Below are 144,179 nucleotides of genomic sequence, written 5' to 3'. Positions count from 1 at the left end.
GAATGCTTTTTAACAGTCTTGTAGGAGTTTGATGCTGAGCGTTTTCCTTCACTCTGCGTTCCAACCCATCCCAGATCATCTGTCTGAATTTAGTTAGGGTGGTTGTGTAGGGCAGGTCATCTGATGCAGCACTCCAATACTCCAAATATCCCCTTACAAAGCCTGGAGGTGTGTTTTGGGTCATTATGATTCTCCTAAGTAAAAGTCACATGTCACTGCAGAATGCAGTCTTCTTTTAATTTTGAAAAAATCACCAACAATGTCATCAGCAAAGCACCCACACACCCTCACACCTCCTCCTTCAGACTTCATGATGGGAACCACAGATGTAGATAGTACCCATTCACCTTCTCTGTGTCTCATCAATCCAAAGTCCAGATTTCCACTGGTCTAATGTCCATTTTTTGTCTCTTGGTCCAAGCAGTTCTCTCCTTCTTGTTGGTCTCCCTTAGTCGTGGTTTCTTTGCAGCAATTTGACCACAAAGGTCTGATTCACACAGTCTCCACTGAACAGTTGATGTTGAGATGTGGCTGCTACTTGAACTTTGTGAAGTGTTTGTGGGGCTGAGTACGTGTTTCCACCCTGGATATTAAAGCATCCACATGAATGTGATGTATTTAACTTTACTTTCATTCCACGTGCTACCCTGAGCCAGCTGCCACTTGTCCTGCAAAATCTCAATTATGGCTCTGGTTGGTGTCGAAGAAATCATCGAGTCCAGTTGAGATGTTTGCTGTGGTGGTGTGTTTATTAAGAAGCATGCCGGCACACTGGTGAACTGACGGTCATAGAGGGTATCTGAGCCAGTGGGTTGACCAGGAGCAAATGAAGAGAAACAGAAAACAGCCGTGGTTACGCAATATGTAAATGGTGATGGAACAAAAGGTGGTGAAGGCAAAGGAAAACGATTGGGCAACATGGGTAGAGGGAAAGGAGGGGGTAGGTGAGAAAGGGTAGACACTTACATAAGGTCTGGAAGTTGGAGCCAGATGGACAAAAGGGCAAGAATACACATTTGGTATGTGAGGAAGGTTCAAGACCTAAACCAGGAGTCTCCAAACTGTTCCACAAAGGGCCGGTGTGGCTGTAGGTTTTTGTTCCAACCAACCAAGAGCACACAGTTTGACCAATCAACTCTCTAAAGACTGAGATCAGTTGATTAAAAGTCTGGTGTTCTGCTGTTTGGTTAGAAGGAAAACCTGCAGCCACACCGGCCCTTTGTGGAACAGTTTGGAGATCCCTGACCTAAACAATGGGGTTTGGGTGATTCCTAGACATTGTTTGGTTACTCAGTTAGCAAGTCTACACTGCCCCCAATGTGTATTACCTTGATCAAGGGACCAGCCCAGTAGGGGTTACATGTTGGGCCCAGATGGACGCTACTTGGCTTCAAGTTTTCTATATATCAGGATGTATTTTCTTTATCATTGGACAACCTCATTTTACACAGATGTGTATATATTTGCTGCTACTTTTTATCCATTGTGCCAAGGATATAACTCGACATGTTAGCTACAGTATGAAGTGAAAGTGTTGTTGTGCAACTCTAACATGCCAACAGTTATGCAGCTATTACAGCCTGGGCTGTTAGTTTGTATTCACTGGGTCTATTTGCAGGTTTATGTAAAAGTAGTGTCGATACAAATGCCACAAAATGTTGCCCGCTTCACTGACCCTACCAGCAGATTTGATCTTCATTCAGATATGTCCACATAGTGAAGGGCCTCTAGCTTCTGCTTCAAATCCTTTTATACCTCAGTAACCCAGATGGAGGATCAAATCAAAAGAAAGGCTAAAACATTTACACCTTTTTAACGGAAAAAAGTGACAAAAAGACAGAGCCTGAGGTGGATCAAAGATGATGGACAGCTGAGAGAGGCAGGAGAGTAAAGAAGAAGGCGAAAAGAGAGAGAGGGAGAGTGCAGAGAGGTTGGGAAATGAGTGAGAAGAGAGATATGACTGATGAGGAGCAGATTGGGAGAGATGAAGAGCAAATGGACAGAGATGGAGGCAGAGAGAGAGAGAGAGAGAGAGAGAGAGAGAGAGAGAGATGAAAGAGACTCAGAGAGAGGGAGCCAGGTAATGAGAGGAATAGAAAGAAGAGAGAAAGTGAAGAGGGAGTGAAATACCTACTAAAAGCTGCTCCTCCTCCATGTTTTTAAGTCTTGTACTGGAACACGGCTGTTGACACACACACACATGCAGAGCAGATTATTAATAGTACCTTAGCTGAGTGGTAAAATTATGTATTTAGATGCTTCGACGACCAACCTGATGGTGGAGCAACACTGCAAAATGCTCAGAGGCCGGGCTGCAGCAGGTCAATCCTGCCCACCACGCCTGTCTGGAACACAGCCTGTTTTTAACACTCCGCACTGACTGCACAATTAAGTTCTGGAAACTCAAGGACTTCACCATTCCCAGACAGTGAAGAAAAGTTGATGATGGCCACTGCTGCACAGCTGTAAAGGAGAAGTGTGCATAGATACGGACATTCATCAGCACAGTCTATGGGCTGAAATATGTGCCACTAGAAACTGAATTTGAATCATTTATTTTTGAATTTGAATTGCTTAACTTGAATAATTGCATTAAAAAACCGTTGAATTTATTGAATTTTGTTGAAATTGAATTTATTAGTTTGGAACTGAACATTCAGTTCTCACAATCCACTCAAATTGTGTGTTCTGTGACATACATCCGGTTACTTGAGGCAGAGCAATACAGGACGTGTCAGCACCTATATGTGTGTGTGTGTGTGTGCCGCAGCAGTTGCCAGTGTCTAGGGCAGTTACCGCTGCTCTGCCACGGCAGCTGCTGCTGTAATGGGCGTCTGTTTTTATTTTTTATTTTATAAAACAGTCATTGTTGTATTAGCCTCGATGGAAGTAATATTTCCATCATGTGATTTCTGCATTAATTTGTATTAATTCAATTAATCTCTCAATTTCTACCGGTGTCTGGGGCAGCTGCCAATGCCAATCACTATAGATCCCAAATGTGTATATAAAGCCTGCTAGTCTACATTTCTCAGTGCATCACAGGATTTTAATTTAAGATCCTGCACTAAGGGCTTTCTACCATTGAATATATTTGACAAAATATGTTGTTCAGTTATGCAATCATGATATAGGAAAAAGGTCACAGTAAATTATTATTTATAAAATAAAAAATAAAAATAGATGATCAAAGCAGCAGTAGTTGACGTGGCATGTGAGTGGCAGATGCGCCACATAGCGGTTGAGAGATTAAATAAGAAAACCTCGCAAATTATCAAGTTCCAATACCAACGTAATTCACAGATCCATGAGTTATGTCTGTGCTTTAATGTTGTCTGCTGAAATGACTCCACAAGTCACAAACCTGCTAGCTGCTTGGCTGCAAACTGCGGAACAGCCTCCACGCCCCCGTTCAGGAAGTCTGTTCCGCAGTTTGCAGCCAGGCAGCCGGCAGGTTAGCACTGAGCGACACTGGGGCTAGCAAACTTTTCCACACAACATGTCCCCTGTGTGGAAATATTTGACAGTTGAAACGCTGTCAATTTGAAACCCTTAGAGTTGCATATTTGTTTCCGGGATGAGATTTTTCCTGTTTTCTGACCGCATACTTAGCTCAAGTTGCCTTTTGGTACATACATGCATACGAACATACAGTTGCCTGTAGAGAAGAGTTTATAAAATCAATAATAATGATAATAATAATATTAAAGCAAACAAAGCTCTGGTATCGGAATAGTTTTGGCAGATTCAGGTATTACAGGGGTCGGCAAGTAAATTTGGACCTGGGCCAATTTTTTTTCTGACAATTCCATCGCGGGTCATGAACATGCTTTCCTACTGGAAAATTTTTTTTTTTCTATTTTTTCCTATTATTAAAAATAAACGTTATTTAACTTTAAAAATGCATTTAATTTCATTTAAAACAGCACATAGAAGCTGTTTTCATGCCCACTCCTGCATCTCCTAGCGTCTGTCAAGAAACAGGCAACCTGCCCTAGCAACCTGCCGAAACTAACGTATACAGTTGCCATTTTTTGTGTTTGGGATGCTGTGTAAATCATTAGCTAAGATTGTAGCATTGATGCAAAATGACGTTGTCAAAAGCCACGAAAGAAAAGTTGATTCCGAATACAGGACCCGTCTGCATTTATTAATTCCACCCGACACGAGGTTGTTGCAGTTTTGAGAATACAATATTAGAAGACACCACGAGACAAAGCATGGCCACTTCAAAAACGCATATCCTCTTGGCAGAGGCGCAAACACGAAAATTAAATCCTTGGAGGCTGGATTAGCACACAGCAGCATCTTTCTTAATTCACAAGCAGCGCAGTAGCTCAGCAGGAGCAGCGCAGACCTGTTTCCCCATGCCGCTGATGTGCATTCGCATTTTTTAATTAGGCTATTTGATATTTGAGCCGACCTTGTTTGTTTTTGTTTTATTCATTTAATGAAACACATTTGTTCACGTTGTCCATTACAAGAGGGACACAGGACACTTTTACTTTCCACAGGTTACAGCGCACGCACGCCAATTGTGTTCCAACCTGTGGTCAAGTAAAGAGACTGCGAGGATGTTCTGGCTGCTGTCACGTTACTTAGCAGCTACTTTTCAATAAATGTTGTGAAATCTGTGGAATTGTTGTATTTTTGACAGAAACCATAAGGTTTAAAAGATATATTATTATTTATTTATTTTTTTAATAAATCAACGTCATCTCGCGGGCCAGATATAATTGATGGCTTGGCAAGGTGGGGAGACTGATCCCAGGCGGCAATCTACGTGAGGGCGCACGAGTGGGCGCCCCCCAGGGGGGGTGCTGGGGGTGTTGTTCGCCCAGGGCGCAAATGTAGCCAGAACCGGCGCTGATTGTCTTACTAATTGTCAAAATAAGTTTTACATTCACTTGGCCTCTACCGGCTGTCACGTGACAGGCAGCTCAGGCTGAACGGTTCGTTCTCGTTCATTCTCTTTCATTCGTTCATCCGGATCGTTCATTTGTCACGTGACCGGCAGCTCAGGCTGTGTGACGAGCAGTACATTCATTCTCGGATCAGTCTCTCGTTCATTTGTCACGTTTGTGCTGTTAAACAACAATGGCAGGGAGGAAACAGGACACAAGTCACTTTATTGTGGTGTGTATTTGCTTTTTCATATGGTTTGAATTGCTTGTGGCATTTTGTTTATTATGCTTTGTCAGCTGAAGCTAACCATGTTGCCTTCAGTGTTAAGTGTTTGAGAATCGATGTCTTTTTTACAACGTCCACAAGAGGGCTACAGCGCCACCAGCTGTAAAAATGAACGAAATGAACTCAAAAAAGATTTCTTCAATTTACCGTACGAGAGTAAGAGATCCGAGTCAGTAAAAAGACTCCAACTTCCCTAACACCAACACTAATGTGGCAGGCAGAATCAGATGGACACGGCAATTGATGAAGTGTGATATTACATGCTTACGTGCCCTCTAACGGGCTTCACTATTGGTTTAGCCTCCAGGGCAATGACTCAGCACCCTATAAAAACCCTGTGCGAGTGTTGTCTCTTTTACACCCTACACCTCTGCCCACAGTCACTGTTCAGTCATTGTAAGCACTGTTAATTTTGGCATCCTTTGCCAAGATATGGAGAGAGAGCTGTATTAATTTCAGAATACTGGAAACAAATGGCAAGCCGGTGATTTTGAGAAATTATATGAGAATGATCGTATCATCATGGATGACAGGGGTTGTACTTATGCATTTTAATCATAACTCATCTTGTGTTGAAATACAAGAACCTGGCAAAGCACACTACTGTGCTAACCATGGTACTACATAGACTGACAGAAGAATATATTTCTGCCAGTTGGTGTCCGATACAGGGGCTGAATATTACTTATTTTTCTTCCTTCTTTTAAATAAAGTTCAAAGAATGCAATCTTACAAATCAAGGCAGACACTAAAAACCAAGTAATTAAGACAAGGAGTGGTCTCACCTCCTCTAAGAAACTGAGAGGATTCTTCAGAGTGATATCAGAGGTGTGATGGTAAAGGTATACCTTTGTATTCATCGCACACAACTAATGGATAAATATAAGATATATAAGGTTGATAAATGTATTTATGTTCCCATAAACTGTTCTGTGACCTGAACTACACACTCTTCTTTAGCAGCTAAAAAATCTGGACTGCAGGAGGAAACATGAGCAGGGCCTGTTAGGTAACCTGTAGGTAAATCCCTGTGTGATGTAGCACATCACCAAAACATAGACTCATAGTGTTGATACTGTGCACGGAATTCACTAAAACATGTTAGTCTGTTACATTACTGCATTAACCACTCATACTCATGAAATACTTATAAATGTAAAAAAATAAAATGTGTTTTAACTTTTTTGAAAAGTTTCAGCCTTCTCCTCCTACTGTCTCTAATCCTTGCCCAGTGGTTTTTCCTGGCCGTGAGCCTTGGGTCTCACATCCTGAAAGGTATGAAGGCAATTTGGGTCAGTGTATGACCTTCTTGATGCAATGTGGACTTGTTTTTGATCTCCAGCCTCAGTCATACTCCACCGATAAGGCCAGGAACGTAGGAGAGAGAGGAGACGAATCCCTGAGACTGATGTTCCATCCCAGCTGAGGGGCTGCTTCCCTGCTCCGCAGCACGTCGCTCAGCCACACAACCCAGTCTCCATTCAGGGAGCTGAGGAGCGTGACCACGGGGAGGTGGGGTCTGGAGAGGAACCCATGCAGTTCGGCCACAACTGACTGAATTTTGACTGAAGAGAGAGCACAGAGGATTGCCAAGTACTGTTGCCTTTACTGCGGGAACCTGAGTTATTAGCACTTATTGATTCCGGGGCTGACGAGAGTTTGCTAGATGCTAGCTGAGTTAAACAGCTGGGGCTTACTGTTAAGAAATTTGAGAAACCTGTTATAGCTAGTGCCCTAGATGGCTGACCTCTGGCTAGCATTACCACTCAGACTTGTCCCGTATGACTTCTCCTTTCTGGCAACCATAATGAGAACATTAGTTTTTTTCCCAGTGCCTGTGTTCACCCAGTAAGTCCGGACCTCGCTCAAGTTCCCCCAGAATATCATGACCTCCAGGCAGTGTTTAATAAATAACAGACTTTCTCTCTGCCACCATATTGCCCTTACATTTGCGCCATTGACTTGCTGCCAGCATTCCCTAGCAGTCGCCTCTACAGCCTCTCCAAACCTGAACAGGAGGCTATGGAAACATACGTCAAGGAGTCCTTGGCGGCTGGAATCATCCGTCCTTCTTCATCTCCCCTCGGTGCTGGATTCTTCTTCGTCGGTAAGAAGGATCGGTCTCTTCGGCCCTGTATTGATTTTTGTGGTTTAAACAACATTACTATAAAGAACAAGTACCCTCTGCCTCTAATGAATTCAGCCTTTGAGTCTTTCCAGGGTTCCACCATTTTCTCCAAGCTTTACTTGCGTAATGCTTATCATCTGGTCCGGATCCGCCAGGGGGATGAGTGGAAAACAGCGTTCAACACCCCTCTTGGACACTTGGAGTACCTGGTGGTGCCTTTCGGGCTCACCAACGCCCCAGCGTTTTTTTCCCTCACTGCTCTCATCTCTACTTCCAGGCAGTTTCTCTGGTCACCTGAGGCCAAGGGAATTGTTGGCTCTGGAATTGTTGGCTGTTAAGTTGGCCCTGGAGGAATGGCACCACTGGCTGGAGGAGGCGGAGCTGCCATTCGTGGTGTGGACAGACCACAAGAACTTCGAGTATATCCGTTCTGCTAAACGCCTCAACCCCCGGCAGGCCAGATGGGCACTTTTTTAAAAACTTTTTAACTCTCCCCTCTCCTGTCCTTCGTAGACAGTTTTGGTGGCCATCTATGGAGGAGGACACCAAATCCTTTGTCTCTGCCTGTCCTACCTGCGCCCAGAATAAGAGTTCCACACGACCCAGTTCCGGACTCCTGTACCCATTACCCATACCCCGCCGTCCGTGATGCCACCTGGCAGTTGACTTTGTTACGTGGCTTTCTCCTTCAGAAGGTAAGACTGTCATTCTGTCTGTAGCGTCTTTTTCCGCTGAAGTCAGGGCACTGATGCATTGCTGTAGATTAAACTAACCGACAGTATATAAATGATTTCTATTATTAATTAGAATGACATCACACATTTTACTGTAGAATGACGACTTTTAGTTATTATATATTTTATATATTAAGTACATATTTCTGTTGATGTGGCAGTCACCGTTGCCACCGTGGGTTCTTCAGCACAGACACACAGACGAATGACAGCGGCTCACTTATTTATTACAGTGTTTCATGTGATGTGAATGACACACAATGTGATGAGTGATTAGACAACTGAATGCAGGTGTGCTAATCACTCTCACCTGGCGCGGCTCTCCTGAGCACTTTCGACAGCGCTGCCCTGCAGCTGATGCACCACGCCCCCTCCACAACTGATAATACTACTTTTACTGATGTGGTGTTTTAGATGCAGCACTTTTACTTGTACAGTAGAGCATTTTCACAGTGTGGTATTGATCATTTTACTTCCTGAGCTTCCTGAATTGAAGACTGACTAAACAAAAAAACTGTTAAACTGTGTTGAGTTGTTAAGAGCCAGTCTCTGGGATGCCTCACATTGGGGAAAAAAACCCTTCCCTGCTGACAACTTTACACGCTCTTTGACTTCATGTCAACATTGTAGCATACCAGAAGAATTCTACTGGAGACAACTATCCTGTTTTGCAGTGTTGTGACTTCTACACTGTTGGTGTTCATTGGTGTACTCAATATGATACTATTATCTAATTCTGAAGCTCTCTGCACAGCATCAGACAATCTGTTAAAGAAATGGTTATAATACCTACCCCATTGTACCAGAGGCAATGCCACATTGAAAATATATCAGTATGTATCCATTATCCTGTAATTAAAATTGTACACTTGATTATTCAGTTCTGGTTAGTAAAGGCAACTATTTAACTATGTTTGTGTTGAAACTGTTTTATGCTATGTTCAGCCGGCCCACTAGATGGCGCTGGTAACAATTGTGGTGATATATTCAACCAGTAGGTGGCCATAGAAAAAAAAAACTATTAGCTTGGAGAATAACAATCAGTCCATGAGGTGTTTTTCTGTCTGATGTGAAGCCATCCTCTCATTTCCAGCCCTTTGAGTGGGAATATGAGTAAGTTTTATGTTAATTATGAATGTTGGCAGGTATATTTGTTGCACTTTGTCATAGTTTGTGATATTTTATAGACGGTATCTGCGTTTGAGTTGAGTTACCTTCCAGTGGTGATAGTGGAACCTATTTGAGTTGTCTGTGATACTGCCCAGCTACTGTTAACCAGTTAATTATCTACATAGTGCAACTTTAATATACACTGTTGATTTTACTGAATACTTTTTTGTATTTTGTATCTTTGCAGTTTCACATTTTTTTGCATTAAATCCTGGCCAAATACAACACTTGTCTGTTCCTTGGAGGAAATGATGCAAGAGAGAGTTTAGCTGACTGTAAATCTCAATTAGGACACGGGGTCACATTGGGGTGCAACAGTACAATGTTGTTGTAGTCTGGTGGGCAAAATGCTTATGAAACATTTCATGTGGAATTTGAAGCTGTGTGGAGAATGAGGAAAAAGGTTTCCCACCCACAACGTCACACAGGATATCTGGCACGCACCAAGCCACAACCTCCATGGCTGGGAAATGAAGCTGATGTAAAATTTCCAAAAGCTGCAATTCTTTGAGCGGCCACTTGAGGCTGGCTACAGAACAAGTCAGCGTGCATTCACACCAAATTGTGGGGGATCTGCTGGGGGTGTGTCTATATCTGTGTTGAACGTAACCACTGTGAAATAAATTAAAATAAAGGAAAAGGAAATTACTTTATTTCAGTGATTATCCGACTTTATTGAGGCTGGCACTCATTGAATGTCATTCGACCAAAGTTCTTCCTCTCCTAAACCATTGGACACGAATCAAATTAAACTTTTTCAACGTTAATTGTGAGCCAGACACAGATTTAAAATGTCCAACTTCACAGCAGAAATAAACATGTTTACAGCCTGGTACAAAAAACTGTTTTGGTCTCTGTAGCTAATTTCCCCGTTCATGACAACTGTACTGAGGGTGAATTTATATAGAACTCACCTGTTTAGATTATATTAAGACTTAAAGTTATGCAGAATTAACAGCGTGGCCATTTCGATTGACAGCACATAGGCGTCATTCAGCCCACCTTAGGTCTGCTGATGATCCATGTCTTTGCTGATATTTTGATTAGCCACGAAGTAGAAGAAGCATGGCGGCGGAGAGAACTGCATATTTTGAGCTTCAAAATGGCTCTTCATAAACCTGTGGGTGATGCCACACGTACGCTGTTCATTCTTTACACTGTCATTGGGGCACACATGAGACCAGTTTAATAACCAATCATATCTGTAGATTTGTCTTGAGGTGTCCTTACTGTTATGGAATTTTCTGTCCTCTGCAGTATTAATTGTTTGGCTTTGGTTGAGAACAGTAGGTGCCAGTCTAGTCCAGACTAGAATGTGCTGACAATAACACCTGCATGGGTAAAAACATTCTCTTTGACTAATTCTGGGCGTATAGTATTTGTGGTGTTATCTTTGGGTTTAAAGTCTGACCAGCAGCACGAGTTCGGCAGAATGTGAGACCTAAAATACACTGCACTGAACGGCTGCAGAACGGCTCCGTTCCGTAACAACAGCGTACTCCGCTGTCTGCCAACTCACACATACTCTGTTTGTGATGCGCACGGGTGCGGCCACCGAGCAGTAATGCATAATCGCGCGATGTTGCTGGCTGTAGTCTCTTTGACTCCTGCGATGGCATTCCACGCCGCATCTTTTTTCTGGTGTCCTTAAAAAGGATGTGAGGTGTCATAAATGATGAAATCTCCTCATCCATGGTGTGAAAAGACACCTGAAAACCCCTCACCTGTTGACTTCAGGTCGGCCCTGCCCATTATGACGTGTTCTTGTAATGAAACTCGATCCGTGGTGAACACAGAGTATTTTATTTTTAAAATCAGCCAGGGTTTTATTTTGTATTTTGTAGCCGATTTCCTTCCCTGCACAATCTGCTCTGTGCTGAATTTATGCGTCGTGCTGCGGTGTCCATGAACACGGTGTCCATCCTGAACACTTTCTTCCCTCCTGACCTCACCATTGACCTTTGACTTCAGCGATTTCTCAACAACCTTAGTCACCTCTGTTTTATGTTGACACCACCAAATCCATACCTTAAAACTTACTTGCATGTAATAATGCAACTGTGTTCATATAACTTTCAAATACAGTCACTTTCTATAAGTAGAAAACTTTAGTGATTATTAAACTGGTATTCTCACTGAAGCAGATGGAAAAAATATTGATCTCAAGGTCAACTGTCTTTCTCTGCTTTGACTTTTTAATGTGAGTCAGCCTTAAAAACGCTGACTTATACAGTATATACAGTATTTTTGTGGTTATACACATCAACAAGCACAATAATGCAGGGAATTTATGATCACCCCTCTGCCTGTGAAATACTCCAAACTTAGTTCATTCCTCAGCCATCTCTAGTGTACATACACAGTAATGCAAATTTGATGGGATCTGCCAATCAGCTGGATGGAAATGAATTCCACACAGTTAGGAAGGTATCTGCCCACGGGGTAAAAATGTCACTCAGAAATGTTGTTGGTAGAAAATTAATAACGGTATGCACAGATCATCACCTTTGTGCATTTGTTTACTTGTTAAATATCTGCTCTAGCATTCTGTTAAAACTGGATTGTTGTGGATAGGTTTTCTTTATGTATCTCGATGCTATGATGTTGTGACTGCAACACAACTGTTAACCTTTCATGAATGAGTGTTCCTGATAGTCTGTAACAGGTTTAAACTGTGGTCAGGGATAATGAAGCACTCAGACAAATACGCCACGCTACGCTGCGCAAAGTTGGAATTGTCCCCAGTGTAGGTACCAGATGGGCACAGTACGGCAACGCCACTTGGACAAACTAAATTGTGCCCAATTTTCACAATCAATCAAGACAGATAGATAGATAGATAGATAGATAGATAGATAGATAGATAGGTGTGTGTTTGTGTGTATTTGTGTATATATACACACATATCCAACAGAAAAATCACAATTCTTCTCATGTTTCTTACTTAACATAAAGTTCATAGAGTCCACATACGATCGCTGCCGATTACCGAAACACCACGAAAAACAAACTCCGTCAACTTTCTGACGTACAGTGTTTATCTAGTTGCTTTGACTACAGCCAATCACAACTCTCCGCCATACAACGTTTATCTAGTTGTGCCTCCATTTGTTAATGTTCATTTAAGTCATCAACAGGCGCATCATGCAGCAGATGAAGGACCCCGAGCCGATCTGGAAGCCAAGCCCATCTGATACCTACACCGGTCTGCTACAGTAAGGCACACACTCTACCAGGTCATCAATTGGGGGTTGTAGCTTCAATGGAGTAAAGCTTCATTTAATGTAGAATACTCAGTAGCTTAGCTCACAACACTTTCTAAGTTGCTGAATGTAATGACCTTCATTTTTTTCCCTCTAATATTGGACTAGTCCCATTTTGATTGAAATGATTTAATGAATCCACCGCTTCACCATTGAACCCTCCACCATGAGACTTGCCCCACATAGCCTATATATAGCGTGTGTAAATTGCACATATACGCTATTTGATTAGCTTCAAAGACTGTCTTGAGTTATGTAACCATCATTTAGCCCATCTGAGTTGTAATTTTTGGTTCACTTCATTGGACTGAATGTTGCAGAGCTGCATACTGTCAGCTGGAACTGTCTGAATATGAAAATTGTCCTTCAGTCTTTGTTCACACTCCTTTGAGGCTGCCTTGTGAAGAGCCAGATCCATGAACACAATACGTACACCTGAATTTAAATATTGGTGCATATATCATCATATTCAATACAGTATTATATTAAATAAAATAAATAAAAAGGCCAGCTTGAGGGACAGTATCTTAGCTGTTTGTAGGACTGCACATTTCTGGATAGAGACCTTACATGTTGTACCTGGAATATGCTGTAGCCACTCATCCAGTGTGTGGGTCACAGCTCCCAGTACTCCGTTGCTGGACAAGGGCTGAGAATATGGAATTGTTATATAATAAATACCTATTAGAGTCCTCCCCATACTATTGTGACTAATAGATCATTTGAATTTTCTGTGCATCAAATGCATTTCACAGAAACAAATTGTTATTATGTAGAAGAAATACTAAACATTTTGTAAAAAGGGAGGGATGGAGCTATAGTCATCTTAATGTACTGCTGTCTAAACTGTCAATTCATTCTGAAAAAAAGAGAGAGAGAAAAGGTCAAAAACTTAGAGAAACTTACATAATACTTACTGAAGGTAACATCAACTGGTCAGAGGAGAACAACAAGAAGAGACCTGCCTGGGCCAAGAAACACAAGGAATGCACATTAGATCAGTGAACATATAGACTCCAGTTTGGTTCCAAGTCTTTGTAAAGTTTTGAGAAGGTGAAAGGATGGTATCTGCATGTGTGGTTCCCACTGTTGAAGCATGGAGGAGGTTTGATGGTGTGGGGATCCCTTGCTGCTGACGTTGCTGGTAATTTATTCAAGACTCAAGGCCAGCATGGCTATCCTAGCATTCTACAATGACATGTCATTCAATCTGGTTTGCACATAGTGTGACCATCATTTGTTTTCCAACAGGACAATGACCCAAAATCACATCTGCTGGTGCTTTTAAGACACACTACCACTTTTATTTTCTGGCTTTTAATTGTGTTCAACCTGTTATTTCCTTGTTTGTTTGTACATCTCTATATGTGTACAGTATGTATACACGTATGTCTGTCATTGTGAAGCACTTTGGTGCAAAAAATCTTTGCTTTTAAACTGAACTGCTATGTCATAACCTGGTCTCCACAATCATCCGAACTAAACCTAATTAAAATAGTTTGAAATGAGTTGAACCACAGAGTAAAGGAAAAGCAGCCAATATATGGGAACTCCTTCAAGACTGTTGAAGCATTCAAAATGACAAGCTCATAAAGCTCAGTGAAAGACTGCCAGAACCGTGCAAAGCTGCCAGCAAAGCTACTTTACAGAAGGGACGTCTACTAATCAGATCATTGGTGACTCCCATCTCCTCCACTCTGCATGTCGAAGTGTCACTGGGCAACATACTGAATCTCAAATTGCTGTGCCATCGGTGTGTGAATGGTTAGCTCACAAAACCTACTGAGCAGCTGGCAACTTGCATGCCAATACCATCAGTGTAGTGTGAAAGCGCTTTGAGTGGTCGACTAGACTAGAAAGCTATTATATAAATACAGTCCATTTACCATGAGCCAGACCTGCCTGATGACCCAGAGCAGCGTCTACCTGGTGACATGCCTGTGTGCTTAGAAGAAGAAGAAGAAGAAGAAGAAGAAGAAGAAGAAGATATACTTTATTAATCCCTCAATGGGGAAATTCTTTTTTCACTCTATTTTTTAATTTTACATGCATTTTAACCCGGACACACACATGCAGTACAACGGAATAGACATGCAAACGTGGAGAGAGATGGTGGAGTGATGGGCAGCCAGCCAGGGGTACCTTGCTCAAGGGCACCTCGGCAGTGCCCAGGAGGTGAACTGGCACCTCTCCAGCTACCAGTCCACCTTCCATATTTTTGGTCCATGTGGGACCACCCTCCGGTTCCCAAGCCAAGTCCCTATGGACTGAGCTACTGCCGCCCCAGAGCAGCATCTTAACGACCACGCCATACTTTCCTCCAGCTACCCATTAACAAGTGCAATTACAGTAACCACCAGACAAGCACAGAATGTGATGCCGTTGCACCTTTTCAGGTGAAACTTCGTTCAAGGGGTACTGCAGCCATTGTGGAGTGGATGAGATTACATTCCTTAATTCCATTTACTTTATCCCTGCAGGGGATTGCATGACTCACACAGCAGTGAGCTGCTGCTCACAGAGCCAAGCGAGAGGCTGCCAAATAACACTGATAAATAACCGTCCTGCTACAAATCACCACACTCATTCCACACGGCACTGCACTTCATGCCTATATCACTTGATGTTGTAACGAGGGCCTGCACAACAGCTAAATCAGTGCATAGTTTCACAGATCCACTCACCCACTGTAAATTATAGCCAGTATTTATCATTTACCATTTTAATTGTATGCTGGCATACTTTTCTGTTGTTGATCCTACTTCCTCATACATAGTATTCTCTTCTTGCCTACACTTCATATTTATTTCTGGTAATTTCTTATTAACACCTATCACTGCAGTGTTACAGCATGAGCACACACTCACTTTACTGCCTCTGTAAATGCAGTGTTACTAGTTCAGCATGCTCTCTGTCAGAGTTTTGCACACATGGCACAAGCTCTGGAAGTGGAATGGCCAACAAGTCCTGAGGTACAGAATGTAAAGAGGGGATGTCCACAAACATCCTGCTTTCTGGCAAAAACTGCTTCAAGGTTGGCCCTCTCTTCTGCTTTATCAGGATCGATGTGGTGGCACAAGAATTATATGCAGTGCAGGACTTGTACAGCTTGGAAACTGTTAAACATTTGGGGAAGGAGAAGAGAGCTGGACTCATTGGCTGTTCTTGCATGAAGGACGGTGTCGAATTCAACAAATTCAATGTGAGCTAGCTATCTATGTAGCATTTTGCAGGTTAGAGGTTAGAATGTGCAAAGTTACAGCTACGTATAAACACGCTTGTTTTTCTGTTTCAGCTGACAGATGGACTCTCCGGGTAAGTTAGCGAGTTTTCAGATGTCTCTGTACTGTTTTACACGGGACTCACACTGAACGCGGAACGGAAGCGGAACGGTACTTTGCCCGGCGTCAACTCACACCGGACGCGGATCAGCCGCGGAACGGCAGCGGAGCGAGCCGGCCATATTCACGCGAAGCAACGGAATCATGGACATATCCGAGACCCCGAGATACAACAGTGTATAAAACCAACCAACAACAACACAAACGCTTGACTTGTGGCTTTCCGACGTGGAGCAGCTATAAAAACATTGTTGGGCATAAAGGATTGTGTGTTGTTCCACGTCAACAATAGTCTGCTCGTGAGACCTTTGGATCGATCTTGAGCACTGGTGCACCGGCCATGGGACGTAACGTTGAGTGAAGTTGTAAAAAGCTACATGAACCGAGTTCATTGTGTTATTGAAAAGGCGGGGTGGAAGTTTATGTCGGTGATGTCAAGGCCCGGTTTCTGCTCTCTGTGCGCATTGCCTGTTGAAATACGGGTTGAGCCGCGGCTGCAGGAAGAAAGAAATCCTGCGGGAAAGCTGCCGACCGTGGCGCGGAGAGCCGTCTGCTGGACGCTTCTGGACGCTTCTGATGCGCGCCGTGTTGTGAGTTGCTCACTAACTAGACTGACGCTCTTTGCTACGGTGACCGCGGGCGGGGCCTTCGGCTTCCGTTCCGCGTCCGGTGTGAGTTTACTGTAAGCACATCAGTATTTCAGAGGCCAATGACTCCACCCAATACTGTACCTATACAGAGCTACAGAGCACGACTCCACAGACATAATACGTGTAGTTATGTTCGAGAGGCGGACTGACTGAAACAGTGTGATCACGGAGAGGTGCGCTTGACATTGACAGACTTCTGGGACATCAAACATCAAAGAGATCTTCACAGATGCTCACATGCAGATTTCATCACTGATGAGTGAACGTGGGAACTGTTTCAGTCATGTGGATAGGGCTGTAATATATCCGCTGGACATCAAATGTCTTGAGTAAAGGTTTCCCTCATGTGTTTGACCCATTTGTGTTGACCCCTTGCTCTCCCCATTTTAGCATCACTATCCCTGCTTTCATCCAGGAGAGCTGCATAATCTTCAGAGCTGGAATCCTGAAATGAAAGTGATAGTTTGTAATTAGGCTAGTTTCACTGTGATGTGTTTTCATGTTTGAGGTATGCTATCTTATTACTAATCAGGGTAGTTCACAAACGATTAGCATCATCATCTGTCTAGATGAGTGCAGCTAACGCTGACGGAACATTATATAAATGCAGCTAGCAAGCAGAGAAGGATGCTAATGTCTGGTACATTTAAATTCAAAAATGTTTAACTAGAACGTACACTGTACAAGGCGTATTTATGTAACAACTCAGTGTTTTATAATAATGTAGAATATGATGATTAAGCTGTCCACTGCAGAAATTCCACAGACATGTATATAGACTGCTGTATTCAGAGCTGATTTTATGGTTGCAGAGCTCTGGAATGTCAAAATCCATCAAAACTTTTGTTCCACATGCACAGAAATCACATACTGTATCTTCTCGGACACAGAAAAAAACATGCACTCATGTAACATTCACAGATGTGATTATGTGACTCAGAATTCTTCCTTGTTGCGCATTCATTTAGGATTAGGCATCGTGAAAGAGTCACTTGTCCTTTTGGAGTGAGGTCATCCTTTTCCACATCTAGAAAACACAGACAGAGAGAGAGAGGCCGAACAACATTTACCAGTCATGACAATACAGCACATTAATGAGTTTCAGGAGGTCCACAACAGAGACTTAAAGAGGTGTTGGAAAAACTAAACAGTCAGGTTTAAACATGTTGATGTGTGAGTGGGATGAGTCTGAACACCCTGAGGACAGTTTAACGAAGAATTTAATTGCACTGATATCAGGCTGTATGATAAATAAATGAAATGAGAGGCTGTAGGAGGCATGGGAAGTTTTGAAGCAATTCCCCACTTCAGATATAATGAGAGTGTTCGGAGAGCAGCGCTGTTGAGGATGGTGTCTTGTGAAGCAGTGACCAAATATTCGAGCTCCGGAGTCAGTCAGGGATGGTGGCAAAGAGAAATTAAAATTTGGTCCATCTGTGAGCTGGAAGGAATTTTAAACCCAGTCAGGAAATTCAGTACATTTTTGAAAACGTCTATGATGAGTGTCTCCTGAATATTTCCTGGTTTCTACGCCACTTGGACTGTGTTGAGGTCAGTGATGGCGGACAGCCAGTTGTGGTGTAGGAGGAATCTCATGGGTGAATGACAAAGGTGTGACATGGTAAATGGACTGTACTTATATAGCGCCTTTCTAGTCTTCCAACCACTCAAAGCGCTCTACACTACATATCTCATTCACCCCATTCACACATATTCACACACTGATGGCATTGGCTACCGTGCAAGGTGCCAACAAGGATTTAAGCATTCAAGGATTTAAGCATTCATACACATTCATACACCGATGGCACAGCCTTCGGGAGCAACTTGGGGTTCAGTATCTTCGGCAAGGACACATCTTTGCCCAAGGACACTTCGGCATGCAGGTAGTTAGCACAGCAATAAGTACTACTCACATAGAATCAAATAATAGTTGTTGAGGGGGATAGATTTAGCATGTCCAGTTGTTGGTAATGTAGAGAAATAACACCACTTTATTGATTTAATTTTTTTAAAACCTTAGATGCAAAAGTTGGTCAAAAAAGACCCAGTGAGGTTGTTTTCTTGGAATATCTTTGTAATGAAAAGATAGCATTTTATATTCCAGGCATTCCTCAAAAAATGTGTTATTGATACCATGCCCTTTTATTTTTTAACTAACCTTTTATACATTTACGAAATTGTACACAGACTAAGATTATTACATAGGCTTGGGGGGGGGGTTACTAGGATGTATCAACAAATTTGCCAACCTGAAGCCCTGATTTGTAACTGCATGTGTGTTTTTACAACTGTTTGTGGTCTTGGATCTATAACATTTGGTCATTTGACCAAAATATAAATATTCATATATATATTCATCACTGTTGGAATCAGTCTTTAGAGAAAGATTATGGGTGGGTTGGGTTAAAATTAAGGTTAGGAGACCTTTGTTGCCATGGTTAGAATAATAATCACACAGTTAGGCTTGGCTGAAGCTGTACACACATTTTATAATTTTATTACATTCTCAAATAACATCTGAGTGAAAATGGGAAACACATTTCTCTCTGTTTTCCTCCTCCCTCATAGCTCCCTTCTATTTCTCCCTCAGGCACCATCATCTTTGTATGTGTGTCCTACATTTGTTATTCCTCCATTGTTCATTGGCCCAAATTCCTTCATATTATACCTCTTTCACTCATCCTTAACAAGAGCCCCCGCTCCCGTCTGCTGAATTACAGCCTCCTCACTCACACTGAGGCACCTCTTTACTTAAGATATGTATGTTTATTAATCCCTCTTTACTTCTCCAGCTGCAAATCTCCAATATATTTCTTTAATAATCTTACCTTCATGTTTACTCCCGGGCTCCAGAGGTAAACCACATGCAGACTAAAGCATGAATAAGGAGAATGAGGAGAAAGAGGTTTAGAGCAGAGAGGATGAATCAATATGAAATGTGGCAGCAGTCGGGTATGCACTTAGGCTTCTCCACTGCAGAGTGTGTATCCAGATACAGCAGCAGTGTTAGCCATGGCCTTCAGTCAGACAGCAGACCCAGGACAGACCCTGTGGGATGTCCTTATTTGAACACACCATGGAATTATGTTCCATTTATCCTGGCTTTTCTTTGAATATTCAGTAGCATTTATTATACACATGTGTAGTCAATGACAAGACATTTGTATTAACAAAATGACCGTGACTTGGCATTGAGATGAATTTGCAAGCTAATTTTTTATTTATTTCTTTATAGATTTAGTCGGGCCAATCAGAACTATGTATCTTATATGGGGCAGGTTTTATTCAATAATCTTGTTGACTGCTGAGACATTTTCATGAACAACCGAGATGGCTGATGCTGATGTGGAACAGTTAAATCTGTGGTAACGTCTGTATCAAAAGAACAAACGACTGCACTTAAAGTTTTTGTTAATAAGAAAGACATGAAAAATGTGAAAGAAACACAAGCAGTGAGATGATCAACAGTTTATCTGGATGATTAAAGCACTTAACGTGGAGGTCAAACTGAAAGTGGGAGCTGACATGTCAGTAATAATTCATCATGGTACAGGAAACTTACGTAAGTGCAGAGCTACAGCGAGTAGAGGTCAGGTCAGAGCTGAAGCCAGAGGTGTGTCTGTAAACTGTGATGGACGGTTGAAGGTGGCAGATGTACCGTTCACCAAATCACTAGGATGAACCTGTGGGTTTGTTTCCAACCTGTCTGATTGTCCGAATGTTCATGTCTCTTGACTTGTCACACTGAGTGATGTTACCATGTTTCCAGATCCCACTAATTGACTTAAGTTAATGAAGTACAATGTCTTTGTAAGTGATGGAAATGATTGTTGTAATGAACCAGAATGAATCTCAGACTTGTGGAATGACTCCACCGATTGTTCTTTTGCAGTTAATGTAAAGCTAAAGCTGTTGGAGCTTCAGCTGCCATGAAAGACATTGATAAATAAACAGAATAACAAATGCTCAAGGATTTTTTTCTAGATAATTTCTCCAGGAAGAGAACAATCAAGATTTTTAAGCACTGATATATCTGATATGTTGATTTATCCATAAACCCCATTACATTCCCATCCCATCGCTCAGGTGATGCTGCTCTGTCCTCCACCATTTCATCAGAATACAGAGGAGTGGTGTGTGCTTCATCTATTCCTCAATTAAGCCAGCTAAGAAATAGATTTTCCATTTTCAATATGAATCCAAAGGCATTTCACATCCCGTATATCAATCTTTCCTCCATCCCGGCAGGTTCTGATTGGAACGATCATACCTCGGCCGTAATTTACCTTCTAGATTAAAATGAATTTAAGAGTGAATTGACCCTATCCTGCCAAGGCAGGTGTTGTCTATTGTCGCCGCTGAGATCAAAGCTTGATAAAGTGAAGGTCATCCCCGCTGTCTGAGGCTATCTGTTACGCCGTAGCAATCAACAAAATCTATTTTCCGTCACAGCAGCCGCGGAGGAGAAGATGGATTTGATGCACATGGTCAGGTATTGATTTGGCAATTTCCAAAGGACAAACAAAATGGTCTTCCAACTGTTTAACTGGTTTTATTTGCCTGAGAGTGTAATGTCTGAGCCCCAGTGGGAGTTTCATACACCCTTTAAGCACAAATGAATCCTCCTGACAGGCCTTTTACACATTTGAGACAAATGACAGCATCTAAAGACTGTAAGTTGGAGTATTAGCACAAGAAAGAGACGAGATTTCTTCTTTAGAATTACAGTTCAAACCATTTAAATGAGACAACGGCAGGAGTCGAGTAGATAAATATTTCATCATTACTGCAGTGCAGTTATTACTGTTTTCACCTGTAGTTATCTCTTCAGTTTGTTTACCTAGATTTTATATAAGGCGTATAGATTTAAAGATGCTGGTCTTTAGATATTTAGATGTAGCTTTTGCATTCATTCCATAATCTTCATGTACAACTCATTTGCAAGAGCAAACACATCTTGTATTACTGTACAAATACATTCTTTTAAGAATATAAAGTGGGAAAAAGTGTGTGAGGTCATGTTGAGGTAATGCAAAGATTTCAGTTAACATTTTGGGAAATGAAGCCAAAAGGTTGAGCAGGCTTGAGAGTTTAAGTCCGCAGTTTGATTCCCAACCCAGCGGTAAATCTTGCTACAGGAGGTAAGTGGAAGAGCAGCACTATCCCCACCTTTATTCCACCGCTAAGGTGCCCTTGAGTAAGATCCCAAACCCCCAACAGCTCTGATGGAGCTGCTCAGTGACCAGCAGATGAGAGTGTGTTTGCACTGCACAACTTCCAGGTGTGGATGTATGGAACTATATGGAATGTGAACAAAGTGGTTTAATATAACAGGTTCCAGAAATTGTTTGAAAAAGTTTGAAGTATTTACGACTGATCCACAAAAAAATGACAGTTTGAGCAGTATGTATTTTGCAAAAGATGGGCTGAATATCTTTAGACTCCCCGTACAGACTAGAAGAGACATATATATATATATATGTAACACCCACAAATATAACCTAATTCTCCAACACAACAGAGAAAAACAACTGTGAGAGACAGGCTACGTAGCTACAGAGTGTGAGGCAGAAGGTCAGGGGACACAGGGCAGACTGTCTGATCACCTCTCAGGAGCATGGACAGAGACGTACAACAGGTAGTCAGAGATAAGCTGCCATGAGAAACTACTGTCACACTCCCTGTGTCGACAGAGGGAGGCCGGTGGAACTTTACAGTCATGTTTATGTCCCTTTGAGAGTCACCGTGTAGGTACCTGTGTTGGAGCTATATATAATGCTGAGAGGCTCTTTGGTTTGTGTGTACAGGGGAGTGTATTTGTTGTACTCTAAATACAGCACAGTTGTTTGAGGATACATGTTGGGTTTACTGCCACTGCAGATTTATGCACACTTTTTCTCTGGCAGTGCTTATGCTTGTGAATGCTAACACTACCAGCAGCTACATGTGAGAGGCACAGCAGCTGGCCAGTTCTTTAAAACTAAATCCTGACTTTAGACAGGGACACTCAAGTGTCATTTCTCCCTTACACTAGGAAGGCGAGAATGATGTGAGGAGATTGCAATACAGTGATTAGATCACTAGATGCAATTACATCCTACACACTGGACCATCATGTCTGTCACCAACACTTCAGTATCTTGACTATAAACCAGAAACAAATATTGATGATGTCATCCTGCACTTGGGGGCGTGTACTAATTTAACTTTTCTCTCTTCTGACACCAGCAGAGCAGAGTACTTCCTGTCTGATCCAGTCTATGAGTGATTGTGAGGGCTGCTGCAGTCATTGATGGACTGATTACAGTACAAAAGCACAACTTTAGAACTGTATTAAAACTGAATCAGATTTTATACTCAATATATTTGCTGGTTTTAACTGAATCTGCTGTTAGCGGAAACACAGAACCGGGCTCAGCAGTTGGACTGGTTCTAGCACAGTCTCTGAGACCAACCGGACAATACACAATAAAGGACGGGCTAGTGTTGTGCTGGTTATTTACATACTGTCCTGATGGAAAGATCCATCCAAGTCCATCCATGGATACTATTTTGATCCCTCGAGGGGAAATTCTTTTCTCACTCAGGTTTTACATATGGCCGAATACAACCACACACACACACACACACACACACACCTAGACACACACGGACACACACCTAGACACACACGGACACACACACACACAAAGGGCTCATGGACATACAAATGTGGAGAGATGGTGGTGATGGGCAACCACGTAGCAGTGCCCTAGGAGCAGTTAGGACATTGGTACCTTGCTCAGTTTAGAGGTAAACTGGCACCTCTCCAGCTACCAGTCCACCCTTCCATGCTTTTGGTCCATGCTGGACGTGAACCAGCCACCCTCCGCTTCACAAGCCATGTCCCTACAGACTGAGTGACTGCCGTTTGCAAGTAGCGAAACACTAACTGTCCCTAGCTCAATCAGCCATGTAGCTAACAGAACGGACTAACCTGCCAGGTGCTGAATCTGACAAGAAAACCAACTTGCTACAGGGTACTGTATTCCCTGACAGACTGGCCACTGCTGGTTTCAGAGGTCGTGTTCAGTCCATGTTCACTTGAAGGTACATGCTGACACTGGATCATAGTATTAGCTGCAATGCATTGCTGAGGGGGGTGCGAACACGGGCTTGCTATTGGCTACTGTAAACACTAATCAGTCCCTCTCTAACAGTTTTTTCAGGTAACATGTAAAAATGAGGAAGCTTCAGGAACTGGATAGATCACTCAACACAAAACTTACCAGATATAATTATGTACACTTTGTTATCAAGATCATTAAAATGATCAATATGACTCGAAAGATCAATAAGATGTATAATAAGTCATCCACTAAACTTCGCTACTTAACTTACACATCAGTTGTGGGAATATTGTTCTCATGCTCTAAAGTTGTTAAACTTGTGGTGACTGTGTTCATCGACCTGCAGAAGGTCATAAATGTGATGTTTAGTTACAATTTAAATTAATATGACATACAGGGATTGATTTTATCATAGAAGAGGCTCAAAGTCGATCATGCTCAATAAATAAAGCCGTTTTTCTTTATGAGTTAACTATCATAGCAAATAAATATAAATATAATAATAATAAATCATTAATACTCTTGCAAAGGCAGCAAATGGAAGTAATTTGTTCAGATTAAAAGAAAGAATTGTAAATAAGAGCACATAAAATACACTGTACCAGGAAGCAGTGGTTAATTGAACTCAAGTATAACAGCTTTATGATAAGTATTATTGCCTCTGAACTATTCATTTCAAAGTGCATGTGACGAAGTGAAGCTCACGGGTGGCCTGCCTGCAAAGTGACATGAAAGAAGAATTCATGCTGTGCTCACTCAATGAAGTCAAGAAAAAAGATTGTGAAAAGTCGAATATTTTTGTTTTGTTTTCTAATCCCTGATAATCTGCAGAGATTTAGATTATTACATTTTTAGTCCATCCTCAGGATTCATTTCATTTCATCTTCAGCTCTTATTCTGTTTTCACGCGGCACTTGTGTTTTTTGGTGTTGAGCTAACATCAATAAAATCAACACTCACTGCATATATTAAAAACAAAAAGCCAACAGAGAACAGGAAGGATTTCACACTCCCTCAGTGTTTTTTTTTACCAACCCCTTCTTCATTTTTTTCCTGCTATGGCTATTATTTAACAATCTATTTACCTTTTACTTGATAATTTACAAAAATCCATAAACACATGACAAGAAAGATCATTTCTCTTTCTGTCTTTCAATTTAGTGAAACGTATCATTTTAACAGAGCACGGAGAGTGTATGTGTATGTCTTTAATAAATATATGAATATAGTTGTGGCATTTTGTGTTAATAATATTATATTTCTAGTTCTGAGACTGTTTAATTCAGTTTCCAAGGCAAACATCATTTACTTTTATTATCCAGTGACACCTGGGACCTATATGTGTCATCTGATGAGCATGGTTTGTATTATTACAAGAATATATTTCTATTATCAGACAGTGTTCTTTCACACTCTTGAATGGTGGCAGCAGAGGTAATTAATTTAATTATGTAGTAAATGTGCTCCTTCTCTTGACATCAACACCATTCAACATTAAGTGGTAATGCAGGTATTAAATATAGCACCTCCACTATGGACAGGACTGATTGCCACATCAAGGAGAAATGTACAGCATGGTCCCTATATATACCAGAAGGCTCCTCTTTAGTGCGCTGCACATATCAGCTCAGCTAAAAGCTTTTTTACACATCTGAGAACTGTAAAGTAACACCAACTCAGAGCATGCGACTCAAAACATCATTAAAATAGATTTTTTTAAACTGTTCATGTTCATTGGGATGTGAAAGTGAAACATGTTCAGACAACACATTGTGAAGACACAGCATGGAACCACAAGAACAAGAAAAAAAAGATAAAAAGATGTCTGCATTCTGGCTTTGAAATTTAAAATAGATATTAATCATGACAATTAGAATACATGAAGACAATTTTGGAATCTGTTGTTTATAACATTAGTTATTTTCTAGTTCCAAGGTTGAGCCTGTTTCTAAGGCAACCATCATTTACTAAGAACTGGCCAATTACCGCTGCAATCTGCAGGCCTATAAGAAACACATTAAACGTGTTGTCTGTTTTTTTCATCAAGAATGAAACTTATTAAGTGACTAATTCATTGTAGAGCTTGCATAACAAATATAAATGTGCACAAAAATTAATGCCTTTAATTTTGCAAATACTACAATATTTTCCTATGCTTACTTCTATATGACCGGCCAGACATTCACTCACGCACTGCATTTACAGTATAGTAATAGTAGTATAGTATAAGTACAATGTTGAGGTACTCTAGTTGAATATTTGCATTTTGACATTTATTTCACGGCTGTTGGTTATTTTTCAGACTTGACAAAGTAAATGATAAGATCATAAAATACAAACATTGTTGATTAAACCAGTGGTTCCCAAACCTCTTTGACTGCGTCCTGATGTTCTGATGTTTGAGTTGTTAGAAGTTTCATCAAAGACATTTCCTCTCTAAAGCTCTCATATTGTTTTACTTAAGCTTTACTTATAGCTCAAAGAGATAATAATTCTTTCTCTGGGCCACAGGCCACACTTTACTAACTGCTACTTTTAGCTGATAATACTGCAGGACTTTACTATGAGTTTTTTTGTTTTACTTAAAGGTCCAGTGTGTAGGATTTAGTGGTGCAAGTTGCAACCAAATGCATACTCTCCTACACCTCAGACAGGGTTTGATTTGTCTTCTGGGCTACTGTACAAAAATTCAACAATCCAACATGGTGTCAGGTGTTATAACAAAAGAAAACTATGTAGACACAGCCGATGGTATATTGGTATACAGTATTTTAGTACACATCTTCCATGTGTTAACTGGCTTGATTCTGCTGCTGTGACAGCTGTGATAAATGATCTGATACTTTTGGATAACTCTGTCTCTCAGTCTCTGAGCAACAGTGAGTAAAGGAGCTTTTTCATGAACCCAGGTGCACACATTAGTGGAATAAAGGGATATGGTGTTCCAGTGGACTCGTGGTTAAACACTTTCAGAACATCCCTGGCTCAATTCCAGCCACAAATCCATGTCTGTATCTCCACTGTCACTTTCTAATAAAGACAAGACGACCCCAAAAAAACAAAAACAAAACACGAGATGGTCATGTATGTGCTCATACTAATATTTTGTAGCTCGCCTGCTGTTGTTATATTAATGCAATGTGGTAAGCATGTTGTAATATGTAGAATGTGATAAAGAGACCTGATCCATCCACAAGGCTTCTCTCCATCTTTTTTTCATTTATGCCGCACAGCCTGAAGTTTTAAAACTTGATTAGACTTGATTAAAATAATAAACCTTCATGAACTAATAGACATAACTTGACCACAAAATACTTAAAGCTACATTATTGTTATTATTATTATTATTATTATTGTTATTATTATATTTTTTCTCACATGGGATCAGCAAATGTGCAAGCATGACATCAATGTGTTATCACCTTTAATGAAGATGTTATGGTGAGCATGTCGGCAAACAGTTATCTATGTTGTATGTATTTATAGCATTCTGTGAATATAGTGTGAACTCTCAATCTATTACATGTCATATACTTGCACATCCGCTTTCACTACAGCTCATTAGAAGATAAGTTATATATATTTATATTGTTTATATTTTTTAATACTTGTTTTTTTATCTTCCTATATTTTTTATATTTTTACTTAATGTTTATTCTGCGCCAGCTACACCAGTCAAATTCCTTGTATGTGCAAACCTACTTAGCAGTAAACTTGATTCTGATTCTGATGTTTTGTCCACCTGATGTAGAAATAGAATCTATGAAAAGAATGATGTAATAGTAGAAAAACTCCAATAATCCCTCTCCTTTTAGCTCTGGTTTGGTCTCTACCAACTGCCTCTTTAAGAGTTAAATGCTCTATGCACTATGTCCACCAGATAGCTACATGCTAACTTTGTCTTTCTGTCAGATCTTCAGAAAACAGCTGCCTGCTGCTGGAAACAAAGCTGATGCAGGCTGATGCTGAGACTGAAGCTGGAGACAGGAAAACCAACACTAGCTGAGAGAGGCTCACACATTCTGTGGATCTAAGGGGAACTGCAGAAATTATGATAGCTCTGGCTGTGGCTCAGGAGGCAGAGCGGGTCATCCACTAATCAGATGATCGATCCCTTGCTTTGGGCAAAATACAGAGCCCCAAATTGCTCCTGAAGGCCGTGCCATCGGTGTGTGAGTGTGTGTGTGTGAATGATTAGCTCACAAACTGATGAGCAGTTGGCACCTTGCATGGCAGCCAATGCCATCAGTGTATGAATGTGTGTGAATGAGATATGTAGTGTAGAAGAGCTTTGAGTGGTTAAAAGACCGTTGACCTTCCACCTTTTCATGTGGACAGTGGTGATGTTGATGGGTGACATGACTGATAAGATTCCTGAACACACATGTGAGTCTGAGGTTTATTATAGTCTTATATTTGGCCCAGCATCATGACCGATGTGCATAAACAGGAACAATTAGCACACAGCCCACTCACCACAGTCGACATGCGACCTGTGGCTGAGCCAGAATTCTCCACTTGCGTCCTCCCACAGAATTTCCCAGGCCGATGACTCAAATGAAATCAAGCCCAAATATTTAGAAGTCTGTTAGTGGTCCATCTGTTTGTTTTTTTTATTATTATTTGTATACTGAATCTGTTATTCTGCTTTGTCTAGCTTTGTCTGGTGTTAACATTATCAAAGTATTCGAAGAAAATGAATGTCAGGGTGAGGGTGATGTCAAGGGATTCCTAGTGCCCTTTCTGGCATGTCTAAGAAGACAGCATTTGTTTTTCAGGTTTAATCCCTGTCAGTGAGACTTAATAATATGATATTAAAATCCAGACATCAGTTGAAGATATTTTTATTAAGTGTCATGAATTAAAATACATGTAAACATAAAGTACCTCAGGCACTTTGAGGAGCTATCAAGTTTACCTTTCCACACGTCTGTAGCTAGATCCTCTGCACTCGGGCTAAACAGTCCACAACTCTACTTCACCTGGACAGCTTTCTAAAGAGTCCTCACATCATTCTAGGCAGTGCCTGTCACAGTAAAAAAAACATGTCTAGGAAAGAAAGCTAAGTCCCGCATGGCCACCCAAAGTCTCTCTCTGCTGTCCAACTTCCTCTCAGCTCTCCTCAGTCAGAGTAGGCGGCTGTCTGTCAAGGATGCTAGCTAGTGTTTTGAAGGACTGTCCCCAGTCACCGAGGGAACTGAAATCCCCTGAGTCCTCGATTACCCATGACTCCTCTATGGAGCTCAGCGAGCCAGCCACCGAACCGTCACCCTCATAGGCGTAGGTCGCCAGTGAATCATAGGGTGGGGCGGCGTAACCCTCCTGACTCTCCTCCAGCCGCTGTTCGATAAACATCTTGATAATTTCAGCATCGCCTCCGGTCACTCTGCCACGGGAGGACAGCGGGGCCTTGGCGTTAATGGCGGTGATGATGCTGGCCGTCTGACAATGGATGTCAGGTGACCTGATGTCGCCAGAGCGACTGCTGAGATGCAGCAGAACCCCGTCTCCGTAGCCATTTTTCTCCTTCTTGGAGGTGCTGCTGTGAGTGCTGGTGCGCTGTGAGTGCGTGTTGCGCAGAGTGCCCATGTCAAACGCGTGAGTGTCCGCCTCACCGCCACCCTCATCGTCATAGTGAATGACGTTGTCACGGATGTCCTCTTTTGATGTCATCAGAGTCTCTTTCTCTTTGTTGTGCCTCTGGCCCATGTATAAAGCTGCCATGACTGCAACACACAAAGAGAATGAAGTGATGGGTTAGGTAAAAGTTTTCATATATGCACCATAAGTTTGGCTAGTCTCTTTGTCAGGTCTTCCTGGATGTTCATTCACTCTCCCAACTCATCAAATACTACTTGTCGGTGGCTCAACTCTTAAAAATACAAACCTAAAATAAAGCTTGTGTATTTAACGTTGTTGCACTTTAGCTTGATTTCAGCATAGAATATAGTTGGGTAAGTTTGGTAAAAGAATTTTTGTTCCCTACTTAATGTAACTTAAAAACCTTAAAACTTAAAGTTAATGTTTACTTTTTGATTTTGCATGACCTGTGGCCTTCAGGGTGTTTATTTGATCCCTCCATGCAACCCATCTCCTACATATGCTGTGGACATTCTTGCTCTTTATATTACATCAATGGTCTGATGTAATATAAATAGCTACACTGGAACATCCGGTCATGACACTTAGGGGGTTACCTACAGCGTCCTGTTTCAAGTGTAGCGACAGGATTTGACCAGTTGCGAGTGAGAACGGGCTGTATGTGTACAGTTTGTCTGATCTTCTTTCAAATTATTATGACTCCCAAGGTTTTGATTCTAAAAGGATTATTACACGCAAAGAGAACATTTGTGCAGTCTACGTGTCTTTCAGAAATTAATCTCTTGAAGGCACCAAATCCCAGTCATCAGAAATACTTAAAGCCCTGCTGTTTTATCGTGTATTTTATGTCAGCAGACAAATGGGGAAGCTGATGAATCACAGTGTAAAGTCTCCTGATTGTGGGGTCTAATGCAGCGACACTTGGTCACATCCAGAGTCATTTGCTTTGCTCTCAGCCAGCGTCTGAGTGTGACAGATACAAACTGCCAAAAGTGAGCGCAAAGGAGCTTTGAAGATATCAAGAAGAAGAAGAAGTCCTGCTGCTCACTCAAGTCTCACAATTTGTCTTGCAGGCAAAAAACACTGATTGCGTGCACACACACACACACACACACACACACACACACACACACACACACACACTTCTGTCCTGGACTGCTCTAAACGTTTACATAATCTGCCAATGCACACAGTCACATTTTAACATTACCACACAATCTAGAATTCTGAACTAAGTTCATTAAGGTCCTTGTGTATTTTAAATGAGCTGTTTTTCAAGATTCTATTAGAGAATCACAGAGATGACTTTAGGAAAAAACTTGTGCGTGTATATTTGATCATTTAAACAATGCATATGACGCATTGTTTAAATGTTTAAAATATGTTTTATGCAGAAAGTTGTTTGGTCATTGTTAACTTTAACTGTTTCTGGATCATCAACACAGGATCCTCTCCCAAACTGTTTTAACAACGCTTTAACAAAGTTTGTAGTGTTGTCCGTCACGTTTGTAGAGATGCCTCCTACCTTGTTATATACCTTTTCACTGCAGACCTCCAAGACCACTTATTTCCTACTTTTCTTATACCTACACTTGAAATTTGGGATATTTTGGAGAGGGAAACGGCCCGGCGCACTTAACCAGCGCGGATTACGCACACCGTTACAGGGAATATTTCTCTCTAACGTGCGTTCACTGCCCAACAAACTGGAGGAACTACAACTGCTGTTAGCGAAAAACAGGGACTTTTCTTCATCTGCTGTTTTGTGCTTCACAGAGGTGAAGGAGTCAGTTTTTACATCAACAGTGGTTGGTGCAATGACGTGACAGTGATCCAGCAGCACCTCATCATAAACTGTAAGCCTTTTTATTCACAGAGTTAAAAATCGTATGTAAAATCGTACTTGGCAAAAAAGCTTTTTCTGATTCTGAATCAATCGTTCAGCCTTTAGGTGACAAATATTTTCCTTGATTGCTACTGATTTAGAGGTGGGTGCCATTACAGATGGCCTGTTTGAGCAACCAGGCTTCATTTAGCCTGCCTCATCTCCACCTCTGCCTATTTTACGGTTATCTGGTAGGCATGTAGAGATGGAGGTGGCCAGAGCCACCAGAGCTTCATGATAAATCTTCAGAAACCGGTCAATCTATGGTCTGAAAGTCTGCATGAAGCACATTCTTCTTTTGGAGATACAGTGTATATGTAGAAAAAGACCAGTGGAGGTTTTCCTGCATGCACGCTGCGCATACATTTGGGCCCAGATTCCATATTTCTGTCCTGTATCACCGTCCATGTCCCGTGCCAGTTAAGCTACTACAACAGTGTAATCTAATGCTGGCCTCTGAGTGATGATAGTTGTTTCCACCCTGCCTATCTGAATTATGTTACATTGATTCATCCAAAGATCCATCTCAGACTAAGTCTGTTTAATTTGCCATTTCAACATAAATGTACGGTAAATGTAAGTTAACATGGTCACTGAGGAAACTGGTTAGAGCTCGAAGTGGTGATGAGGTCTTAAAATGTGTGGAAAGGGTCTTGAAAGAAGATTCATCGGAAATTTTCACTGAAAACTGGAAAAAGTTGACGAGAACAGTAAGAACATGCAGCATAAAACCAAGATGGTGTGCTGTTGAAATCCTCACCACCACCAGTAGCCTCTTTCACATTACACATACTCAGTTGACCCAGTCTTAATATGATATTGTTAAGTGCAGCTTTAAAGAAACTTGTTTTCATCACAAATGAAAAGACAATAAATAGTAACTTCAAATCAATAGTAAGATCTAAAGCCATGAATTGATTTCCTGTACAATAATCTCTAGGAATACTCAGCCTTCAGTTCTTGTATCAGATACATGGGAGGGAAAGGGGGAGCTTGAAGATCTGGGGATTGATTTCCAATGGAAGAACCTGCAGCTTGGCGTGTGTTCCAATGATTATTTGCTCTGTTTGTTGGTGGGAACTTCATTTCTTGTTCTTGTCGCCACTTGTGACACGTCTGGTTTGGTTGCAGTGAGGGATGGAGCTGAACATTCGGGCTTTGTTTTACAGCTTTCTGTTTCCCTCACAGCAAAACACAAGCCAGTGTCTTTCTGTGTCGTGTCTCGTGCTGATTTCTGCAGCAGCCTCCAAAGAAAAGGCACAGAAATGGATTAGTGGGAAGAGAGCTGCTTCAGAACCGTCTGTCTGTGTCACACGCTGAGCACAAAGCAGCACAGTGCTGTGGATTTGTCTCAAAACTTAGGCTCATTTAACATCAGTCACCAGCCTGTGATGCATGAATTTAAAGTATTGTGCTGCATTATACAGAGAGGTGCTTCTGTTATTTAGCCTGGCTGTATACATATATACTGTATATGGGGTGGAGAAAATAAAAGAAACACCACTCTGTATAATTCAATAGTATTCAACAGCACCACAACCTACATCCTCAAGAATGAGCATTTGAAGTAGGTGTAAATCATAAACTGTATATGGGCAGTAATTTGCTGATAATCTAATACAGTGTCTCTGAAGACTCTGAAATGACCACAGCATCAACACCACTACAGTATGACTGAAGTCGAATTGTAGAATGTTGCTGCAGTTCACTGAGAACTCAAAAGAGCATTTTTTTTCCTCTTTAATCAACAAACAACTCTCTGCCATGAGGAGATAGAAACTGACAATCATGTGTTTATTTAAAAAAAACATTGTCTCTGTAATTTGATACCAAATATGTGGCATTTGTAGCTTTTAAACAGAGTTTGATTCAACATCAGAAAGATAGGTGGTTTCCCGGCTCCTCCAATCTGCATGTTGAAGTGTCCTCGAGCAAGGTGCTGTAAGTGCTTTACAAGTGCAGTCCATTTACAAACACTCTCTGTGGAGACATGTTTTAGATTTACAGTGAAAGATAAAAATCATAGATATCAACATAATTATGTATATTTGCAGTTCTGGTTATTGATGACAACCTAAACTATGAAGATACTACTACTACTACTACGATGAAGATCAGGACTCTGTGAATATTTGCAGGTTTAGATTAATTGATTGAGATTCTGGGTGTGATTTGAATGGCACTATCACAATGTGTATTTTTGTTCCCAAATTTAACAACATTGTGTTACTCACTACAGCTCTGAATACACAAAAGAAACAGGTGAGGAAACAGCGGAGGAAGCACCTGAGGAAACTGTTTTTCTCACAGTCTCACGAGAACTGTAGCTTATCATTAGAGAAGCTGAGACATTTAGATCTCTGTTGTCAGTAATATCAACACAGTATGGTGACACTCCTATCCATTACCGCATTATTAGCAATTCCAATAGTAGACTAAACAGAAGGATGTTGGCACTTTTTATATGAACTGCTGCAAATTTGCATTGCTGAACTGTCACTGATGCTTCAGGCCTTTAAGCATTAAGCAGAAAAACAGAATATGAAAATCGAGTCGAGACAAGATTTGATTTATGAAAAATGGGAATGAAATTACTCTGCGTATATTTAGATGGAAATAAGCTTTTAAAGTCCAAGGTTTATTTGGTTTTCTGGAGGATCTCTCTGCTCGCTGAGAAAAGAGGATCAAAGCTAGTCAACGGCATTGTTAGTGTGTGAGCAGGAGCCTGCAGTGCCTGTAGTCCCACACAGGTAAATAATCACTATCTGATGCTGCTTCATCTTCAATCTAACATAAATCACAGAACACACAAACTGTTTCTCCCAGGGAGACCATTAAACCTACATGCTTCTACAGTAAAACGCTATGTACAGTGCCTAAGCCTAACGACACATGGAGATCTTTGACTTATGGTTACATTCTGCACATTATCTTTACACATCGCATCATTTGTATTGAGTTACATTAATATTACACTGCCATTAACCCAGACCTTTCTAGGGAGTCTGATGTTTGCAGGTTCCCATTACATATCACTGATGATGGCCAAAACTGCTCTGTGTTTCTGAATTCCCACAAAGAATCAGGTTGCTCTGTATGAATTGTGTTACAGTTTCATTTATGTTTATGCAAACCCCCAAATGCCAGAAGAGCAGCACTGAGCCATGGCATTAAACATTTTCCCATGCTGCACAAGTAAGATTAAATCATCTGAACTCTGAATGGCATGAAAGGGTCTGACTATTAAAGCGACATTATGTGATGTAGGGCACCCTGGTTTCAAAGTGCAATAACACTGTCATAAATATAGACAGCTGTACACATGTATTTGTTATGATTATATTATGATCAAAATTCAATTCAACTCTGGTTCTGGCACGACACTGGCTTTGCTCTGAAAACCTCCTCTTCTTCCTGGTGGTCAATAACAGCTGTGGTACAAACACTAACACTCCCCCAGGTGCTCTGAGCTCACAGTCTGGGCAGCACAGCTAACAACGCGAGCTAACATTACTTAACAGCAGCTACAGTTTACTTCACTGTCCATCAGGAAACTCTTTGAGTTGAGGTGGAGCAGCTGGAGGACATCAGAGGGAAAACCAGAAAACATTTTCTCCATAAAATATGATCCAGTTTCACCAGAATCAGTGAAATAGTTGGTGGTGTGTGACTTAGTGCTGTAGAGTTACATACTTCTCACAGGTGATCCTGTACCTGGACCCAAAGTTACACAGTGTGAGAAAAGACAGACAGCATTCACCTGATTACAAGTCAGTGTAGCATCAACAGGATTTAAAAGTTAGTTTATGGTAGAAAGATTACACAGTCTTGCTTTAACACAACAGTATTTTAACAGTATAACTGTGGTTAAATCAATCAAAGGAGGACTGTGGTCAAAGGGTCAATAATCAAAGATCTCATGATCCACATCTGCTGCTGCTCACTGCATGCACGTGTTGCTATGTCGTCCTCACTTCCCTCCATTAGAAAACCAATAGTCTGATTTGTGAAGCAGATCAGTGCACAGGGAAGGAAACACAACAACAAACATCCCCTCGGGGTATGTGCTATAGAAACTGAGCAAGGTCATAGTGTAGGCTAGGGGCCGGGTTAATGGGGGCTGCTAGCATGTACTCAAGTATATTGATGTTTCAGCATGTTCAGCTCTTTGAGAGACTTAATAGAAAACTGTCTTTTGTCGGCATCAGGGCTTTTTTTGTGAACTGCTTGCTGCTGGAAGAAAGAACTTACAGCATGGTACAACTGAGGATTGTGAACCGCGTTCCAGATATAATAACAAAAGCCCCACAGTAGGTCAGAGGGGAATTGAGATGAGATGACACAGTCTACAATCTGTCTACGGAAGCTCCATCTACTGAATGCCATGTAACATTTATTTGCTAATTTGTTATGCGGGTTAAAGCCAATATTCTGTTTGCTGTTTGTCATGAAACAAGTATGAAAAATGTACACAAAGGGGACGACAACGAGTGCTATACATAAAAACATACATTCAGCAGGATCTGCAGCAGCACTGAATCCTGCTGCAGGTGGTAGAATATCGCTGTGTTAGCATTTGGGGAGGATTTATTTAGTGTTGTGAGAAGAGGAGGCGGGTCGTTGGCTTGGTAAATTAATGAAATTTCTCCAGGCTGTAATGTATAAAAGAAAAATGTACAGAACCTTCTGAGCCGAACTGAAGCGAGAAACAGAACCAAACTAGGAGCGCAATTATTGTTTTTTTTATGATTCATTTGTGATTAGTCACAGAGTCTATACGATATCAGAACGTCATGAAAAGATTGATGACTTCACATGTTTTGTTTAATTTGACCAACATTCTCAAATGTCTCTGGCAGGTTCCAGAAGGCCATGTGACCTGCGAGTTCCAGTGATGATGCTGAACTCACTTTGGTTTTGGTCAAATTCTGATTGTCCTCAGGTCTGCTTTGGATTAGGTCTCTTATTTTGAAAACGAAGAAATGAACATCACTTTTTCCACAGGTCAGTTTTGTCTTAGATTAAGAAAAACTTTTACCTGATGATCATTAAACTGTCACATTTATGTAGAAACCCAGGTAACAAATTTAAGAAATAATATTATAGCATCACTTTCAACCATCATTTCTCAAGAATAGGATTGGAGGATAGATTGTAGTTCATAGCTGAGACAGATCTCATATTTGGAAGAGAAAACAAAGATGAACAATTGCAATGCCTTGGCACCTTTTACATGATCTGAGTTGGTTTTATTAGGTAATTATTAGGTATAATTGGGACATGCTGAAACCTTCTGAGAATGCAATTAGATTTCTTAAATCTCGTTAAATGATAACTGATTCTAAAATAACAGAGAGGGCTACACTGATTGATGTGAGTCTTCTAAGTCACAGCACTTGTATCATTCTGGTGTTTTATAATGATATAGTGATCACTGTTTCATAATTTGTTTTTAAAGGTCGTTCTATCAGATTACCTAGACAGATTAGTCAGTGGAGAGTTCTTAAAAAAATAATACTCAAGCCTTTTACATGGACTGGCTGTTAGCCTGGGTTAGCCTGATTCCCACTGTGAATGGTGCATGGAACTTGTTTAAACAGCTGTGCAATGTGCACACCAGCCCAACTCACACCTCTCATACAGCCTCTTTTTCATTATCTTGATTGATCACACTCTCAGTGGTTTTCCTTTCAACCCTTTACCGAAAGAGAAGTGTTAATTGCTCACACTGAACCCCAAAAAACAGTCTGATGGGTTGGCTAAAGAGAGACCTGTTAACAAGCAGCTAACTCACTGTCTGCATACCATTCAGTCGGTTTTCATCCAGGTTTTGGATGTTAGTCATTTTGAAAGTTATAAATGACATAACATCTGTGCTGGATGCCAATCTACATTGCATAACAACATTTATTGACCTACTGAACGTATTTCACTCTGTGGATCATAATTTTAAAAATCTATTTTTAGCTTGTCATGGTAAATGGACTGTACTTGTATAGCTCCTTTCTTGTCTTCCAACCAGTGGTTTCACACTATTTTACACCTTCACCTATTCATACACTGATGGCAGAGGCTGCTTTGCAATGTGCCGACTGCTCATCAGAAACTAATTACATTTTCGGGTTCAGCATCTTGCCCAAAGAATGCACACCGACATGCAGTCAAATGCTGGAGCCAGTGGTCATCTGATTCATGGTCTACCTCCTGAGCCATGAAAGGTCTCTCTAAAGTCATTGATGAGCATTTTTCCTCATAGTTTAAGTGAAGAAAAATAATAGGGTGCAATGGCAGAAATGATTTCTGTAGCTACAAAAACAAGAGCCGTGTTGTAATAAGCTGTAATAATCCTTGTTCGATTGGTTGTTTGAGTTTCAATACAAAATTTTAGTCACTGTAAGATTAGTTTGATTTTTGAAATATTTGATTCAGATTTTAGCTTTGGGATTCAGGTAAGGGGATAGCACACTCATGTTCTGGCTAATAAAGACCTCATAAATTCAACTTTGCCTCTTCTCTGTTGATCTGGAAAAGGTCATGTATGCCTCTGTTCTTTACGCTTGAATTATTGTACCTCCAGCAGCTGTCGCCTAAAGTGCTGCTGTCCTTTTAACCGAGACTGCAACAGAGAGTTACCTACAATTGGTTTGGACTGGTTTTAATGCCATGCTGATAGTCTTCAATGGTCAGCAAAGTTCTAAGACTAGTTGAGTCTTTACAACCCTGAATCAGAGAACACCTTTCTCGCTGTGTCAAAATGCTGACAGAGAACCAAAGAATTATTTTGGCTTTTACGCTCAGAGCCGCTGTGCTTTACCAGCCTGCATCAGGAGCCAGTCATCTATTTTAAAAATCCCTGCTTTAAACATTCTTTTTCCATTCTTCTCTGTCACAATTGTAACTATTTTATTATGTCTGTAGGAGACAATTAAAAGACATTTTTTTATAATCAATCAAAGTTTTATTTCATTTATAAAGGGAAAAAAAGCCCAAATATTTGTTGGCGCTAGCCTCTCAATTGTGAGGTTTTGCTGTTTTTGTCTGTGACATCAAAGTCTACTCACTCAGATTTTATTAACTAAATGATTAACAATAACTCATGAGATAATTCACAATAAGACAATAAAACAAGTTCATAAAATGTGATGCTGTCTAAAATATTCTTCATTGCAGCAATGGTAATTTTCCAGTTCATCTTTTGAGAGGAGAATATACGTATTAAGTGTTCAGTAATTACCACCATGCCAGGATTCCTTCAAACAGACCTTCAAGCCCCCTCTTATTCTACAGCAAAGTGCTGCGTTGCCATCCTTATATTCAAGGAAATGTCTCTCTCTGTCAGCCTTGAGAAAAAGGTGGATGTTATGCGTTAGCAGCTATTAGCCCATCCTCCCTACTCCTCCTTTATGTCCTCTTTCAGCAATCCTTCCTCTACAGAGGACACCAATAAAGACGGCACAATGCCCTCAGGAGGCTTCTTCTCTGACATGCCATCATTCCACACACACACCTAAACAGAGACCTACATGCATCTCTCACAGGGGTGAATCAGTGTAAAGAACTGCTTTCACTGCTTTCATTTCATTTCTGTTTACCATGGAATGGAACACATGCCCGAGATGTATTTGTACACACACTGTCGACGCACAGTGAGAGCTGCACATGTGATCTGCTGTGTTTTAACTGTGGTTGGACAGGTGGTTATGTAACTATACTTCTCTGTAACCGAAATGAAATGAGATGGTAGCGCGAACAAGAGGTAAATATGGAATCAGCCTCCCTGAGTGTACTTAAACATCTTCCTGTTATGATGAGAGGCTTGTCGTGGGTTGTTGGTGCCCTCTAGTGTTTATTCACTGGTAAGCCTCTCATCATTAAAATCAATGTGGATTTCATCACACCTAAAAGTAGAACAGTGTCTTGTTTTTTTTTCCCAGGGTCATCAACAAGTATAACATCATGGAGCAGCCAGTCATGCCAAAAAAACATTCTTTAAACTGCATTTTTCCTATTAATAATGCACAATTTAATAACTGGTGTCTTTAATTTAAGATCAGATGAGCAGTGTGAGAAAGTCTTCTGATTTTAGTGGGCAGAAAGTGCTTCACTATTTAAAGCTCCATTCACTGACTGATTCTTCGTACACAATTTAGTAATTGCTTTCTTCACCGCAGCGCCTGAATGTGAATGTGGCCTTAAAGTTATGCATAATTAAGACCATGACAGCTTTGAATGGCCAGTGGGTGCCATCACAGGTGGCTCTGTGATCAACCAGGCTTCATTCAGCCCACCTCAGCTGCACCTACACTCCACCTCTTTGACTGAGCCAAGAGCCAGCAGAGAAAGGACCGCCAAGATGGCGGTGACCAGAGCCACCACACTGAGCCTTACAGTGGCTCTTCAGAAACTTGTGGGTGACGTCACTGAGACTACATCTATGTTTTACACGGTCCGTAGTTGAGACATGTCAGTACATTTGTCAGCCGACTGGCTATAACCAAATTTGCCCAAAAGATTAAAACATACGTTTTGGCTGTTTTTGTTTTTTGAATTTATGTAACTATGATTATGTTGCATTACATAGCATACGAACATTCATTGAACTGGCACAATTATATATAACTCATTATTCCATTGCAGTCAGCGACCTAAAAGAAATGCTAATGCCTCTCAACAGAACCTGTATGAACAGTGTTTGGGTTTCTCTGTCTCTATGTTGTAGGTTCAGGAAGAAAGTTTAGCTCACCAATCAGCAGCGCTACACACAGCAGAATAGCCATCAGAGCTCCTGTGCTGAGGCCCACAGGCAGGAAGACGGCCTCAGCTGAGCAGGTTAGCAGCGAGCCTCCCGCCTCGCAGGAACACACTCGGATGGTGAGGGTGGCCGTGCTGCTCTGGGCGGGGTAACCGCTGTCTTCCACCACGACAGGGAGAACATAGGCGTCCTGCAGCCGCCGCTGGAAGCCTGAGCGTCGAGTCACAATGCCAGCTGTGTTGTCTGGAAACCAACAGAGGATGACAACATTACTGACTGTTTCACTGAAATTGTTCTTACTTCGTTTGTACCCAGTGATTCCTGAGATTCGCCTGGGTTTTTAGTTTTCACAGTTCATAAAATGTCCAGGTAAAGAAATACCATTGATCCAAATTAAGGCCATGCAAATCTGGATAAAAACATGGATGATATTGCATAATTCAGCCGCTTTCAGATCTGTGAAATACTCTAGAACTTCAATTCAGGTGAAACACACGCAGATTAATTCCAGACCCTTCACACCTGCAAGTACTACAGGCTATGTGCATCACACGTTTTGTCATTGATGTTTTTTTGACATTACTGACACTGTTGGTTTGACTACAACCTTCTTTTCTTCACCCAGTTTTTACATGCATTTTACCCAAAATACAACCACACACACACACACACACACACACACACACACACACACAAAGGGCTCATAGACATGCAGATGTGGAGAGCAATGGTGGAGTGATGGACAGCCACACAGAGCGGCGCCCTGGGGGCAGTTTGGTACCTTGCTCAAGGGCACCTGGGCAGTGCCCAGGAGGTGAACCGCTGCAGCTACTAATCCACTGTCCATACTGTAGTTCATGCTGGATTTCAATGGGCCACCATCGTTTGTCCCATTCCAGCCAAAAAAGAGTGCATATTTTAAAGTTCACATCATTTTTCCTCATGTCGTAATCCAGTTCCCAGCCAGATGAGGGAAAGTCAAACAAAATGAATCAAGCATTTAACTTCCCTGCGGATCATTTTTGCAACAATTCACCACAAAATAGTAAAAATAACTACACACATTCACAATCACAGACTGTGTCATACTTTCAGAAAATGGCTGTAATTCAGCTCAATCAACCCATTTGAAAGGGAAAAAAACAACAGTACAGTTACATGAGAAAAAAATGTCCAATTTATATGAGTAAAAGCCACCGTGACCCGGTCAGTCCTCCATGAGGTTTCTTCTGTCCCCAAAAAAAACAGCCTCTATCTCAGCAGTCAGAGCTAGTGAAGTCATGCTTATCTATGGTGATTATGTGATGAAATTATGAGCAACCCACACTCTTCTTACAAAAAACAGTAACGTAGTAGTTGGCAATTTATTTGTATGAGAACAGATTGAATTTTAATGGTGCCTAGTAAAATATAGAACCGGTGGTCTGGGGCGCTACAAGGTCTGGAAGGTTAAACACCTGAATATATTACTGAACAACACGATTCATTTCTGTTGATTTGTTTTCCACCAAATATCTGATCTGCATATATAAGTGATGAGTATATATGTGAACATAATTTCTAACAGACAAAAGTTGTAAGTTGGACTACTTCAGGAGAAAGTTCTTTTGTCTCTGAGAAATTAAAAGTAGGTTGTTGGAGTTAAAGGTCAGTGCATCCCCACACCTACTTTCCACTGCGCTATTTCAATGTCGAATTACTGTTCGTATCTCTTCAAACTAATGCCATCCCAGTAGAGCAACACAGGTTTTTTTTCTGGCATTAAACCAGTTATTTAGATTTCAAGACATGCACTCAGCAAGTGCTTATGGAAAGAAATGTGAGAAAGGTTAGACGTATTTGATTAATGTCAGCAATTAGCTAAAATACTCAACAGCAAAAAACTGTGACTAATCACAAACAAATGAAAGGTAGCTATTGTCAGCATGGATAAAATAACATAATGCATTACCACCTGGAGGTTCAGGGAATCAAATGCCACAGAAAATTGCTTTACTTTGTACTTTTGGCAGTCGTTTATATTGAGTATGATAAAATCGTACTCTCTACAAGTTGACTGCGTCGATCTGGAAACTTGGTGACATTCCATTTCAGTGATTTAAACATGTTTGGTATCACTGATATGCTGCAATATTTATTTTTCTATACATTGCATGTCTTCAAGGAACAGAGATGTGAAGTAAAGTCCTGTGTCTCTCTCTTCTGACAAAAACAAACATATTATTCATTTATTACTGCAATAATTCATGTGCAGTATTTTTCCTTTGACAGCCATGTTCCAATGCAAACATTTCACATTTTCACAACATAAAGTTGCTAATCAGTCTTGGAGTTCATTTAAACCCTTCTGCTTCCTTCATGGCAGCGATCATGTGGCACACAGTAGTAGTGTCTTGAATATTTTATATTGGAGCAAAATGGAGGTGTGTATTTGTGTGTGTGTGTGTGTGTGTGTGTGTGTGTGTGTGTGTGTGTGTGTGTGTGTGTGTGTGTGTGTGTGTGTGTGGATGGAAATGTAGCCTTCACGGTACCTTGTTCTTAATACGTGCTCACATGTATTACCAACAGTGGATTATCATTCTACACTGACCAACTGTGGATCACTATTTTTCATCACTTTGAAAAGAAATCAAAATTGGAATAGAGACATTTCATTTAAGTTATTCATGATCATTTCATTACCTTGCACAGCCAGAACACAACCCTAAAGTTCTACCACACCTTCTGCAAATCCACAACATTACTGGAAAAGAAACTGCTCATCTGACCACAGAGGTGAAGGACACAGTGTGCCTTGCACAGGTAAATAGGTAAACACCTGCCATTAGTGACATCTGCCAGGTTTTGAGATTGTCTGCAGACGTCAATACAAACATAAACACTGTCATGAAGACTCTCCTAACTATACCTGTATCCACTGCCAGTGCTAAGTTCCTTTAGCAGTTTGCGTTGCCGAAAGTTGTTTCTCAGGGATACAATGACTGACAAACAGACAAGGAGCATCCATCATGAAGTGGAGGCCGTTCTGGTGGTAGGCATATGGTGGTGGTGTATTAGCAGTTAGCTAGTTTTAAAGGGAGGCTACAAGTGGATGCATGTACGATGGAAAAGTATCATTCAAGCTTTCAAACTATTACAACCATCCAGGCAACAAACATGTCACAAAAGTTTTTGGTATGCTATTGTGACGATAGCATTGTGTTCAGTCGTACTCTGTCAATCCTGACAGATTAGTAAGGATATTATGCAAGCCATTCAGTGTGAAAAAAAATATTGTATTGAGCTCCAGCCACCAGGGGCACTGTCGAGTGTGAACACTAATAGACCTATAGGTCCACTCTTGGCAGGTAACAACACAAGTCCACATTTGGATATGTACAAAAGAAACAAAACAAAACACACACACACGCTCCAGTTCTCTTTGGTGGCTGTAGGCCTGTGTCTGACTCTATCAAATGTGATGTTGACTGTGTGGGTACAAACATCCAAAAATTTAACAATGCTTGTTGGCGAGGTGTTGCAGGGGAAAACAGGAAATGTCAGGGGAAGATTTGTAAAAACAAATCATCCCACAGCTGCATTCAGAAACAACAGACTGTTCATTCAGCAGGCGACATAATGGATGTAAGAGAAAATGTTAAACAGCAGCAAGTGTTTTCTTTTTGTTTCAGCAATAATAACTAATTTCAAACTGTACATCATTTTAAATCAAACATGACTATAGAGAACAAGACAAAAGTCTGAATAGTGTGGTCATAGTATCCATAAATCTCTGAACATAGAGATATGATGAAACTTACATCTACAGTTATCCAAAAGGTGTCCACCAACCAACAAAAACAGCAGACATTTACCTATATAAACAGAGTGGGTCACCAATAAAAACCTTTAACACTATAAAAGACTCTAAAAGAGAACTGATAAGGTGCTGGACAGCTTTACAATGATCTGAAACTCATCATAAAACCAAGGGGAGATTCAGCTGATACGTCACTACATAAGACCCCATTTCACATTGTCACATTGATTTCACATATCTCATTTGACACATTGTTATTATACTGTAAAATTAGTGATCACTTTATCTTCTTCTTCTCTTTTAATCCTTACTTCCAAAATCTCGAACAGTGAAGTTTCTGTTGCGAAGCTCTTTGGGGGACTTGAAGAAGAACCTCTGGCCAACCGGAGGAAGGTCCATGTCCACAGCACTGACCGTCTGGATCACCTGGTCAGGGAGAAAACAGGGAGAAAATCTGCATTTCACACCAAATCAATGAACCCTCAAGAGGAAAGTGGTGGCTTGTGAATTAAATACTGCTGGTTCAAATCTCTTGGCTGAAGGTCAAGAAGGAAACTTAAAGAGTCACTTTCTCCTTTCCCTCCAATCTGGAGATACAACATTCAATTAAATGCAACACTATATTGTTACATCTACTGTGAATACAGATAGAGCAATTGATCGATTGACTTATTTGGATTGAGATGTGAGAGTGTATGACTATAACATGGGATAATACCACCTGTGTAGTATACTGCATATTCCACTGTTTATGTCTTTACAGTCGTTAGTCCAGTTTACCTGTCCAACTCTGGAGTTTTCACAGACGAAGGTATCAGAAGGAACTGCCAGCTCAGGAGGGAACTCGTTCACATCCAGGACACTGACCGTTACTGACACTTTAGTAGACATCAAAGGGTTGTCTGTAATGAAGTCAACATGAAGTCATATGTGAGCATACGCTTCCAGCAAACACAGTGACACAGCATAATGTGCTAATCCATCTCAGCAGAAAATGGCTTTCCAACATGGAACCAGCACTGTGCTAAATTGTGCACCTAATTTTGATCCGTTCAAAGCATTGCAAACTCAGGGGGGGGGGGGGTTACATATTCTGCAGATAGTTGTGCATTGCATCCCTGATTTCAATGGTTCCACTCAAAACTGGTGGAACACCAGCTATATAGCATCAAGAATCCTTCAAAACTGGTGGAACACCAGCTATATAGCATCAAGAATCCTGAATGAAACTGGTTTATTTGGTGGAAAGTAATTTTATTAAAGCCTCTGAGGTGTTTTATTTTTAAGTATTGCCTGATAATATAACATATTCATGAACATTCATGATGTTTGGAAGAAAACATCCTTCAGTATTACTTAATTAAGATTTTAACAGTAATAAAAAGAGCTAATCTGCTTCGTCAGACCTGTGTGTATGCTAGGTTTACCCATGCCTGTGACTGTTGGAGTGTTAAACAGTTAAACAGTGTTATGTTGCATTTGAGTTAATAACTTTTAGGAGATGTTGAGCTTGACAGTTTATTCACAGGGAGTGGGTTTTTAAAAATAAATTATATTTGAGATGAGCAAATAAACAAAGAAGATTACCTACTTTTGAGTACATTTGCTGATAATACATACAGTATGTACTACATACCATTTGAAATGCAGGACTTTTACTTGTAATTGAGTTTTTGTACACTGTCACATTTGCATCTGCTTCAGTGCATTATTAATCTTTTAATTAAGAAAAGATCACTCTCTTCAGTATCTGATGCATTGTGATCACTGAATAAACCACACATTCATATGGGCATATTGGTTGCATTGCATAGCATGGCAATGTGTTTGTGTATGTTGTCTTGACTGACTGACCTCCTCTGACTTTTTCTTCATGTACTTTTCTGTCACAACACACTGTCCAGTAGCACATGTGGCCCCCTTCTTTTGGACTTCAGCAGCAACTGATGGTTTGGCAAAGTTGCCAAGTGTGTGTATTTAAATTGAGTTTTTATAAACTGGGTTCGGGAATAAGGGCCACGCCTCGTACTTGTTCAATTTCCGTTCTCCATGTACTTAAGCACTCCTTTTCCGTCCACTCCTTCTTTGACGCCGCTGTAACATCCCACCCCCCCAAACCCTCTTTCTCGCTTTGTCTTCCCTTTTCTCGTCTCCATTCCCACACAGGAACCAGGGGCTCTAATCCGTAGAGTCGCAGAGAGACGGTTCCCCCACTCAGAGTCTCCATCCCCCTAGGTTCCCTCCAGGATCCCTCCCGTCAACCTCAGGACCACTCCCGCTTCATCCCTGTCACCTTTCCTCCCATCATCCCTTACTCCCTCCCTTCCTTCCTCCCTCCCTCCCTTCATCCCTCATCCTCCGACCCTCATCCCATCATCCCTCCATCCCTCGACCCCTCTAACCGCCCCTCCCTAAACTCTCCCCGCAGCATATCACCCATGCTTCCCGAACGTCACTTGTAATAAACATGTTTAAACTTCATCTGTATGGGCGTGGTCCTTGTTAGTGAATGGCAGCATTGAACACCAAGCCAACTTTTGTTCACAGATTGACAAGCTCAAAGAACATACACGTCTAGCTTTGGTGCAGGAGCAGTTTGATATTGAGAATTCATAAATTAAATTGAAAGCTGGGAAGCCACCAGGATGTGCTATCTTAAATCAGGGACTACTTATTAGGTTTTCTGGTACTTTTAATTTAAGGCATGTCATGGATAACATGTGGATGCAAAATGGTATGTATTTAGTCCATACATCATAACTGTAAAGACTCCACCCAAGCTAAATTAAATAAGTAGCACATTATCACATGACATTATCAAACCAAACTGCTGCTGTGTTCTGTTCTGTTGATGGCGTTTGAAATTCTGTTTTCGCCACTAGATGGAGTCAGATACTCATCAAACCTTTTCCATGATGCCCAGCTGTTTGTGTGTTTTTAACCTCATCTCAAACACCTGTCAGATAATCTTCTCCAATCACTCTGGATCATCCTACCGTTTCACTTACAAAATCTTGCGTTTCACTCTATAACTGGCGTTGACAGAGTCAGAGGATTTATATTGTTGCTCTACCTAATGAGGAGCCTTGGCAGGTTTGTGACACAGCAGCCTTTTGCCTCCTCAAGAAACTTACAGGGGGAAATCATATGGTGCACACACACACACACACACACACACACACACACACACACACACACACACACACACACACACACACACACACACAGGATGAGTTTAAGCTGCTCAGATTTGCTAAATTTAGTTTCCACCGCAGTGGAAGTGGAAACCCCGTGTCTGGATATCTTAGATTTGGTTGACACTTGTCAACAAAGACGTTGCATAGGTTTGTCATCTGACGATGTAATCAACATGCATAACTTGTATGCCAGAATACCACATGGAAAGCCTTTAGCAGAGTTAGTTTTCAGTACTCTTATGAAATGCCATCAACAAAACCCTTACAAAACAAACTATCTTCACTTTCATTGACAGTACAGAAGAAAAGTTTAAAGAGCATGATACTTGATTGCTGCACTATATGGATCTATCTATGGACATGTAATGGCCACCCGAAATAGTAAGAAAGGTACATTAAAAAATGGAAACCAGGAGAGTAAATGATCTGCAGTATGCCTTCTACTTAAATGCCCGGCATAATCACTACAATTTGCCTCTCATTACACATCAATGGCAGCACCCATGCCAGGCATTATACTGCCAACCGTGTAATTAGTCAACAGCCCATTCTACCTGCTGAGCCACAGCTGCCTTGTTAGTTAACTCTTAAAACTAGACTTTAACATTTACAGGAGGCGCCTGGATGAAGGAGAGCCAGCACAGGACAGAAACAGCAAATTCTCAGACTTTGAGAAGTGAATACACGCCAAATGAGTGGATTAAGAGTTCAGAAGTGCAGAAATAAAAAATACAATAACTTCAATATTCCAATACTGGGACAGGAGAGTGAGTGCAAACTTTGAAGGTTGGACTTATAACTTCTAACAAAGACTTAGTCTCCTTCCCCACAGGAAGGAGCACTCGCAGGGAAATCATACTGTGGGGTGACCATCCTGGAAGAACAGCAATGTCAACCAATGAATATAAATAGAGGCATGTGACACAGTGTCAAAGCAGTGAGATAAACCTGTATCCATTAAACTCATTGGTGTGATTCAGCACTCTGCTATAGGTTTTGACCACCTGTAGTGAGTTTATTCATGGTATCTGTATAAGACTGTCTCAAATGTGATTAAAAGTCATTGTTATGGGCTTGTGTCTTCGTCTTGGAACACTCTGGTTTTAGATTATGTTTGGTGAAACTCACACGATCCTGATTTTTTTGTGGTGATTATTTTGTTTGTTATTGATTTTATTTTCTTGGTGGTAGTTTGTTAATCCATCTTTATCTTATGATGTAGTTACTTTGAATGACTGACCCCTATTGGAGGTCCTGTTTCACAAAGGTGTTTTAGACTGCTCTGTAGCTTTAGGTCTTAATTCTGCTCTTACATTTTTATTTTAAGTCTAAAAAGTTAGTGGCCCTAAGACGAGGCTAACTTATAACTATGTTTCCATAGCAACAAAAATGACATCTGTTACCCCTTTACACCTTGTAGTAGGATGTGTGTTGTAAAGGATTGCAGTCAGATAGTGCTTGACAGATTTGATCTGACTGACCAAACCACCTAACAAAGGACATATTGTGGCCACTTTACACACAACCGTGAATACAGCTGCATTGTCGATTTACATACAACAACTACATGGGTGGAAATACATATGTACTAGTTGCAGTCTTCCACAAATAAAAAGGTATGACAGCACATACAGGCAGTGTTAACTTAACTAAGAGTGTTGTTTATTTAATATGGTCATGTTTTACTGAACGTTGAACTGAACATATCAGTTTCCAACTATTGAATTCATACACTTGATATGAACCACTAACATAAAAAAAAGGAGTACACATTGTGAAGAAACGTAGCACAAGCAAAGCCAGACTGAAGTTTCACTTTCTGGCAGAGCTAATACCTCGTACACCACTGAAGAGTCAATCACAGCGGTAAGCTGGCTCAGAAAAGTTTCAGAGAATTATTATGCAGTCTATAGTCAAGAAGAAAAACACCTGGACAGTCTGCATCTAGTCAGAAATAAGTATTCAGCTCACAGTTTAACCATAAGACCACAAGCCAGCAGTTGAAGGTTCTGAACCAACCTGGTATTTTGTGAAAGTCATGGATGTAAAGTCTTTTTGGGTTTTGGTCTGGGGACTGTGAACTTGGTTAAAAAAATCTAAATTGTGGACTATGAACTGAACTGTGAACCATCTTTTGAGTGAACTTATGGAGGAGCGATCAGGTCTCAATGTGACACTGGAAATAAATGAATACCAGATGTAAATGTTGAAATCATATCACAATATGATATATTATATTTAATAGGCTCATAGTTTGTGGTTTGCAAACAACGTCATGGATTTTGAGAGAGCACAACAGCCGGTTGTGAATACACAGCAGTGAGGACATTGTCAGTCACAGTCCTGCCACATTAAGAAGCCACAGCAGCTCAGCTCTGCTACAGGCCTGGACTCTGTGACTGTGATTTAATGCTACTGAAAATTCATTGTATTGTTACACTGTAAACTGTTTTTAGAAACATTTATTCTGCTGGAGTGAACAGATCTGAGTGATCTGAAGCAGATATTTGGTAAACCGATTCATCTGACTGGAGATGGTCAAGAACTAGCTTTGTGCAACGGATGAATTTGGACGTCTTCAGTCTGACTGTTATGATGTGTGATGTGATGTCCTTGTCCAGTTTGTAGGCTTGATATAGCGATTAATATTTAGGAAACTCTCCAAAAGTAAAACAGAAATTCTGCACTGATTGAATATTGAGTGGCACTTTGGATTGCATTACCATTAACAATAAAAACTATACAATTACAGAGTGTCATGGCTATTGCTGAAAAAATGCCAAATGCAATGTGGTTTAATCATAAATATTATAACTTTAAATGTGTGTGTCTCTCTCTGGATGAGCAGCTGTGGGCAGTATGTGGAATACTTACTGACTTTGGTTGCCACCACAGTGATATTGTGCTGAACAGCTGTCTCTCTGTCCAGGTATTCATTAGTGGAAATGGTTCCCTCAATGGTGTCAACATCAAAACAGCTGTCAGACTCTGTGTGCCATTCCAACGAATACCTGCAGAGATAAGAGCAGCTCACATGAGTCCACCTGAGAGAGAAATACAAGCTACAGTGGTTGGCTGGCTGCTGTCTTCAAAGGACCCAGATATGAAAAATGCTCTCACTTCAGCAGTGGGGTACAGTAAACAGAACTTTTTTGTCACAGGAGAACCCATTACAAACAGCAAAGTGCGAGTTTTGCTGTTTTTTAAGCACAAGGAGCAACATTTGGTGTTTGGAGGTTCAGGTTCAGGACTCCAAGAGCTATGACCCACTCAAATCACAGGTGTATTTGCTTTTAAACCAGGCCAACTCGTTAAAGCTCCAATGCACAATTGTTGTACATTAATGTTCCTGCTAAGCTTTAAGAAAAGTACGTTGTTTATTAGAGATTTTCAACAGGACCATTTCAAAAATAATTCATGGATGTTTTTTGATGTGTGAAGGGGTCAGTTTGTATGAAACAATGCATGCTTGATTTTTTAACTTTGCTGTGTTTTAATTATTTTGAGTGTTTTGCATGTAGTGCTTTGTTTTTCCTAGGACCCCTGAACTGCACACAGACTTACTGATTGGCAGTGATCAAGGAGATGAGTGTCAGGTATGCAGGAGCACTGGGAGAATTTAAAACAGTGGCCAAACAGAGAGAGGAAAAAAACACAGAGAGAAGCAAAGAGCCCTGGAAGAACCACTGTGGCAGTGCCTGCAAGGGCCAACCACTGCTGAAGCACAGCAGCCAGAGTCCATTGGTGTTTTTCTCCAGACTGATAGCAGGACGCTATCCTACAGAAAATAAGTGAGTACCATTCTAAAATTGCAGCTGCAGACACTGGGAGGCCACCTGCAGAGCGAGGCAGGAGTGAGGGAATAGTGTTGCCAACTCCTCAGTAAGGAAAGTAACTATTGGCTGTCATAAAAGTTGCTAGATTTTGCTAAATGACATCATCTGATCGACTTACGTCAAAACCACTGAATAAATCTGTACAGTAATGAGTGAGGCCTGGCCATAGATGCATGTAGCAGCTCTCAGACTCACTCAGACTGTATCAAACAGGAAGCATTCAGCTTCGACAGTGTCTGGAGAGAAAGTCATTCGTTGGTTGTAAAATGTGTACACAGCCCTGAGTGTAGGATGAGTCAACAACCATTTAGAACTTTTTGTCATTGTTGAACATCTATTTTGCTGTCTTGGGGACTTTAACCAAAGTACTTTTATGGCATGAACTAAATATACACAGTCAGTGTGAACTCAAGTGTTAAAGTCCTGCACTTTGTGAGCCAACCACCCACCCGGACCATAGGGCTGTAGATAAAATTAGCTCTTCCTTCACAATAAACTACATTACCAGTGAACTTAATCCAGTCAGAAGTGACTTTTCATTATAGAACATAATTAGAAAAAGAAATGAGTAGTAAGAGACAGGGTTGGTCTCCTGTGTAATAATCACGTGCTTCGTTAACTCAATCATGCACTCACTTCTCTAAAAACCTGTCCACACTGGCCAGAAACCTCACACACGTCTAATGGAACAAATACAGTGCTATTTCAACATCGTTTGTACAGCTTTAGGTCTATTTCACTTTCTGCATGGAACAACAGTGTTTATGAATTGGTCTCTTAGTGCCACCAGAATGTCTTCAGTAGATGGAGTTGCCAAGTTGTAGTTGTTCCATTATTAAAAACATTTCTGCCATTATGAAGCTATGGAGCTTAATGGCAAAGGCTGCATATGTGAAACCATCACATGGATGGATGGATCAAACAAAGACAGGACTTTCACCCATGAGACTGCTTTTCATGTCCTGTGTGAAACCAAAAGTAAACCATCACGCCTCAAGTTCTGTAGGATATATAACTGAACATATTGATGTTACATCAGGTAGTGTTGTAGTCAAGGTCACCTAAACTAAGACCAAGTCATCACTGAAACCAGAGGATATTGCTCAAGTTACGACCAAGACTTGGTGTTGAGGCTGGCTGAGACAAGACCAAGACCAGACAATAGCCTGCACGCCAAATCTCTTTGCATGAGGCGTGGTCCCAGCCAACTGAGTAAGCATTTCATTGTAGAATTTGTGTTTTGTTTTTGTTTTTTTTAAGCCATGGCAATAACAAATAAGTTGTAGTTCTGACCAGTCATAAAATAAAATCTCAAGTGGTCGAGACCTTCAAAAAGTCTTGAGTTAGATCTTTAGTACCATAACACTGACATTATGGGTTTACTTCACTGCTAACCCAATACTTCTTTGGGCATAAGCCCAACCAAAGTGTCACGTTAACCACACAAAGCTTTTATTAAAGTCTAACCAGCTGTTGCATTACTTATAACTTGACAACAGGGACACTGACCAAGCAGCATTATTTGACATGTTGGCAATGCAACCGGCTCCAGAACTGGACCAAGTGCTAAATCAAATTCATAAATGAAACCATAAAGGTAAACCATAAGATCCTTTATACTATGACAGTGGCCAAAGGGTTCCGTTAATATTCTTCACACTAATTAATGAGTTCCTTGATACCTGACTGCGCTGCTGCTGGCATCCAGATCATGAGCTGTCACAGAACCGATGATGGTTCCTGGAGGAGTGTCCTCATACACGTCCATAGAGTAGGAGGGTTTGGTGAAGACAGGAGGCTCATCCATGTCCAGGACATTCACCTTGACTGTCGCCGAGTCCTTGAAGGGCCCAAGGTGAAGGAAACGAGGGTCCAGCTGTATGTTGGATGCCTCGACCTTGAAGGTATATGACTTCTTGGTCTCATAGTCAAGAGGCTGCAGAAAGACAAGAACAAAGGAATGGAGAGAAATAAGAAGAGATTAGAGCTGCACAAATAATTTGATTTCAAATATGTGCTGAAAAATGCATTTTAACCTCCTTTTATTACATCTCAGGTTTAAGTCATTGTAAAGTAAAAATAAATATGTGTTCTGAGTTTGTCAGTGTTATTAACCACCCAGCCAAATTTGAATGATTAAAAATATCAACACGTTTATGAAACTAGGTGTCAAAATCAGGTAAAAATGATTCTCACCTCCAGGACTGTGGGGGCGTGTCTACTGAATGTGTCAGTGTGTCATCGAGCCACCCTTTAAGGACCGCCCACAAAATCCTGGTCTGAAAACTGGTGAAAAACTGTTTGAACCTCTAACTCCACATTTTAGTAATATATCTTTCAAAGTCTTTTCACATGTTTTCAGCAACTATTTTCCAACATACACTGAACAAAAATATAAGTGCAACACTTTTGTTTTTGCTCTCATTTTTCATGAGATGAACTCAAAGATCTAAAACATTTTCTATATACACAAAATAACCATTTCTCTCATTGTTCACAACTCTGTGTAAATCTGTGATAGTGAGCACTTCTCCTTTGCCGAGATAATCTATCCCACCTCACAGGTGTGGCATATGAAGATGCTGATTAGACAGCATGAATATTGCACAGTTGTGCCTTAGGCTGGCCACAGTAAAAGGCCACTCTGAAACGTGTAGTTTTGTTTTATTGGTGGAGTCTGGGGGGGTCAGAAAACCAGTCAGTATCTAGTGTGACCACCATTTGCCTCACGCAGTGCAACACATCTCCTTTGCGTAGAGTTCAGGTTCAGATCAGGTTGTTGATTGTGACCTGTGGAATGTTGGTCCACTCCTCTTCACTGGCTGTGTGTAGTTATTGGATATTGGCAGGAACTGGAACACGCTGTTGTATACGCCGATCCAGCATCCCAAACATGCTCAGTGGGTGACATGTCCAGTGAGTATGCTGGCCATGCAAGAACTGTGATGTTTTCAGCTTCCAGGAATTGTGCACAGATCCTTGCAACATGGGGCCGTGCATTATCATGCTGCAACATGAAGTGATGGTCGGGGATAAATGGCACAACAATGGGCCTCAGGATCTCATCACGGTATCTCTGTGCATTCACAATGCCATCAATAAAATGCACCTGTGTTCGTTGTCCATAACATACGCCTGGCCATACCATAACCCCACCGCCACCATGGGCCACTCAATCCACAACATTGACATCAGAAAACCAAACCCGCACGACACCACACATGCTGTCTACCCTGAACAGTGAAAACCGGGATTCATCCGTATAGAGAACACCTCTCCAACGTGTCAAACACCACTGAATGTGAGCATTTGCCCACTCAAGTCAGTTACGACGACGAACTGGAGTCAGGTCGAGACCCCGATGAGGACGACGAGCATGCAGATGAGCTTCCCTGAGACGGTTTCTGACAGAAATTCTTTGGTTATGCAAATAGGAAGAAAATAGGAAACTGTGATTTGAATTTCTGTCAGATGTGTGTGGCTACAAATGGAAAGTGTTGTATGGATTTTTGTTAAAGAATTCTTGAGATGTTGATGGCCTTTAATGCTGAACACGTGCAACTGTGGCTGACCTCTACATCACCACCAGCACTCAGCCAAGGATACACACCAGACATTCACACACAGTTAAATATTTTCATTACTGTATTCATGCATGATGCCAGGACAACATGCCTCATTCTAGCATAGCGATGTCTTAACTCCTCACAGCAGAGACTTCAAAGGGCAGCAGATTTGGTTATTGATGTCCAATCACTGATGAAAGCAACACTCGCTGATTGATTTGGACACAGAGGAGGGTCAATTTTCATTCTTCCCTGTGCTTATCTGTTTGTGAATGCACAGGAGAGAGATACAGGAGACAGCCACTTTGATATGGAAATGTGGTCGCAAACTGTACCGAGGCGCATACATCAAACTCAGTTTTTCTCATGATGTTGAAGACAATTCACATTCCCGAGCTCCATTATTGCTCTGCACCGTGTGTCAGAAATGAGAGCACGTGGATGCGCTTGCTTCACCATTTGCTTCTACCTACTTTAAGTGGAGGACTTCACTTGAAGACAAATATCCAGCTGTAGTATTGAGAGGAATGCTAACAGGGAGGGTTTGAGCTGACTGACAAGCACATAATCTCCAGCCTACACAAACACATATGACTTTCATCAATTCAAGAGCGAGCGACCTTGTGGGAAAGAAACATATTGTCGTTTCTCACAAACAACTCCCTGTCAATCTATATGGATAGTTCATGTGAAAGGGAAGGCTAGCAAGTGGGTGCAAGGATGTTTGGCTCCTCATGTCTGTGCCAAGCCCATACGTGTGTGGAATAAGTTTTTGACATAAATTAAGAATAATGTCACAAAGTATTGTTTTTTTCTGTTTTTTTACACCTAGAAGAGTTATTAAATGTTTCAGTTCGTCACATGTAATCTTACAGTCAGACCATGTAAAATGTAAAATGAGCTCCTCAGATTAATTCATTTTTCTTCAGGAAACCCTTTTCTGTCAGTAATCTGTCATATTTCATGGATTTCATATTATATCCAATGCATAACAGTAAAGAACAACTCAACTGCAAAATGATATTATAGTGAACACAATATAAAGTCAATACAATAACTGCATTTGGATACATTTAAAACAGATCCTGATATTTAGAAACGTTTTATACTACTTTTATAAAATATTCATATGGATGCAGAACCGGCATCCGCACTATTGTTCTTAGTCTTTCTTCTTCTTTATTATTCTTGCACTGACACCTAACTAGTCCTACATACTTTGTCTTACAGAAACAATTCAAATATCACAACTTCAGCTCATTTAGATCTTGATGGCTATAATTTTACTCATTCATACTTTTTAAAATGTTTAACTTTTTTCCACATTTAAATTTTACTTTAGAAATCAATGCAACAGCCTTCAAATCGTTAGCAACTTTCACTACTTCTACATACTTTCAGCTACAGGCTTCATTCAAACTTTAATCTTTGTCACTATTCTACTGATTTTTAGCTAATTTCACATTTTTGCATAAGGCATTTCAGCAGAAGGTAGTACATACATCTACAAATGCTTATTTACTTCTCATTGTTCTCTGAGCTCATTGGTTGTTTTTTTTACCACATACTCTTTTTATGCAGGATGAGGCTGTTTAGCAGATAGAGAAGCTCTGTGTATAGTTTGTGTTCAGGTCTTCACTGTGCTCTTATCCTCATCTTCCTAATAATAATTACATTTTAAAAAACAACTCTTTCAGTGAGTTTTTTTTTTCACAGAAATTAATAAACGCTGAGATATACTTAAAGTCAACTGTATTTAAAAGATTTCTTACACTCCTCAGTATTTGGGGGGTACCTGACATTTACAGTTTGCCTTTGCCAAGCACAGAAGGACAAACACCCCCCACTTCACTTGAAGCTAGCAACATGGAACCAATAGCAATGAGTCCCTAGGACCCAAGACCTGAACCCTCACAGACTTAGTTGAGGTAGAGGCCTGAACTGGCATAAATAGAAATGGGACAGCACTCTGCAACATATCACATTACCTTGGCATTTTACATATAATTTAATCTTAATTTTAATTGTTTGTGTTTTTACTTTACTCATGGCCAGGAGTGTAAACCCACTGTGGTAAATATGTTCAGCTGTACTCAAGTATTTGTTCTGATTACATTACTTCTGATCAAAAACAGCCAGTCATCAACCAGGTCACCAACAGCAGACACAGCAGCAGCTAATATTACTGACTAGTCCAGCAGCAGTCAGCCCAGCTCGGCGTCTGTCTTTCAGCCTTTGATTTCACCAAGCTCTCACCATCCACTAAAAGTCAGTCCATGATTTACTCTTGTCTGCTTGGTCACTATTTTTTCTGTCTTAGCCTCTTGCCATCAACGTTCCTTTGTTCTATCTGCCACTGTAATTATGTCCATACTGGGTGCTGAGCCTGGTTACATTGCCTACTTGCCCAGCTCCAGATCTGGCACGACACCAGCTTCACTTCCTACCAGCATTCGCATGCACCCCATGCATGGAAACTTCCTGTTCTTCCCGGTGGTGCAAAACGCCTGTGGTACAAACACTAACACTCCCCCTATGCTCTGAACTCACGCAGCAGTTTACTTCACTGTCCATCATAAACTCTGTAAATCACAGAGAGTTGAGGCGGAGCAGCCGGAGGACATCAGAGGGAAAACCAGGAAACATTTTCTCTATAAAATATGATCCAGTTTCACCAGAATCAGTCAGCCGTTCTGATCCCTGTCTGCTTTTGCAAACTGGGGCCTACTGTATGCAATACCCTACTTCAAATTACCAGAACTCTTATAAAAATTAGGAGTATACTGGGGTGCAGATGTTTTAACTCTTATAGAGAGTGTGTGTGTTTTCTGTCTTTTGCATATCTCGTCCACTCCCCTTATCTGGCAGGTGTTTACTGAGGCTGGTAGAGAGAGATGATTAAAAAATAGTTTAAGGACAAGAGAGACCGGTTAGGGGAAGTGTCATTTTGGACAAGAAACATAATGTTCATTACTAAGCGGAAAACCAAAAAAGGAAATCGTTAGTGGGAAGATGTCCGAGACAGCCCATTTTGAGAAAATTGTATAAGAACCAACTGACAGAGCTCCTCAGAGAGCCTTTTCTCTGTAACCCCTTTTGTGTGTTGCATTGTTAAACGCTCCTTCTTGTACAAGAACATTAAATTCATCTTAAACTTTGATACTTTGAATCCAGTCCTCTTTATTTAAGGGTTCTTCCTTAAAAATTCTCGTAACAAGAACCCTCCCTTTAACATTACAGTGCTATGGATTGTGGGTTATTCCCTCAGGCAAATCCTACACAAATGTGGACTTACAATGTGTGCGCACTCAGAGTCTGCGAGCGGCCTCGTGTACTAGACGGTTTGACAGTGAAACAGCCTTAAGCCCTCACAGACTTACCAGCAACACGCACCTCAAAGTCTCTAAGTCCATGAGTGTGGACAATGGAATTGGGCCGTGCAGTCCATTTCTCATTTCTAATCTTTCATTGTGTCCAGTGTTTTTCGCGCTGAACTCATTACAGGAAGCAAATCCTCATTGACTGCCTAACACAGAGCAGAACAATGTAACATAATGGTAGTGGAAGACAGACAGAAAGGACAGGTAAAAACCTTTCTCCTATAAAGTTTGAAATAGATGCACTAGAGTGAAATTAGGTGTCTCCTGACCGACCTGAATTTGTCTGGCACAGACCTGTGACATGACCAAAACGGGGAGAGTTAAAATGTCTCCTGGATCAATAAAATTCACTCTGTGTTTCACTTGGCTGACATATAGACTTGTAAGGTTAAGTGAGGGGAAAGGGAAGAGGGCTGACTGGCAGCAAGAGAGCCAGGGAGGATTTAACTGATTGGCATCTTGCCACATACGGTGGAAAGGAACAGTAGAGGAAAGGTTTGGAGAGATGAGATGAAGTTGGCCAGAGATTAGTGTCTGATAGAGCTGCAGTGTGCTACTTTTAACATCAAAATGAATGGGAAGGTTTCTGTTATTGCATCTTTTCAGTGATGTAGAGCCCTGTATGCATATCATGTTGATCATCAATCAGCTGCTGGGGCTAGCAGCCACAGAAAAGTCTACTTAATAACAATGAATAGGGACAGTAACATTAAGCCAGAAAAGAAAAGAGCAAAGCTAGACATTTAAATAAAGCTAAACCCTTGCTTTGCTGTTTTATTTATAGATTTGCTGTGTTCGTTGACTGCCTCCTGAAACCTGAGCTAGCTTTATAGCTGCTGGCTTCTGTAGCTCAGTTTCTGGCTGGAGGCCAGAATCCTCACTTTGCTTAAAGTCACAGTCGGACTTCATTAATCCTCAGATACCAAGCTTTACTTCTAGGTAACGGTGTCTCACACCTGCATGAACACGGCACCGCCAAGAAGCTCCGAAAGAACATTTGGATTTTTATGATGTAAATGTGTTCTTGATGTTTTCTGAAGCTTCAAAGGTTCTAAAATACAAAAACAAAAGATTTCCGAACATTTATACCTGATATCTCTTATTTAGAATGATCACTGTCACCAAGTACTTGCCCATGGTGGAAATTGTTAGGTCTCTGTAAATATTATACATCTATATGTTTCTATATGTAAAGAGATAACTTCTGTATGAATCAAATCCAGACCGCAATTACTGTAACTACACATTTTATATATCTAAAACCAACGCTCTGTTGTTTACTCACCTTCTCAGTTGGATGTGTGTCAGTCTAAGTGGTGGCCGGGTGGAGGTTGCGGTGTCATGTTTTTGATTGGTTTAAAACTTTACTGGATATTAAGGGAGCATTTTTTGTTTGTGTTTGCAGCAGTTTATCATAGTAACATAAATTATTAAAGGTTCAATAAGTTGGGAGTGCATTTAAAAAAAAAAACAGACTTTATGATATATTTTACTGCAGCCAACAATAACAATGCTCATTATCCACAAAGTGGTTTAAAGCAGTTTAATAATTTTCCCGCACTGCTAGGAAAAAATGAACAATGAAATAATATGCAGGATGTAGAGGGTGCTAGAATGCCATTGATCTGAGTACAAGCCAACAGTAACTACATTTCAAGGATTATTCCGTGTTGTGTTTCTGTCCACCTAATGAATCCAAGTCCAATACTGACTCTCCTTTTAGTTCTAGTTTGGTGTTTACCAAGTCCTTCGAGAAATATTTGACTCTTTACTTAATAAACACTTCTATGTTCACTAAACACAAAAGTCAAGTTTTGGACCAAAACAATGAAGTGAAAGAGGCTAAAATGCTCCTTAGAGCTGAAAGCCTTGTCAAAAGTTCATTCATATATATATATATATATGTGTGTGTGTGTGTGTTTTAATTAATGTAGAATAAACTCAGAAAAGTATATGAAATTCATTATGTTATTGGCTTAAGGTGCACATATGCACAGGTGCAAACAGAAAAAAGCCAGAATGAGGAAATATACTGACGAGTACCACATCCTGTAGTGTAGACTGGGTGTTTTGCTTTGAGGTGATATGTTAAAGCCTTCTGGGGAATTTAAATTCAGCTTTGCAAACTTGCAAATTGCCTTGTTTTTGTCCAACGAGCCGTCGGGCAACTTTTAAAATGAAATGTTCCCCCAAAAGTCCGCTTATCCATCTTTACACACAGACTCTCCTTTAGTTAGGATAGACATAGACAATATATGCACAGACTCTCCTTAGTTAGGAAAGATCATAGACAATATGCACATACTCTCCTTTAGTTAGGATAGATCATAGACAATATACACAGACTCTCCTTTAGTTAGGATAGATATAGACATAATACATAGACTCTCCTTTAGTTGGATAGATCATATAACATATAACATAGACTCTCCTTTAGTTAGGATAGATCATAGACATATATACACAGACTCCCTTTAGTTAGGATAGATCATGAGACTATATAGACACAGACGCCTCATTGAGCAGGTTGGTGTTCGTTGGCGCATACGTTAACGTGTCCGCCATATTGGATGTGGCAGATCTGCCCGAAACTAAAACAAGCAGGGCCGGTTTTAGCTGGGGCAATGTGGGCGACCGCCCAGGGCGCAGTCCCGTGAGGGCTTTAAGTTAATGCCTCTATACACCCATTCACACACACACTAATATCTGGAAACAAAGCTCTACTTTGCCACATCCAAAATGGCGGCCGCCACCGGAAGTAAACAAAAACCGCGTTAATTGCGTTAATTTTTTTAACGCGTTAATTCTTAAAATAATCGACTAAATTAACGCGTTAATTTGACAGCACGATATATTATATATATATATAATAATATATTATATATATATATATAATATATATATATATATTTTTTTTTTTTTTTTTTTTATGTATTTGAGACCATAAGTTGTTGTTGGTATACAGTAAATATATATTCGACTTCTGACTGTGTCATTTAGGGTTACACAGAAGTCTGTTGAGAATTTGTGTGTCCATTGGCTTTAAGTGTGACTTTAATCCTTATTAATGACAATCCTTAAATCTTGACATATTATAACACAGGTCATCTTATCAACTGATGTATAAAATTCATTTTCAGTTGTTCAAATATGTTTAGTTTATTTTTCTAACCGGTTTTAACAGATGACATCACATTTCACCAGTTTTAGCTCTCCTCCATCAACTTCATGATTTTTAGGATTGATTTTTAGATTGTACTGACACTTTTAAAGCCTGTACGGGTCTGGCCCCGAAATATATTGCTAGCATGCTAACCCTGTACGAGCCAGCTCGCAGCCTAGATCCTCAGGAGGATCACTTCTGGTTGTTCCGGGGTCGAGGCTAAAGATAGAGGTGATTACACATTTTTGATCAGAGCCCTCAACTCTGGAATGACCTGCCCAAGGAGATAAGGCTACTTTTTTTTTTTTTTTTAAAGGCAGGATAATACTTTTCAGGGTCTTATCCTGCCTTTTTTTAAGTGCTATATAAATAAAGTTTTAGTAAATATATATTTTTTTTATGAAATTCTAGTTTATTACAAGTATTTACTGAAATTTTGTTATTTTGTCTCATTGTACAAACTAAAAACTTACACTGATATGAAACAGAGAGCTCTGAAAAGATTTTTTATGAACTAAATTATGATTGATGATGATGATTTAATACTTTACTTTATGATACTCATACTGGTGGAGGACCATTTTCCAAAGCAGGGTATTTGCTGGGACTACAGTTCAGTGATTTGCAGTGAAGTGCCACTAGATCTGATGCTGGACTATGTTAAACACATCTTTGAAAGCAAAAATGTCTATAAAGAAATTATGCTGTGTCTGGAATAATACTTATGTAATGGAAATGTGCTTTCTCCAGCAATGAAAAAAGCTGTGTTTTAGGGGAAATGTATCATTTCTATGATATTAGGCTAGAAGAAATGGCCTAATGTTGTCATCTCAAATGCCTTCCAGGATTATGGAAAATGAAAGTGGGTTTGGTGGTTCTGAAAACTGGAGTACTGTTGTAATATGTAGGACTACATATTAAGTATTAAATGGGCTGCTTCAATCATATCAGAGACATCAGAAGGCATCATAAAATAAAAGCTTCAGTCATGAAAACTCTTCAGGACTGAAGACCCATGATTTGATCCTCTGTTCTGTGACTTAATGATTTACAAGTTCAGTTAAATAAGAGACAACTATTCTTAAAACTTAGAAGACTGACAAAACAATGGTTACATATATTCCCACATCACACATCCAGCGTGTTAACCTTAGCAGCCTCAGCGCTCACGGAATCTCTTTCAAAAGTGACTAAGATTTTCCTTTTGAACGAGTTCCTCAGGAGTTCAGTGCACATGAAAAAGCTCCATGTCCTCATTCTGTAACCCAGAATTGTTGAATTGTCATTTTCCTTTTCTATAATGTATCCTGAGGGGAAAATGCATCAGGTTTCTCCTCAGAGGTCTGCTCTACCTGTATGCTGGGCCTCTTTTGTCTTTTACCAATAGCGTCTCCTTTCTTTCTCTGAGGTTTAACTTCCTGACTGAACACAAACAGACCTGTCTAATGGAATCTACATGAAATGATGTAATGTGTAAACATAGTGCATCGTTTACCCTCCAGTGTGCAAATAATTCACAATAACAACAGTGTGTGTGAACCACGAGGCAAGAACAGAAAAAAATGAAAAATTAATTGTGTATTATTACTATGATATCAATATTTAATTTAAATATCATGCTTAACCTCTGCTTGGAATTGCACTCTCTATTAAAAATCACATCATGAATATCATAATATTTAATACATTTATTTCTGCTGTTATTGTAGAAATATTCTTGTCTTTAAGAATGAATGACTGATTTTATTTTAGTTTATTTCACTACATTGTGTCTATTTATAGATAATACGATATCTCATTTGCATATTTATTTAAAACAATGTAATGCAAACAATACTGTCTTAATGTCAGTTATCAACTTTGGAAGTTTTATTGTGATTGCTGTTTTTTTTTATTAATATTTTTATATATTTTGGTGGGCGATTTTTACAGAGCGGTCTGTTCATATATCATTCATAGTCTGATTTATAGAACATTTTATCCTTAGAAACTGCTGAAAATTATTATTTTTTATGACTGATGTCTGGTTTAACTTTCTGATTTATGGAGTGAGCTTGACCACACAGCCCTGTGAAACTGACACTAGAGGTTTTTTCTTTTCTTTTCTTTTTTTGACCGGGCTGCTGTTTTTTACAAATTGGGATAACACTGATTTTCATAACTTCTTCTCTGCAAACAGCTGAACCCCCTGAGAGCATTTAAAATGATTAAAAACAGTGAACTCACAGAACGGACAGCTGCACAGTGAGTTGAAAGTTAATATGAAGCTGTAAAGATGAGGGGAGCTGCAGATTCAGGTGCTAACTGTAAATCAGAACCTTTCACTCTGCCATTTGATACATCACATTTATTTATGTGCTTATAGCTAAACTTCATCTCTAGTAGACATGCCAAAACGATAAATAATTCCTTATCGTCAATTCATCAACTTGTGCATCGACAATGTTTTAAATGAAGACACATTTTGGTTAAATGCTTGGTCATAGTGAGTCAACTTGTTCTTAATGCTTGACAGCTGCCTGTTTTAAACCAACCCGCAGGGGCAGAATGTCGGCACTAACAGCCGTGGATTCATGGCTTATCTCATCTCTAAAAAAAAGGAGGCGTAGCCGGCAAAGTTCCCTGCTCTGGAAGTAGCTGTCGTGTCTGTTCTGATTTAGAGGACGCTCTGAAATAAAAGCCTCGGCAGCCCTCTGATGTTTAACTTCTTGATGTGATGTGACCAGAGTGTGTGTTTCTGTGTGTGTGTGTGTCATATGACGTGGTATCCCTGTAGACAAAGTGTCTAACAGTTTAAGTATCTGAAGTCCTCAAACGACTTCTTTTGGAGGAGCTTTACTCTGAAATCTTAAAACCTTTGTGAGGAGTGAAAATCAATGAAACGAGCTGCTGTGGTCCAACCAGGATCAGGTTCCATATGGTCGAGTTTATGCCTGACCAAAAATACAACATAGAATAGGGTAGAATCGTTATCTACCGCAACAAAAAACTGAACAATACAGACACACACACACACACACACACACACACACACACACACTCCTGCCTTTTTTCTTTCACCTTCCCCGTTCTTCCAGTACACAGACACCACAGATCATCAGGGGAATCTGAAGGCTGACACTGCAAAATGAAGCCTGTTTTGTGTGTGAGGCATTATCTGGTCTAATAGTGTGGTTCAGTGAAAGGTTAAGGCAGAATGATTGGGATCACAGCCAGATCAGCACATTCCTCCCCCTCACTGACAGTCACTGACAGCACATCACTGGCAGAGATGCTGGAGTTTGCAAAATTTGCCACTTGAACCTAACTACCTAATATTTTATGAGATATTACAGTTAGTTTTTACATGTTTCCTATTTGAAATTTATTTCCACACAATTATTTCTCAGTCAGAATCATCCTTGTGTAACTTTTCTAACATAAAATAACAATAATATGATTTTGATGCCACACTGACTCACTGTAATTGTCAGAGACAGTTATCAACTCCACGTCCTCTGTAACGCTGCTTTAAACTATAGATATGTAGGTAGTTGGTGACATATTTATCAAGGTAGAGCAGTAAAGTATCCGTGCTTCTGTGTTGTCTTTATGCTTAAACATGTAAGTCTACAATATGCTGTAAATAAACCAGGCCTTTGAAAGCTTCATTTGAAAGCTCATTTATTTTCCATAAGGCTCCCTGTTTTCCATTATCAATTTCCTTCATGTTTAAATTTTCAGTGGATGCTGTTTGCTTTTAATGTTGACTGCATCAATCACTAAACACTTGCTCCATGTTGATTAATGACAGCATTATCACACAACATCAGTCATGTCATACTCTAAAAGTACTCTTCCATCCACTAAGTCCGTTCTACTTTACCAGTTCTTCACTCCAGCAAAGCCACTGTCAATAAAACTCAACTCTACCTGCACACATTTTAATAAAATAAAAAAAAAGCGTTTTTCATTGATGCAGTTCAGAAGGGAATGAAACTGTATTTGTGTTTAGAAGACAAGTGTGTTACTGTTAAAAAACAAATTGTGATCAAATCTTTTTCGAACAAGCTTCATTTTATGTTTCTTGACCTGACAGGGGAGTTATTGATGTTTCCAATATATTCAAAGACTCATTTTATTGTAAGCAGTTATCATGTAGTGATCTAACCTCCTCTGAATATCTTTGTACTGGCAAAGATCCTGCTGTTAACAATTTATAGACCTCCAAGCTCTCTCTACAAATTCTGTAGTCTTCTCTACAACCTCACTGAGCTGATTTCTGTTATCTCAACACACTTAAATATCTTGTCATAACTGGAGATTTTCACATTGACAATCCCAAAGACAAAACTGCAGAGGAATCCTGTGCTTTATTTCCATATCCATCTATATCCATCCTTTAGTTCTGCTGCTATAGGCCTAGACTGCCGGGGGACTTCCCATGATGCACTGAGCTCTTCTTTTCTTCTCTCTGTCTCCATCTGTACACACACATGTCCCATATGTTACTAACTTAGCTTCTTCCCTGGAGTTTTTCCAGGTTGTCATGGACCCTGGCTACACTGAAATCGGGGATTGGTTGAACTTGATGCTGTGGTCCTGATGATGTCCACTACAAATATACTATTCTCATTATTACTAACATTATTCATATTTAAATGAAATATTACAGTTATAGTTCATCATTATTATTGCTGCTGCTGCTCTCTCTCCTCTCCCTCTCTTCGTGGGAGATCACGGCTCTTGTCACGGCAGATGTCCGTCCACCATGAGGCGGGTTCTGCTCTAGATTTCTGCCTCTTAAAGAAGGTTTTTCCTTGCTACTGTCACCAAGTGCTTGCTCATGCTGGGGATTGTTGGGTCTCTGTAAATAATATTATATAGAGTATGGTCTCTATACATATCATGAGATATCTTGTAGTATGATTTGGCACTATAGAAACTAAATTGAATTAAATTGTCTGTACGCTGACTATGGATAAACTCATACAGTACAAGCCCACTTCAGATAAATTCTCTTTAATGCTTAAACTCCAGAGGATAGAAATCTTAATTCATTCACCTGCTGTTTCAACGCCCTGCCAACCAGCTTTTCAGTTGCTAAGGCATGGAAATGAAAACTGCCAATGGCTCACTACGATCAGGTGTTTGTTTTTTAAATCACTGAACAGTTGTACCAATCTAATGAAAATATCCTTCAATATTGAATAATTAAAGACCTATCATTAATCTTGTTTTGATTCGATTCAACTTTTTAAATGCAAATGTTCTAGTGAACCTATTTTAATCTGGTGTCAAACCACCACAACACTGAAACTGCACCAATTCAGACACACATCCGTTTTGGTTGTGCTTGATCTTAGTGCTGTCTTTGGACAATGAAATGCAACCAGACAGGATTTAGAGAAACTCACTGATGCCTTCATTTCCTGCAGGGCTGACTATATCACTCTGTTGTCTCGTCTGCCCAAAAAGAACCGAGAGAACATATTACTCTCATTCATAAATCTTTAAACTGGCCTCCAGCTATTCATAGAATGGATTTTAAAATGTTTCTGCTCATGTAGAGATCACAAATGGGTTCATTCACTAGTTTCTACTGCACTTTTATTTTCATTGTTTCATATGTTATATTAACTATATGAAATTATGTCAGGTGCATAACGTAAAATGATCTTTTCCTAAAATAGTTTTTCTGCCAATTTGCATATTTATTATTACTAACATAACCATGGAGCCCTGTGCATCCATAATTGATGCTAGAGGGGCGCCTACGGTGTCATATTTGTGTAGGGGCACTGACTGAGATGCAGTATTTGATGAGTATGGAGTGAGAATGTGCTGATACATTATGGTACAGATTCCATTTCCCCCATGTTGGCTGCCATGAACCTTACTGATTCAAACCAGCCACACTCCCAGCTATTATTTAAGACCTGGGCACATTCTTAGGATAGATAACCCATTGGACCATAATGCAGATGAAGCTGGTTCAAGGCAGTCTACTGTATGTACTTTTCACATGACACGACTTGTATGTGTCAAAAGCAGCTACTGTGCACTTAATAATGAGTGACTGTACCTTTTTTAAGACTACAACTCCCTCCTGAGTTTGGCCATCAGAGATTATGTCAAACATGTTGCCCTCATCTCCTGGAACAATGGCATAATCCACCTCTGCATTACTGCCAGCATCCAGATCATGGGCTCGAATCCGACCCACAGCTGAGCCAACTAACGCCGACTCCGGCACCCGCAGATGGAAAATACCTGAAGGAACGGGAGAGGAAAGGGAAAAGGAGTGAAAAATAAGTAAGTGCAATTGATGAAAGACTCATTTTATTCCTCCATTTTAACAGACAGACCAATCAATGACTCTTTCATCCATTCAAACAATCAACAAATCAAACAATCAACTAATCAGACATCATTGTTGTGTTGAGACTTTCTTACTCTTAGCAAAGCGCGGTGGATTGTCATTGACGTCACTGAGGGTGATGTTGATAGTGGTGGTGGAGGCTAGTCCCCCCAGTTGACCTCCCATGTCCTTGGCCTGGAGAAGAACCTGGTACTCCCCTTTCACTTCACGGTCCATGTTGGCTAGAGCTGTCCTGATCACTCCTGGAGGATGGAAAGGGTCCTCATTATGATATTTAGAGAGATATAAGTCAATTATGGATCTGACCTTCCTTTAGGCCAGCATATTACTTTGCCTGTTGAAATCCTCTTTCATTTCTCAAAACACTAAGTGCCCTGTGTCTCTCTTATCAGCATTTGATCAGGACGTAGCCAGCATGGAGTTCAAAAATCCAGGCAAGGACAATCACAGCACACCAGGACAGATGACTGAAAGGTGTCCTTAGGGTTTCTGAGACCAGTTGAAGGACGTGTCAATTAGAGCAAAGATTTCTTGGCTTGATGAAGTGGTGCACAGCGGTGCTCTGAGCAGCTAATCAGACAAAAAAGAGCTTAACCTTACTTACCCTCACACACATGTACTTAAGAAGTCAGACATGATGGCTTTGCCACAGTATGGCAGATTACTTTTTTTTTTTTTAAATGAGTCAACTGCTGTTCTGTGAAAGTTAGAAAATGGTTATGAAAGCCCATGCCATTCCACTTTGTTGTGCAGTCTTCATACCCTGATACATGACCACCTTTTGTCACTTAGGTCACTTGATTGGTAGATAGCATGGATATTGCTATGGTAGTAAGGTGCAGAATCTGACCTTTGGTGATGTTTCATCTCATCTATGCTCATTTGAAGTTATGAGCTGAAGTGGGAAGAGAGTTACAATTTGGGATGTGTCTTGGTTTACCCAATAGCACACACTTTTGATCAAGACAAAAAGAAAAGTGAACGGACCAATGCAGAACAGTTTCAAACTCAATGTAGCTGTTGTCCAAGCTGTATGGTTTTCTACAGTATGCTCCTGCTGACATGTTTGAAAGCCTACATGTCTACTGTTTTATGTAGATTTCACATGTGGACGGCCACCCTCTGACCGACTGCTACTGCTAGTTCAATATGGCATTGTTCAAGGTTAGTGTCATCACTTTAGTATACAGAATCAGATGCACCTCTAATCACACAAATCTAAGATTAACTTTGATTTGCCAAATTATGAAACGGAACCAAGGTTAAAAAGTAAAGTTCCCAACTTCGGCTTCTAACATTCTTCTGCCAGCTTGATGTTTTGACCTGTAAAACCACCTTTGTTTCATGCCTTCAGGACCAGCTGCTGGCATAAACACTGTTGCAATTCAGTGCGACTTTTTATGTTGCTCGCTATTCACACTTTGTGCGCCGTCTGCTCACTCAGAGGCTGCCAACTCTCATGTAGAGACCCACTTATTAACACTTAACATGCTCTTACATGCCTGTTGGCCTACAGATTCATATTTTTCACTTTCTCACAGCTGCACCATGTCAGTCTGTGTCCTGTCAGTGTCCTGTTTTTTTGCACTGCGACATTATCAGTTATTACTGTAGTTTTTGACTGCATCATAGACCTATATTGTAGGTGCTGTTTCCTTTCAGGTGCTGTTTCCCTTCATTTACTTTTCATGCTTTGTTAGACATTAGTTATTGACAGTTTGCATGATTTTGGTTTTGTGGCCGCAAATAAAATATTGTTTATAGCTGGCAATAGCCTCAGGCTGCCTTAATCTTTCATGCAGCCTGTGCTTATAGAGTGTGGATGCTGAGGCGTGTTGCTCCCTTGGGAGAAAATGAAACATGACACTCCATGTTCAGAGGAATTACTGGTCGGTTGAGATGTCTGTTAAAGGACTGAAAATCTTTACATCCCTTTTCAGTGCTCGTTTTAGCATTCAGGTGCAGCGCTGAGGAGAAACTCACTCTCAGAACCACTTGCTGTGTCATGACCGGTTGAATTTCATGCTTTCCAGGAGGGAGTGAAGACAGCTGGGAGTGAGCTGTGGGTTCACGCAAAAGTCACAGATCTCTTATACAACTCGATGAGTTCTGCACTCCTGGTTTTGTATGGAAGTTGTGCTCTCACCTGTCTTGGGGTCCACAGAGAAGTACGGCTGGCCGTGAAGGATGCTGTAGACGATGCGTGCGCTGTTGCCATATGTAGGGTCATCTGCATCTGTTGCAGTCACCTGTGTCACGTAGGTTCCTGAACAAACACACAAGTTATGTAATCAGATGTTCTCAGCAGGTAATTTAACAGCAGCTGCAAGTCAGCTGCAAGTCAAAGCCTCATTGACCTTCATTTTCAAATGGAGTGGTGTCCAGTGTTACTTATAGATTTTATTCTAATTAAAGTGTATGCATTCTCCGGTAGAGAAAACCAACCTTGAAAACCAGTGATGCATCCATCCAGTCATTTTGCACATCCCTAAAGTGTAGTAATAGTGCAGTATTGGTATAACACATCAAGTGAGTACTGCTTATCTGTTAGTACCAAGTCCACGAACAAATCGTACAATGAGAACTGTTTTTCAACTGATTATTTTTAGTAAAATGTGCAAAATGTTGTAAAAAAAAAAAAAAAAAGAGGCCTTTATTATTATTTTACTCTGGAACTCCACTGACTCAATGAGCGTCCTGGACAGAGGAGCAGACTGGACTACATCTCCCATGTCTCCCATGTGACACGTGAAGTTAGTTGTGATGTAGCTTTTCATTTGTGAGAGCTGTCAATTGACCATACACTGTATAAAACATGGACATGGTCTCTGTGACATCACCCACAGGTTTTTGGAGAGCTGTTGTGAAGCTCAGTGTGGTGGTGCTGGTCGTCTCGTCTCCATCTTGGCAGTCCTATCTGTGCTGCCTGTCAATCAAAGCTGCCATGCTCTTAATCCTGCATAACTTTAAGTCTTAATATGATTTGAACAGGTGAGTTGTATATAAATTCACCCTCAGTACAGTTGTCATGAACGGGGAAATTAGCTATAGAGACCAAAACTGTTTTTTGTACCAGGCTGACTGACTCACTTCTGGAGCCAGCCTCAAGTGGACGTTTGAGGAACTGCAGTTTTTGGCACTTCTGTGTTGGCTTCACCTCACAGGAGGTTGCCACTTTCTCAGTCTGAACTAGCTCTTTGAATACTTTGTCTTCTACTGCACTGATTGGAAGCACGACTGGCCTCAGACCGGCATGCATTACACTTTCTCCTCCCTGCTAACAGCGAATCATCTCCTGGGTGTTTGTTTTAAATGTGATGAAGTACAGTGCAAGTACTGCTACTAAACCGAAGAGCATTACACACATCACATTTGACTTTGCTGCGTTTCTCGAGGAAATGAGCCCACAAGAGCTTTGTTTAGCATTTTTCATTGATGTGCATCCAGCCAGAAATATTCTTGGTGTTTCACCAGTTCACGGTTGAGAAACCTAACAGTGTTTTCACAGGTCAGTAACTGATGGAGTGCAGTTACAACTCACATGCATGTGTTATGGAATGAAAGAAGAAAGTATCAGCCCCCACTGAAGCTGTGAAGTGTGTGCATCACAAACTCTATGAGAAGTTAGCATCTCCAAAGAAAACAGTGCAGCTCGGAGCTTTGGAAAGAGAAAACACTGCAGCATTTATTCTGAGCAGTCGACGTCTCATTGACGGGATTATGTTTCCCTTCATATGGATGCTTGTTCTGTTTGCTACCATAGCTAATCCCCTATACAGTTTGTTACTGTATTTCAGAGACATACTGGGGTCAGGCGTGTGTTCTTTCAGAGCACTTTGGGCCTCAGCTGAAGCATTAACAGCTTAAGGCCTAAAGACCTTGACTGTTAAATTACCTCTCAGTAATGGTATTTAGCAGACAGATGGGCCACTAAGTCTGGCTTAGTGCACTGTGTGTGTCTCTCTGTGTGCGGAGCATCCACGACTTAATATGTCCAAGCAGGCTGCAAAGTGAAACTTAAGGACTGAGCTGAGTCAAAGAAAACATAGCAAATGACATGTATATGAATTTCAGTTTAGTCCAACAAACCATAAACACACGATTTGAGCTCCTCTCACTTTTAAACAAAAGGACAGTTGCAAACAAACATTTCTTTACAAATATACTTTTAATAATATGATTTAAAGCTTTTAAAATGAATAATGTATGCTTTCCAAAGTTTGTGCAGTTCGATTGTGAGCTGGCCAGAAGTCAGATACAGAAACCGTCAAAGAATGTGTGAATGAATCAAAATAAAACACACTGTGCAGCACTCCGATTGTATAAAACAGACAGAGGCGCATGAACCAGGAAAAATGAGCAAATCTGAGCAACTAAACAAAGTCTGGAGGGCAAAACACTTCTGAAACGCTCCCAGTGGAATATGAAGCTGCGTGGAGAACGGACCAAAACAGGGAGGCATGCCAAGTAGGATATCTTAACAAATACTGGCCACATGCCATTACATTTATAGTTTTCAAGGTCCATGAGGATGAATCCTAATGCTTTGGGTGACCCTCTCTCGACCTTTCATTGAATGCTACCATTGTACAAAATGAAGATGACAACGGAGCTGCCAGACTCACACTCAGAACTCTTGTTTACGCCTTTGAAATTTTACTGCAAAAAAAGTTTCTTTGGATTGATGTGTGACTTTCTGACCTTGCATCTTACTGGGCACATTTTCACAGATTATAAACCCAATGTCCACCTGCTATTAACCTGCTGTCTGCATCTGGGTATGTTATGTGATCAGGCGTTCACACCGTATGATGTGGTGATTTACACCTTACATCAATAAGCATTTTTTGTATCTCGATTAACTCCCTGGAAATCAAGTGTCGACAGTCAATTCTAAACTTAAGGCGGGATAACAAAAGAAACGGGCTATCAGAGAGAGGAGGAGCAGCAATCCCAGATAACATGGCAACATTGATTCAACACTGATTCAGTGTTGGTCTGGATATCATCAGATATAGGGACAACACATTTTCAGACTGAAAGACAGTTATGAATAGAGTGGATGTGAGAGATTTTCACTCCTGCCTCCCCGTTCTTCTGTTGGAAATGGAAATATGTTAATCATATGTTAAGACTGGCTTCATGTGAGAGCTCTTATCATCTTGTGTCAACCTCCAGCAGTGCTACCTGTTGGAGACATCTCAGGGACGCTGGCACTGTAAGGACCGTCAGGAAAACGTGGCTCGTTGTCATTGATGTCCTGCACCTTGATGATGAACTCGGACTCTGGCTCCAGAGGGACACCTGTGTGCATGTCAACAGCCTGGGCCCTCAGCGTGTAGAAGGACTTTTCCTCCCTGTAAAAGCATCACAGACACATAAAATACACTCATGTTAAGATGTCTAATCAGCTGAGGCAGCATGATGATCATATGGTGAGGCTTTAAGATATCTTCCATGGTATTTAAGTACTCAGCCAACACTGTGGGCTCAGATGTAACAATAGTTCTTATTATTTCCACACATTGCAGATCAGACAAGAATAACTGAATGAATGAACAATAAATACCACCAAGAAAAAGACATACTGCTACACCTACATGAACACACACTTAAAGGGATAATGAATGGCTTTTGTCAAGGTCAGTCATTGGGGGACACTATGACCTGTGATTAGATCAGAATCTTATTGTCATGGCAACACATGTACCGTCTCCTCTCCCTCCTGTTCTACCTAGACTTTGTATCATTAATCCATTGTACTGAATATTATTGTATACTCCTGTGAGGAAGGTGTTTATAAAAAAAAGTGGCACCATGCTACACGTGTAACCAAATATATAACTTGGTAAAACTGAACAAAACTCAACCCATAAACATCAAATGTTAGTAACCACACCCTCAACAGCCAAACAGCTTAAATTCTATTTTGATAAATTCACAATATAAACACTTTAAATAGATTAGGTACATTACAAACAACATAAACAGATCACAAATCAACGTTAATGCCAACATTGATGAATAACTTCTGGGTGTCTTCATTTCCTAGTTTAGTTCATTCAGCTCACTTCATTCATTCATTGCCTCTGCCACACCCCCACTTTGCTCCACTGCACCGTACTTCTCCACACTTTCACTGCCAGACTGTCCTTCACTGCTCCCGTGCAATGCTCTGCTGCTCTCACTGTTTGGGTTTCCGGTTGCCGACTCTTGGACTCCTTCTCTTCGCCTGTTCCCCGATAAATCACCCTGCCTTCTGAATTCAACTTTGAGACTCTGCCTGGTGTTTTTTTGGCTTGGTTTCGCTTCAGCTTTCGGAATACAAATCTGTGTCCTGCTGTATTCCTGTGGAGGAGCTTGGTACATTTCGCCTGCTTGTACCTTTGTCTGTACCTTAATTAAAGTACCTTAAGAACTGTACTGTAACTCGCCTGTGTGCATCTGGGTCTACCTCTGAGCTGTTATACTGGGACCCAAAATGAACCAATAACCACACTGGTCTGTGTCTGACTTTAATAGTCTGCATCTACATGTGACTGATCAATAATGGAACTTGAACAAAAAAGTGGTTAAACAGACAAAGTTATGGTAGAACTTTAGACACAATGACATGTTGTCATCATAATACAGTGAAGCAGATCGATTTTTATACTGGATATACAGTATATTAGAGTAACATGTACTATAGCTCCATACTGTAATACACCCCACTACATATGTAATTCTCTCTATAGTGAATGTTGAATATTAAATGCATAAACAGAAAAATGACAGCATCTGTCATTCTAATGAATGGTGTTCAAACATGTACATTTTCCACATTATCATGAATAATGAATTTGGTCTGTAAGCAAAGTAAAGGCAGAAGTAGTGTGATGTTATATTACGAGGAAAGGGACAGGGTGGATGACTGCTTCAACAGCTTGTGACTAAACCTATGATGCCTGCCCCAACACTGTTCTTATTTTGAACCACCAAAATGATGTTGCCTAAATCATAGAGGATTCATATCAAATGTTATGTATCAATAATAAATGAGCAAATTTAGTAAGAAGAGACATAGTGGTCAGGTATGAGGAGGATGTCTTTAGATTCCTAAATTGTGTCTGCCATTAGCTCATTTTTTTATTTAGCTTATTAGCTGGTAAATCTAAAAAATTATACAGCAGCTCCACAGGAATCACATGGAATGACAATCAATTAACACACATAATGAGCTGATGTTGTCTTTATTATACCAGCTGGCTATTGTGTGTGTTGTATATCTTATGCAGAAAAACATAAAATGAGTAACACTGATGTTTTAAATGAGATTGATCTGATCAGACACCAATCACTCAGGTATGGAGTGTGTGTGCTGCCTCATAATATGAGATGTCTGAATGTGCTGAGGACAGGTCTGAGTAACAGATCAAAGAATTTGAAGTCGTATCAAATGTCAAAGACTGCACACTGTTTATAACACTGTAATATATTTACAACAAACTACATGACTGACTGACAGTTAGTGGTTCACCAGGAATGTCCAAAAATCCCATTGGTCACGCTGTGCTCGAACCCAGTCTGACTGCTGAGCCCGGCTCTGAGTTCATTATCTATTTATCTACTTCAGCAAGTAGTTAGGCCAAAATTATGTCCAACGTTATTTAGAATACTATTATATAGTACCTAAAAATATATATATATATATTTGTGCGCTACCAGGGCACCCCTAACAAAGTCATTTAAACCTTTATTAATTCCTTTTACATGAAAACTGAAAGGGGCAATGTGTAAGATCATGTCGGAATTATAGCTCATACAGTACGTGTCTGAATTTGAAAAGGTTATGACGCTATGTCAAGACCTATCTATGTATTGTGTTGCAGAAATATTCTTTATAGTAATATAATAGTCTTTCATGTAATGATACTTGTATCTCAAGAGGCAATAGAGGTGTGTATTCTGCCTGTGATCCTGTAATCATTACTGCTATAATAGTTTTAAAAGTCCGCTGTATAATTCTTAGGACATTGCAAGGTTTATTACTTGTGTCTAATTGTAGGATGTAGAATGACGACTTGACAAGGGGCACTTGAAAAATGAATAACATACGTCATTATCACTAAGAGGGTTCTTTCTCCTTGCTTATCGTCGATTTAAATTCATTCTCAGAGCTGGAAGACCGTTGATGGCGGCCGTATGCTACACTAAAATCCCCTTAAGGCATAAATAGTGTTTCTATTTTGCCTTCAAATATGGATACATAAATATCCATTGATAACTTGAAAGAAGGATAATTCAGTGTCCTACAAAACTGCAAATAACCCATTCCAAGACTGAGAGCTTCATGTGCTTCATGTACTAGATTTTCTTGTGATGATGAGGTTTAACACATTAATGCCTTCATCAGCAGCTTCAGTGAACTTAAAAATACAATATACAGTCAATCATACCTCTGTGATTTAGATAAATCTGTGTTCATTAGATGCCAGTTAGAACTTTGGACAATATTGACGTAATTATTGATGAGTACTGACCTGTCAAGCCCCACCAGTGCGTGTATATCTCCTGTAATTTGATCGATGGTGAAGATGGGCCCAGCTCCTTCTCCTGACAGAGTGTACTTGACTGCATTGTCTCCAAGGTCCATGTCTGTATGGAGCTGCAGAGGAACAAAATACACCGATTAAATCATACAGCTCCTGAATGTGCTGCTGTGTTTGTCTGCCTCCAACTGCAGCAATCAGTCACAGTAAAGCTTGATTTATTGCCAAGGTCAGAGTCATCGCTCAGCCTGGTACAGTATCACAGAATGGTGTGTGAATGTGAGTGTCTACTAAGTTTTAATGGTGAGACAGTGTGTGTCATTTGACACACAAAGTCATAGAAAAAAATCTGTCCAATGTTCATGTTCCATGTGAAACCAAAAGTCAACAGTGACCTGTTTTAAGTTAAGAAATGTATCTTATGTAACATGTGTAACCTGATATTCAAAAGTAGTTTTGGTGCCTAAATCTAACCAGACTGCAACAGTTTTATACCAACCACGTGTTTATTATTGTTACCATGCCAACAAAGTGGCTTCTTCTTTTCCTGCATGTCCAAAATGTTAATAATACTACCATCTTTAACAGTATAGACACACAGAGAGCTTAAAATGAGTTAAATAACATGCTAAATATCCTTTAAAAGTCATATAACGTGCTGTCACATCAGTAATAGTTTCAGTTTCAGGTCTATTTGTCAGATGTAGGTTAATACAGGCTCAACTGTACAATAAAATGTGGTGGACCAGCTTTAGAAGCACGAGTTGCTATGACAGTGATATACATAGAAGATAAAACAAAAGAAAATAGAATAAAATAAAAATGTAAGTAAAAACCGGACCCAGAGAGCAAGGCAACATTGATTCAATGTTGATTCATGTTATTTCAATGTTGGTTCAATAATAAAACAGTGATTGAACTAACATTGATTTTATGTCTGTCTTGATCTATTTTTTTCAGGGTGCAAACCTGATGAAAAATCACTTATATTTTCATTTAAATTTCAGTGTTGAGGGACGTTGATTCAATGTCTGGGGAGAGATATAAATAAAATATAACTAATTAAAATATATAGAAATATACTATGTGTGTATACATATGTATGTATGTGTATATGTGTATAAGTGTGCTGTGCACTATATAAATGTGAGAGGGTAGTGTTTAAAAGTGAAGAAGAAATATCGACGTACTAGATGCAGTAGATATACTATACTATATAAATATATGAAACAATGAGGATTGTAAAGTCTTTTGGAGACTGGTGAACAGAACATGTTGTTTACTAAATGCAGTTTAATATGCACACAGAAAATATTCACACATGATAATGTTGGATACATGTACAGTAGCTATAAAGAACGTACATGCTTTCACACTTTAACATTGATATAAAAATAACTGTTATTAGGATATAAAAATTAAAACAATTGTTGATTTAAAGAAGTTTATCAATTTATCTATAGGAATATGTACTGTGGTCAGTTTCCACATTTGTTATCTAATAAGTCTCCTTCAAACACGGCAGAGGCTAAAAATGAATCAACACTTATCTAATATATCTCCAAACCACGGCAAAGAAACAGAGATGAATGAGAGGTTTGTGACAGAGGTTTCTTTTTCTATGACTCAGTAAATAGTTACATCATGGTATTCTTTGGCAGACTGCGTATTTCACAACATAGAACGATGCTTTTGAAGGTGATGGAGCTTTTGAGACCAAAGCACTGAAACTTTGGACTGCTTTGCCTACACCCTTACAACACGCTGCTTCTGTGGACCCTTTTAAAGGGCAGCGTTTGGGTAACCTGAATGCACCATGTCCACATCTCATCATGCGTGTACTTGAACGGTGTATAAAATGAATATACTTTTATTTTAGTTTGTCTTTTATTTTTATGTATGAGTATTTTTCTCATCTACCTTGTGTGCTGTGATCTGCTGTGAGATCAATAGTCTATTTTATCTAGTGTTATCTTATCTCAGATGAATGAATCAATATAAATGCAGGACACACCGATCCGAGAGCTCTTCAGTATAAACTCTACAGTCTGCAGTTGAACTTTAAAACTGAAGATTTCAAAGTGAACGTCTAATGACTCAGCTCTGACAGGTTCTGTCTTCTAGACCTTGGTTCTACAATTAGAGGTATTAATCACATTATATAGAGGAAATGATCATAAATCAACATGCCGTTCTCCACTATGTATGGCACGCTGCTGAATTCTCCAAAAACTGAGTAAAAGTCATCAGCAGGGCAGCACTGCAATTAAGTGATTTATTAATGCAACGCTTCAGGCAGACAGTCCTCCTCAGCATGAACACCGACCAAGTTCAAGCTGCTCATGCTTGTACACACACATATATATACACACACACACACACACACACACACACACACACACACATGAGAAGTTGGTTTCTTGTAGATGCTTTTTGCAACACTGAGGTGAGGACACCTCTAAAGGAATGTTTCTCTGTCAGGTTTGTGAAGAGTTTGTAAGGTTTCAGCTCACTGACAGTCGTCAGATGATTTAACTGGTCAGTGAAGATATCGAGCTCTGAAAGGTTTGGGATCAGTGAAATCCTAAAAATTCTCACATGCACTTGTTTATCATTTAGCTTTGCATATTAGCCCAGAGGTCATGATTTTATATTTACACTGGCATTATTTTTAACATTTTTTAGCTTGCTCTGTCCCCATGCTAGACTAAGCAATATCAGTTGACTCCATAATGCAGTTTCTAGCTGGCACTCCCCAGTCATTCAATTTGGCAGCTTGGTCAGTACTACACCTAAAATTATGAAGGTACCCCTCTATCAATATTTCTGTGCGGTGTTATGTTTTAATTTTCTGTTAAAGCCAGGTGATGTGATAATGGGGTGGCTGTGGCTTAGGAGGTAGAGCAGGTCGTTCATGAGCAAGATACTGAGCCCCAAAGTCCTCCTGAAGGCTGCACCATCAGTGTGTGAATGGTTAGTTCCCAAAAACTGATGAGCAGTCTGCACCTTGCATGGCAGCCACTAAAACTTTCACAGAGTAGACTGCTGTTTGTGGAACACGTAGACTTCACATTGACTTCCATTACATTACACATTACTTATGTTATGTCATGCACTTTTAACATTAACGCCACTGCTGCACGTTCAAAACAGCTGCTTTAGTTTGTGTGTTGCCGCTGTTTAAGATCCCAGTTCGACCAATTGGGGTCAGAACATATTGGCTTCTAGAATAAACAATGAATTTCTAAACTACTGAAAACAACATTTCTAATGACTGTAATTTTTAAAGACCTAATGGTATCTTTCCAGACAGACAGACTGAAAGATTTATAGACAAAGTATTGAACTATCTTTATATCCGCAGAAATATCAGAATCAGTAACTTGATCAAAACACATGAGGTGACGCTCCCAAGCAGTGAATTCATTACATTTCTCCAAAAGTGGTCTATTTATGTGAAAGTTAAGAACTAACTGACCCACTGGGCTCCAAACACTGATGTGAAATAAGGGCCTGAATATTGATGTAATTTAATTAAAATCCAGCAGAGCTGAAATGTCGGTGTGAAAGTTAATAAGGAGCAGAGAAGGACTAACTGCAGGCCGAACACACAATATAAAGACACAGTGGTCTATGTGAGGTCAGTGCACAGAAAAAGCTTCTGTTAAACTAAGGCGACACAGTAGCTCATAGCTTTTGAAATAATAATTTCTTGATATATATTTCAAATGAGAAAGCATATGCCTGGTGCATGCAGCAGTGGCATTTCAGGACACGGTGTCAGGTCTGTTATGTATAAAATGGTTTTAGCTGAAGTAAGGTCACTGTGAGATACAGTGTGCAGGGACTTCATGCATTTCCAGGACAGAGCTGAGAAGGGTTCGAGTTTGAAAGGCTTCTGCAGAAACCTCTCTGCTGTTCATAATGATGATTTCAGTGAAAAGGAAAGGTGTAGTTAGAAACGTGGACATGTAGATTGGCTCTGTGTTGAATTGATGGATGTGTTTTAAAGTCTGATCTAGAATCTTGGATTGACGACCAAAGATTTGACCGTGTTTCTTTCATGATTGTCAACTTTTATCTGTTTCAAACAAGAACCCCTTATTAGCATTGTATGTTAATTGTGTATGTATACTTATATGTGATGATGTACCTCATATACAGCTGAAATCAAAAAATCAAAACATCATTATTAAAAATAAATTTGGATGGATGGATGGATTAACAGCTTTTTCAGACATAAGGCGGTTTGCTATGATTTGGTGGGTTCAGCCATAGACTGTATAAAACATGGACAAGTCTCAGTGATGTCACCCACAGGTTTCTGAAGAGCTATTGTGAAGCTCAGTGTGGTGGCTCCGCTCAGCACCATCTTGGCAGCCCTGCCTCCAGCTAATCCAAAAAGCTGAGAGAGTTGAGCTGAATGAAGCCTGGTTTGCTCAAACAAGGAGCTAAGCGGCCGCCCCCAGTGCAGTCTGATTCAGAAGCATTCCAGAAGTTTGCACCTTGACAAAGACGTGCCCAGTGGTGCAAGTTTAACCTTTCGGTGCTCCAGCGGTGCACTTTTCTCAATGCAGCAGAAACGCATTGTGGCATGCCACAATATATTGAAAATGATGATTTTCAGCACACAATGCAGCTGTTGTCACATTGTGTTCTGGCTTTTTTTCAATGATACTCTTATGGCCTTGTACCTCAGTGGTGTGTGTATAATTACTCTCCTGCTATTCAACGTGAAAAATTGTTTGTTTGTTCACTTTCCACCAAACTAAAAGGTCAACTGACAAAGTAAACTTTTAAGCCAACATGGATGAGGTGCTCAAATCACTGAAAATTGCATCATCTGACAAAGACCATGTGAAGTGTTAAACTCTGCTGTGACGATGTCATATCTCAGTTTGGGCTTGGAGATGACAACCTTCTAACAAAAACCTCGTGCTTCAACTGAAGGCGTGGAGCTTCAAAGATGTGAGCAACAAGCAGGCAGCGACTGGGTCTAATATTTGCTGCGATATGGGGAACATATAAGATCCAATGTTTTTGAAGGTTGTACCATAATATTGTATGAAATGACTGGTGGACACCCCCAAGTGCAGAATGAGTCCTCAACAACTTCTTAGGGTCAGGAAATGACAAATTCTACTATTACTGTCTAAACTTGATCAACATGCAGACAAACCCATCAGTACAGCTCATATTTGACCCTGAATAGAATGCATCATTACATTACTTATTAATAAATTATAACATCAACTTCACACATTAGAACAGAGAGCAGCTCTGACACTCATCTAATTAGGAGTCTCTCCAACCAGCACCATCCTTACACCAACTTACATCACTTCATCTCAATCTTGAATTAATCTGCTATATTTGTCTATTATTCATCATGGCCAGTCATAATCAGAGGTGACACGACTTATTTGGCAGCTGCTTATGGGATCATTACGGAAATGAGGTCTGATATTCTTACATTTTTCATTGTGATGAAATTAAGACATTCATTTGCCTCCAAAGTCGCTAACTATCCTGGATCTGATCGATGCGTTGCTTTGTTTCCTAAATGGCTCTGATACAATATGATGAGTGGCAATGCTGGAATATTTAAAGTGGAAATCATATTTATTGTGATAAATAGCTGCATGATAGATGCTGCTGTTGTTCTAGAGTCAGACTCACGGTTGCGTCTGATGAATGTTGATGACCTCACAATGAGTCGTTTTGTTCAGCCATCATACCCTGCAGTGACAGATGGAAGTGCCACCGCAAAGGTCAGGCAGACATATGTAATGAGGGCAATGAGGTGATGTGTCTTCACCCCCAAAAGGCCACAAGAGCTGCACACATATCCTGCTGGGAGACAAACAAACATGATAGTTCTACAGAATGACTGCAGCAGCAGCAGAACCACCTCTGCAGTGCTATGAAGGAAAGGTTCCATAAGAAAATATTGAACTGAAGGCATGGTGTTATCTGTGTTTTTGTGACTTGTCACTAGACGTGTAAGCTGTTATCATTTTTCAATACATTTCTGTTTTATCTAGCTGGACATAACAAACTAACTTTTTCAAGATAGCTCCTTCTGTCAAATATCTGAAAAGTTGGGCATTAATGGTTAAATTTATTGCCAATGACATTGAAATATTTCTGATATGGGGTACAAAAATCTTGTTTGTCTGTTTATTATATTTACTAATAAATGTAATTAACATTTGTTTTAATCTGTTTTGAGTTGAACATAAATAAAATATATTTACTAAATATCATGAATCAGTTAAATTAACTGAGCAGTTCATAATATTCTTTCTTATCTTCAGGTTTTCCGTGACAATTTTAAAGTTAAGGGAGTTAAGTTATCTGATTTGTTTTATATGAATTTGTTCAAGAAATGTGCTCATGACAGGTTAAATGTAATAAAATACATGTTATGTAAGCTTTAGGATTATTAAATAGTTTAATCTTACCTTTGGTAACAAAAAATAAGCTTTCTAGTTCAGCTAGTTCTGTCACATTTGCAATTATTTGACTGATTTTGGTGAAACTGGATCATATTTTATGGAGAAACTGTTTTCTGGTTTTCCCTCTGAAGTCTTTTGTCCTCAACTCTCTGTGATTTACAGAGTTTCCTGATGGACAGTGAAGTAAACTGCTGCCAACTGTAGCTGCCGATAGCTAATGTTAGCTCAGTTTGTTAGCTGGGCCAAGTGTTTTTATCACGTCTGGCAAGAATGAAGTTTTGATTTCAGAGGTGGGTGGGGGGTATTTTTAATAAAACTCTAACTCTTTCAGTTCACTATGTTTTATAGTAGTTCTTCTAGTTTTCTATTGCTACTTTTGAGTTTACTGTTCCCTTTTGTGGTTTGACTGGTTGTAAAGCATGTAGCAAAACATTATTACCCAATTCTGTGTTTCACCTCGTTAGTCATCTTCACCGAATGAAGCCAATCGAGGAGCTTGTGGGTGGTCTAAACTAAAGAAAACAGGCTTCAGCTTGAGCGGCCGTTTTCCGCTTGGTCCTAGTGCCTGATGTGTCTCTGTTTACTATAGCGTAACATTGTTTTTGGACGATAAAAAATTGCAGGGGACCAAAACGGCCTTTTGAAAAAGTGCAGGGGACATGTCTCCTGTGTCCCCCTCCCAAATTACATCTGTGACGTCTGGTGCTATGGGTTAGGGTTAGGCTTATACTCTGGTATCTGGCTCAGCAATGACAAAAATGTAATTTTGTAGGTTTATAAGTATTTATACTCATTTACTTGTATTCAGGCCTGGTCCAGATATTGCTGCATGGGGGGTGTAAGTGCATAGCACACGGTATTGGCTGTTTTAACTGCCAATCGATATCCACGACAAGAAACACATACATATGTGGAAGCAATAAGCATCCTGCTAGTTTCATTGGAGCATAAGCAATTATGAAATCACCTCACATCACAAATGAAGCAAACCAGACAATGTCTTGGTCCAGTTGTTTGTGTGCACATGGACAGTAGTATTTCAAAATATTCTTTTCTCATAAAATTATAGGCACATCAAGGAGAGAACCTAGGCTAAATTCAATGTTCAAAGATGACACATTGTTCTTCTTCTTCTCAGGGTTCACAGTTTAGTGTAAGCAATTTCTCCTAAAATTCTGCATCATGTGTTCAGGTAAAATAATATGTAGGTCAGTGTTGGCAGAAGGCCCCTCTGATGTCAAAATCAGGTTTGGCCTTCCATCTAGATTTCGCTCATCCACCTTCCAGCATGCAAACTTTACCTGGCTGCAGGAACCGCCACACTCAGATTTGTAGTTTGAGGTCACATCTGGACTAAGACAACTTGCTGTAAAGGGTCACATGTCCACAGATGATTGCTGTACTCAGATCTGCCCAAACAGATCAGAGATGAGCCTTTAGAGTGTGATAATAAAACTACGATTCTAACAATACAGACACGTACATGTTTTCAGTAGAGCAGAACTAATGCCTAATCTTGTCACCAACAATGACTTGACAAGACGGCGAATCTACTCATGGGAAGGAGAACAGTTTTTCCTTCAAAGACACACACAAACACACACACTCTACACACCTATACACAGTCATACAAACCCGTACACACTCGTACACAGTCATACAAACTTGTACACACTCGTACACAGTCATACAAACTCGTACACACTCATACACAGTCCTGCTGCGCTTGCATTCTGGAAAATAACCTTATTTGTCACAGAGGACTACTGAAGCGAGAAATCCAGGGAAATACAGCTTCCACCTCAACCTACACCCAGCATATGTATTCAGAGTGTCTGCATGACTTTTGCGCGGTGTGTATCCTGTCACAGTGCAGTGAATCTGTGCTGCCCGCAGTATCGTAGAGGTGTGTATGCAGTGGAAGAACGGCTCTGTGAGTTTGACATTTTGTTCCTCGCAGCCTTCTTCTCACCTTCACCACTCTCTGTTCTCTCTCACATCTGTCCTGCCTGGAGAGAATCCACAAGAGTTTAAAAAGTTTTTGGGATTACACATAGAAGCATTTTCTGATCTGATGCCCGTATCTGCAGGAGGACGTAATTTGTCTGGTAGAAATCTCATGTTAAACATAATTAGAATAATAATTTGACATTTTAGCAGCTGCTACAGGAGGGAATAGTGCTAGTGTGAGTGAGTATTTGCAGCCGCATGGTGTGGCATTGGGTCAAAATAAACTCCAGTGTGTGTTCATGGTGGTCTAGACTGGTCTGAAATATACCAGCACATGTTTATGAGCTGTAGCTAAGGATGATCTTCCCCTGTGATGCTCATGATGCTGATGTAACAGTGTGAATATCCAAGATGTCTTTGAGCCGAGCTCCCTTTGTTTGTTCAGTTCTCAGATTTATTATTCATCAAAAAGCACCCCCAACCCATTTCCAGATTGTGCAATGGGACATTTTAAGCACAGAAAAATATTTTTTGCGTACACATAAATGATATTATATTTATTTTAATATCAAAAAAAGATTTAATTCCAGGAAACATAAATCTATGCTGTGCTCATCAATACATCTTGCCTGTTAGCTTTCACTGCGGTCTGCTCTGAGCCTGCTCAACTTGACTTGTCATAATTTCAGTCAATCAGAAAGTTGGAGGTAATTCCTGACGTTCTGCTGTTTTGTCTCTAATCTGATTGTGTTATGGGAATTTTTAAAGAAAAACCCTTAAATAAGGAGGATTGGATTGATTGAATTTAATGTTCTTGTTCAAGAGGTGCGTTTCACAGTGCAACACACTAAAGGGGTTACAGAGAAAAAGGCTCTCTGAGGAGTGTTAACAGTTGGTTCTTATACATTTTCCTGAAGATGGGCTGTCTCAACCCCTGTAAATTGTTAACAGTCAATTTGCATATAATGCATTTAAACAGCTTTCTTCTACATATCCCCTAATGAGTATCCAGTATGTCCCCAATCTAGATGTCACCTCTCTGACCTGTCCCTGGCTCATTCTGTTCTGAAATCCCTCTATTTATACATTAACCTGAACTTTACCTTACCCTGCCAGTCTCAGGAAAACAGCAATAAAGGGAAGTGCCCTCAGGACATGTAATATAGGAACAAACATTGTATAAGTTAAAACATCTAACTAGCTGTGTAACCATAATTTTTATAACAGATTGCTACTGGGATTACTGATTACAAGCATGAGGTCACGATGGTGTTTTAAACAGTCTTGATTCCATTTCATGAACCTTCATTAAATATCTGTTTTATGAGTCCGTAGCCTCGTTATCATCTAGCTAACCTCTGTGCAGTTGCTAATTAAGCTAGTTAAGCACTGCTTCCCCACCTCCACACTGACTACTTACAACTGTATTATGAACAAAAAAGACAATCTGAAACATTGTATTTTCTAACCTGTTTTTAGATCATCATGAGCTAATATGTAACTCTTAGGGATTAGGGACTCTTAGTTTTAGGGATAAAAGCTCTCTGTCAAACTCCAAGTGGCGTAAGGTCATCTGATTCCCTCTGCCCCGCCTCCTTCCAGGCAGCGCTGCCTCCTCTGGTGATAATCAAGCTGTGACCCTGCTATTAGCACCAACAGCAGATTAATCAGGAGCCCCGGGGCACAAGTCCTCTCTGGCTGCACATGAAGCTGAGCCAAGTTTGCTCAGCCTGACCGCCTCGCACGTGTTCTCCTCCCCCGTCTGTCCATCCCCAACTACTGCCACTGTACCGGAGAGTGAAACAGTCAGGACAGACAGCCTAAAGACTCTACGTTAGTGTGTCAAGTAGTGATCCAGGCTTGTGGGTCTGGTTCAGTTGATGACATTTTTTTCTATGGCATGAACTCTCATCCAGACCACAGAGGTTTACTTTTTGTCACATCTCAACTGTGCTTTACTCTATTATTCTGATTGCTCATGACTTTGTCCACCTCAGAATGAGTTCATGTCATTTTTTTTTCCTCTTTCTGTTTTAATTAGTGACTTTCAAATATACTAATGTAATGTATTGGTCCTCTGGGACTCCAGTCGCTCTGCAGTTTTAATAGATGAAACTATTTATTGAGTTCATGAGTCCTAATTTAAAGTATCACACACATTCAGGGAGGTAGGTTGCATGTGTTGAAGGAGACAGACAGACTTCCTCATGTGCCCTATATGTTTTTTTGTTTGTTTGTTTATATATGCCAACAAAGTGGAACTTTTCCTAAAATAAGAAAAAAATATATTTTGTTTTGCTTTTTCTCATTAAATAACATTGCTAATGTTTTGACAGGGCTCCACACTTTAAAAAAATAAACACTTAAAAAATAAACATTTTTCAGGACATTTACAAATTTTTTTCTTGATAACATCACAGCACTTGCTCTCAAACAGTCATATCATTTACTAACAGGCCTAGTATTGACAGAACCAGCAGAACCAGACTGAACTATTTAAATCCTCCAAATGCGTGGCTGATCTTTCCGCGGAGGTCTCCAGTGAATTCACTTCTCTTCCCCCAGTTTTCCTCTAACCGGAACATTGTAATCATATCACAGTTCAAATCAAGTAGAATTGCTGAGCATCAAATGCAACAGCAAATGTAAATTTGATCATTAAAAGTTTGTATGTAGATTTGACCTTCCACTGCATTTCCACTGGGCTTCTCTGAGAAATCTGCTCTCAGCTCTGATTATTTCCAAGATATTTGGTAACATGTAGGTCATTAATCCACATGTTTCAATGACTGGAAAATTTCCAGGTTTTTTCAAGACCCATGGGAAACCTGTTTGAGAAGAAAGAAGTATAATAATGAGGGCTAAAATCTGAATTTTACCTCAATGACAAAGTTGTCATGTCAGTTTTACTCAAATAGTCATATAATGTGCTCTGTGGCTCTGGAGGAACTTCATCAAACCACCCTGATGATGTCATAGTAATGTCATGATCTCAGCTCGGTCACGGAGGCTACAAACAGAAATCCTGTGTTACAAACAGATGCAGATGTATAATTTTAAAGACAATGCTATCCTTCAGTTGAGAACCTCACATGAAATGATGCCATCCATTGCGGAAAGTGTTTGTTTTCAGCGTGCAAAGAAAATGAGAATGAATGGCACTAAAGCACTGTGTAATGGGATCTCAGTTGGAACATTAGGTGGATGGAATACAGTAGCAGCTGATCGCATCTAACAAACGAGCTCATTCACACATCACGGTGGACTCAGGTAGAAGCGATGCAGTGAAACAAAGTGGAGGTGAGCATTCGTGGAGCATCATTGATTCATAGTGATGATCTGACTGTGAGCTGCGACACAGAGGTTAACATTACTCAGCCGCACATTTATGGTGAATTAATCAGAGATGACAACAGAGACTAATGTTAGAAAGCAGCTGCATTACATCATGATTCATGACTGGGAGGTCAGAACGCTGCAGACTTTATCCACCAAAAGAGAAAGTCACATCCAGTCAGCTCAGCCATCGGATACACACTGATTGCAGATTGAGTTTTGAAGTTATCGGAATAAATTATCTTCACGGGACGGATATTGGATAAAAACATGAAGTGGAAAAATCAATCCTAAACACATTTGGTCTCTTTCACTCAAAAATCTTATCATCTGTCAGTGATCCAGGTCTTTCCATTTGAGGATCCACTTCCAATTTTCAGCACCATGGACAGCTCCCAATGCAATTCACTTGTGTTTCCACCAGAGGACACGTTCCATACAGAGCATCCTGTCTGTCTCATGCTGTGGACATGTAGGTGTGTAGAAGTACTAACAGAAGTATATGAAATGAGACACAGTGTGTGTGTGTGTGTGTGTGTGTGTGTGTGTGTGTTTGTGTTTGTGTTTGTGTGGGTGTGGTCTCTCTTCCTTACTCTGGCTCTGCCCTCTCTCACCTGCCCATCATCAGCAATCAGCACATCTGTCTGTCATCTATCTTGACCTCTGCCCACAGGAGCTCTGGACAAACTCCCAGTAGTCGCTGGCCACAGTTTTACTCACAGTTCATCTAAGCTGCCCACTTGTACAAAGCTTGTTTACTTTTGCATCAAGTCAGTTAGTCCGCCTGTCCATCTACCTGAGACTTGGGCCTGTTGTCCCTGTCTCTGGAACCCAGGTTATGTTCCTCTTCTGTCAGATCACAAAACAACCAAAACTAATAATCAGATCAGCGAGCACTCTATAGTTCCGATTTTCTGTCAACACAAATTGAAAAACACCGAAATGAAACGAGAGTCCCAGTTTGGTGTCTGTTTGGTTCTGTGCTCGGTCACTGTCTGACTTCCTAAAAGAGGCAGTAGAATAAATTAAGAAATTGATTTATTAGTGTATTCACTGTGAGAAGTGGGGCCGAGCGTCCCTCACAGTCACGCTGGTTATTCATGAAGGCTTCCACTAAAAATCTAAGTTTGACAATCCGACAGTGATGTGGCCCATAGGAGAGGAGGAAACAGCTGGATTCATTGGTGTGATTCAGGGGAGTGCGGCACGTTTTGATTTATTGCTCTGTGTCAGAGTTTACATGGTGGTAGCACTGCTGCACTCGGCAGATGTATGGAAGGAGGCTGCATCTGATTTAAATCTATTCAGCACAGGAAGTGTTTGCATCAACAGTTACATTTAGTTTGGGATACAGAGTCATGGTGGACTGTGGAAGTACAGACCTGGATGAACTTTTTAATTTTGTAACACTGAGATAGTCACACTGGTTCAATCAGCAGCGTTTCCATCCACATGTAGACTAAATCATAACAGACATAACTTTCTTAACTCATCTTCTGTCACTATCAAGGGCACAGCACAAGCAGCTCAAGCTGACCAATTACAGTTCTTGTTGTCTCCATGAAGGTACGTCTGCAGCTGCTGCTGCAGTGCTGATGTGTAGTTACATTTTTCAGGAGGAAAAAATGTCAATCATTGCCAGAGTTATTTATTAAACAACAGTTTGTGTTGCCACTGAAATTTGGGGTACTGATTTTGTGAGAAAGCCATTCTTCAGTTAGCTGAAATACAGATTTTAACTGTCACTCTGACCGCTTTTTTTTGTCATCAGGATGGATTTTATCATTTACCTGCTCACACTCATATATGGGCAAGGCCAATGCACAAATGATAGTTAGCTTTATTTATTTTTCCTGTAGTATCTCAATAAAACCTCAAAGGTTCTAAAGCAGAGGTGAAGCTAGCAATGTTTTTTTGTTTTATGACAGAAAGGGCTAGCCCCTAAATTCAACCAGGCACAGCTCCTTGCGGACGCTGGGGGGTAATAAGTCTTCATATTCTGCCAGGAGCGTTTCAGAACCGTTTTTCCTGCCAGACTTTGTTATCTGCCTCCATTTGGGTCCTCTTTTGTTGTCTCAGTAGGCCAGGTAGTTAAACTGTTTCCCCCCTTTTATGTTCTGGAGTCTACACAGGATGTTTCATTTTGAAAATCTACAGGATTCTCTATGCTGTGTCTGTCTTCCTGCTGATCTGCTCTGTGTTCCCTGACATGAGTGGTTGCAGCATTTATCAAAAAAATACCAGCTGCGTATTTCAGACCCGAGCGAAGAGATGCTTGTGAAACCTCATCATTGTTTAGAACGGACGTGAACATCTCTGAGAGCCGCGTTCACAGCAGGAACACGTTACAACAGTGCCCAGGCATTTCTCTTGAGAAATGTAAATTTTAGCAGTTCTGAAACTTTTATCTCTTAACCTTTTCCCAAACTTCCAGGACATTCTTTATCTGAGCGAATTGACAACATAAATGAGTTGACACAAAGTTTTTTTCAGGCTACGGCACTGAAGAAGAATAACAGAAATAGTGTCCTATTTCTGCACATTCAACTTTAATACAATTAAATTATTTAAGCTGTTTGTTTTGCAGAAAATACTCAACTTGAGAATAGTTATTTTTGTGTGAGGCTCATTCATCAAAGGAGAGCACTGGAGGTATTGATACTGAAGTATTGATCTGCTGATCTGTGGTCGGAGCTGGCCGAGCTGCAGATTACACACACGCACACACCCACACACATCTGCTGACGGTGAGCAAACAGGGGTGAGTTTAAAGTGTTGATTGTAGACTGCATCATTTCACTGTGCTTGACCTGAACCTCACAGATTGAGAGCACAGCAGAAGCTGACCTGTTGCTCAGTGGTCTCATCGGCCGTGGATCTGTCACTAACTACACGCTCTGTCACTATTCACTTGTTCCCATGAGAAAGAAAGTCTTCTCTCACTTTTGGCTGCTATGCCACGTGGAATCATCCGTTTCCACCTTGGTGCCTGACCCAGCATGCAGATTTGATGATCCACATATTTGATTTGGGCTTGAGACTGGCAATTAGGAATGCACTCATTTGTGCATCCCTGGTGGCTGGGGAGCAACTGGCAGTTAAGTGTCTTGCCCGAGGACACTTCAACATGTGGACAGGGGGAGGTGAGGATCAGTAAATGACCTGGACAAGAGCTGCCCCCGTATGAGAAAGAAAACAAGACATAATACAGAGGTAGTTCATGATCAGAAAATATTTAATGGTAGAAGATATTTCTAAGTGAACGAGGGATGATCACAACAATTATTTTAACAAGAAAGGATTCTTCTTCAAGACACCAGCACACCACTAAAGCTGCTGAAGAACAAAGGTGTAACACATCACAGATTCAACCAAAACTCGACAAAAAGGACATCAAATAAGCTTGTGAGGGCTTTATAATACACATCGGAAACACAGTTTGTAATTGTAGTTCCCAATGTCCAGATATGTAGGAATCTCCGCAGATATAACATGTATACATTAGCCACAGTTGATTAGCAGCAGTGTGGCTGAATGTTAACCAGCCAGTCCATACTTGAATTTTATTAGATGGATGGTCAGGACAATTGAGACATTCATGTCCCCTCAGGCTGAACTGTAATAACTATAGTGGCATCAACAGGCCAACATTTCAATTTGTCCAGTGCAATTTTCTTCCACAACCATCCACTTTTACATGCTGAACCACACTTGAGGCAAACTAAAGAATATACTTAATTCTAGACTGTATAAAACATGGACGTTGTATCCATGACAGCCCCCACAGGTTTCTGAAGAGCCGTTATGAAGGTCTCTGTGGTGGCTCTTATCGTCTCCATCTTGCCAGTCTTACCACAAATGGGCAAAGACGTGTATGTCGGTGGACCTAAGGTGGGCTGAATGAAGACTTGGTGCTCAAAAATCCCTCTATGATGCCACCCACCTGTCAATCAAAGCACCCACACTGTTAATTGCACCTTTACACCTAAATATCATTTGAACAGGTGAGTTGTATATAAATTCACCCTCAGTACAGTTGTCATGAACGGGGAAATTAGCTACAGAGACCAAAACTGTTTTTTGTACCAGGCTGTAAACATGTTTATTTCTGCTGTGAAGTTGGACATTTGAACATTGGGACTTATGGAGACTGACTCACTTCTGGAGCCAGCCTCAAGTGGACGTTTGAGGAACTGCAGTTTTTGACACTTCTGTGTTGGCTTCATTTCAGAGCCAGTAAGGCTTGTCGCTTACATCAAACTGATAATTAATCCATATTTGTATGTCACTAGAAAAAAGTCATTGACTTCATTCGTTGAGTTCACCTATTCACCATCCTGCTAACTGAACAAACCCATACTTTTACTTTTACAACAGCTACTAACTTTTTAGAGACATTAAGACCAGAAAAAGCATGCGTATTATTAAATTAAATTTCTTTGTTTTTTGTGCAATGCTGACATATTTTGACATAAATCTAGGTCATTTGATTTACCAACAGACATCATGGTCCTTTCACTGCCTCTGACTTGGTCATTAGCTCTCTTTCTGACACGTGCACATTTTCTCTGTCTCTCACTGTGTCTGCCATCTGGAGGTCTTGGGACTCCCGCAGAGAAAAAGCTGTTGTCAGTCTTCTTTGGTCGGCAGGTTGGTGGAGAGCTGCTGGCAACTTTTGTCTGCCAAACGGATCACATCCACAGCAGCATCCCTCTAATGCTTCCAGGGATGTCACTTGGAGATGGTGCTGAAAAGCATTTAACACAACTAACCTGTCTGTCTGAATCATTGAGGAGCCAACCGAGAAACTTGCTGTACCGATCACTTAAATATATTTTAATAACAATACGCAGCTGTGTAAAGGAAATTTAGAGATTTCTTTCAAAGCACATTATACATATTGGAGAAATAACTGCTAAAAAAGGCTGTGAACTTTGTGATGATGACCCACTGAAGCGGAATTTAGCATAATCTCTCACCTTTTATTACACTTATTATAATTACTCTTGTCACACTCAGATTCTGGATCCGGTGGCTCAAACATGTACGGCTAGTTAACTGCAATAACTCTGCTTGTCACAGCATCCATATTGAGGTTGTCGTGTATTTCAGTGTTTGACACTTGAGGAGGCACCTCTTCTGTGTTTGGGCATGGTTTCAGCACATCTCCAGTGTTTCTGTGTTGCAAATTTCTTCCCTATTTTGAAACCTAATTTTGCATCTGTCAGTTTCAAATCATGCAAATCTGGCTGGTTGGTTAATGAGACTCTTTTCTTTGGTCCGACAAACTCATAATTCATTATTGCTTTACACCGACTTAAACAGGAGCTAACCAAACTCTGTACTTCTGGATTTCTATAAGCTTAGTTACTAAACAATGTTTGAAAATGCACAAAAAATATTTTTTACTAAAATATTTCCTCACTGCAATGGCAAAATTGGAGGTATTTTCCATTCCTGGTCATGTATTTTATGCATGACTCTGCTGTAAGGGTTAATTTTATAAAAAGAATGATGAAAAATGTTCGGCATCTAAAAATAGATATTTGATCTTGGTGGTGAGGTATCACCAAGTGGCAACTGTGGCTGTGAAGTGAAGCAACTCAAGGCTGGCTCCATAAGTGAGTCAGTTTCTATGAGCCCCTGTGTTCTGTTACAGGAGTCCAATTTCACAGCAGAAATATACATGTTTACAGCCTGGTAAATATATTAAGGCTTAATGTTAAGCAAAACCAAGAGAGTGGCCGCTTTGATTGACAGGTAGGTGCTGCTGGTGGCAGGACTGCTAAGATGGCAACAGCCAGAGCCACAAATCTGTGCTTCACAACCATCAGCTAAAACTATGAAGGATAAAAATGACTAAGGTCACCATAACTAATAAGCATGTTTGTCTAAAGACTAAATCTCAAATAGCTGCAAAAGTAACACATCCCTGCTGTCACAGAAAATAAATAAAAGTGTGACATCATGTACAGAGCGAGGCCATTATTTTCAATGAAGGATGTTCCTGCACTTTTCAAGCAGCTGCACATGCTACCTTGACTTTCAGGCATGTTTTGTGTTGATCCAATGACATTGCAGCAATTGACCTGATGTACAGTTAGTAACAGCACAAGTTTCACTGTAATAACTGCAATGACAGAATCATTAATGATTGCCTTCTGAGACATCTTAATATGCTTCAGTATCAGTGCTTATCGGATCGTCTCAGTTCACGCTTCACAACATAACTGTCTGTTGAAATGGTCACTGTGTCAGATCAGAAGACTATAGAGTCTTAAATCCTTGCAGAGAAGCCTGACTACTCGTTGGCCCCCGCTCAGTCATAGCTGTCGCATTTCACACGTGGAATTTCTGGTGAAGAGGTGCTATGAAAAGGAATGTAAACAAATAACTGCGCCTGAAGTGGCGTGTGTCATAGTGCATGTCTGTTCAGAGAAAACTGAAAAAAAGAAAGAAACAACTGTGACCTTTCCTCTGTTTCACAATTCCACCTTGCAGCATAAACAACATCAGTCCTTGTTTCACGCTACACGTTCTGCTGGGACGTGGTGAAGCATCGCTTGTTGTCCACCGGTCAGCACATCTTCAGAAACCCATTTTCCACACACCTTTCTGATCATCATCACCATTTACAGGGCTGTGTCCGACAAATACTGTAACTTTCTCAATCCCCAATTCTTTCTTCAGATCCCATTTTTCATTCCTCACACAACTCTCTCTGAATTTCCTGCAGGACACCGTCTGAAAAAAGTGCAATGTTATGCTCATGCTTAAATGACGATCATATCTCATCTCTTTATAACTTTAACAGCTGTTTTTTTCACTGTGTCTTCCAGTGTGACTGTTTAGTACAGCTATGAACCCTTTTGCGAGGGACAACACACCATATGCACTGTTTCTCTCAAGCATATCCCTCTGATTTATGGATGCTGAGAAGCAGCTCTGCAGACACTGCTCAGGGTTGAAAACAACTAGTATTGTGTTTAGGTGACATTGTTAAACTTTACACTTTTTCTGATTAAAAAAAGATGTTGGGGTTGAACAAAGCAATCGAAGTTAAGGCAGCAGAGTGTTCCAGAGACAAAAATCTATTTTTGGTGACTAGAACATTTCCATGTATCTTTTTAGCACATCTTTAATTATTTCGTTAGACCCAAAGACCAATTCCAGTTTAAGGGGATCTCATCCTAACAGGTCTTGTTGAACCAATGAGTTGAACCCTCAGTGTTAGAGACATGCATTGCTGGAATTCCTGTGCATCTGGTGCCTTTACAGATATTATTAAAAAGCCTGGCAACACGCAGTCAACACCTTATTACTTAGGCATTAAAGTAATTATGGATCTGCTATGTTGTCTGAAGTTCAATGAGTTGAATCCCTTTTGGCTGTTACTTTACCTCCTAGACTTCCTTGCTTCCTCCCTTCAGATGTCTGCAATTACTGAGCAGTGCAGCCATCGATCCTGCAGGCACGGCCTTCAGAGAGGAGACTCAGACAACAAAGAGGAGTGAAAGGCTTCACAGCTCCCCCCTCAGCTTGACCCTCACCCCTCAAACACCATTATCAAACATAAAGGGAGGTTTACAAGGTTTTAAAACAGACATACACAAGGAATGCGCATCCATAACTGATGGTGAGGATGATTTATGACTAATTATGTAAGAAAAAGAAAGGCTACACAAACACACAAGTTATAACCACAGATGTAAGAAACAAAGTGCGACATTACTCTTTTTGACCAGTTGGAATGCTGGAAGATAAATGACAGAGGGTTTACTCAGAACTTCATCTACTGCTAAGTTCATGTTTGAGCCACTCTATTCACCCACCTCACAGCTAACGTTATCTACTGAAACCCAGTTTAAACCATGAAGAAGAAGACATATAAAGGGGTTCTTCATCAATATTACATCAATGTTATATATAGTGTTAACTAAGCACTATTCAGCCTGTGAAAACAGTTATATAACTGAGTATATATATAAGATTTGTCAAGTCAAAGCTGATGGCATGGGTGTAGCAAGCATGGATGTAGACTCACATGTCTAAACACTTAGCTCAATAGAAACAGAGGATCTTCCAACTTTGGTTGTTAAAACCAAATGGAAACAATTGCAGTTTAAAACTAACCCTGCCTGAACCAATCAAAAGTCTTTGTGTTCCCTTCTTACTGAGGTGGTGGCATGCAGAAGTCACATGCTTACCCATTATTTTTGAAGTCTGTTTGTTCTGAGACCCCCAACTTTACGAAAATTGGATGGTAAAACCAACTAACTTCTCTCTTTACTCCTTGTAAAATACAATCAAATTGAGTAGTTGAGTCAAGTTTTGTTTCTGTTTCACACCCTAAAAGAGGGAACTTTAAAAGCGCTTCTACTCTGAGCTCCTTGTGGATGGCCAAGCTTGTCACCCTATCTCTAAGGGAGAGCCCAGCCACCCTGCGAAGGAAGCTCATTCGGCTGCTTGTATTCGCGATCTCATTCTTTCAGTCACTACCCAAAGCTCGTGACCATAGGTAAGGGGAAGGAACGTAGATCGACTGGTAAATTGAGAGCTTTGCCTTTCGGCTTAGCTCCTTCTTCGCCACGACGGACCAGTGCAGAGTCCACATCACTGCAGAAGCTGCACCAATCCACTGGTCAATCTCCCGCTCCATCCTTCCCTCACTCGTCAACAAGACCCAGAGATACTTGAACTCCTCCACTTGAGGCAGGATCTCATCCTCGACCCGGAGGTTGCACTCCACCCTTTTCCGGCTGAGGACCATGGCCTTGGATTTGGAGGTGCTGATTCTCATCCCAGCTGCTTCACACTCGACTGCAAACCACTTCAGAGAGAGCTGAAGGTCACGCTCCGATGAAGCCAACAGGACCAGATCATCCGCAAAAAGCAGCAACTAGGGATGTAACGATGCATCGTGAAACGATTAAAAATCGGTACAAATGCGTGACGACTCGCACCGGTTGACAGAAAAAATTTATCACAATTCGTCGTAAATGCGAGAGCAGTAGGATATGTTATTTTTCTTATTTTTTAAAATTAGAAATAGGTTATGTATCTTAAAAAAGTCACTGGTTGGTGATTAATTTGACGTCAAGTCACGTGACTCACGTCACTACGAAGTTCTGGAGCACAGAACGAGGGAAGACATGACGACGGTAGAAAATAGCTTTGAAACAGAGGATGCACCAAGCAGTTTGAAATCACCTGTGTGGCGGGATTTTGGATTCCCTATATACACAAATACAACCGTGAGAAATGGACAGACAAAACCAAAACAGCATGTAAATATTGCAAGAGACTGCTAACATATAGCAGCAACACGAGCAACATGCAGCAGTATATTAGCCGCCACCACAGTGAAAAGCTAAGTAACGCTATGCCCCCTCATGAGCGAAAACTGCACATTACACCAGTTAACACCAGTTCACTTGTGAGATTGTTTCTAAAGAAAGCAGATATTTTTCATGTATTTTGTTGCTTAAGATGTAAGTTGCACTTTTTTTATAAGAGAACACAAACTGTTTGAGAGTTCTGTAAAGAAAGCACCTAAGATTTTTACAATAAAAGAATTACAAATAAAAATAATTTTTTGGTCATAATTTGTCTGTAGCTCATTTTGATTAAAAAAATTGTGAAAAAATCGTTACATCCCTAGCAGTGACCCAATCCTGAGGCCACCGAACCGCAGTGCTGTCAACCAAGACAGCCCCACAACATCCAGAGCCTTAAGGAACTCCGGGCGGACCTCATCCACCCCCTTGCCTTGCCACCGAGGAGCTTTTTGACTACCTCGGCGATGTCAGCCCCAGAGATAGGCGAGACCACCACGAGGTCCCCAGACTCTGCTTCCTCAGTGGAAGATGTGCTGGTGGGATTGAGGAGGTCTTTGAAGTATTCCCCCTACCGACCCAAGACGTCCTCAGTCATGGTCAGTTGACAGCTCCGCCCCTCTCTTCACCCGAGTGTCCAAAACATGTAGCTGCAAGTTCGACGACACGACCACAAAGTCGATCATCGAACCGCGGCCAAGGGCGTCCTGGTGCCAAGTGCACATATGGACACCCTTATGCTTGAACATGGTGTTCGTTTCTGACAATCCATGACGAACACAGAAGTCCAATAACAGAACACCGCTCGGGTTCAGATCAGGGGGGCCGTTCCTCCCAATCACGCCCCTCCAGGTCTCACTGTCGCTGCCCATGTGAGCACTGAAGTCCCCCAGGAGGACAAGGGAGCCAGAGGGAGCGCTCTCCAGCACCCCCTCCAAAGACTCCAAAAAGGGTGTGTACTCCGAACTGCCGTTTGGTGCATAAGCACAGACGACAGTCAGGACCTGTCCCCCCACCTGAAGGCGAAGGGAGGCTACCCTCTCGTCCACCGGGGTGAACCCCGATGTACAGACGCCAAGCCGGGGGGAAACAAGTATTCCCACCCCTGCTCTGCGCCTCTCACCGGGGGAAACTCCAGAGTGGTAGAGCGTCCAACCCCTCTCAAGGAAACTGGTTCCAAAGCCCACACTGTGCATCGAAGTGAGCCCGACTATATCTAGTCGGCACCTCTCGACCTCGCACACCAGCTCAGGCTCCTTCCCCGCCAGAGAGGTGACGTTCCACGTCCCCAGAGCCAGCTTCTGCAGCCGGGGGTCGGACCACCAGGGTCCCAGAGTATAACTAATAAGCATGTTTTTCTAAAGACTAAACCTCACATAGCTGCAAACGTAACACATCCCTGCTGTCACAGCAAATACAAATGATACTGCAGGTCCATTCAGAGAAACCTGAAATAAAGAAACTGTGACGTTTCTCCAACTGAGCTGTGAAACCAATTAACTCTTCTCTTTAATACAATCAAATATTGTTGAGTAGTTCTGTTTCCTCTTCACTACTCAAAAAGTGGAACTTATGTCAAGGAATTAATCATTTTTTGCAAATGATTTTAGTTCAATATGATGTAAGAACCTCTGAACACAATCAAGAGAGCTCTTTCCCCAAACAAAGGCATGCATGACCATGAATAAAACGATACCAAAACCAAAGTACATGAGGAGGAGGTCGGTTTTATGGAGGAAGTTTTGGCAACAAGCAGTGATTTATGATGAAACCATGAAAAGTGTACAGGGCAGTATTTCTCTACTGACGATAACCACCAATCTGCAATATAAAACTTCATACTAAAAACTGGTGTTCTATTTTGACACAAAATAACCACAAAGACGTATTTTCTGTCATGTGTGCTGTGTATGTATGGAAACAGTGCACTTCCGGGACCTATAAATTAAAGAAAGATAAGATATAGAATAAAGATAGGATCTAAAAGTTTAAACGTCAGCTAAGACATTAAAAACACATAAATGTGATGATGAAAACCACGATCATGCAGCCATGAAAGACGTGCTAGCATGAAAGTTTTAAAGTTGTCCAGAGCAGCACAAATTTTTTTTTGCAATGTGTCCCATGAGCATGAATCAGTATATTATATTCCGTGACAGTTGTGATCTGCCGTGAGACTGGGTTGGTGCAGCACATCTGCATGGTTATGATTGGATTTTACTACTCAGCTGGTAGCCAGGCAGCTGGTGAAGCAGGAATGAAGCAGCTGGTGCCAATCAACGAATGCAAACAAAGCCTCAGTGCTCTGGCTCCACACACACACACACACACACACACACACACACACACAGGTGTTTTCACTTTTCACTCCCGAAAGTAGACTTTGGGTTAGAATTACATGATGTCACCAAACAACATGAACCAATAATAATGAGGAAGGTGTCATTTCTCCTTCCCGAACAGGTAAAACAAAACTAAACTAACAGGAGGTTTAGAGCGGTGTCAAGCAAAGGAAATCTGTACACATCCAACAGTCCAAAAGCTGCAGTCAGACTCAAATCCACCTGATGAAATTTACGGTCTGCTGTGACCCAAGGAGTGAGGGCAGGAAATACTGTAGTTATGGTTGTAAACATAACCTGTAGGAGCTAGCATGCTTAGAGTGTTAACAACAAGCATTCTGCAAAATGTTTCATGAAACACTTCCGTCACTGTCCTTTTAGTCAGTGCAGTCAAACAGTATCCTCCCTTCTCTGCTGCTCCTTATTTCATTATGTAGTTATACAACAAGAGTATCTACACATTATAAACTGAGCTCTGCACTTATGGATGATAAGCAAATATTTGATATAAATGGGTCATAAGAAGAAGTCTTAATCTGGCATAATTAGTAAAAACAGCTGTGTGAGTGCATCGTGGGCGTGCAGGGTCTTTAACACAGTGTTCCATTTAAATAAGAAAACAAACTCTGTTACAGCTTCTGCTCCATCTATTTAACTGCCCATACCTTAACTGCTAATGAGCTAATACTAATACATAAACCACTATGTGTGTGTACATCACACAATGAATGTTCTTGAACATTATGGTGTATAACATTAACAAAACTTGACTAAAGGTATGATTACACTTGATTTTTCATTTTAAACCAAAACCTAACCAGTGTGGGACAATGTTAACCATACATGCTTTATTTTGAATGTCTAACCAGATGTTGAAATTGTTTTTGCTTACTTGGGGAAGCTGTGGCTCAGGAGGTAGAGCAGGCCGTCCACTAATCAGATGTTGGTGTTTTGATCCTCCAGTTTGCATGTTGTATCTTAAGTATCTTAGTAAGTCTTAGTAAGTCTGCGTAAAGGCAATTTTGAGATTTCTTTCAAAATACATTAAATATGTGAAAACATGTGAAAAGACTTTGATATATTACTGAAATGTGGAGTTACAGGTTCGAACTGTTTTTCATCAGTTTTCAGTCCAGGATTTGTGGGCGGTCCTTAAATTTTTCATCAGTTTTCAGTCCAGGATTTGTGGGCGGTCCTTAAAGAGAAGAGGGATAGAGATGAATTCATCTCACTCAGAGTGTTTCAAAGTTAGTCATGTCATTTTCTGAACTCATCTGACACGTTTCAGTCACTTCATAATGGCTGCTCGACTGCTCCCACGAGTGGGCGTGGCTTCAGCACATTCAGAGGACACGCCCCCACAGACCTGGAGCTGAGAATCATTTTTACCTGATTTTGACACCTCATTTCATAAACTTGTTAATATTTTTAATCATTCAAATTTAGCTGGGTGGTTAATAACACTTTCTTCTTTACACGGACTTTAAGCAAGTTGCCCCAAAGGCTCCAAAAGACTGCATGAACGGTTAGCTCCCCAAAACTGATGAGCAATTGGCACCTTGCATGGCCAGTGTGTGAATGTGTCAATGAGATATGTAGTGTAAAAGCACATTGAATAGTTAGATGACTAGAAATGCACTGTATATATGTGTGTGTCAAAATAAAATAACTGTAGTATCTACAGTTTTATAATTGGAAATGTACCAAGCAGTTTAACGAGTTTGGAGTAAAAACAGGTTGGTGTCATGTGTCAGCTTTCCTTTCTACTGACCTTCAATTGAAAAGTTAGACACATTTCAAAATTTTGTTGTTCGCTTACCTTTCCAACATACTGCGGTTCAGATCCCATGTACTCCTCCAGGACAAAGAACTGATTCCACACCCATCCTCTTTTAATACGGTGGATCCTTGGCCTCCCATGTCTCCTTAGCCTCTTCCTGCTCTCCAACGGTGTCAATGATGTTTCCCTCAAAGGTGTCCTCGCAGTCTTTCCACCCTTCCCTTCCCTGACTGACATCACCCCAGCCTTAGTTCTGCTCTGGAGTGGAGCCTGCAGGGAGATTTGGGAGCTGTAGTCCAACAGGAAACAGGAGCCCACCAGAAACAGAGTGACATATTCCCTTGTGATCATCAGGGAGTCTCGCTGAGAATAAGCTATGAAAGTTCAAAAAGCAAGCTGTTTCCAGGATAAAAAAGCATCCAAAACTGGATTAGCCCTGAAGGTAAGCATTGGACAAAGTGTTTTAGGTCCAATATGATCCAAGATAATGAGAGGAAAATCTGCTAATGCACTGTCCCTGCTGAAGTATGAGAGTTACTAAAGATCATTATGTTGCTTTGTGCTGATTGTCTAAGAGCGTGTGTTGCAGTAAGAGGTCTTTGGTCTGGTTTTGTGATATCCAACTGGTATTCGGAGTTTGGCTGCAGAAGAACCAAGATGACCACCCCGTCTTCTGTCCAGTTATTTTCTGTCCGTCCTCAGCTTAGACACCTGGAGGGAAAAAAATGAAGAAAACATGATCATCGTGTTAACTTGATGTCCCATGAGCAGAGCTGTGCTATATCGGTGACAAGTGGACAAAGGGGACCTCAATTAGACTTTATGAACTGTTATCTGACAACAGTGCTGAGCTCTGCTTGCTTTTATATGTGGAGTACAGAATTACAATTACCTGCCTGTGGACATTCAGATGCCCTAGGCCAGATATCCACATGATACCTCTGAGAGGCTCATCCTGGTTTTTATTTATTTCTAAGATGTGATGTGAACTATAAGACTCATGGTCATAAATCGTGCACACAGATTGGTCCTTGTCCATTAATTGTGACATAATGTAGATCAGAACCTTGCCCTCATGATATGGTGGCCTTGAGTATGAAACATGTACCTCCTTTATGAAACACTTTAAGTAAAAACTTGAGACAACACCTTTCACATTATTGTAATTTATGCGAGACATCTGCGAGGGGATGTGAATTGTTTGTTCAGTGTGAATGACTGCAATCATCGCTGCAGTCATTGTCACGAGCACGTCAGGCCAAGGACCAGGGATCACATCAGATCAGAGGGCTCTAATTAGAAAAAGGCTTTAGCATGCAAGGTTGGCAGCGTTGGTGGATTAGTCTGACAGATGAAGCATGGCAGTTGCACGTGCATGAAGTTGATAAAGAGGATATTTGCTTGCGTAGGGCACTTTTTGAAAGCTTCATTCTAGTCTTATTATTCTAAGACTACCGTATGTTTTATTCCATTGTACCAGAGAGTGTCAGTGTTCCAAAAATATGGCAATACAATTCTCATGATACTTTTAGATATTCCTGTATCTATTTTGGCATATTGGCACCATTAAGATAACTTTAATTTTTAAGGTCCTTTGGGGGAAACCTATTGGGCTCAGAATCACTACATTCATTTCCAGATATACAGAGCAGAATCAATGCACTCATATATCAATGGTAAAATCCATTTTAAAATGCCAACGTTCATCCAATCAACCATCAGAAAAAAAACATTAAAAGCCACAAAATCAATCAAACTGATTGAATCCAGAAGAAACAAAACAATAAAATCAGTACAATTGTTACACACTGTAGCGGATTATTGCATGTTGCACAGTTGCAGAATGGTTGCTCATACGTTGAAAAGCACTCAGACCAGGAATCAGGATCTGAACATTCATTCCATATGAGCAGCAAGGGAGACAGTGAACACACACACACACACACACACACACACACACACACACACACACACACACACACAAGCTGCTATCTCTTTGCTCAGCTCAAAAGCTGTACACATACCTTTATTTGAAATTAAGTTAAAAATAAAATAATGAGTAAAAATGATGCACGACGGTGGTCCTGCACAGCGTCCACTACATATATTATTACTGTATATATACTACAGTTTATAGTTATTGCTGCTGCTGTGCATCTGTGTTTCGCTGCCCTAGGTTTCTGCCTGTTTAAAAGGAAGTTTTTCCTCGCCACCGTCGCCAAGTGCTTGCTCAAGCTTGTCCTAGTATACTCTTAATGTGTAATCTAGACTCTGAAACCCAACTGATGGATCTGGATCTATGTCTCTCAGCATGTTTAAATTAGTTTCCTTGGGTCGATTTGACTGTCTTCAGAGGCTTCACAGCCTCCGGCTTGTAAAACTAGCATGCAGATACTAAGTAGAAGACCTAAAGCATGCAGGCCAATGGGCAGAAGTCTCCTCTTTACAGACATTCCTACTTTATGCTAATCCCATGCAGTTTTGAGGTCCTTAAACTGTATTGGAATTGGAAAGCTGAGACTCTTGTGGATTCAGTGAGCCCAGTTGTACTCATGTGTGAAGATCGTTTCCAGATTGTTCGTCCTGGAGCCATTTCGTCGTAGTGAGACCAGTTTCTGAAGCTTGTCCTCGCTGTATAAAATGAGGATTTTGACCTCTACCATGATCAGACCTCATTAAACTGCACAACACAAATTAGAGACAGGCTGCATTCAGGGGACGTATAACCTATGGTATACAGTCTTCACAATACGGGGTTTTTGAGCAATAACAAACATCAATTTGATGTCAAAAATGATGAAATTTTACACTAAATCTTTGTAATAACTGGTATTAACCCAAAAAACAACAGTGTGTATTACAGATATATGATTAGAAAAAAAAGACAAACACTTAATAAGATAAAGATCCTCTTTGTGCTGAACACCTGAATTTCTCATCTGGGGATCAACAGAGGATCATCTTATCTTATATGTTGTAGAAAAATGTACAATTGTGACAAAGTGGGTGAGCATACTATTCTGTCCCACTTTGTATCAAGACCGCATGGCTTAGTTTAACCAGAGAGACAGGGCGTCCACATAATTAGTGATGCCATGAGATTAATCCAAGTGATCAGAGTAATCAGATAAAAGTCCCTGTTTCAGGAGAACCTGTGGAGTGACCTCCACGTCCAGCTGGAGGTAATGCCAACTGAACAGAACATATTCAGGCAGTTGTTTTTTGTCTGTTGAGGAGCGATCATGATGCATTTTAGCAGCAATTATCATTATTATGCAGTGAGTTTTCTTCAGTTCAACCTAGTTAACTGTATTCTTTTTAGTTTTTTACACATTTTTTCCATCATAGCAGGGTTGTGCTGCTTTACTGTGGTTCTGCTTTACAAATTGCCTTAAGTCTGCTGCTTTCTCCTTTTATATAATGGAAATATAAGAATTATAGTTAAGCATAGGCCCAGATTATATTCAGCATTTTTATGTTCAATGCCAACTTTCAATGCTCTTGCTTTCTGCAATGTCTGTTCATGGAAAGCTTATGTATAATTAGGGTTATGGAGATGTCATGGTAAGAATGTGAACATACATTCTCGCCCACCACCTCGACCTACGCACACTATTCTCATGCCTCTGTGCGTAAAGGACACACTACTTCCAGCGGTGGAAATAGTTTACTGTGTTGTTTACAGGCGAATAAAATACAAATGGTTGACTCTTAAAGTGCGTCCAAACTTAACAGCTTACACATCAGGGCTGTGAATCTGTGAATCTGGAATGGAAGGAGGCAGCAGGCCCTGAACGTTAAATGCAGCTCTGCTTCTGTTTAGCCTCGACTAACTGCTGCTGCAGGCTGTGGTTGTGCTCTACTCACTGTCAGTTGTAGTTTTAGTGAGACAGTCACTTGTTTCCAGTACAGTGGAATGCTACAGCTGAAGAGGTGGATGCTGTAAAGATGGTGCACTTCTATCAGTACTGTAGGTGTACTGCAGATTGTTTGGTTATACACGAGCATCATCAAGGTGGATTGACAAAATTCTACAAAATCTGAAAATCTGTTACATCCTCAGACCTGCCATGAATAACACTGTTTTCCTAAAAATCCACATTCCTCTTTAGGTCATAAGGGACATTTCTGTGCTCCACTGCCCCTTACACCATCACATGACCAGGCTGTCATGGATCAGTGCTCCCTGAAACAAGAGATGGAGTTAAAATGCCTCTCGGGAGAGGCTTCTGTGTGTGTGTGTGTGTGTGTGTGTGTGTGTGTGTGTGTGGATGTGTTCTCCAGAGAGCCTTTAGCTCAGGCACATAACCTCACACGGTATTAAAATAATTTTGATAGGAAAATGTAAGTGGAGTGGTACTTCACAGGGGATAACCTACTTGCAGATCTCAGTGACTTGAAACTTGCGTGTATTCTCACAGAACCTTTGTCTCTATAGGTCATAGGTTGTAGTATCTTAAACAAAAGATGAAACAAGTAAGCATTGATGCTGTCTAAAGACATTAAAGTGTTGACAGGTTTAAATCTGTCATTTTTTGCTTTTTGACTGATGCCTGAATGTAAGTCCAAAGGCTCCACTGCCTTTGGACTTACATTGCTGCTATATGTGGTTATGTAATCTTTTACTGGCTATGTTTGAGGGGATGTGGATGATCCATGATGTGCGACTCTTAACTAGTGTTGCCTAAGCCAATCATGCTAAGACCCTAGAATTATTGCAGAGTAAAAAACTTCAGAACCAGAACTGAGATTGTGACTTATGATATTGTTGATAAGTTTTTGGACTACAGGACATACTATGTTGAAACAAAACTTGAGGATAGCCAATCAAAATGGTTTAAGATCCAGGATCAGTTTGCCCCCATATACTGACATCATCAAGAAGTGAAGACCCCCTAAATTTCAGTCAACCACATGTTTATTACTCACATTCTGCAATCAATACATGAATAAAAGGGATTGCATGCTTTTCCGGCTTATCTAATTAAAACATTTTAGTGTAGAATTAAGTTTTGAACTGTTTTGTCAGTTCAGTGCTGATGATATTTGATGTCAGATGCAATTAGCTTAATATGTCATCTCTTAGCTGATGACTTCCCTTTGTTCTGTAATAAAAGTTGCTCTCAGCAGTTTTGTCGATAGCTCTCTGCCAATTCCAAAGACCAAATCTAGTAATGTGGTGAAAAAGCAGGTCATCAAGAATTTATAATTATTTTGACATGGTGTCTTTTGTCTTACTGTCTTATGTAAATCTGTGTTGATTGACAAGAAATGAGCAATAAGTTTAAAGTGTTCCTATAATTATCTGTTAGGGGATAAAAGACTTTCAACATGTCTAAAAGTGTGGACATTTTCCTGGTGAGTTCTCCGTGGACTTAAATCATCTTGATGTAAGGCTTCACTGCCGAGCTCTGAACCTCTGTGCTGCCCCAATTGATTCAGCTATTCTTGGATACTATTGATTGATTTGCCCTGTGCTCTTAAGGTTGGAATACACTGGTACACTTTAGTGTTTTATCTCCTTCAAGTAAAAAAAAAAAGAAAAAAAACTACAAACTTTTCAGAGACACTTTTTGGTCCTACAAAGGCCATTTGATACCTGTAAGATATATTTTCAGTATTTGTTTAGCCTTAAATCTACAAATCACCAACCTCATGCCAAGCAAACGTGACTTAATTTGACTTTTAAATAGTGTGTCAATCTGTGTTACTGTTATAAAATCATTTGGCTGTAGTGATCCAAGCAGGTGGATGGAGTGCACTGAATTGAATGACAAGGGTTCCAGCTGTTTTCCAGCTGTTTACTCGGGCCATGAACTGGATCACAGTTCACTCGTGCTGCACACATCACGTTTACAACCATAACCCAAAGTCTTTCATCTTCTGCATCATGAGTGTAACTACAGTGGTTGCGTGTCGGGCTCTGACTGATGCCAAATTGTAAGTGTAAACGCTCTGCTGACATGCTGTATGTCAGAGTGGATCTTTTATTGACTGTTGAGTTAATAGCAAACAGTCTAACAATCAGGGTGATTGACTGTGTGTGAGCTTTGTCTGGGGATGATAGGCAGATGTTAATTTGTGTCCCATGTTCCAGGTTTGGCATACCATTCGAAAGACAGAGGAAATGAACTGGGGACGATGATCGAAAAGGATGAAATCAGGAAGACCGTCTGCCTGTAAGACTGGAAAAATAGAATTTTCTGTGATCTTGTGAGTTAAGCTGCTTTTGCATGGTTTATTTTCTGAATATGAAAATTCAATTCAATTCAATTTCTGACTGAATGTTTAACTTCAGGACAGTAGGCATCTGAATTATATGCAAATATATGATATGAGACCACATAAATATTGAAAACATCCTCAATAAATCACAAAAACCTGAAGCACTTAAACAGTCTGGACAGGCTGATATACAGTGGATACTGCAGAGCGGCCTGAATGGATGGTTTGTTTATTGAAGTGCGCTCATGGAGCATGAATTACACCAGAATTGCTACTTGGAATAAGCTCCTTGGACTTTTTATGGTGCAAGCTCTCAGCCAAATGGACAGGTGTCTCCTGTAATATTCCATGCACCACTAAACACTAACTAGCTAATTAATGACCCTGTCAATCACACATCAAAGATGACACCGGAGCAGAGCAGAGTTTTCCATATCTGGAAACTTCCACTTCCACTAAGCATTGGGAAATATTGCAGGAACAGCAGGGAGGCTGTAAACTGATTATCTCTGAGTTGGTGCTATTTACATCAACATAATTAAAACCGACAAATAGACACATTTTTTAAAAAAATCTCTGCATAAAACAAGCAAATATTGTCAATGAAAAATGTCCAAAGTTTATTATTAAATTCAACAAATCACACTATAGTGTTATTGTAGTACTGATTTATTCATGTTACCATGCTATAGGACCACGTGAGTGGACCTGAGGCGTGCTGAATGAAGCCTGGTTGCTCAAAGAACCACCTGTCAATCAAAGCAGCCACATTGTTAATTCTGCATAACTTTAAATTCACCCTCAGTACAGTTGTCATGAACGGGGAAATTAGCTATAGAGACCAAACAGCTTTTTGTACCAGGCTGTAAACATGCTTATTTCTGCTGTGAAGTTGGACATTTGAACATGGGGACTTATGGAGACTCAATTCTACAGCTTGTCTCGTGGACATTTGAGGAACTGCAGTTTTGGACACTTGTGAGTTGGTTTCACTCCACAGCCAGAAAGGAGTCCATGTCAATATTCTGTGTCATACAAATGCATTTATATATATATATATATATATATATATTTACATATATTTACATTCTGCCTGTACTAAAAAACATTTTTGAGAGTCGTTTACAGAGATATATCAATGCATTAATATGGAGACCCTTGCTGGATGTAGACTGCAGCGATAAGCTGCCCACTAGCAAAATTGCTGCGTTTCATCTCAATCCACTTTCTACTCTGCCTGTTGAACAATAGTGCTGAAAAAGCTCATGTAAAGCATAACAAGTGATTTTAATTCTTCTTTTGGATTTTATGAGAAGATTAAAGTTCAGAACATTTTGCTTAAGAACAAGATGACAAGAAGAACATGATTTGCACAAGAGGTGTAGTTGCAGATTGCAACCCTCTTGTTTCACCCTGTCCTTTCTATAGTGAAGGAGAAGCTGCAGTGGCTGTGATGTGCATGAAGAAAACACTAATCTAAAGCCAGTATTTGTCCATTCTGGGCTTCTTGGCCTATTTCTGTGTTTTGTACAAACTTAAGTGTGTTTGAATTTATTTTGAGTTGATTATTATTTTAAAAAAAAAAGGGTAACACATTCAAGAACAATGGGGTCTATGACTTTAGGCTTAGGCTTGCCTAGGTTTGGGCTCGCAACCATCTTGCTACTACATCATGGGGTTGGTTAATGGGTAAGTCGGTCTAAGAAGCCGCGGAGGTGGACAGGAGATGCTATTAAGAGGCTAGAGAAAGCTTAGTTTCCCAAAATGTATCACTTGGCAATCTGCCTCATGTAGCTACTAGTGCTGTTCACACACTGATCTGAGTTCAGTAGCAGATCTGCCATTCAGTATCCCCACATCGGTGCTAATTAGGCTGTCACTGTCCAGAGATCACTGGGGAAATTTCATTCTCAGAGGGTCATCAAGAACATAAGAAATGGAATGAAACAGTACATGGAATGAAAATGAACAGAAACAATGTCACATGTTATGTTGTCATGGATCAGAGATTTGCTAAAGACATAAAAGCGGTGCTAGAGAAAAGGTCAGAGTCACTATGATCATGAAGAATTTTGGAGAAATGGGATCATCAGGAATGGTTCATGGTCATTTGAAGTTGTTGGCCTGGATATCATTCAATTTATTACTTCTTTCTGTGTTACGGTAACTGAAAATAATGATACAGCTTTTACTGGCTCTTATTATGATCTATTAAATCTAATAATTAATGTACTAGTATATTTTATTCACAAAGGCAAATACCTGTTTATATATTATTATATTATACCTGTTTGTGTCGGTGGACATCAGTGTGGGTGGGTGAGTAGTGTTGTAGTAACAGGGGTATCCAGGCACAGCTTCACTGCAGTGATCTTTAAAGACCCAGACAGCGTCACAGTGATTCAGGCTCAGCAGCCGCCTACCAGGCCACAGCAGCAATTTATAACTTTTTAGTGAACACAGGACAGAGGACAGTGCTGTGTGTGTGTGTGTCTGTGTGTCTGTGTGTGTATAAATACATACTGTAGATTCTTCCCAGATTTTGTAAAAGCACTCAGATCTTTCCTGCATTTTTCATATTATTCTATATTTAGGTGCTGTACATGCTTCATCGCACCACCCCATACTGTAGCATCCTACAACGACACACAAAACAAGTAACCTGCAGCAGACATAGAGTTCAACATATAGATTAGCAACTGCTGTGACTCTGACATGTCATACAACAGGCACCGCTGGACAGAATACCTCTAGGACCCTTGTGAGGGCCATGTTTAATGGCTGTATGGCCAAATACCTGCATTAACATGATCGATTGTAGCAGTGTTTAGACTGCGAGGCCAGCTGGTGATAATGGTGTGTGCAGCAGTATTTGAACCTGCTGTATATTCTCATTCCTCAATGTTCTTCCACACACAAACACAGGAGACTTATGGGTAATTTAAACTACTAAAGCTGTAAATTAATCAAATTTAATTGTCATATATAATCATGGAGGGACGGTCATAGTGAATCATCAATTTGACATGACGAATTGCTGCTCATGTGCCTCGGGCAGCAGACACAGGCCCAAATTAATGCAGCACTGAAATGACAACAATTGACAATTTACGCTGGTAATGTGTGCAAACTGTCATGCAACAATATGCAACGTAATTATCTCCATATGCAACGCTATATCTTGCAACTGTTGAAAATAGTTGGCAACAATGAATGCTGAAAGGCATCAAAATCAAAATGAGGCATCCGTTCTGAAGTGGAATACAATGTCAGTGTGAATTGTGTTATATTATTAAAAAGGAGACAACAGATGTTTGTAGAAATATCAGAAATGCTCCTTTCCCTCTCAGCCAGCTGCATGTTGACGTCTGTGTTTGATTGACAACAGCTGGCAGGCTGAGTGCCGGCGTACAGAATGAGAGACAAAGTAAACAGCCTCCATGTGATTACACATCTAATGAGACCCAAGTGACATATTCAGGTACTTTTACATGTGCTTTAACGTGCTGCAGCTTATAAGCCACTTAGCCTGCAAACTGAAGCTAGCTGTGCAGTTTCCCCCCAAAGAATATCGGTCTGATATATGATGGCAAAGATGAAGATAAAGCAAAGGCTGTCTTAAAACCCTCACCTGTCCAAAGTACCAAGACAAGGTAGAATCAGAAAGAGCCTGTAGTTAAGTACAAGTAGAGCTCAGCCTCCTACAAGAACAAAATGAAGCGAAAGCTGCCTCTGAACAGTGTATGGACAAAAACAAGTCAAATTCAGAAAGAGCTGGTTTTTATGAGAGGTCTTCCTTTGAGCTGCTGTCCTGTATAAAGAATCTTCAGCGGTGTTAGTAGAGTTGGACTCCTGAGACTCATCCGAAGCTCACGGCACAGCTGGTTCAGCTGAAGACAGACACGGAGGAGAGGCTGAAGGGCATCATCCACTTCACCTCAGAGAAGAAGACCGTGATGCAGCCAAACTCCTTCGGGTTATACACTACTATGTGCAGCTGTTCTGTGGGTGGAGGTTGTGCAATATATTTTTTTTCATTATCTTAATTTTCAGGCTGCAAACTGTGGAACAGATTTTAATGGCTAATTGTTTAATAATCATGAAATTGTTACTGAAAGATTATTTTGCTTTAGCTAAGGTTAGCTCACCAGAAGGCTGTATGGTTGGTAAAGCTAGTATGCAGGTTTGGGTTGCTGTCCATGTCAAATGCTACTTTAATGGAAATTATATATTTGTTGTTGGAATATTATATGTCTAGTTCTATTTTAATTGTTAGTCACAATCTAAGTAGGTGTATTTGTTGGTTTGTAAGGCAGAACTTCTATTTGAAGATCAAGAAGGTGGGGATGCTGTGGGTCTTAATTGGTGCAACTTAAGTTATCCAGCTTCCAGGACCACCAGCTGCTCATGAGCCCCGCAGCCACCTTCTATCTTCTTCTACATGCTCTTGACAGCAGAGTTCACCAGACCTCAGCCCTTAGTGTGGTGAAGATAAAGATGATGTTATTGAGGCTGCAGTCTCTCTGGATCAACCGTCTCTATCGACAGTGATTGCTCATAGCTGTTCCTGGCAAACTGAACCGAGACCGAACAAAAAAAAGCTATAGGTTCCTCAGAACACTGTGGAACCCAGCATTAGAAAACATCAAGATATGATGACAAGGGCAGACTCATCAGCAGCAGAGTTGGAGGACAAAGAGGCTGTTGAAGAGGAGGTCATATCAAGAATGAACAAATTGCTCCAAAACAAGAATATGAAGGAGGCCTTGCAGTTTATGACCAACAAAAAGATCGCCTCAGTGCTTTCTGTTTTTGACACTTGAGTACAGAAAAACAATTTTGGAAGGACACGGTCCCGTTGACGTCCCAGAGGTGACAGGATACAGCACCACAGAGCTCATCAACCCCATGTTGCACGAAGGAGTATCCCATGGCATGGCCGAGCTCCTTCGCAGGATTAAGCCCACTGTGTCTCTGGGGAGGTCTGATGGACTGACAGCTCCTCACTGTGCAAAATCATCATTACGGGCAGGATGGAGTGACATGGCGAGATGCAGTACTTAACTCGATGGATGTCCTGAATTAATGATTTGTTTGTGTGGTCAGTAATATATCCTGGAATAGTGCTTTCATGAGTAGTTTTATTATTGCTAATTCTGGTTTACTGTTATACTTCAAGATCACAAATGACTATTGAACATTGGCCATTAAATCAAATATAGTTTGATGGTTGCTCATCCACCCTTCAGTAGAAAAATCTCAGATTTGCTGGATTTCAGGGGATCTAGTCATTCAAGTGTACACTGCATTTCTTTACCTCATTCCAGACACTTCTTTTTTTGTTTTCTTTACTTTTTGCAGAACTGAAGCTTCAGTAACAGTACTGCATTTTCACAATCCATAATTTTGGGTCTGTAAGCTTCTAAAGTCAGTTTAAGTTTTGTTGACATGAGGAGGTAAAGGTCTCACAGATAACACAAATACAGCGAGCAATTCTTCAGCCTCATCGGTCAAACACAGCTCAGTATTTAATATGAGATCTCTATAAGACCTCTGTAACAACCACAAATGACCCAGTTCCAACATTTATTGACAAACTATCAGAAAAGCATCCATGACATTTACAGCGGCGCAGTGTGAACACACTGCAGTGAAGCTTTATGGCTGTGGCCTTTTGTTAAGGATTGTGGAGGTGTTTGTTGGGGCTACATTGACTCATTCAAAACTCTAAACACTACACCAAAAGCCATCACCAACCACATCAGCTTAAGTTAGGTGAAGTTTATGTCTAGGTAGCTGAAATGTAGGAGTGTGAATGAGAATAGAATTCATTTCTCATATCTACTAATATTACAGTGTCACAACACAACACAGTACATGATATAAAGCTGCTTTATTATTCCCTTATTCCTTATAAGTTCCTCCAGAAGTAGGCTGCATATGAAAGAAAAAGAGGGTTTGGTGCTGAGTTGAAAGGAAGCAAATATAGAAATAAACTAATTAACAGCTTGCATGCAGGGCTCCAATGTCCACTTAAGTAAGTGCAATGAATAAATGAACATTGGATCCCTGCAGTGTGCAGTTTGTTTATTTGTTCATTAACATACAAAAGAAAACAAGGCATGTTCAAAATACTTCAGAAATTTGGTTTGAGCTAACATCCTGCTTCTCTTTGGGCATGTAACCAACTGCTTCCACAGGGGGCTAGCAGTGTAGCCTCCGAAGGCACCTATTGTGTTAGTAGCTTTTCCTATTATTATTATTATTATTATTATTATTATTATTGATCCGATTCTTCTGCAATTGTTTGTCTATGGCAGCCCCTAAAACACCATGGTTAAAAGTTTTAAAACTTGGCACAGGTATTCAGGACAGTCCCATGGTCAACCTCAAGAATTGTCATGCCCATACATTGAACTCTCTAGCACCACCAACATTTCAAAGTTTGAAGTGCATTTAGCTTCAAAACTTTGGACCTGTTGGTCCAAATTTCACAAATGAGGTAACCTTTGGTGACCTTTGGGGGGCACTATATTTCTTCTGTCGTAACAGCCAATCCAAATTGGCGGCAAAGCCACCAAACAGAAAGTGGGCCAGTATCTCTGCGACACCTTGATGTATCGACACGAAACCTGGTGTATGGACCCATATATATACACACATACATACATACACACATACATACATACACATACACACACACACACACACACACACACACACATATATATATATATATATATATATATATATATTTTTTTTTTTATAATTTTTTTTTTTACTTCTGAATACTTAAGTACAAAGGATGTTTTGAATAGTTGAAGTGATATATGTGTATACATACAAATCATAAGTCAAAACAACGCTAAATTTGGCTCAATTATTAAAAGTGGTAACATCTGAACTTAAACATAAGTGGAGCTAAGTCAAATGATATGGCTCACTTAAAAAAACTGAACTTTCCATCACTGCAGCCAACCATATATGCTAGATTGGGGTTCATGTTTTCCTATTCTTGAATGTGTAATAAACATTGTGTTTTGTTCAGGCGCCCATTCAAATATTAAAAGTTTGAAGTGATGAGGGCTGAACACACTGAGCTAAATCAGTGGCTATTTCCATGCTTTTTTTATGTCTCGTGCATTGCATTGCTGCAGAAGTTTTTGGGTCGATGTCATTGGTTTCAAATATTTGCTGCAAACTTTAACAATTTTAGCTTTGGCCTTGTGAAACACCATAGAAAAAATCTATTTAGTATCAACATGCTACTCAACTCCTGACACAAGCTGTGGTCATCTCAAGACTAGATTACTGTAACACCCTCCTGACAAGCCTCCCAGCCTGCACAGTGAAACCTCTTCAGATGATCAGGCGTGCCTGGTCTACATGCAACCCAAAAGGTCACGTTACCCCGCAGCTCATCGAGCTCCACGGGCTACTTGTAGCAGTCTGCATTAAATTCAAATCACTAATGCTGACTACAAAGTAGTCTGTGGTACTGCACCTACCTACTTTAATGCCCTTATACAGGTATATGTTACCTCACGACCGTTGTGCTAGACCGTTGCCAGACTTTTCTCGTCTGTTGTTCCCTGATGGTGGAACGCATTACCAGTTCCTACCAATGTAAATCAAAGAGATTCTTTGATTTACATTTATATATTTCTCAGAAATACTGATATACCTAGAGACGCCATCCATCCTCTGAATGCCTGAAGTCTCTAGAGTTTCTAGAAGTCACAATAGATCATTTTCTACAATAAGCACAAGTTCTAAGTGGTCTTATTATAATGAAATGGCTCCTATGGGGACTAACATAATCATGCATAAATATTACTGGGATCACTAAATCCACAAGAGTCTCAGCCTCCCAGTTAATGCTAGTCCAATACTGTGAAGTGAGCACAGTATATGCAGAATATACGAACACACCAGGCCAAAATATTGCATGGTTTTTGTCCAAACCTGCATGGCATTAGCATAAAGTGGACTCCTGCCTGACAAGCTGACATGTTTGATATGTGCAGGGTGGAAGAGTTGAGGATAATGTGACAGACCCCAACAAACTAATGTGCTTGGTATTTGGGGGTCTTAGGCTTGTCCATCCCTGAGCCACAGCCTGCCAACATAACATACAGCTGAGTGTGTGGAGTGGCATGCATAACAAAACATTGTAAAACATCCAGGTGATGCAGTTTGTCCTGACTGTCACCTTCATGGTCAGGTGAGTTTTGCTCTTTTTGTCACACCTGTGTGTGTGTGTGTGTGTGTGTGTGTGTGTACCAAAAAATACTTTTACAATTCTGATTTGAGGAATAGACGTGCAGAGGAAGAGATTTTGAACTACGTCGTTAGTAGAGGTTGATTTATTTTTGAGGGAAACTACAGTAACGACTTCTGCATACTATAACATGGCTCATTAAAGTGTGTAAGTGTGCACATTATGAGAAAGACCTTGGAAAGTACCATAAACTGACTCAGAGCAAAGCATACACCATTATTTTTTAATTAAGTTAATCCAAAGTCTTAAAATGTAACACACACAGCGCTGTCATAAACTCAGACATACACATAAAACGAAGAAAGATGCAGTCGAAGTTAAAGCTGATTATGGATGACAGTGGTCGTTAAGACACGAGGGAATTAAAGTTAATCAGTAATATTTAAAATCCTCTGCATTTGTTGCTCAATTTTTTTTCACAAACAGCCAGAGAAATGTTCAGCACTTATAACATGAAATGAATCATCACGGTAACTCTGGAGATGTAAAAGCAGTCCATTTCCACTCTGCTTTGAAAAGGTGCCTCCACCTCTGATAATCTGATTAGATTAAGTTGATGTGAAATATTAGATTTATTTATATAAGGATTTATAAGGTGCATACATTCATGATTCCCCAATATTAATCATGTAAGTATGATGAAATGGGAAAAAAAACTACTTTGCATAACATCATTGCAGCTCTGATGTATGAGGCACGCTGATCTCTGCATGTGGAAGCACAAACACACGCTGTGTTTGTTTTAACTGCACAGTCAGAGAACGATGCAGAACGCAGACGAACAGAGAGAAAAGGAGTGTGGGAGATAAAATAGAGTAGAGGAGTGAAGGAGGGGTCGTGTGGAATGAAAAAAGAGCTACAGATGAGATGACTGATTATGTTTTATACCATTTTTTACAGTGTTTTAAAGGCAATAATGACAACACTTTGTTTTGTTTTTAGTAGTTCAATTAAAAATATTGTAAAATTGCTGACTTACACAGTGTAATAGAACGTTTATTAAGTGATTATACAGCAATGGGTAGTCTATTAGTCTTAATATAATATACTATAATAATATAATATACTTTTTAGTGTCATCACCACATATACAAACATTGCTGCTTATTCATTCAGGTGCTGCAGTAATCCTCAAAATAGTAAATAATAGTATTCATCGTTTTTACTTTTGTAACACCGGAGGAGCAGTGTCTTTCCTCTCATTCATTTGTAAGCTGCTGTTGATACTACCACAACATTTCCTGCAAATGTTTATTGTAAGTGTGTTTTGATGTGAAGTCAGTGGCAACTCAATGAGAAAAAGAAAATATACAAAAAAAATTGAGCTTGCTTGATGTTTTTTTTTTTTTGAAAGAAATTGAGTTAATGCTCAATTCATCATTCATTCCTCATATAAATACATACAAACAAACACAATATCATATTTCCATTGTGTTGTCTGCATTGTTTTTTCACTGGTTGAGCTTCAATGGGTGCTCTTTTAATTATTTCTGACTGGAGTTTTACAAAGACAATGAAGGTACATAGAATCAAGTGACAGTTCTAGAGGGAGGTAGATTCATGATGGATAGGGTAGGACGTTCCACCAACAGGGAACAACAGACGAGCCATGTCTGGATTGCCTTCAGCACACATGTGGCAGAAACAGGCGTTGGGAGAAAACATATGTCTGTATAATGGCGTTCAAGTAAGTGGGTGCAGAACTGGAGACTACTTTGTAAACAAACATTAGGGATTTGAATTTAATGTGGGCTGCTACAGGTAGCTCAATGAGCAGCGAGGTAATATGTGACCTTTTTGGGTTGTTTAAGACAGCTGAAAGGGTTTCACTGAGCAGGCTGGGAGGCCCATCAGGAGGACGCTACAGTAATTTAGTTGCGAGATGACCACAGCCTGTATCAGGAGTTAGATAGCATGTTGAGTTAGGTAAGACCTGATTTCCTTAAGAAAGGAAGGATAGTTGGTCATCACCATGACTTCTCATCCATGACATCCATCTTCATGTTGCTGTGGACAGTGTTCCTTCCTGAGTTGCCCAACACAAAGAGGAGATTTTGTACAAAAGATTTTCACTTCAACTGACTCTGAAGCTTGATTGGATTCAGCTAGAGTTTAGAATGTATTCTTGCACAGATGCTTCTGATGTTTGTCCTCCATCAGTTACATTGTGTTACAATTACAAGTGTGTTAAGAAGAATCTCGTAATCTTCAGTATGAACAAGGGCAAAACCATTTTCTTTTTCATCACGACACCTCGCTGTTGTTTTAAGGCAGGACAGACCAAACCATGCACTCACTCTATCTCCAAATGTGAAAATCCAATTTTGACACATCAGACTAATAACATAATTTCTCATTAATATTTAATAATGGCAATAAAGGGAGTGAGCAGAAGGAGAGAGAGAGCAGAGCATGCAGAGGGAAGGGCAGGAGGGGAGAGAGCAGGAGACGGCGGGGGGAGACAGAGGAGTGGAAACAGGTGCAAATCCCAGAACCCAGAAGTCATCAATCTTCCACTGAGGTGGAACAACGTGAGCTGCCCCAGTTGGAACCACACACAAACTATCCCCGCTGCCAATGTATTACTCTCATTCATTTCCATCTATCACCAGCACTTCCTTTATGACGGCAAGAGCAATTTGACAGGAAATATAGCTAGGATTTTTTTTGTTTTGTTTATTAACTTATTCACTGTCTGTTTTTTTTTCCTTTCTCGTGCATAGTGTTGCAGCCTTGATTCAAAATTGATTTTTCAATCTGTGCTGTAGCCTTGCAGTTCATGACAGGACAAAAACACCTCTTGTAAACACACTACACACTCTCACTGTCGCAGCCTCAATTTGAATTTGATGCAATAATGTCCTTATGACTTAATGTGAGGCAAGTTTATCAGCAAAAATCCAGCTATGAAGTCAACATGGAGATACCAGGAAGTCCTGCTTTTAAACAAACAAAACAATGGACGGTGAGCCACTGAAGCTCAGCAGTGAAACACTACAAAAATGAAAAAATAACCACCAGGTGCACTGAGGCTCCAACCAAATTTGAATTGCGATATCCAGCAAATATACAAGAACATATCTCATGCCAGTGCTCTGTTTTCCCAAAATATAACATCTGTAACTTCTCTGTGTGAAGATGATTATGATGATTCTTGTGTTCCTACAGCCTGTTCTCACTCCACACTTGTCAGATTCTGTCACTCAGTAGGTACCCCTCAACCCACACTTCAGGATGTGCAATGTTCAGACTTTCAAAATAATGGATGCATAGTTAACATTATGAAACAGTCACAAAAACTACATGGTTAGGTTTCATGTAACTTCCATTACATACCTGACAATATATAAGTTCATTTACTTACGTAACTCAAAATCAGCTTGCTTTTGATTTAACAAGACACAAACAGTAGTCTCCTGGGAAATCAAATGTTCATGTTGTTAATTCTGCATAACTTTAAGCCTTAATATAATGTGAACAGGTGAGTTGTATATAAATTTACCCTCAGTACAGTTGTCATGAACGGGGAAATTAGCTACAGAGACCAAAACATGTTTATTTCTGCTGTGAAGTTGGAAATTTGAACATGGGGACTTATGGAGAGTGACTCGTTCTGTAGCTAGCCTCGAGTGGACATTTGAGGAACTGCAGTTTTGGCACTTCTGTGTTGGCTTCACTCCACAGCCATGGAGGTCACCGCTCGGTCCAGAGATGATGCTACAGGTGTACCAACAGCATCATATTTTGAAACATAGGGATATTGACTGGCTAATTTGACGAGCTGTGAGTGAGAATGTGTCAGTTTGTGTCAGGACCACAACTATGTTCCATTGTTAACCAGTGTGTGTTTGTGTGTGTGTGTGTGTGGGTGAACTCCTTTAAGTTTGGCTGGCCCACAGTACCACTCCACCAGTGTCGCCTATAAGTAACCTAATGGACTAAGAACAAGGGTTGTTTGTGGGTCAGCCTTTACTTCTTATATCGAGACTAGAAAAACTAGTTTCTCCTGAATTATCACGCTCCAACATTAAATATGAATAAATAGTTCACTGATTTGTTCTGGCTTCCAGCTGCCAGGCCGTGAAGGTTCATATTATTAAAATGGCGTTATGCACACAGCCAAGGAACACATTATTACACCTTATTTGACAGCAAATTTCAAATATATGAAAACTAAACATATACAGAAGTGTGCTGAAATATAGTGAAAAGTATAAGCATAAGAAGAAGTCTTGCAGCAGAGTCGTGTACAGCAACATTTGGAAAAAGTCAGTACTGGACTGCCAGAAGAAATGCAGCGTTCCTTCATACAATACAAAAAAAACAGGTAAGACTGAAGACTGATCTAACATCGACATTAATAGTGACGAGCTGTCACATCAGCTGGCTCAAGACATTTCAAGTGACATTCAAACAACGTGTTTCAGTTTGATTTGACAGTATAGCATTACAGTACTGTGTGATGGATGAAAAGGCAGAGATGTCAGATCATCTGAGAATACACTTTATTGTTGAGAGCTATTCAAAACAATAAATGATACCCAACGTGCGTTCCACCCTAAATGCCTGAAGAATTCTATTGCCACTCTTAGAGGCTATTTACAGCTTGCAATGAAATGACATGTCCTAATTAGCATGCCCCTTGGCTGTCATCAACATCAACACAGCAGAAATATGAAAATATAATAATAATAAAGTCCACATCAGGTGCATTAATCCAAGCGACTAGACAAGCAAGTCCACTGCCTCGGTTTGTCTTGCAAGAAAGGTCTAAAAAAGTATCAAGAAGTTAGTTCAGAGTTTCAGTTATGAAGGACAAAAAAGTCAGTATGAAGTAAGTATTAAATAAATAAATACAAATAAATAATTAAATACATAAATAAAATAAAAAAATACTACATTTCTAGGTTTATTTCTGTGTAAAGAAGCCAATAATTCATGCACATGATATGAGATAGCAAGCTAACCTTGTTTTTTACAGAGGTGGTTCAGAAAAAAATAGATATGTTTGATATCGAGCATCTTTGGTGTAAAATCCTTGAGTTGGAGGCCACTTGCGAACCTGCTGCATGGCGTGCTTCTACTGTTCTGTCGGAGCAGTACAACACCAGCGTGAGCAGAAAAGGTGACTTCACATTAGCTGATGCTAAATAATTAGCCAGGGATTGAACCACTGATCATCTGATTAGTGGACGACACACTCTATGTCCTAAGCCACAGCTGCCTGAACTAACTGATTATATTGGCAACTTCATGGACTTCAATTGAATTAGCCATCATCACGTGACGTTAACTTCTTGTTATCACTCTTTGCAGCAGCAGGTGCAGCAAACACTTATAACTAATGTTAGGTCTAATGTTACCCAGTGGACTGCAGGTTTCTGCTTTATAAAGTAATTTATTGCTTTAGTTTAGAATACTTAGAAAGCTGAACTCACCTGCAGGAAGGTGAACTACTTTGTGAGCTATCAAGAGAAAAACAGGAACAAAAACATGAGTTCTAGAAGTTCATGAAGTCAGACTGAAATCCAAGATGTTCAATAACTGGAGTGTTACTCTGACTCACAGTATTGACAGAGAAGCAGAATAAATTCATTTGTTCTCTTTTACATAGAAATGAATAAAGAAATGAAATCAGTTTCAAACAAACTCACACAGACAGCTACATCTCTTTGTGTTTTCCTGTTCTGACAGGTTTTTTTTTTTATGTGACAGACTAAAAAAAATGAATACCTTTTAAACCACTGTGGCCATGGATGCTACCACATGATCATGTCACCCTAAAAACACAATTTCTTAACTTCAAACTACACTCACTGTGGTCCTACATGAACACAGTAGTAGAACTATACTGGTTATTTCACAGGGAAGCTTTGTTGTGCTTTATGTTTTGTTGGAACTCTTACTGATGGTTTGACATGGTTGGAATATAGACATTTTTCCAATTACCAATAAAGGACTTACTCCTACATGATAGCAAAGAACACAGAATAAGTAGAGTGGAGCTAAATGAGATGTGTGCTTCAGGGCCTCTGGGCAGTGTGGGGGCTAAGATGTCTCCATATGTCAGGCTCAGTTTTTCCCAGGAGATGTCCCAGTTGTTTTCTGTAGCCACAGCTGAAGTCCCAGCCAACCAGCAGAGCTTTAGGAGAACATTTGAAGACTTCACTGTTTCCTGCGAGGCTGCTGTTGGAGAGCATGAGGTTGCTGATTTGTCTTTAATTACCAAATGTAATTTCATTATGAATAAGCACCTCTGTGTTCCCCTGTTGGAGAGGGCAAACACTGCTGAATTGGCAGCAACATCACTGCTGCTCATATCTGGCTGCTCCACTGGGGCATGAAAGTCAGCCATCTTTACACTAACTGTATTTTCAACACACCTTGATCAGTGGACCTACGCTCCAAAACTAGGACTCTAACATCAGTTAGATAAAAGCTTAAACTAAAGCTCACTTCCATTTCAGTTTTAAACATTCACAGTTTGGTTAGGCATTGACTTTTGGTTTCACGTGGGTCATGAACAGCAGCCTCCTCAGTGAATGCTCTGTGATGGTTCAACCCATCCGTCCGTCCATCCATCCATCCATCCATTCACCCCAAACAACTAACCGTCACGTGACTTCAGTGGCATTAAAACATTATGGCAAAAATAATGTTCAAGCAGTGTCCTGAGAACGGGCTGGTATTTAATGAATTTGAAAAGTGGGAAACGTCACAGGGAGAGATTTTCAGAGCAGTTTTGAGCTAGCTTCATACTGCTTTCTGCCAGTGTGACTTTCATCACAACAAACTGATTTTCTGGTCATTGCACCATGAACTCTTTACCACGATCCACGCTACCCTGAGGTAGAAGTAGCAGCAATATTAAAGCCCGAGCTGAAACCAGAGCTAATGTCATTTCTTCATTTTTCAGTTCGATATACTATTTTCTGTGGTTTCTAAATATGCCTCAGAAAGAAATAGCTTGAGTTATTATTACTGCCTGCCATGCGTCAAACAGATTCAATAATCGGACCGTTGGTGTCAACATAGTCTGAAACTGTGAATAGACTCGGACTCACACCGATAACACAATAAAACACAAGTGCAGATAATTCAGTGTCCATAATAACACATTTTATTTATCGAGTCATTACTAAAGATAGCACTTGCACTTTCCACTGTGAGTGCATGTTGGCTTATACCTAAATTCCCCCTTCCATCACAGACAAAACAAGTCCACTGTAAAAAGCTCCACTTCTGAAACCTGAACTCATGAAACCACGTGTGGAACTCACCAGAATGGTGCCACGACGCCGACATCACAGAGCAGTTAGGGGTTAAAGTTGAGCATCATAGTGAACTGGAAGTGAAAATAATACTTTGACAAATTCCAGTGCAAGGTCCACAGGTTTTTTCTCAGCGTATCGTTTTTAATATAACTTCAATAATGAAACATCTTCGAGGTCTGATGGATAAAATCTCATACTGATGAATGCACATGTGAGTCTCCACAGAAATATGTATGAATGCACACAAAAATAGCCACTGTAGTAAATACATGTAAATCAAACCCACATATGAAAAACAGTGGGCTTATAAATCAATAAACGTCCATCTCCATGACAACCGAAGGAACTCCATTTACCTGATCAAGGCTGTGTGATACAGCGAGTGGACCTTCAGTTGGAATTCTTGTCTCGGTATAGAAGAATGGAGGATTTGGCAGTGCGGCTGATGTAATGCTTGTGGAAAAGCCTTTTGAAATGATATGTCCAACAATCACACATGAACCACAGTCTAACAAGCGGAAACACACAGCTATAAGGACGCTTTGCTCTCACATTGCGCTGCATTTATAGTCACACAAACACACACACACACGCAGTCACTCTCTAGTCTAGTGCGCGGTCTTGCTCCAGATTACGGGAGATTGGATCTCATTTGAGGGAGAGTTGGGATGTCTGGATAAAGATAGGCATAAAATTTCCTCCTGTTTGGCACGCCCCACACTTTGAGAACCTTGATTTTAGACGAACATGCATCCAAAAATGCAAATATCTTCACTCAGAGTAGGAGAATCTGATGTAGGAGGTTAGTTTGAGGTACAGTCAGTCTTACAATCCTGAAATATCCTACCAAGAGCTGTTAAAAATCAGAGCAGAGCCACTTGATATATTCTAACTCTATACAGAAAGGACCTTCCATCTCTCTCAGAAGAAAACAAACTGAGCTGTGCATCTTTGTCATGTCCAGAATCACACTCCAGCTGTGATATTTTATTCAGCACCAGTAGAGCTTTCAGGAAAGGCGTCTTCGGTCAACCCCGTTTGTCACAGGTGTAGATGACTTTACATACTGTAAAGCGAACTGGATCTGGCTGAGGCAGCAACATTTGCGACTGCCAAACCACAACAAAGTCAGACAGAAATATAATGGAATAGAGTATATTGTAGCATTCTGGAGGTTAGCAAATATGGAAGCCTTCCAGCATGAACCCAGGTGATGATTTAAGCCTCTCTTTATGTGTGACTCTGCATTTTCTAGGTCATTTCTTGTTACACAAATAAGAAGAAGAAGAAGAAAAAGAGATACTTTATTAATCCCTCACCTCGGCAGTTCCCAGGAGGTGAACTGACACCTCTCCAGCTAACAGCCCACCTTCCGTACTATGTTCCATGCTGGACTTGAACCAGCCACCCTCCAGTCTCTATGGTCTGAGCTACTAGTAATTAGTTATTATGAGCAAATATGGTTAGAATGCAAGTGATGATGAAGGGTGACTTTCTCCCTAATGTGCGAGCATAGATTGTGTACTGCAGTGTTAATGCTCAGCCTGTTGCAGTCAATAAGACGGGAAATTCAAGGTTACATTTGTCTCCACTGAGTTTTTCACCCCGGCTCACCACAAAACTGGATATGCAGGCACCAACTCAAAGAACACTACCAAAAACCCAAAGTACTGTGATATAACAGAGAAAAGCAGCAAAATGGATTTGAGAACCTGCAACTTGACTTGACAAATTACTTTAATCAAGTGTTAGATTGTTGACAATTAATTTTGTTTTGATTGAAAAATTACATCAGCTTTAATCAAGCAAGTGACAGACCGTTTTAATGCCCTCCCCCGCTGGCATCCATGTAATCAAAAACATTCTCTTTATTGCAGACTTTGTTCCCCTAGAGTGTTTCTATTGCTTCATTCCAGCTTCTTTCAGATGATTTATTCAAGTGCTTCATGGCTGTTTTTCATCTGAATCGCTAATTAAACATTTCTGTTCACATATCAGAGTTTACATATGAATTTCATGACACATAAAGTACCCTTGAAGTGTGTTGCAGGTTTCTTTCCTCCCTGGTCCAAACATAATCTTCCATCTTTGGAAAACAGTTCCTGCTCATCACCGAATGACACTGAACACAGTTATGACAAAGAAAACTTTCTTTTATAATCAAGTGAGTTGGTTAATTTCACAAATCAGATATAACTGAGTATTTTTTGTTTTATGGATACTTCTTATTAGAGAGTGTAGTCGGGACTTACAGATAACATAAAAGAAAAAGCTAAATCCAAGACCACGCTTGGGCCAATGTGTTCCGCCTTATTTTCTCTCTACACTGTTGCAACCAAAGTCTACGTAAACTGGTCTGGTGAAATTGGGCAAACTGGTCAATACTATTCTGATTACAGATGGAAAACAGAATGCCCCCAGTGTCAAAATCAGTCCCTTTCCCAAAACTGTATCAGCCACCAGCTCCACACTCTCATCCAAATGTGTTCACTTCTGGTGCAGCAATAAAGATGACAACATCCATAATGCCAATCATACATTAAGCAGTCAAAAGTTGGGCAAAGGTGCTGGTCGGTAGCGTAGTGGGTTAAGCGGCGGCCCTATATGCAAGAGACCATAGTCCTTGCTGCAGCTGTCCCCGGTTCGAATCCCGCATTGGAGGAGTAATTTACTGTGTGTCTCTGCCCCCTGTCTATCTTCAGCTGTACTATCTAATCTTTAAAAAAAAAAAAAGATGCATTCAAACTTCTTTTCATCAGTCACTCTGAACTTGTCTGTTCTTATTAGACGATAAAACCAAACCTTCAACTCATTCATTGCACTCCTTGTTATCGCAGTTCATTTACACTTCACCCCATTCTCATCAGTGAGTAACATCTGTGCAGACTCCACTGCATCACGTCTGAGCACAGCAGTACTATTCTCTCTGTGAAAGTTACAGTGTTTCTGTGAGGAGAGTGATATTCCTCATTGAGCATGTTAATTGTTTTAAAGTGTGACTCAACAATCAGTTTGATATTAATATAGAAATGTTGTAATGGTGATTGACGGATAAGCTACACAGATAATGTTATGACATGAATGGAATTAAAAAGACAATGGTGATTACATTGATGTTGTGTTTGACATCACTGAGAAATGTAAATGATAATTAACAACCATGTTAATCCCTGTATGTTAATGATCTGCTGGGCCACATTGCCCCGCAGCTCAACACAGATCACAGTCGGTCAACTTGTACATGTATCTTTAGAGGGTCGCTTTCGCATTAACAGGTGCAACATTTACTTTCAGCGTCTGATCAATCTGCTGCTCTAAATTCTAACTTCTTCTGTCCACTAACCCTATTAACAAGCCTTATAGCCAGAGCGAATGAATGCTGAACTTCAAGCTTCACATCACATCATCATGAAGTGATCAAAGGGCTTAAAGGCATGTTCCTCCACAGAAAGTGAGCGGGCTTTCCTGTTTAAGGATGCACAACATGTCCTGATTGCAGCTCCGCTACTGTAGCTGTCACTTCTTTAATTGATTTAAGAGAGCCGAGAAGATCCACCAAACCCCCCCACCCCCCACCTGTCCCACCTCTCACGTTAAATACTTCAGGAATAACCTTGATACTTGGCAACGCATCAAATAAACCATCTTAAAAAAGAAAAAAAAACTGGCAAGTACCACAGAGACTTCGTTTGTAAAATCTCGGTGTAGAATCAGTGCCCTCTGGTCCATCTTGTCTGATCAACAAGCAGTGTTAGGAGTAAAAAGCAGAGCATTTACCTCACACAAGCCCCTCAGTGTCCCTCTGAGCTGCTGCGGAGTAGTCCAAGTGCAAATGTTCCACGTTACTCGCTCCGTGGTGATTTCTCTCTCTCTGTTAGTTCACCCTGTTGAACTAAAAGCATGCTCTATCTGCCCTCCTCCTTCTCTTCCCTTCTGTTCGCTGTGTATCCTCTCAGCTCTCTCTCTCTCTCTTTTTCCCTCTTAAGTCCCTCCCTCTCTCAGCCCCCCCCCCAGCTGTCCCTCGCTGTACTTTCATTGCTCTTGATATCACTCCCTGTCTTTCTACTCTCTAGGTTTTGCTCTAAAACCGAAATTTGTTCTATTGGCAGGGCTTCTATATCTTTTAATTAAGTATTGTGTTGTAAAAGCAGGTTGTGCAATACTTAAATAAAAGTCATCATGTTTTTATAGAAATTCTGCAAAATACTGCAAAAACATTTCTCAATGCTTTATTCATACAAACGTGAAGAACTGAAAAATTCCCATTATTCCAACTTAAAGGTCCAGTGTGTCAGATTTAATTGGCTAGATTTGCAGAATATGGCAGAAATGTAATATAATAAAAGCATGTTTTCATTAGTGCAAAACTGGGAATTTGTTTAGTTTTATTTATTTTGCACATGAAATTACATAGAAATGACAAAGATAACAAACAATATAAAGTGCAGGGAGAGGCAGAAAACCCTGATGGGCTTATTTGAAACCTCCACCTATAGTTGAAATTTCACAGTTATAAATAACATAAAGACAGCCACAGTAGTTTCTCCTACAGGAAGGTGAGGCGAGGGTACACTACACTGCTAGATGCCACTTAATTCTACACGCTGGTTCTTCTAGAGTGTTCATGTATTACAAGAAGATCATCATCACACCATCCAAACTGCATAAGTAGTAGTAGTTGTGGTACGTACATATTTTTGCGCTGTTCATGAACAAGAAACAAACAGCTTTTACAGCTTGTAGGCCAATCTCACAATTATTGTTTGAGGTGCTTATGGGGTTAAAATATTCTGTAGCCAGACTCAAGTAGACGTTCTGGGAATTACAGTTTGGGCACTCCGGATTGTCTTCATTTCCCAGCCACAGAGGTTGCCACTTGGATATGGCTAGCCTATTATATTATATGCCCACAGTCGTTCAATCTGAATTTTAGAGGTGACATGGTTGCATTGCATATATACATTGCATATATATATACATATTATTTATTTATTTTTTTTTGAAAAAAAAGACATGTTTGTCATTATAGAGAAAAAAACTAAGCAGAATTTTTTTTTGTCATGGTGAACAGATTAACTGTTGTTTGTTCAAATATCTCAAGTGCACAACTCATTACTCCAAAGTGTGGCTTCCTGTTCTAATATCACTACTTTGTCTGAGCTAGCTGTATCCCACTGCCTCCAGTCTGCATGCTAAGCTAAGCTAAACACATTGCTGTGTCTCAGTACTTGTACTTCAATACTTCCACTCGCTACTTTGACTCCATAAGTGCTTTCACACTGTCACTTATGTCAACATGCAGTGTACTGTGAGCACCGTGAGCTGAGTTGTAATGCTGAACACCTTGCACTCAGTGAGCAGCATTTTAGCTACAGAGGGGGAGAGGCCACTGGCACTGTTGGCCCAGCATGGTTGCGATTTGATGAATAAAGCAGTGGTGCAACTGATAATAGAAAAGAAAACTAACAGTTTCACTTAAAGTGAATTATGAAAAAATAAAAACAAATAAAGCCACATGAAGAGATATATTTTTAATTTAATGTATTCTCTCCTGTCAGCTCAGTCTGTTGTTGAAAATGTCACAGAAGTAGGATTTCTCTCTTCCTCTGGCAGAGCTTCCCTCTGCCTCTTCCTCTCTTTTCATTTTATCTTATTCCCTTGTTCCCTCCTCCTCCACCCCTCCAAACCCCCCTCCACACCCATCCCCCCCGGTAAAGATAGTTCAGAGTTGTTGACAGAGTATCAGTCACGACGATTCCAAGCAAACGGTCTGTTTCTCTGCTGGCTGTTTTCCCGCTGTATTGTAGCTGAGACGCTATCTGACTGCATCTCCCCTGAGCTCCTCAAGCAGGGTTTTTCTCCCAGCACTTAAACACACACACACACATACACACACACACGTGATCTAACAAGTATGTCTGTTATGACAGCCAAGCACACAAATGGTGAGTCTTGCATGACTATGAGCACAAACATGAGATGACTTTACCCTCAAGTGTGATTCTGTTTGAAAACACACACACACACACACACAAATTCCTACATGCATAAAACCACTGATTTGTTATGCATGACATGCGCGCAGACCTTTACACACCGCTGACATGCACTCACGGACAGACACATGCAGCAGGTGAACACACAAACAGACAAGGACTAAGTCATGGATTACCATCAGCCTCCCCCTCTCTCACTTTAAAGCTTGTCGCTGCAGGGGTCTCTGGTGCCACAAAGACCCTGATCTGGCTCCTATCTTAACCAATTACAGGCTTAGCGTGTGATGAGACGCTGTGTTGATGTGTGTGTGTTGATGTGTGTGTGTTAATAGGGAGGACGTGTAGTTCAAGCTGATACCACACATTTTCTTTCAAATGTGTGTTTCCTGGCGAGTCACGTGCAGCCGCATCACTTGACGACAGCCTTGGCCGAGCGGTTTGACAGATGATTAGAGCTGCTCTATATGTGTCTTTAATCTAACTGCTAATCAGAAAAGCTGCAGCTTTTGCATTTTTGATCGAGCTTTGATAGATGAATGTCCCTCACTACTTACTGACTGACCTATATACAAACACTCCAGCCTTAGTCTTGTATTGCTCCTGACTATTTTCCTGCCTGACTATTTTTTCCCTGTCTGCTTTTATCTCACTGACAGACTGCCTCCCCCTGCCTGTGTTACCTCCACTTTGTCTCGCTCTCATCTCGCTCACTCCTTTCAAATCTGACTGGAAAAGAGGTGAGGTGGACAAATACATATTCTAACTGGGAAATATTGATCGGAACAGTCGCCTCCGCGACTTATGATCTTACAATGCCAAGAAATATTATAGAGCGTGAAATTGTGCTCCATCTATTTCTGCAATAAATGAACAACAAATATATTCCAGTTCAACATAGTTTCTCAAGCCAGAGCTTCACACCCAATGCTAAGTAGGATTTGAGTATGTCCGACACGTTCTCACTCCCAACTCGTCAAATGCTGCCTCTTGGCGGAGGCGTTAAGTAAAGAGACGCTTCACAGACGAGTCATTTCCTGTATCTGTGTCATGTGAGTTTAGCCACTGCCACTCCTCTTCAGGAGACCAGCAGCAGGTCCTGAGTCTGTTGACTTTAACGGGAGACGTGAACGTGAACACAGATTCTTTCTCCTGATAATCACTGAAGGAAATATTAGACTCAGTTTTCAGAAGCCACGTATCTTCTGAACATTCTAACACTAAAATGATGTTTTTCGAGATGAGAACTGAACTAAAATGAACTTTCTGAACCTTCTGTAGTACGATCTGTTTTCATGCATTCACACGTTCACAACACTTCCAGGTTTGTCGGTACCCCATTAGTGTCCTTTCTGGATGTGCAGGGCTCTGTGTTCAAATTAGCATTAATAAATATGCAGAGTCTGGGTAGACTTTCAAAATAAAGCTTGTGTGGTTAACTTACCTGTGTTACCTGCGGTGGAAGAAAATAAAGAGACTGTGAAGAAGAAGACATTGTCTTTGGTAGGTTTATTACTGCTTTTATGAAAGAGGACCGGAACCAACAGAACCATCGGTGAGGAGCGCATCCTCATTAGTATTTTTATGTGTGCACAAGACAAAGAAACCAAGGACTGGGTTCTGGGGTACTTTCCAAAGGTCGATCATGAGTTTCCTCCTCCATGTGTGCAATTTCCTGCTCTTTATATTACACCATGTGACCTCAACATGAATGCTTTCAGAAATGACACTTAAAGTTTCATAGAGTAAAACAGAGGGCAGTATTAAACAGGGAGAAGCTAGTAGTTATGTTGACACCAAGAACATGTCACGACTGAATCAGCCAACGATGCTAACATGCTTGCAATGACACTGTTAACATGACGTGCTGGACGAACTGGATTTTTGTTTCGTTTTTTAAGAAAAAGGAAAAAAAGGAAGAAAAAAAAAGATCACCAAAGTCAAAATGTTCCAGTTTGGATACAGTATCTGGAAACTATAAATGTGCATGTAATTTTACATGTCTCTAGATGTTCAAAGTCACAACTGTGCAGTGATAGATGAATCCCCAGAGCCTCGCTGCTGTGGCAGACATGTGTGAGACACCTTCAGGAAGGTGTGGAAAGAAAGAGGGAGAAAGAAATGCTTTGCTTTTTACTTTGAAGGTTACTGACATGACAGCAACTGGTAATGCCACCGCAAAGACACCATTTGATTGATGTCTGTTGACTCACACATTTCACAGTTTTCTTGTTACTCAAAATGATGAAGCATGTTGATTTCTTTTATACCAACAGTAAAATAACTATTACAAATAGATACAGATATTAAACTTCAGCCTTTAGCTTTTTGCCAAATTTGCAGTTTCCTTTGATATATGGAAAAATCTATAATTCTGGTAGCAAATTTCATGTATCATACTTGTACCAGTAGAAAATGTTCAAACATTACTCTCTTAGTGTGATGCATGTTGTGTGTAGTCAGTATGAAATGTGGATTTGAGACATAATTGCTGCTTTTTCTCAAAAAATTCACTTTTTTTGCCAGATGAAACACAGATTTCTTTATTTTTTCTTGCATCAAACACCGTTATTCATACACCATATACCTAATGTTCACAATGGAGACACTGTTTTTACTGCAAAGGCCTGTGCCTGGCAATTTGAATATTTTACGACATGGTAGAATATTAGGAGCGAGCTGCATTCTGCTGAAAAAAACACAAACAGTGGTTCCAAACACTGATTTGTATAAGACATAAAGTTACTTTTTCACTCAGTCAAGCAGTTGTAACTTGAAGGGAATGTGAAACTTTCTGAAACAAAGACACAACAGTATCTGTGTGTGGATCTACAGCAGACCATATGGTGCAGTCAGCATAAGGCACCGGATTACAGTCATTCAGTGAGTCTTTGCAGTGATAATAGGATACTGTCAATACACTGTGGTTTGTCTCACTTCTTGTCTCACGCTGAATCAGTTGTATTGTAGAATCAATCAACCTGGTTAACTGAATACTGTGAGCTATTGTTCAACAACACAATGTTGCATACAACAACCTGCTTCTAGATCAGGTGTTAAATAATGCAGAAATTGAATTGAAATAATAAACAATACATTTCACTATGGTTGCATATGTATGGTTATATATCTATTAATTACTTCCAGCAGATCATCCAGCAGATCCAAAATCCAAAAGCATGTGATGGTATCATTGGAAGAAAAAGATGATCCAATAACACCTCGACCAGTCATCACTCAATGGTACAGAATAAAATACCCACTTTTACAATACAAAATACATTCATAGCTCATACAGTGTATTCAGGATTTTATGTTTCTGCTTTGAATCTGCAGCACTTCAAAGTCAAAGTTAGGAATACATCAATAGATACCCATGTTTCTCTTAGAGACCTTTACAGACAACTATGAAGGACCACAAGAGGTCCTCTGAGCCACAGTTGAGAAACAGTGGTACAGATACAGTGTGTTTGACTACATGGAAATACAGCTGTATAACTACTCTTAAATAATCTACATTGCGAGAGGCCAGCGATTTGTTTGACTCACAAGAGCCACGATTCCTATGCAATGAAATTAGGTTACACTCACTTTCTAAATTGTCTCTGCCTGAAGAAAATCACCTTGCCAGTTCCCTCTGGGCTTGGAAATCTTCAGGGGCTTCATGATAAATGAAAAGCGGCATGGAAGGAAGCTCTACATGGAAATTGTAGTGTCCAAGTCTGATTTAATTCTCCTCAGTGTACTGAAGTCCCTCTTACAGGCGGCAGATCATCAGGAGGTTTAGAAATTGGTCTTGCCTCCGGAGTAAATCTGTTCCATGCAAGTTTAATAGACCCTATTGAAAGCACATTGTTGACCAAATAAGCAGTGTTCCACTCCTGGTGAGGATCCTTTGGGCCGTCACAGTTCATGTGATCCACGTGGCCCTTCTTGTGCAAAGTGATCGATCAACATCATGATGTATGTAGCTGCAGGTGTGCCTAAGCTCTAGGTCACTCCCCTGGGTCCAAGAAGCTGCATGCTGCCTAAAGAATCCTCTAGGAGTCAATACCTGGCTGAAAACCTCAAACATAGGTCGAACATAAAAACAACCTATGTACAAAATAGGTGTTGTCCCTTACAGTGTTATCGAAAACAACCCCAAAATAGCTGCATTTGACAGCCATCATTTTTGTTTTTGGCACTAGGAATCACAAAATGTCTGTATTGGAAAATGAAGCATAGAAAAATGTATGTCCATTACCAACATTCACTGCCAAAGCATGAATTAATGCATGTAGTTGGGTGGAAAGTCAGGGTGTGGAGGTTGGGGTGATTGATGGGTATACAGCACATCTGACTTTCATTCGCACCTGAATGAGAACCTTTGTTGCATGTCATTCCCTAAGTCTTTCTCCTGATCTCTGTACTTTCATCTCACTATTAAATTCATGACATGACCAGAAGCTCATCATAGACCTGTGACTATTTAAGGTTTTGTTATGGCTCTTCCTGAGGTTTCTTCCACCTTTTTTCCCTGTTAAAGGTTTTTTGTGGGCAAGTTTTTCCTCACTGGAACCGAGGGTCTAAGGACAGAGGGTGTCACTCCCTGTACAGATTGTAAAGCCCTCTGAGGCAAATGTACTTTGTGACTTTGGGCTATACAAATAAAATTTGATTGGATTTGATTTGATTCTTGATGACACATGTTGGTCCAAAGAATGCAGAAAAACACATCTGACCACATTCACACCAAACTTTTGCTGGTTCTATTTTTTCTATTATATTAAAAATAAACTTTATTTAACTTTAGAAATGCATTTAATTTATTTTAAAAGATTAATTTGCTTCTATGTGCTGTTATTACGCCCACTGCGTCTGTCATGAAACAGGCAACCTGCCCTAGCAACCTGCCGTAACTAATGTATACAGCAACGCAGATCTGCCGCTAATGTGCATTCACATTTATATTTGATATTTGAGCCGACCTTGTTTGGTTTTGTTTTTTTTTATTTAATGAAACACATTTGTTCACGTTGTCCGTTACAAGAGGGACACAGGACACTTTTATTTTCCACAGGTTACAGCGCACGCACATGCCAATTAGTGTTCCAACCTGTGTGTCAAGTAAAGAGGCTGCGAGGATGTTCTGGCTGCTGTCACGTTACTTATCAGCTACTTTTCAATAAATGTTGTGAAATCTGTGGAATTGCTGTATTTTTGACAGAAAACATGAGGTTTAAAAGATTTATTTTAAAATATATATATATTTTAAAATAAATCAACGTCATCTAGCGGGCCAGATATAATTGATGGCGGACCAGTTTTGGCCCGCGGGCCGCTAATTGCCGACCCCTGGTCTATAACATCAAGTAAAGATGCAAAACATTTTCTTATAACATTTTCACATCAAAAGTATTTACAGTTGCTTGTGGCAATGTGAAACAGGTATGAGTACACTTAAGAGTTAAGAGTTCCACAAAACGAGATGCAAGCTCTTGAGAGGTGGCAGGTCTCGCTGTGATTGAAAACAAGAGGAAATCAACCTTAAAGTAAAGAGAATTGATGCCAGATTTCAGAGTGAATTTTCATCGTCTATGTGTATTGTTTCCTTCTGTGATTTGTTTTTAAACTAGCTGCAAATTAACCACACTGGGAATTGTGTTGTACATAAAAAGGGTCTTTTGTCGTCATACTGACAACAACAGGTGCCATTTTGCATGTTGTCTCAATGAAAGCTGTACACAAGCATTGGGTTTCTGGAGTTTAAATGTAGGTAAAAGTCCAAACTTTCTAAAATAAAAAGTTCCTGTTAAAGTGTATTCAGGTGATGTCCTTCAAATGAAACCATCAGAGAAACACAATGCTGGTTTTCAAAGTTTGAAAAATTTAACCAGACAGAGTGTTAAAAACATTTGGTAAAGGCACAGCCCAAAACATTGACGTGATAAAGGAACTCTGTCAAGGCTGAAAACAGAGTTTTATACACATTTATACATTTAGATGAGGACAATGTTAGTACAAAACTCCTACAGTAAATGAATAGTATGCAAATGTGGATGTTGGAGGTCAGGTTTGAAAAGTTTGTGTTTTGGTTGTCAGTCTGTTCCATATTTGCAATGTTTTTGTCTGTAATTAAGAGTAATCCCTTCTGTTAATTAGGTCCAAACTCACTGGGAAATCAAGGCCAGTGTGGTAATATATACAGTATTTGTCTAAGAATGGTGCACTGGCTTTTAATTAAAACAAATTAACATACTAGCACAGAGTCAGGCACAGAAAGAAGTTATCTGTCATATATAGTGTACTGTACATTAATCTACAGTGCAGTCATTGCTGGCAGAGGTATTATACATCTCTAAAAGGCATTAGTAAATCAAATACACTCTCGTCCATCAACACAAATGAATTAAAAGCAGCCTGTAGATCACACTTAAGCCACACTGTATAGTTGCTGTTTGTCTGTGTGTCGGGTCATGAGCACTCTTCCGTACAGCAAAGTAGACATTAAGCATTTCGCATGCTATTCTGACAGAAACGACCATGCTATTGTGGCTCTGTCTTCCTTGCAAAGTCAATTAAAGTGGTCCATGAGTGATTACAAGTGGAAACAGCAGTGCAAATACTACAATATAATGTGTGTGTGTGTGTGTGTGTGTGTGTGTGTGTGTGTGTGAGTGTGTTCTTTGGTCAACCCCTGCACAGATGGTATGACGTGCCCCTTTAGAGATGCACAACTTAATCCCTCAAACACATGGTGGGCTTAATCGCTGTGTGTGTGTGTGTGTGTGTGTGTGGGTGTGTGTGTGTGTGTGTGTGTGGATGGGTGAAAACAGAAAAGGTGTCTGAATGAAACAAGAAAACAGAGCGTGTGTGCTGGTATGTTGCCAACATGTTGCACAGAAATAAGGAGTAATGACAGAGTGTTAGTATTCTGTGTGCGACATAGATGTATTAACAAAGTAAGCCGCTCTATTAAATGATTCTCTTTGGTTTTTCACAAGATGAATGAATTAAGATTACTTCCTTTGTTTCTGTACTCCTCACACACACACTCATACATACACACAGCAGAATAAAAAGGTATTAAATTATAAAAGCTAGAAAGGCTTCCAACTTTGCAAAAAACTGGAACAACAGTGCCCCCTAACACAACCAACAGGTCCTGATTTCCACAGCTTTGGTGTCACAAATCAAGTCTGATGTCATGACCTGGGTCTTAAAGGTTTTTGTAACGAAGCAGTAAATATTGAAATACTCACTCACACTTTAATTATAAAATCCCATTTTTGTTATTAATATTATCTAAGGAGGCTATAAGAACTATAAGCTAGTTCAGGATACTGTGGCCTGAGTCTCAACTCAAACAAGAGAAACAGATCAGGTCACTGCACTGCTTCAGACATAGCACTGACTCCCTGTATCCTTTGAATACTTCTTTGCTTGTTTACCAAGCTTTAAATGTCCCCGCTGCTCTCTACATCAGAGATTTGATTTCATTTTATGTTCCAGAAGCATCGCTGAGGTCCTCAGCTGCTTTTCTTTTGAATGTTCCTTATGTGAGTGTGCTCAACTGTGGAACTTACTGCATCCGGACACTAGAATGTTTAAAAGAAAATTAAAAGCATTCTTTAAAAATCTTTCAATCTGGAGTAATGGTGTCAGTTTTTAAACTCAGTGTTTATTTTATGTTATTCATTTGATTCTTGTTTTATTTGTTGTCATTTTTGTATTGTTTTTTATATATATTTTTTGCCCTTTTTTTATTATTTTTGATAGAGACAGCTGAAGAGTGACAGGAATGTGTATTGTATTGTTGTTGTCGTTTAGATTTCTCTGCTTTGTGATGCAGTTTGGGCTTCATGTCTGTATATAAATGAAGTTGTGAAACTTCACAGCTGGTCAGGGACCATAGATGAAAAACAGCCTCTATTTGCAGTAATGATTATTAATATGCACTGTCCTTGAAAATTAAATAAATAAAATAAATATAAACAGAACATAAATTAATATGGACATAGTCACGATGATGACCTTCTGCTGTTGTGACAGACCAAGTCGACGCCGAAGTAAGCATAGACCAGGAGACTGAAATCAGTCAAAGTGAGTTTTTCAGAGGGGTAAAGGTGAATGTTTAGATGGAGGATTGGCAGGGAGCGACAAAGAATGAGGAGTGCGTGGCTGAGAGTGAGGCTCTGGTCCAGACAAGGAGGAGGAATTCAGTAAGGGAAGACTGGTGGCAGCAGGATGTGGCAACAGATAGATGGCTGGATGGTCCTGAACAAAACTCAAGTTACTAAGAGCACAAGGAAGCAAACAAAACAACAGAGCAGAGGCCTTAGCGAATACCACAATCATGACTGAACGATCTGGGTGAACGAGCTGGAGTTATACTCTGTGTGGGTTGGCGAAGATCAGGACAGGGATCTGGAAGCCAAACAGAAAGAGAGACAGACCGGGAAACAAACATGAGAAGAGGAGTGTAAAACAGCAGGATACACATGGGAGAGAAGACAGTGTCCTCAGATGTTGAGACAGAAGCAGTGTTTTTGTTCTGCAGCATGTGTTTTAGTCAAAGATGTACTCGTACTGATGTAACTCACTATACATTGGTATCGCCTGTGCATCTTTGTTTTGCCATCAGCTGGTGCAGAACAGACCTGTGACACACCTCTGTTAGTGTTCATATAAAATATAACAAGTCTCTCAAGCAGCCGAAGGAATAATCACTTTACCAATGAGTAATAATATTGGCTCTTTTCTGTAAGAACATGTTATATTATTTCAGTTGGACATCTGGGTAGATTATGTCTATGCACTGACTATAAAGTCATTTAAGTAAGGCTGTTTAACCACCACCTATAGCTGTGTTCTTTATGTCAGTTTCATTTTTTTAAGAAATGTAATTGAAGATAGAAATCTAAAAGGAATACAATCCAAAAATCAAAAATATGACATGAACGACTCCAATTTCTATCAAGAGTTCGCCACCTTCTGAGTTCTGTTATAATTTGTTTAAAAACAGTGTCGCTGTCGTGTTTGATTTGTAATCATAGCACATCTATTAGAAGATATGCTTTCATTAAAAATATTGCACATTATTGAAGTGTAATTTAATGTGAAGATGAGACCTATCAGACATTTTTTGCTCTATAGCAATCTATCAAAAGATGTTCCTGAGTTTGGTCTTCATTACAATAAATCATTGGACAAGTTTTGGTTGTAACATACCATAAAAGAGTTTCCTCTCCCTCCTTGTGCTCAGGGTGAGGAAGTAGCAGCATGAGGTGCTATCTATTCTTGTAGATGATGATGTGTTGCATTTGTGCAGAACAGTGGTAGTTCAAGTCGAGCAGCTGAAGTAGCATCTGTTGGAATGACGTACCTTTGTCCTGGTGTATGCTGCTCGCCAAGGTGATGTCCAGCCACAGTGTGGGAACTGTAATTCTGTTACCGTATGCCGTATGACTTGACGCTATTTAGCCAGCCATTACTGACAAACTGCATCATCATCTGTAGGTCTAGGTCTCTTTGACCTCATCCAGATGTGACCTTGAAATCAGCCATGTGTGGTTCCTCCAGGGACGGTATGTCATCTGACAGTTCAGTTGTCTGCTGCTGTGTTTCTCGACAGTGTGTCAGGGACAAAATCAGATTTAGTTTGAATTCCATCATCTTCAGGAGTATTTGTTGAAAGCAAAGTGACACTGACACTGTCCTTAACACTAAAGAGGGGGAGCAATGGCTTGTGGTGTGTTTGTATAATCAAGTTATCTCGGCTGCTTGCATCTGTCAGAGTGCAAGAACCAACGTGACCTTACAACTGTAACTGTGCCTGCCTCAGTTTCTAATTTTCCCTGTTCAACTTAAGCCTGGCTGGTTTAAGATCATTCACCTCTCTTTGGAAGAGGTGTAGATACCAGAGGTAAAAGGGAATTGCTAGAATCCGGTAGAAGACACTTTAATCAGGCATCTTGGGGCCTATGTCACCCAGAGTGGGTAAGAGAGATGTTCCTTGCTCCACAGCTTTATTGAGGAAACTGACACCCAACAGAGTCAGTTACTGACTGCAGGACCCTTACCAACATGTGCCTTAAAGTAATATTTTGTCCCTTTACTAAGTAAAGGTTTTAAGTTTGCCTTTGTTTCATAGCCTCTCCCCTGGATAATCTAATACAGCCATGGCTTTGTTCTCCATTTTGGTTCCACTGTCTCTTTTGAACTTGAATATTACTGTCCTGGAGTTGTTGTTTTTGCCACAGCATATTGTATTTGAACATACCTTTCACACAGAGTAAGCTTGTGTGTGTGTGTGTGTGTGTGTGTGTGTGTCACCTCACACAGTCTGCTTGGAAACCTGCCTTTTATTCCTACTGTCTGTCTTGTCTGCTTGATTTCTCCAGGGTGGATTCTTTGTCCACGATACCTATAATAAGTCTCTTACATTTTCATTCTTTACCACACCAAAATCCAACTTGAGCCAACTCATGTCAAAACTGCAGATATACATTTTTTTACGCATGATGGTGAAATATCAGAAAATCACATTAACTTTAAGCACAAAATATTTGTTTGGTTTGTCGAGTGCGGCACATTTTCATCTCCCTTGTTTGTGAAGGCAAAAGATTTAACAATGTGTTCAGCTTCACTCCCGAGTAAATACAGAAAAAACACATACCTGGACTTCTTTGTCCTTTTTGTCCAGCTTGGTCTCAGTTCTGTATCTGTGGAGCCTCTATGCTTCCCTTCAGGCTATAGCTCTAGATGACTGAAATCAAATGACAGGCTGGCTTCTGACTCATGTTATGTCAGTGCAAGTCTCCAAACTTTAATAGGAACCAAATACACTGCTGCTGCTGTTGCTTTGCATGCTCACACTTCCTTCCATTTACTGCTGACATTTTTTTGAGAAAATTAAGTTTGTAGGAAAATTTGCATCTGAACATGTGAAAATCCAAAGTTTTAAATCTCTCTCTCTAAAAAAAGAATGAAAAGTGTCATGACATAACTTTTGTTATGATATGGCGCTATATAAATACAATTGAATTGAATTGAATTGAATTGACATATGAAGTACATGCATTGTTTTAGAGCACATGAGAAACCACTTTATTTATTCATAATTGTTGGGAGATGAGTGGTTAATGGTTATTGCAAACGTCTTTATTGTTATTGTTTTCTGCATCATGTATTTTCATCTTTGTCCACCATTGTACTGTGAAGCACTTTGAATCATATGTGAAGTGTAAGTTTTTTACAAATTTAGTTGACTTGGCTACTGAAGATTTTTATTTTTTGGCATTTGTGTAGACACTAGCATTAATTATCACTGATATTGATACCATTTATATTATTATAATCTGTTATGACAGTCAAAATGTCCATTTGCTGTATGAAAAAGGTCTGTGCTTCACCTTCACACCCCCAGAGAACCATTCTGGCTTCATTGCAATCATCAATCAGTGCATTCACATGAACTGTAGTGACCTGGATACTGTAAATCCACTGACTCATCTCCTAACCCAGAATTTATTCTGGAAGCATGACTCGCTTATTTCAACTGTGTTTTCTGTCTTTATTTATTTATTGTTTGCTGTGTCACTGTCAGAGCAGACTGGCATTGACGTGACTGAACAGACAGACAGACAGACAGACAGACAGACAGACAGACAGACAGACAGACAGACAGACAGACAGACAGACAGACAGACAGACAGACAGACCAGACAGACAGACAGACCAGACAGCTTTTCTGCTGAAAGTGTCTGAATTTAACAAATACTCAAACTTTTAGTTGTGAAAAATGATTTATTGACACTTTGAGTGGATGCTGTTAGCTTCAGTTTTCATCTTTGGACGGAGTTATTTTAAATATCAGAATACAATGTCTCCTCTTGTTTCACCTGCTCTGCAGGTTGTAAGAAGAAGAAATCAGCTTGCTGGAAAAAGACAAAATAATCAGGTTGCATAAGCACATGTGTTTCACACTGAATGTCATGTGTAAAAGGTAGCTCACAGGTTTCTAAAGAGATGTTGTGAAGGTCAGTGTCTTCAAGAGGCGTGGTGATAGTGAGTGCAATTTTTTGTCTATCTACAATTTGATGCAGAAAAACTGTGCCTTCAGACAAGGCTCACATGTCCCAGGGTGGACCAAAGAACAAATTCCCAGCTCCATTATTATTTTTGTTAGGAAATATCTCGTTAAGATTACCTGATTTTTCAATAATTTTGCTGCCTTTTTAAACAGTGCCCCATGGTACCTTTTTTTATTTAATATAATATTGTATATTGGGAAATTAAAGAAGAGTACTACAATTTGGCATACAGTGTTGTACTTTTACATAAATTGATGAAAACTGTATTTGATATTATTGTATGGGGTAAAATATACCCGACGTTAGTGATGGTGTTAAGTGGTTAAGTGAACTGGATAGAAAGTTTGTGACAGGGACACCATTTAAAAAACTGACAAAGCAACATCCTAACTTACACGTGTTGCTTAGCGCATTATTGCTCTAATTGTTCCGTCTATTTAATTGCATCCAGAGGCGTTGTGGTCTGTGGCTTTGGTCTGGTTGATAACGCCACTTGGAAAATCGAAAATTAACCAAGTGGTTCTAGACTAATTTACTTTTATGAATCACAGTGTAACAGGGTTTATATTCTACTAGCAGGTGCTGCCAACTAGCTTTATCAACTTTAAATGTGTTGCTCGTTTTTTAATTGAAGTTTGTAATCTTGAGTTACTATTAAAAATGATGAGGATGTGTTCCCTCCCACTTTGACTCACAGTGACTCAGAGTCAGTTGTGCCTTTTGAGGTGGTGTCCTCAAATAGCTCTTTGTAGTACACACTATAGAGAGCTATTTAGACCTCAGGAAAAGAGACAGCACTCCTTTTTCTCCAGACTGGAACAGGAGTTTCTCCTTCTTCTCTTTCATGTTTGGTAAATCCCCAAGAGAGTCATCATTTCTTGTGTTTCTGCTCTGTCTGTCTCTCTCTCTTGTCACTGTCTTTCCATATTCCTGTTTCTTTGTGTGTACCTCCCCACATCTCCCCTCTCACTCGTCTTGCTTTTTTATTTGTATGTCTGTCTCCTGTGCTTCTTGACCTGAAGTGACCCTCCTCCATCCGAGCAGACACAGTGACATTCTGATGGAGGAGCTGTCTCAGCTCAGTTATTGTGCTTTGTGGTGGAGATAGATATGATATGGGAGTAAACACACCCTTTAAGCTGTTATGATTCAGTTGTTCATCATGCCAGTGAGCGTTAAGTCTTACTTTCTTGAACTCATACTCCCACACAGGTTCACATTTCATCAGTCTTGCTTGTTCCCAAAAGTCTTTTCAAGTACAGAAAAAGTTGGTTGACTTTTCCCTTTGTTGCCTGTGCATTCCTGTGCACAGTGTGTCTTTATACAGAAACAAAATGTCTGTTCAGAAAATGAGTGTTGTTTTATCCAAAGTACTGCAGGGGAAGAATACCAATACATCCAGATCCTTTATATCAGTACATTTCAGAACACACAGTTAACATGTTGTTAGCATGTACAAGCCACACACAGCTATATGATAATGTCCCAAATCTCTAGTAATAGTAATCTTGAGTAATGAAATTGTCACATTTAGTTCCTAAAAATGACAAATGATAAAATTGCCCAAGCCCTTATCTGAACAAAATATTTCTTTAGCTTGTGAAAACAAAAATCTTCTCTCTGTCATGAATATATTCTATCTGATTAGGACAATGTTATAAAGCAAATGGGTTTAGCAGAAATAAACATGTTTACAGCCTGGTACAAAAAAACAGTTTTGGTCTCTGTAGCTAATTTCCCCGTTCATGACAACTGTACTGAGGGTGAATTTATATACAACTCACCTGTTCAGGTTATATTAAGGCTTAAAATTATGCAGGATTAAGAGTGCTGCCACTTTGATTGATAGGTGGGTGTCATCACACATGGCATATTTAAGCAATCGGGCTCCATTCAGCCCACCTTAGCTCCACCCTCTTTGACCATTTTCAGGTTAGTGGGGAGCCGCCTCTGAACTTCAGAAACATCCATGTTTTATTCTGTCTACGCTTCTTCTGCACTCCAATCAGATTCATGAGAATGACAAAAAATGGACTAATCTCTACAAACAGATATCTGTGTGTGACCAAATCCTGCTGACACATGATTTAAAATTATGATTTTTGCCAATGTGTTTTGCCTCGTTTGCTGAAACCTGATTAGTCAATACTCCAGGCTACACACTGAAATCAGAACACAATATCTTTTTTATACTTTTAGAGGATTGTAGTCAAAAAACCTCCAGTCATCACATGCATGTGTGATGTGATGGCTGTATGGGACATACAGTATATCCCCGAACCTATGAGGGTCCCACACAGATTATGCATGCCAACCCCATTCCCACATCGCCCACATGTAATCTTTATGGGGCTCATATCTAGCCCACATGAGGTGACCCAAATGGTACACACACAACACTGACTTACACTTGGTGTAACCTAAAAGTTGCCCTTACAGACATGTTGGCTGTTATCTCTTTACTTTTCCACAGTTATCAGGCGCATGGATTAAACTGGGCTGGAGCCAGCGGGAGGTAAGCTCTGCCTCTCTCCATCCAAACCAAAGAAAAGTTAAGCTGCAGTTTTTTGGTTGTGATAGTTAACCTCTCCATCCCGACATTACTCTTATAAGATGTGTTCAGCTCCACTCCCACTTGAGCGGAGTTAAAAATGAAATCCTCTTTGCTATCATGGCTCACGGCTTGTTTCAGGTTTGGAAGATAGTCAAAATGTTTTCATCATCCTTCATCACTCGACTTATGTCAGAGTAGCTGTACTGCGTATGTTAGAATCCAGATTGCACAAGGATAATACAGTAGGCTCATGTGTGACTTTCAGTGTTCCGTGGTTGTATGATTGATAACAGAATGATTTCTGTTCCTGTCTCTGCTTGTCATTCAGACTCATGGTGTAAGCTTGTGTTTTCAGCTTTCATTGGGTTCATTATTTTTGGATTAACAGCTGCTCAAATTAGTTTACGTCTTGACACAGTCAGAAAATCCATTTGAAAATCAAATATGACTCAAACACACTTTTAATTGACAGAAAACAGTTGGATCAGTTGGAGTTGGTGTGATGATTAAGTTTTCTGTATAAAGTAACATACAGCATGCACCGCGGTAAAATGAATAAATTTCAGCGTTTTGGTTTTGTGAAAAAAGTTTGCACGTACATTACGTAGGAATAAGGACAGGTTTTTGTTATCTCATATATTCTATCAAGCAGCCCTCTTGTTCACGTCCTCAACACTGAAGATGTTTTCTGTAAACACATTAAGGTAATTTTGAATGTTGTACATGATGTTCACTGTCTCTGCAGGGGCTTGTTAGCAAGATAATAAGGACACCACCTGAATGTATATTTGATCAGAAGCAGGAAGTCAACACTACCCACTTTAAGTAGCTGCAATGTAGTTGGTTTCACATGTTCAGTTGTACTGGCACTACAAAGACCGGTAACCTTTAGTTTTCAGTCAAACATGAGAAACA

At 40.2% G+C, this 144,179-nt stretch overlaps 1 protein-coding gene across 2 annotated transcripts; it reads right to left on the bottom strand.

Moving 5' to 3' along the window:
- Window positions 1-28,453: 28,453 nt before the first annotated feature.
- On the bottom strand, window positions 28,454-126,609 carry LOC104931914 (cadherin-12). Of its 2 annotated transcripts, XM_019274219.2 has the most exons (13): window positions 126,418-126,609; window positions 100,900-101,571; window positions 75,651-75,775; window positions 72,316-72,485; window positions 69,275-69,394; window positions 67,203-67,370; window positions 66,832-67,019; window positions 52,341-52,594; window positions 49,697-49,833; window positions 44,406-44,527; window positions 43,937-44,051; window positions 39,818-40,069; window positions 28,454-29,314 (listed from the first exon to the last, which is right to left on the bottom strand). In XM_019274219.2, the coding sequence occupies exons 2-13, from the start codon at window positions 101,209-101,211 to the stop codon at window positions 28,701-28,703; spliced, it is 2,577 nt and encodes an 858-aa protein (XP_019129764.1). In that variant the 5' UTR covers window positions 101,212-101,571; window positions 126,418-126,609; the 3' UTR covers window positions 28,454-28,700. The 2 variants fall into 2 exon arrangements, with proteins under 2 accessions (XP_019129764.1, XP_027143645.1); XM_027287844.1 differs by lacking the exons at window positions 100,900-101,571; window positions 126,418-126,609 and adding an exon at window positions 81,339-81,424.
- Between the last annotated feature and the right edge of the window lie 17,570 nt (window positions 126,610-144,179).

The sequence above is a fragment of the Larimichthys crocea genome, chromosome II (genome assembly GCF_000972845.2).
Source record: "Larimichthys crocea isolate SSNF chromosome II, L_crocea_2.0, whole genome shotgun sequence".
NCBI lineage: Eukaryota > Metazoa > Chordata > Actinopteri > Sciaenidae > Larimichthys > Larimichthys crocea.
The sequence above is the reverse complement of the archived record's forward strand: the minus strand, read 5'-3'. Positions and strand labels throughout refer to the sequence as shown.

What these genes read in the sequence shown, in the direction of transcription:
- LOC104931914 (XM_019274219.2), bottom strand. Translation starts at nt 101,211, where the DNA reads ATGATCACAAGGGAATATGTCACTCTGTTTCTGGTGGGCTCCTGTTTC. An exon ending in GCACTGGTGGGGCTTGACAG is followed by an intron (nt 72,486 to 75,650) that starts GTCAGTACTCAT and finishes ATGCTTTTACAG; the next exon opens with GGAGGAAAAGTCCTTCTACA. An exon ending in GAGTTGTAGTCTTAAAAAAG is followed by an intron (nt 52,595 to 66,831) that starts GTACAGTCACTC and finishes GTCTTTCTGCAG; the next exon opens with CCTCTTGACTATGAGACCAA.